This window comes from Trachurus japonicus, chromosome 7 (assembly GCF_045865225.1).
Source record: "Trachurus japonicus isolate A0001 chromosome 7, Traja_1.0".
In the NCBI taxonomy this organism is placed as follows: Eukaryota; Metazoa; Chordata; class Actinopteri; order Carangiformes; family Carangidae; genus Trachurus; species Trachurus japonicus.
The window spans coordinates 18,121,460-18,265,638 of NC_140913.1; the positions used below are offsets into that span (position 1 = coordinate 18,121,460).

The following is a 144,179-nucleotide window of genomic DNA, read 5'->3' on the forward strand; positions in this document are numbered from 1 at the left end:
ATCAAGGAAACAAGCAGAAACACCTGTGTGTTTACATCTTGACTGACTGTGAACTAAGGTTTCACCTTGAAGAAAAAAAAACTCTACCAGGTACTAGGCCTACAATAAGTTAGTGTAGCCTATTTGTTAAAAAGTTTTGGTTACACACGGTTTGGTCTAAAAGGCGGTTGTCGTCATCTTGTGGTAAATATCAGGTACTGCATGTCTGCACGGAAGTGATCAAGATTGTCTCCCACTGAACTTTGCAAGGGTTTACCAAAATAGATTGCATCGCTATTTCCTGGCAGAAGTTCTTTCTTTTAAAACAAACATGTCTGTTTTAAACGCAACTGATTGTCAAACATAACGCAGCACATGAGTCAGTTTCCCTGGGTCTTAACCAAACTCAAAACTAGGCCTGTGGGAGTAATCAGACGGAATTAACCATGCGGCCTTTTCGTTAAAAAGCAGGTCGTATGTCTCGGTACGGTAGCCTGGAGGCACACAGCCGTAATACTGCAGAGTCGACTTGGTGGATTTTGACATGGTCTCCAAATAACACGAGTGCACTGATACTGCTGTGTTGTCGGTGACATTTCAGGTCAGGACAATGATGTTTTGTTAGTGCGACTGATCAAATCTCACCATTGTCAGAGCCCCTAATCCCCCTGAGTGCCCGCAGGCTGTGGCCTCACACTGCAGGATCAACCAGGAGTCTACAGGTAAGGGCCATTTTAGATGCTAAAGCGGGAACAGACTAATTCCTGTTGATTTGAAATAATTGATTACCCTATCTTGTAGTGCAAAAATGATCAAGCCTGAGAATCCTGGTCTGTCCCTGTCAGAAAAGTGAGGAAAATGCTGATGTTGGTATAAGTCACTTGAAAATCAAGATGCAGATAGATTGATCATACAGAGTCACTTGCTGCAGCGTCATGGTGTGTTGACATTAATGTATTGCTGATTACCATGTAGCATCGATGTAAGTCTGAGGACCCTATTCTCCATCTTTTGAATGTTAATTTTAAACAAAAATATGCATGTGATGAACACATCAGTGTTTCTATGCAGTCCCTGATATTGAAGCACATTACTACTGGAAAAATCAAATAATCACAGAACAGTTACATTTAAACAACTAAACTGAAGAGTGATTAATATAGTATTTAAACACAGTATGGTCTTTATTTCATTCTTTTACACCATCACTGTGTAACAGAATAACATTTACTTTCATTCTTCCACATGATTGTGACTCAGTTTAGAATAGTTACGTCTGTATCAACCTGTGTGGCATTGCAAATTGCTTAACAGCCACTATGCTTTCTAAACAGTCTCCAAAGATCCAAAATAGGAATCTTTGTTCCCTGTTTTCTGTTTTCCTACCCTTTACTTTGCCATAATTAAGACTTTGCACCTCTGTTTGACACAAAAGATGCCACCAACCGTGGATGCTTGGTAACGGGACCATACACAAACCCCTCTCTGTTTAAACATCATGTCACTGAGCTGGTGCTGAATGCATCTGTTTACTTGGCTTTGTTTAATTGACGCTCAATTGCCGGGGCTGACATGGACAACAATTAGGGTGAAATTCTGTCGCATTAGCTCCTGTGAAACAGCTCACACAGATTCCAATCTTAACTCCAAGAACTGACTCATAAGAGCCTAATCCTGTTGATGGAAACAGAATCCCACCCGTGTCAAAACGGCCCGCTGCCCCAGGTGCAGTGGCCACACAGGCCCTGGCTTGTCTTCCTTTATCACAGCTGATGAATTGAGAGGACCCTCTTGGGCACACAGCCCAGGCTGTGGTTTGGCTAATTAGAGGGTCTGTTTTCTCATAAATATCTATAGTGATGAAAATTAGGCAAATAAAGGCTGTAGTTACAGCCTAAGAAAGAGTGAGATGCAAATTCTGAACGCAGAGTAACACTGAAAGAAAAACTAAGTCGTGTGTTTTTGCAAATTCAATAATTTTACAAATTAAACCTTTTGAAGTTCTGTGATTCCTATTATGTAGCATTCTGCAAAATGGGGGCTGTTATTTTGAAGAATCACCTTTTTTTTATCTAATACACAAACACTGTGAGCAGTATATGAGTTGTTTTTGTTCTAAATTACCAGTGAGACACTGTCATTGTTGATCAATACATATAACTACAATTAAGGCACATTAGGTGTCTTAACTACAGTTTAACAGCTGATAATGAGATCAGGACTGATAAGTTATCTTGATATCTTTTAGTGTCAGTGACATTTTGACAGCAGGGATGGCCCTGTAATCACATTGTCCTTACTAAGTCTTACTGATAGCGGTAAACAAAGGCTCAAGTCCTCCTCAGATAAGCTCTTCTCCCTAATGGTAGATTTTATGCAGCAAATACGCCCTGGTTCCAGTCTGACATCTGTGCCAAAAATCCAGCTGCCTAAGAGTATGTTAATTAATTTATATTGTATTGGCTGGTTATAATCCATCAATAAGAAAAATGTTTTGTTTACCAGGCTGTCTAATACTCTTTAATTGAATTAGGAAGATGTTTCAAACAGACCACTCATCTTCTGGAAAGAGCTACAGGATATTTGGGCCAAAATCTATTAATCTATTAACAACCTCTAAACATTTACAGTTCCAGGTTTGATGCCTTGCAGCAGAATAAGCCTTGTTAACGACATACTACTATTTCTAGTTGCATGTGTGATTGAAGGGAGGTTTTTCTCTCCCCAGTGTTCCTCTCGCTTTCCTAAACTTCACTAACAACAGCTAAGGCCACAAAAACCCTCACAATGCAAGATACTGTTCAGCTACTATTATGACTGTTTGTGGCTAGATGGAGCCACCGCTATCATCTATGGCCCAGCTACCCAAGGTCATCTTGATATGAGGCAAAGTATAGGCTTAGAAAATATTGTTCAAATCTAGCTGTTAATGATGAGCCAAGTAGGGAAAAGGACAAGACATATAGTATTAAGTAGGTAATGATATGTGACACTGCAGATTTTGGTGACCAATGGCATTTCTACACATTGTCGTTTTGCATTATTTTTAACCTTATATGGACTAAGGTGTGATAAAGTGTTGCAACCATGTGATACCTTTGAATACCCATTGGCGCCACTATGATTCCGTTGATGACGCTGTACTGCTAATCACTTTCTCCGCAGTGCGTCAGCTTTTAATAAAAACCTTCGACATCAGGCTTCTGAATTCTGGTCATCATGATTTCTTCAGTTTACCAGAACTTCAGTCATAATTGAATGCTTAACATGAAGTCACTCACACGTGGGTCTTAATGAGGCCAAAATTACACTGGAGGGCATACACAATTTTCAACATTACACAAAGGCGTGCTTGTACATACACGTTAACTTTTAAACAGGTTTTAAAGTATGCCTTTACAATGCAGAACCACTGTTCATTTCTCTAAGATGAAGTAAACATGAATTCTTTTGTCTGTTTTTTTCAGTTTTTACAAGTCCAGATGAGTCACATGAGTCTCATGTGTTGCAGCTCCAGTGTTCTCCCAGATGTTTCTGGCTCTCCTGCAGCGTCTGGAATGACTGCACGGAGAGGCTTCAGATCTGCTGTCCCCCCATGACATCACATCATTGAGGTATCAGCTGACTCACACTCTACCCGCATGACCACCGTAACCACACGCCTGACTGTTTCTTGGGCCAGCAGCAGCTGCCAGTCATGCTACTGTGGCCTTTGCTGGATTATGAGTTCTTTTTAAATGTATTTAGCTAAATATCATGGTATAAAGTGAATTTTAAAAAAAGGCTTAAAACAAACATAGCTATCACATTTGCTGGATTTAAGTATTTATCAAATTAAACAATAGTAAAATTAAAAATAAAAACCTAGTAACCAAATATACAGTTTGCTAGTGGAGAGTCTATTTAAAGTTTTGAAACATTATGCCTCTGTTGGAGATGGCTGCCGTAAGAACACTGCGTGTATTACGTGATCAGAAGCACCGCTCTATATTTATCAAATCATGGGGCCTGCAGCCTTGCACGCACATGCAAAAGAACGCCCACAAGAGGACATACAACATGGTGCTGCTGAGACTCCACACTTCCTAGACCCTCACCTGCTCTGGGCCAGGATAACAGCTGAAACCTCACAGGTAGGGAACCTTCACAGATATAGACTGTATGTTCTAATGAAAGCAGCTAGATTACCTACTGTGGGTCACACTTCTTCATATTTACTTTTCAGTGATACTTTTAGCTTGATGGCTAGTTTTCATTTATTGCCGTGAAGACTTTTCTGAAAATGTGGTATATTATGATTTTATAATACATCACATTAGTAGATAGAGATACCGTAATTTTGCGTTATATTTCTTTTATTTACATTTTTAAATTGTGCTGGAAAAATATGTATTATTGAAATCAGTATTCTTGTGTTTTTTTACTTGCATGATTGCCTCTGTTCATTGCTGATCTAGTTACTTTGTGGCTGTTTAGGGTTCCATATTCATACAATTACAATGCAACATGTTTCATGGGTTTTTATCATTGAATGATTAGGTGATGCCAAACTGACCTGTAACTAATGCAAATACTTAGGACAGGGATTGTTTTATATTTTATCTGTTTTGATTGATTTTTCAGATAACATTGCCTCCTGTACGGCAAAATGGAGGACTTTGAATACAGTGTGGAGATCTCGGACCGTGACTGGGAATGCTTCTTTGCAGAGTGTGAAGAGTGTAACCTGCTCCCTCCATCATTAGCAGGTGTGGATGACTCTGGGATGAGTGACATGGATGATACAGGGTCCATACTTCTTAAAAGGACTCAGAAAGTCGACATAACAGCAGGAGTTTCTGAGGCTGACCAACCCATCGATGGCCCCCCAGACTGCGAAGGCTCTCCTGTGGAGGATTACCTTGGAAAACACGGCGTCGGTGGAATGGAAAGCGTCCTTTCTGGCAGTGAGGAGGATATACACCTACAGTCTATCAATATATTCTTTGAAAGGCTGAAAAATGTTGCAGAGGCTCCTGAGCCAAGCCAAGTGAGAGCTGGAAAAAACAGAGAGGCAATACAGAAGGAGGAGCAGTATAGTGATGGGCAACAATCCAGCAGCAGCTCCTTGCCAAAAAACATCCCTAAGTTAAACTCTTTGCCTGCCAGGGGTGAAACAGCAATTGGCAAAGAGAGCATGAGGCCTGTCGACACCATGAGCAACATAAACACAATGAAAAAAGTGGAGCCCGGTTCCAATGTTTCCCCTGAACCTGCAGCCAGTAACTCAGTGCTTAAGACTAACAAATCAACTTTCCCTGAAACAGAGTTATTCATCAGAGAGGAAGCCTGCGCAGAGATCGGAGTAAATGAGGTAACGCAGCAGAATGACTCACCGGACGGAGCTGTCTGCTCAGAAACACCACCTCACACAGATGAGGGGATGAAGGTGAAAATGTGCTCACCTCTGACGGATGTTGAGCAGGGACATTTGCTGACTCGTCGGTCAACTCTCTGTGATAATTGTAACACTAATTCACTCAGTCATCTAGACAGGCTGACAAATACTGAATGGAAAGTCGAACAAAAGCCTACTGTTTTACATTTGGATGTAACAAGCGTAAACAAATCAGTGAGCCTACAATCATCCCCATCTCCCTCTGTCAAAAGGAAGAGAAGGAAGAAGAGACGACTCAGCTTTGAGCCAACTGAGAGTTCACATGGATATGAGAGGCAGGGTTTAGTTAAGCCAAGTGATTCAGAAGAGGAGCAGTATGCAGGAAGAGCAGGAACGGGTCTGTGTTTATCCAAGGATGTCAATTTATTTCATTTAAAGGAACCACAAAATAATGCTACATCCTCTTTATTTTCAGTCATAAGTAAGCTCCCTGTAAGGATACCTAATAAGGAGATAAAAGCAAACAGTCTTCCTCACACCGTTCCTCCACATGACAGTAAACATCAGTATTTACCAGAAGACATAGTTAGACAGGGAAGGTGTAAAGTAACAAGCTCAGATGAAAGTAATGCTATTGATGATAGGTCAGTAACCCCATGGAGTCAAACTGAAAATGGTGTAATGTCAGCAGCAAACAACAGTGGTAACATGGTAACATATTTACAGCCATCCAACGGATTAGAAATGGAAAACTTAACGAGACCGAACGAATGTTCTTGTGTGCCTGTTGCAGTCAGTGCTGCTGTAATCAATCATTCAGACTTGACCAGAGAAACAGGAAACAGTCATGTAGAGAAATGTCAGCAAGTGGATCAGTCGGTCACTGGTTGTGAGGATGAACAGGATGTAAAACGCTGTGGAGAGGTCGAATCAATATTTCACAGTATTTTATCAAGCACAGAGTCAAATGGTTGCGCTGTGGACGTTTGCCAAAATGACAAACTATCTGCTGCTAAGTCAGTCCTGGCTGCAGACACTGGAAATTCTGGCAGAGACAACCACACACCGTGTCAAAGAGAGGCTGAGCCCCAGCAGCAGCTGGAAATTGACTGTCATGACACGGACCAATATAGCTTTACACTGGAAAAGACTCACAGCCTCAACACAGAATGCCAACGATTCAAAACCAGAGACTGTCCACTCTTGGAGGAGATTCCCAGCAAAATGACTTGTGGCAAATCAACACCAGATTGTATCAGTTCATCCCCTGATAAAAGGTGTCTTTCTAAAAGTCCCTCAAGTGTAGATGTGAATGATACAGTGCAGAACACAGAAGAACCACTGGAGGATAAGAATTCATCCAAATCAAATATTTTATCAGATAGAAATACAACTGAGAGTGCTCAATCAATAGCATCACAGGTAATGACTCCTAAAAGGTGTCTTTCTAAAGGTTCCTCTAGTGCAGATGTGAATGATATAGTGCAGGACACAGAAGAACCGCTGCAGGATAAGAATTCATCCAAATCAAATATTTTATCAGATACAATTACAACTGAGAGTGCTCAAGCAATAACATCACAGGTAACGACCCCTTCCCTACCAAATGGTGAAATTGATCCAACAGGTAGTAGTCAGAAGCTGTCTGAAGACTCAGTAATAAATTCCTCAGATTTTACACCAGTATCATCCTGTTCCACTCTGGAAACAGACTCTGTCAGTTCACTTTCAAATAGAAAAATCACAGACTTGTCAGGAAGTCAAAATGAGTCCAGAAGTCAGAAAGAAAAAACTCCACCACCAGTATTGGCAAAACATCGGGAAGAATATGCTAAATTTGGACCCGAAAGCCAGTCTGTGTCAAATGACTCCTCAGATTTAAAATGTGATTCTTTGGCTGGAGCAGAAGATGCTGTCACAGCATCCCAAGATGACTGCAAACCTAAAAAGGCACTCGTTTCAAAACGTTCAGTGTTTGCTATGTCCTCTTTTTGGAGTGAGATGGAGAAGCTGACAATAAAAGACATCCTGCATTTAAGGACAACCAAAGCTGCTTCACCTGTCTCCCTGCCACCTTTACAGGAAAGTGAGGAGACCAGCATGTTTGCTACCACTGCTTCAGGCTTTTTTTCACAACTGGACGAGTCCAAACCCAAGCCAACCAATGAGGACACGCCCAGTGTTTCTCATTCTGTAGAATCAAGTTGTATTAAGGCAGTTGATTCTTCATCAAGAGGTGTTATGTGGCAGAGTGAACCTGTCCCAATGAGCCACGGCACTGATATTTACCATGAGAGTATGGCATTAACACCTGTTGGTGACATTTCTCAGCCGGCCTACTCTGGAAGTTCTCAAAAGGGCCTAAGAAAGATTGCCAAAAATATAAGTGTGCAAAATCTGCATGCTTTGGATACTAAGTCTTTCAGCTCCACATGGAAAGACCAGCCTTTACAAACTTTAGATGAAGGTCAATCAGGGAAAGAGTATTTTCCTGATGAATGTATACCTAGGCATGACAAAGACATGGACTCTTCACCCTCCTCGTTAAAAGACAGCTACAAAATCTCTGTCATGGATATATTTAAATATTTCTTCGGTGGAAAGCAATCAATTGACACCCCGGCGGCTATAGAGAATGCACTCACCTTCGACACTGATGGAAATTCTGTTCCTGAAACATATGATCATTTTTTCTCAGAGTTTGATACAGAAAACTTCTTCAACCCTCTCTTCACAGCAGAAGATCAGGCAAAAGACGAGCTGGTGCCCATCTTTTCCTGTACTCGCTCAGCTAATAGAAATCTACAGTACCCTGAAGCATATGACTACTTTTTCTCATCCTCCTCCTCCTCTCCTGATGATTCATCCGGTGAATCTGAAGAAGAAGATAAGGTTCCTGTGAGGGTGGTGTCCAGGTTCACTCGTAAGGACAGCTCTTCTCAGATTTCTACAGACATTTATGATAATTTCTTTACAGATGGTGACCTCAAACAGAATTTCTTCTGGAAAACAACACTGTCCTTCAGGAATGTTAATTTTACTGGATCTACAGTCCAGAAGCAGAGTCCCTCAAGCTTCCAGGCTCATGTACCTGAGAGTCAAAGTAGCAGATACAGTCGAAGGAGAGTGTACCCGAGCAATGTTCTGGGAAATCAAGATGTGATGTTTCCTGATCCACTTCTCTACCACCTGGATGACAGAATCTTCAGACAGCAAGCACAGCAGCCTTTCAGATATGAGGACTTACAGATGATAGCTGTTTCAAATCCAAGTAAGTCCAGTTTCAAACAACAACCTGATATTGAAGGTAGAAAATTACAATTTAACTGCTGTTAAAGTCATTGTGGGTTCATACACAGTGGTGGAATAAGTAGGATTAAAGTTATTTTCATGCATTATCTAGTTCGAGTGGTTTGGTTCGAGTAGTTTCTGTTTTTTCTCCCATGGTTTTGATGGATGAAAGGGCAAAGGCAAATTCAGGTTAACAAAAGTGTAGCATCATCAATTAAAGGGGAGTACATTTCACAGATTTCACACAATAAAACCTGCTCATAGCTGTTGCGGAGTGTGATGGCATGTGTCAAAAAACTGTATAGAGTTACATTAGCTGCCCCTAGAATAACTCAACCCAAATCTCGATTAGAACCGTTGATGATCAAGTCGCACTGTGAGTTAAGTAAAAAAAAAAAAAAAAAAATGCTGTGGTTCCACTGTATTGTGAGTCAGACATTGTAATGGTTAATGGTTTGTATAAGTTATTACTCTTACAGGGTATCTTCATCAGTATTTGGTAAACGCTAGGGGTGTGACGATACACTCATCTCAGAGAGACGAGACGAGACACGATATTGGGTTCACGAGAACGAGACGAGATTTTAAGAAAACTACAATGACAAAATATATGACTGGACCAACAGACTTTTATTTAACTGAATTGCACATGCATTTTGAAATGTTTTATCATAACTCTTAACATGCATGATGTAAGCATGAGCTTTTAATAAACTTCTTCTTCCACAAATTGAAACTAAAACTAAAATTTATTAAAGTTAAAATAAAATAAATAAAATTTGATATTCCTTTCTTTTTTTCAAGTGCAAACAATATTATGTGCAGTGTTTCCTCTAGGATTTTTTTAAGTAGTGGCATCATTTTTACTGAGGAGGAACTATGAAGAACTCAGCTGTGACTGAAAAGCACCTAAACCGAGTCGAGTAGTTATAACTGTGTAGTGGAAAGGGGTGCAAAGTAATGGTAACTGGTAGTGGAAACTCTGTTTTACATTGTATTAACATTAAAAAAAAAAAAAAATCAGACAGATTTTTAATGCGACGAGAAATATCGTCGAGTTTAATCTCGCAAGATCTCGTCACACCCCTAGTAAACGCACATAATCCTGAATGTGTAATCATTATCTACATTTAACCCTATCTTGGTAAATACTTGGAGAGATGAAGCAAAGTCAAGATTGGTTTAATTCAAAGGACCAAACTGGCAGATGAGACAACACCTCAGATTCTTAAATTATACACACACAAACCTTTCAAAAGAATTAAAAAATAATTTTCCACAGCTGTACTTTACCGCGTGTGACCTTTTCAATTAAGCTCTTTGTTTTCCTCACATGTGGGAAGTTGTAATGTAAATGATGTTATCCACTCAGTCAGCTGTTACAGTCATGACCGGGCCGGACTGTCTTACCTCAGCTGTCAGAGGATCCTCTCTGGACTGCAGGCACGTAGTGGTGAAAGCCAAGAAGAATGGTTGTACGTGATAACTTGACTTCAGTCAATGAGTGTCTTCTCTAAGCTGCCAGTGGAGTGATCTAATTTATGTTAGGTTGTGAAGGGAAATGAAATTACCTAATCTTGTGGAGCCCTTATGCATACCTACCTCAGCTCAGCTTTGATACATATAATACCTATAGTATAGTAATGTGGCATCTAATGTTCAGCACTTATCTATAAGGATTATCTTTAAGGCCCCTAGAGTCACAAGTTCAAACGTCAGTAGCACTGAGCAGCCTTGTATGTGCAGAGCTGGAATCTGTGCAGGCACTGGGGCTTGACCAGGCCACAGTGTGACAGAACATGAAGCCCTAACATATTATTGGGAGCTTGTGCTCAGCTGTTCAGACTCCTGTATGGATATTTGCTTCCATCCTGTGCATTGCATCTCTATGATTCAAAAGGTTTTCTGTAATACCCTGTCTCTGTCTTTATAGGGTTGGATGCCCCCCTTCTGCCTCTCAGACAGTCTGATATGTGTCTAGTTTGTATCGCATTTGCTTCATGGGTGTTAAAGACTGCAAACCCACAAGTTGGTGATACCTGGAAGGCTGGTAAGCATGTTTGTGTAGAATGCTTACGGTAATATATAAGAAAATCAACTTGTGTAGTTTTTTTTAAAGACTTTTTAAGACTAAAATCACAGTGGAGTTGCTGGTTCAGTCACTGTCTCTGTATGTGTAACATTTGAATTCAATTTGGGAATATGTTCATTTAAGGCTGTAAAATCAGTGCAAGAAGATCCAGTGTTGGGCTGCAAGGTTTCATTTTCACTTGTATTTCCACACAGTTCTGCTGGCAAACGTGAGTGCTCTGTCAGCAATCCGATACCTGCGCAAATACGTCAAGATGGAGGCGGCAGCCAGTGAGAAGATACTTCATGACACCACCCCATCTGAGTCTTGATCTCCCTACGTCACGATTAACATGAGTCCTCGAAGGAATATGACACGTTTGATGTGCTGTTACATGTTTGTAATTGAAAGTTTCACTGATCTCTCCATAGGGGTGAGAAAGGAAAATAGTTTCAGCACTTTTTTCTTCTGCAAGGCAAGATGAGACATGTATATTTATCAGACAGATGGCTATAGACAAGTTTGTAAATAAGGTTTCAATAAGTAAGATGAGCTGCAGGTGTACTCAGAGCTGTACCGAGTGGAGATGTTAGATCGATATGTGATAAATGGATTAAGTTTAGGCACTTAAAGAGACTTTATGATGGTGCTGTTGGAGCTTGTTTGTTTCCATTTAATTGCTTTTGAATAATCCAAAAAGATGTTGAGTATTTCTTGTAATAACAATTGGAAAGATTTCACAAAGTGAAAGAAATCATATCTGTTGCAATAATTTTAAACAACCTTAATTCAAACTGTGTAATTCATTTGGGGACTGTATCCTGTGCCAGTATTGACCATGTATTTTATGAAAGACATTTTATTTTTATGTTGAATGATGGCTGTACAGTATTGTTTCATAATGGCTGCTCTGTGAGCTGTTGATGCCTTTAAATGTAACTACAGTAAACAGCTTTTATGACTCATGTGTTCTGACTGTTGCTTTTCCAGAAACTCAGACATGAAAGTAAAACTTTTCAAACACTAGAGGGCGACATATGCTCATCTAAGAAATTGAACTGGGACAGATGTGGGAGCTGCAGATTTCAAGTAATTTACAATGTCTGATTTTCTCGTGAAAATTGTAGTATAGGTCCAAAGTAAACTGGTTTAAAAAGGATAATGCTTATTTATTTTAAATAAGTGCCTGTTTTAAGATGAGACCTGTGTTAAATTAAACCATGTATTTTGTTTTGTTGTTTTTCTCCAGCAGATGGCAAGGTTGAACTATAACATCATGTGTCCTGTTGGGCCCAACTCAAGAGGCTATTTGAGTATTCTTATAGCATAAACACATTTTATGCAGTTTGGAAAAACCATGCATTTGAAGTGTCACTTTTCATTCATGCAGACAGAGTATTATTTGTGAGAGAAAAGATTTTTTTTTTTTGTCATCTGCCTCTTTAGTTTTTCATGATCCAATACAATATTAAAAGTTGTTTGTTTTATCTCTAGCATTGGTCAAATTACAGTATTATTACTGTATTAATCCTACATACAACAGATTGAATATAATTAAGATGAAACAAAGGTAAAATGTGTAGATTTCTACTTTTATTTCCAAATATAAATAAACACCTCAAACAAAATGGATAAAAAGGAAGCCACACAGATATCAGTACATTGCTGTAGTGATCGTAACATTAGCACCTTTTAAGGCAGTCAGTTATAGCCACATGTATGTGCCTTGACAATACAGCATAATAAAATAAATGTACAACATTTACAAAAATATATACATCCTGTACGCTCACAAGGAATGCTTTTACAGCTTTAAGTACAAACAAACACATAAAGTAAACTGGACAGCATACTGTATAAGGAAATACTTTATATATTAAAAAAAACAAAACAGCAGGTTCTTGCACTACATGACATTTTTTGTGCAATTACAAAATACATTAAAAAAATAACATTAAAGCTGCACAGTATCTACACTGCTGTCTTCTCTCTTCAATGCTACATATGAAACAAGACAGTTCAAATCCGCCTCTTATCATTTTCATAATGTTTTGATTTAGCCCGTTGCGCTTCATACTTGCACTCATTGTTCCACTGCTCAACTACCCAACATCTGACAATGCAGTTCATGGGATCTGTTGGTTCACACTGTACGCAGCGGTAGCAACGCAGGCTGTGCTGGTTGGCTTTTATTATCCCTCTGATAGAGATCTGTTGTTTGCACACGTCCAGACGAGTGGCCAGGCTATTGTTTTGTTTTATGACCATCTCTGCGGGGTTGCCATGGCACCAAGGCCTCTGGCCCCAAAGTCTAATCCTGTCCAGTGTGTCGAAATTCCAGACGTTGGCTGAATCATTCCAGTATCACAGTCGTACTCCCAAATGTTGTCATAGTCCATTTCCTGGTCATCTGGTTCTTTGGGTTCGAGGTACGAGTGGTGATCTATAGGAGCGAGAGAAGATTCCCAACTATTAGTTCCAAACACTGAAAGACAAAACTTTTTTTTTTTTAAACCTTTATTTAACCAGGTAAAGCTTATTGAGATATAGAATGTCTTTGTCAAAAGCGACCTGGCCAAGAGGCAGCAAAATTACATTCTGACTGAATAACTTGTATATAGTCCAAAAGTGCTTTTGGTGTGATTGGCTCTGTCCCGATCCATAGTAGCGAGAGAAGATTCCCAAGATATTAGTTCCAAACAGTGAAATATAAGACCTGGCACTGACTAAATAAACTTGCATATGGTGTGATTGGCTCTGTCCCAACATATAATCTTGCTGTAAAACCGGTAGTGTAATTTGACACGACGCCACCTTCATTCTTTATGTCTAATGATTGTATAGAAACATGCACCCTGCCAAATAAAATCACTCAGTACAGTAGAGTTAGGAATTAATCTGCAGTCACCAGGTGACCTCCAATCTTGTTTTCATGTGCAGATATGTGTGAAACCCAGTTGTGTGCCGTCAATCACAGTGCAGGAGTAAATCCTGTCTGTGGAACAGTGTTCTCTTACACTGGGCTACCCCACATGGGACATGTGCACAGATGGCATTTAGAGCTGCACTAAGCTCCATTTCATTGGCACATTTCTGCATTTCCTGTACTTTCAATCCTGTAGCCTTTAACCTTCTGTCTACTGGCTGACAGACCCAAGAGTTCAATCAATGCGGTGTCTAATTTAAGACATTATGTATTGTGAGCAATGCTCTCTGTCCTTGGTGGTACTTTGGAAGGCAGCAGACAGTGCTGACTTTTATAACTCACACTTGTGAGGAAATATGATGCCACAGTTGGTTTGAACTGATTTGAATGAGCACCTATTGTTCCTCAATAGAAACATAAACTTTATCCAGCCTACAAATAAGCATCCTTTCCTTTTCAGCATTTTTTAAATTATTAACATGATGAAAATCTTTGCCACAATGATTTTTTTGGTAGGACTGGAAGCATGTAATGGCTAATCATAAACTGGTGAACATGCTTGTCCTCTGAATCCAAACAATGCACCTGCACACTAAACACATCATAAACAGAGGAGTGTTTCATCACGTTTGTGCATGCTATCAGTTCTTACCTGGTGAGTAGCCGTAAGGCATCTGGGGGTTGTTCCTCACAGAGCTCGGTGGGAGAAGCATCTGTAAAGATGTGTGAGAACAAAAGAAACTTACTTCCCATGATTAACTATAACAAATATTCTCATGTTTCCTAAAATATCAAAGACGGTTTCATCTGTGGCCGCTGTCCAAATATCAGCTGCAGAACAAGTACATAACACACAGCGCATCATTGCTGCACTTTGTACTACGGCATTCCAGAAACAGGAGTGTCCTGGGATGTGTCTTTGTGTTTCTCACCTGCTCTTGCACTTGGCCGGGTGCAGCCAGCAGCTTTAGCCTAGAAACAGCCTCTGCTCTCTGCTCTGCATGACTTTGAGGACTTTCCATCTCCAAGCTCAAAGACTGTCCCTGGGAATTGGTCAGGACCAGACTTCTCCTGTAGCGCCTTCCCATGGGAGGGGTGCGTAGCTGGAAGGAGGAGGGCAGGAGCTGGGGGGCTTGTTGCGGCTGCTGGTGGTGGTGGTTGTGGTTGTGGTGGTGCTGCTGCTGCTGCTGCTGAATTGGCTCTTGCCAGCTCTGATGCTTTAAACAAGAACAATGAAAAAAATGATTTCCAAATTTTGATTGATGATAAAATAACAAAACCTTGCTATGAAGAAATCACTTGTTGTTGCCAAGCTTAGCACTGCTTGATATCAGCCAGGCTGCGCAGGGGTAAATTGAACCTATGGATCCAGTATCATTGACCCACTTACCAGCGGCCTGGCCTCATCCAGGGAGTAGATTTCGGGGCTGCAGGGCTCGTCGTACAGGGGTGACAACGGTTGTCTAGGGGCGCACATGTCTGAGTGGCGTTGGGGTGTGTTCAGGGAGTAGTTCAGTGATGTCTGAGGTGTGCTCCAGCTGTTAGACTGATCACAAAATATTCACAAATTAGTTTAAAACACCAGGTCATGTTTTGTGAGTCAGGATCAGATCACCAAGTTGAGGTTTCAGATGCCAGTCATGATCTGCTATCAATCTGTTGTCTCACAAACAGATGCCATCATTGTTGTGCTTAAAATCCTAAAGTGTAGTTTTGTCTCTGAACTATAATAGAGATTTCATTCTTTTCACCATCAAGTAGATTGATCAGTCAACTTCAGTTGTGAACAAATGCCAGCATTTCCCCATTTGTCAACACCTATTAGTTATATATCATGACCCCTCTCAGCCTACTGCTTGGTGTGTCTATTTTAGATACTGCACACATGACATCAACAGTCTCAAAGGGAATATTCAGTTATCGAGTTAGACGCCAGACTGAATTACCTTGACTAGCGGGGCTTTCTCCAGCCGCTGTGGGCTGGCATGATGCACTGCAGAGTAGGGTGTGCTGTAGATCTGAGACAGCACCGAGGTCTCCACAGGCTGGAGGTAGGAGCCACGCTGGGGTGAGGAGTAGCGTAGTGACAAAGGTCGTAGGTCACGCTCGGGCCTGGTGTGGGAAGACACACTGTTGGTCCTGCTGCCCAGGCGGGCAGTTTCGGTGGAGGAGGGACGGCTTGAGCTGTACTGTAGGGACAACAAACACATCCAGAGCAAAAGTCAGGCAACACAACAGATTATTTTTCAGTTTCCTTTTATGTTTTAAAAAAAGAAAATCTCAGTCTAACTGGGAGAGTGGTGGTCCAGGTCAAGAGCAGAACAACAACACATTCTCTGGGCACTGAGCTCTCTCTCCTTTAAACTAATGTGATGGGCAGTCAGCCCACATAGCTCCTCTCCTGGGGGAGTTTGGTCAAATGTCCTGATAATGCAGTACTTCTTAGACAGTAAGAAGTCAACAAGCAGGATTTTCTGTGCTGAAATAACCTTGATCAGTCTTTTATGTTCCTACCCTAATGTTATTTTTATGGGTAGATGTTTTGGTGAAAATGACTGACTTTGTTATGATTTCTTTTTACTTACTGAAAGGCCTGTGGATTATCACTAAGCCTATGTGACTGTAACAGGAGCTGTGTTGCTCTCTGGACCTCACTTAATAATTAACTTTGGAAAAGAAAGGTGTTGCTGCTCAGCGCCACCCAAACAAACACAAGTTTTTTTTAGCAGCTCACTCCTACCACATTTATTTCTGTGTAAATATTGTACTGTTGTTGAGCTTGACTGAGGTTATCAGTACAAGAATACTTGAACTTGAGAAGTAGCACATAGCTGACTTACACAGAGGGGTTCGGTGTATCCTGGGGAGAGAGGGTTGTCTTCATGAATGGGTAACTGAAGGTTGTGGGACCCATGCCCACTCTGTGACTGGCTGAACTTTAGAGACTCGGTTTTTCCTTGGCTGTTTCCACTCCACCTGTCAAACTGTGGAGCCTAGAAATTAAAGCACACAAAATTGGAACATAAATTATAATGTTTGACCAAGAGCAAATGAGCAGAGTATGCACAGTGCTGTTTTTTTCTTAACCTTTCGGGAGATGTAGTGATTGCGAGACATTTCAGTCATGCCAAATGTTATTTTACAAAAGAGGCAAGACCATGTTGCCAGTCTATTTTATCACGTTTCCTCATACTTGAACTCGCTCCACCCGCACCTTCACAAACCAAGTGGAGAATGTATACTTGATAGTTATGGATCATCAACGTTTGTGAACAGTGTAATTGTTTCTGGCCTGTGAGAAAGGGGAGGGCTTTCCTCACCTCTCTTTGCGTCGGGGTGTAGATGATGTCATACACAGGGGGTGGAGGGCTGAGAACGGGCACGTCAGCAGCTTTGAAATGATGGATCCAGTCACAGAACACTGCCCTATCCAGACACGACACCACTATAGGGTTGATCAGCTTCCCTGGGAAGAGAGGGAGAGGGAGGACAAAGCCTGTCATTCGGTCCAGTCGCTCACTGGAATGTGCTACAGTCAGATTGTCATTCACTGGGGCTAAAATCGGCTCATTCATAGAGCGTTACTCTCTGTGACGCTCGTGGAGTCATGGAAAAGGCTACTTAACATAAAGCATGCATAAGAATGCGCCCTCATTATAATCCCTTTAACTTGTGTGTTTGATCGTCCATGTGTAAAAGAGCAGCTCACTGAATAAGTATATTTACCTTCAATCATAAAGGTGTTTGGCTTGACGTCTTGGCAGGGTGTGGTCACAGTAATCATGTTGAGTGGCAGCTTTCCCTGTAATTATAACAACTCTTAAACACAATTCTCTGACAAAAACAATGGGAATATTGCATACACACAGTTCAGTTAGAATAAAATGTGATCAGGGTTACCTTGTAGAAGAGCCCATCGTTCTGCTCTGATAGGATGATCAGGGTGGCTGGGTACATCACTAGTAGTCTGTCACTCTGCTCCTGCGAACACAAGATTATAGCTGCATATGAGCTTTATGTTTGTGCATATTTCTAATGGGACAGTCCTTGTTGAACCCCAACCCTATTTATATTGATTATTCCCATGTGTAAGAGGTGTTGGAAAAATACTTGAGTATTGTAAATTGAAGTTAAAGAGAAATTTACGACCATAAAGCTTAATTTTAACTGTCATATATGCGTCTGTGGAAATTTTTGGTATAGCGTCAAATATTCTTTCTGAAGGTACATTGTAAGTAAGAAGGACCTGTCAACTCCAGCTATTTTGCCTGTGTGAGGATCTGACTATGGATAATACAAAGCACAGAGGCAACCGTGAGACACTGGTGCAAGCACTAAAAAAATAAATAAATACATTTTAAAAAGCCGCCAGTGTTATCCTTTAATATTCAGTTGAGAAGCAAGATTTAAATCCCAGCAAGAGCTTCAGTCCAACCAGTTAGTTGGGCATTCAAAGGTGTGGTAGCGAGGGGAGAGTTTATGTTTCTTCTCCCTCTGTGTGGGGTGTGTCTGGATAGACAGCTGACATTCCAGCTGTGAGGTGAGTTGAGTCACTGCATGAGCCGAGCAAAATGCCTCAAACACACACACCCAGGTCCTAAATCTCACACACATCAATCGGGCTGCCGTTGTTTCCCACAGAGAATTAATTGCAGATATCCATGCAAGCCGTGTCATGACTACTGTGTTTATCTGCTGCTGCGTGAAGCTTTTTATTGGCGCTCATGTCTGATCTGGTTTGCAAGGAGTCATATATTCTTCATCAACTGGCTGCAGGTGTCTAACTCTGTCTTACACTTTGAAAGAAAAAGAAAAACAATAGAGTTCAATATCTGCAGGAGGGGAGCCATTACCAAAATACGGACTCCACCCTTTTCGCTCAGGCCTTACATTGTGTTGAGCTAATGTGTGCGTTGCGCAAGTTAAGAACTATGTGAGTCACCTTTAGAGGTGATGTTATGCTGCTTATGATCATGTAAAAATTTCCCAGAGCTTGAAATCACAGGTGTATGATGCATTACAGTCTGCTGCACTGTACATTTCAGATGTACAGTCAGTGTGTTAAGTCCATGTGACCAGAGGTGATTCACTCTTAATAAGCATCAGTCATGTGTTACCTGACAGGGCAGGTGCTGGAGTCGGACTTTGGTGACATAGGTGATGGGACCCAGGCTGTCTCTCTGAGAGCCCTCCCACTCGTAGATGGGTTCTCTGTTGATGGAGTTCCTCAGCTCCTCTCTGCCCTCCGGACACTCATTCTGGTTTACCTACAGGAGTCAAACAGGGGACAACAGAGGTCAGACCGAATCATCAGCAGTGTAAATATGAACAAAGCTCTGCCCTGAAGCTTAAGCTTTAAAAACTTTTTTCTCACAGTGTCACTCATGTTTGCCCATTGGAAAGGCTTCTAAGCTTTAGCTCAGTTATTTTTTTCTACCATGACACATTTAGGTTCATCTGCTACTTCCATGCCTGTGGGTGTGCAGTCAGCACTTTAACCCCGTGCAGATGTGAGGGTTAGCGTGATATTGACTGTGATGTGGTCAAGGCCGCTCCCTAGTATCCAGGAGAGCCAGCGGTGACCTACATGACTCACCAAATCTACACGCTCACACACATCCTGTTTTAACAGAAGTGGTTGAAGCCAAAGATTGTTCTTGGCTAATCCACCAGGTGGATTAAAAAAGGACCACACTCATGTGTTTGTTTGAATCTGGACCAAAAAAAATAAAGGATGCAGATCCTTGTAGCAGCACATGAGGCAGTTTTTATGCTGCCTGATGTGTAACGGAGGGTATTTGGAGCAAGGTGGCACTGGAAAAATTTAACCAAACGTACTTTCACTCTGGTGTAGCTTTCTTGTTGAATTGCAGTGCCTCCATTTGCTTCAATGTTGTCTTGGAGAAGGCCAAACCATAGGTCCATTTCTTCCTGGTTGGCACAGTAGACGATGATGGGGTTGAGGCTGACACCTGCGGAGTGCAAAGGTTGCAAGGTCAAAAAAGGAAAGTATCTTTTTTCAGAGAGCTTTCTACCATGGTGGTGAATCATTAATGGAGTTCACACTTTGCTTCACTGGCTGCTTAGGACAAGTTATGCGTAAAGTATAACGTAGGTTAATGTGTGTTTAACACAGTTTACCACCTGTAAGACAGGTTGCAGAAGATCTGTCTCAACCTGATTTGTCTGGCATTTAAACATCATAGTAGACTCTCCCTCCCTCACATTGTTTACGCAGGAGGAATGAACAGGGCCTGGGATAAAAAGAGCTGGAATCTCCCTCTATCTATCAGTCCCACACATACCAGAGATAACCAGCACAGATTTCATTCCAGCCCCATGGCTTTGTGCTGTAATTGTCTGGACCACTGACTGCTTTTTAAGCAGCTACTCTTTATTCATCTGTTCAACCTTCTCTTAGTTCCAACTCTTAATTATAAACCTTGACCACAGCACTCCCTTGAAAACTTGTGTTTTTCCACATCTTAAGCAAATCGAGTGAAGTGAAAACTCTTGGGACTGGAGGCAAACACTCAGGCTTTGTTTCATTCTAACTTTCAGTCAGTTTATAGGGGTCATTTGCTGCTGTTTAAAGTAATTAACTCTCATTATGCAACTTTCACAGCAACATTAATTCGAACTGTGTAAAACTTTAAAAGGATTTTCATCCACCCTCTCGTGCTTTGTCTGTGCTTCATCACCCACTAACTCACCAGTAGTTTCCGCTAAAGCTGATTCATATTTTCAGCTCAGTTCGACGGAGGCACAGGTCTCACAGAGGAAATCACTATGGTCTCTCACTTGACTCAGAATTTCATCATGGTGTCTCTACATGTTTCCTGTCAGTGATGCATCCCATAAGGTAAATAGAAGACCGCACTGAACAATCAAAACAACTGCAATACAATACCACAAAATAACAGGCCTGATCTGGGAAAGTCTTGAGATGAGAAGGCAACACGAAAGAGGGTCAATATTGTGACAGCAGGAATGTTTCAGATTTCAGTAAGATAGTACTGGCAAAGAAATCTAAACACAGAAACTATAAACCCTTAATGGCTGGGATTTACTTTTCACCTGTTATTTTTATTCAGTCATTTTACACTATCCCATGGCTGAAGGGACTTTATTATTCCCCAGGCAAGACACACAGCCCTCTAGTTCCTATACAGCATTTCATTTCTTCTTAATGAAAAGCCCTTCAGAGTTCAAAAAGCTAAGTGACATTTCTACCAGACATTAACCTAAGCACTTTTTGGAATGTGCCATAGATTATATGCAGTGACAAGGCTCAGAGCGGTAGCAGGGCTTTTCTGCACGACAGCTGGACCGACTGAAGTGCACCTGTTGTCTAACAAGCGAGGTCTTTAAGGCCAGTTTGGCCCCCTGACCGAAGGTGAAGGGGCCCAGCTCTAGTTAGTCTTGGGGTTGAGTGGAGGTGAAGGGGGTCGCGGCACCTTTGAATTACTGGAATGTGACAACATAGGAAATGCTGCAGTTTGAAAATAGCGTGTGGTTTCTTTCTCTTCTTCTTCTTTTAAGTGAGAATTTTTACTTTGGTCTTTAACTCATAACACAGACCATTAGACAGATTATGTCCTGCTCTAGTTCATCTTGTCTTCTTTTTTTGAAGTGGCAGTTCACTAACTTGTATTCCTTAGCTGGTTGAAATGTGAAGTATTGATTGGCTAAATTGTGCACAAACTAATACAACTCAAAACAGATGATTCGGACATTTCAGGGCTCGGTACCAACAACCACTTGCGTCCTCTCTACTGAAGTCCAACTTACCGTTTATTTGAAAGGCGAATTCCTGGGGTTGACTGTGGTTGCAGTTCTGTTGTAGGTTACAGATGGTGAGTTCTTTCAACGGAAGAGTTCCCTGAGCACAAAACAACAAAAAAGTTCAACCATGGCTGTGTGGGCAAAAACACTTTCTCATTCACTAACTAAAACATAATCTGCTACATTTCCTCTGCTGTTATGCTCTATTTAAACCAAGTGTTCAGCTCTAAATCGTAATCTCCATGACACTGAGGTAAGCCTTGTAACCCGAGGATGTATCCATGTCTGCCTTTCATTTGCCATCATCTATGTTCAAATAATACTGTGAACAGCAGCAGCTGGAGTGGGTGCTAAGCTCCACACAGACACAATAAAACGATGATTAATGGTTGCTCATGCTTTATGAGTGACATAATCATGCTTATTGTTTACCAACACACTGCTGGTTGACACGGTATTAATGCCAAAAGGTATGATGATGTAGCATAAAATCTGCCTCACAGTAATATCAGAGCTATAAAAATCAATCCTGAGAATAAAAGTTGTTCCTAAGGAAGAAATTAAGAGAGTTAAAAAAAAAAACACAAAAAAAAGTCACCTGGTATGTCAGTCCGGTTGTGTTGTTGGAGACAAAATGAAGGTGTGTCTGGAAGAGATCCAGGTAGCAGTCATGTACATCCTGTGTAGATAAGTAAGAGAGATAAAATGCTGTGTAAGTGATAAAAGCTTGCAGGGAACTAATGCTTGTATTAATAGCACTCTCAAAATTTGCATACAGTGTGTGTGCAGGTTTTAAAACAGAAGGAGAAGCTAATCTCACACATTGTCGCTCTAATTGGAAAACTAGCAGTTAAAATCAGGTGGTTCAGTGTTGATGAAATGAAACCTTGCGCAGAGACACGTGTCTGGAGGCCGATGTTGTACGCTCATGTCTTTTCTTACGTTGCTCCCACATGAGGAAATCATGATGTTTCACAGCAATTATGCTTTTGTCAATACAATCAACAAGGTCTTTGCAATCCCTGTCTTTCTGTGATGGCTCACAAAGGTTTTCCTTGTCAGCACTTAGGTAATATGTGCTTCCTTATGTGTATTACTTTCTGTTTTATACATTGTGTTCTTCTGCATCGTGACGCCCTTCCCTTAATCAATCTTTTGTGTCCACATTTTGACAGAGCTGATGTGTCACAGCTCTGACAAATTGTGGTTCCCACAGTGAGGAGCCGGCATGTCCTCTATCAGGCCCTGGGATCAGAGGAACTCTCTCTACCCTGAGGTTTACTCTCAGAGATGTTTCGCAACAGCAGCAGAGGAGAGCATGTCCAAACAGAGGCTGTGATCCGCTTTGTGGAAAACTGATTGGATTATTCACAGCCAGGCAGCACGTCAACGCCGGCAGTCAGTTTCAGTGCGTCTGGTGGCCGGAGAGCAACATCCTGTTAGTCTCCACCTGTGTTTATGGTTTTGACACTTCACACAGATGAGTGGTGTGATGCGTCATTGTAGGCCTGCTCACTATTTAAGACCTTGTTAATCACAATGAGGATTGTCCAGCCTTAGTTTTGTTTTCCTCGCCTGTTGCTTTCCCGATGTTTCAACATCTAATCATTAAAAACCCATTTTCCTCTCCTCACCTGGCAGTGGAGGAAACGAAAACGAACTTTGGAGCTGTGAATCATCCGTCCATAATTCTTCACATTGATGCTGCTCTTCTTCCAGCCACTGGCGGGGTCATAGGGAAACGGAGGATCCCACTTTATGTTTTCTATTGTCTCCAGGTCTTTAGGATTCATTTCCTGCAACCAGTCATAATGTTAGTGAAGACATGAACATACCAGTTGGACATGCAATAAAAATCGAATCACCTGCAGGTTGACATTTATAGCTTTGCAGTTTTCTTTGGTATGCAAATGATTGACATTCATGCTATGACTATCGCCTACACAGTGTTGGACGTTCTTACCTTCCTGGGGGTAACAGTGCATAGGATGTTGATAATGCTGTTGGACTTCTCCTGTCCCTCTTGGGGATTCTTCTTGCGAAATAGGCGGCTGCTGCTCAAGAGAAAAGAAAAACCACATGTTTACCACTAAATCTCCAATGTTGACCATGTTTGCCAATTAGTTAACTTCCTAAACCCAGTGTCACATTTCCTGTTTATGGGAGTTCACTGTCATCTACTGTTGTCAGATGAAAAGCTGACCTAAATACAACAGTGGTTGCCCCACTGTTTTGGCTTTCTGAATTCAGTGTCACTGACTTGTTTCTCTGTTTTTCCACTTTTTGGATCACAGGAATAATCAAGTCACATTGGTCACATTAATTGAGTTAAATTTTCACAGCAGATAAATGACGTATCTTGTTTTTTGTGTAATGTCATATACATTAACCAGTGGCCCATTTCTTTGTCCTTGGTCCATCAATGCCAGCCATTTAAATGATAAGAACAATCAGGTCTTGTGTCTGATAGCTAGGATATGCATAGGAAAATCAGCATTCAATGCCCCTCTTTGTTTTGCATGACCCTCATCTGTTACCATTAGTGCCAGATCTTTATGAGGAAGCTCCCTCACTGCAACGATAAGACTTGGGGACTGCTTTTATAATCTCAACTGGTAGTTTATCTGCTTATCTGCACATATGTGTGTCAGTGCCCTCGCTGCAACAAGGAGGGCTTTTGTTTTAATGGTGGGAATGAAGGTCTGTCTAATCAGGAAGCCCATGTCCAGCATCAATCACTGATTAGGATTTAACGAGTGACACTGCTCCCCTACATCCCTGTTTGAATTTTATTCCTGCGCTGACAAAAATACAAATAGTATGGACACTGAAGTGATCTACAGTTGCAAAGTGAACAAGGAATGTGGATAATGGACAGGTAGTGGATTTGCACACCCAACATTCCCCAAGTCTATGCTGTGGTATTCAATGCCACTCACTCCCCTTCTCCGAGGGGAATACCTGAGCCTGGCCTGGTTCATCAACACAAAGAGGTAGTAGGGATTCGGGAGCATGGGAAACAAGAACAGTGAATGTATTGTTCATGCTGAACCGTCAAACTGACTCTTCAAGTGTATCAGTATTCAAGCCTGAGAAGTTAGTGTTCAAAAACCTAATTTGTTTTTTTAAAGGGTTGTCTGCATTTTTTATTAGAAAATCACAGCACGTTGACAAAACCAGACCCTGAATCATCACACAGCAGAAGCCTGCAGCAGAGGTTAATCACAATCAGATGTTTTGGTCCAGCAGAGTTGGCTGTACTTAGTGTAACATGCCCAGACAACTGATCCTAAAGGACTTAAGAAATGCAAATCTAACCCATTATTGTCACTTATTTCCTCTGTCCATGTTCAGTGCCCACAGGACTACAAGCTAGCAACTCACAATATCAGGTGTCATACCAGATCCTATCATTTAATAACTTTAACTGGCCACATGCGATAAAGTTAATGAATGGGGGTCAGGCCCTGATTCTGGAGGGAAACCAGATTCGCTGACAGCTGGCAGATCATCTTCAGAGAGATGCAAAGAGGAGGCAAATGGTAACTGGATCACTGACACTGTTGGCCAGACGGGCACCACTCAGGCACGACTCCCCGACTATCCAGCTTCACCATACTATCCCAACCTCCGCCTCACAAAATTCACAACCTCCGTTTAACCTCATCGCTCAAACCCTGAGAAATACCAAGAATTCCTTCCAGCTGAAACACAAAGTCTAAAAACAAAAACAAATGGCAGTCAAGGGCATGACGTGCTCTGTGTAGAGTGAACACACTGACATGAATACAGCAAGAACACCTGGACAAGTTTGAGTGTTCCTACCTGTTTCTGCGTATGAAACTTTTGCTGGAGAATCTGAAGTTGTGCTGGGGGACACATGACATGCTGCTCCCCATGCTGCCGTAGTTTGCGGTGCTTTGCGCTGCTCTGTAGACAAATTACTCCTTCTGTGATGTATGAGTGTAATCCAAGAGTGCAGTGCGCTCTCTGCTGAAGGCAGAATTGTACTGAGGGAGAAGTGGGCAGGGTGAGGGCTGTATAGTCAGACCGGTGAGCGTGTGTCTGCGTAAAAGGGGTGGAGTTGAGGGTTGTGTCAAAGGCTGTGTGTGTGTTTATGTGTGTGTGTGTGTGGTGAATAGCCAGTAGGTCTCACACCTTCTATGAGTTGCCTCTGTCTGTTAAATCAATCCCAACAACAAAGACGGGGGGTGAGGGGGGCGCTCAGGGAGAAGTGTGCCATTTCACACCTTCCAGGAGCCAAATGGGGCTCATTGTTGGGTCACCACTGCATTGAGTGGTCACTCAGCACACTGGATGGTGTGTGTCAATCAGTGGGGAAGGATGGGAGCTTCCAGTGGCATGTCCAGACATGAAAAATGCCTGCAGTCTCAAGTTGTCTGTTTATTATTGGCTGACATACTTAAAACACGTTTGCGTCATTTTGAAACTCTAGTATCTGGAAAGTTTTATATTTCACTTATATATTTATAGATTGGTTTTATTGTAATAAAGTGGAGGGAGAAAAACACAGTGTAGAGGTTAAAAATAGGCAAAGCATCACATCAGGCTACTTCATCTGAAGAGTAGATGTGTCACTTTGTTTTCAAACAGAGAATATGAGAATTTTGGCGTTCTCGTTCTTTAGTATTTGTGTAGTTGTCAATCGTCACTATAGGATGAGGAAGAGGGAGGGTGGTTTAAACAGGACACTTGTGTATGCAGAAGCTCTCATTTTCATAATGCAAGAGGTTTATGCAAACACATGTTGTTTGCATGTAAGGAGTTTGTTCATAAATCATATAACCGCCACTGAACAACATGGATAAGGAACAAGACTCATGAGTGAATTCTGTGTTTCTTACCTCCAGGCTAGTTAATTCTGTTAATTCAAATAATCCTTTTTATCTTTTAGACCTTTTAGGAATCATAGATTTAAAGTCACAGCAGCCATGACTCATTAATGGAAAATGGTTTAGGGATGGTCTCCTTTAGATGGACAGTGACAAGTGGTCTTATCAGTCAGACGGAGGAGTCAAACACTCATGACTGTCTTATGTTTGTTCAATAATTAGATCATTGTCTGTGGTGAGCTGCTGCACTGTAGTCATAAACTGAGAGACGTGCTGCTCACTGTCAGGTAACGCCGACCTGTTCAACCGGATTGTAAAAACGGATGCACCTGAGGCAACAACAGACATCGGCCTTGTAAGAGCCGACGACAGAGTCGTTTTCACTTCAAACCTCCAATATCAAAACAATGACAAGGTCGAGTAATGCAATCAATGAAGAATGCTGATTGAATTGTGTTTGATATAAGTGGATATAAAACATGACTGATAAGATGTAAAGCTGATCAGAGAAACTGTCCTGTCTGGGGCCTCAGGAGATCAAGTAAACACAGATACAACACATCACCCGTGTTATCCTGCATAAACATGCAGGATAATGTTTCTACAGCTGCTCATTCTTCAGAAATAGACGTTAGCAACTTGTGAAATGCCTCTTAATCACAAACAAAAAGGGATGTAGGCCTACTCTTACTGGAGAAAGTGTGAATCAGTTCAGTTGGAATATCATGGAGCCCAGGCTGAGGTTCTGCTGACGTCAGAGCTCTGTCGGATCCAAATTTACTGACTTCCCTTGTTCACAAAAAGATTAAAAAAAGAAAAAAAAAAAGAAAGACTGGATGAAAATATATTGTTTTTCTTAGGATACTTCATTCTTCTCTTCTCTGAAGTGTAATGTGCAGAGCCTGTGCATCTGTCTGATGCTTGCTGAGATTATTTTACTGGGTAACTGAGAAGGAGAGAAAAAGCCAGCACACTCTCAATATCCCTTTGGCGATTCTTTATTGCAGGACAGGCAAAACACAGTCTGCTGCTGTAGCCGTGCACTTCCTTAAGATTTATCCTTTTATATTTTTTTTGGGTGAGTGCTCGCTTCTTCCTCCTGTACTCCAACTAACTGCCCTGTTTCTTCCCTGTAATTCAGTATCTGATGTCATCATCTGCATTATCTGTGGATCATCATGGAAAAGCAGTAGGATGGACTTGATGATACATGCAACCACACAGTGACTCACCTCTCTGCTGCTGTATGCTCAAAATATGAGGAAGGTAGCCGACAAGGAAAAAACACTGGGAATTTTTGTTATGAGGTCAATTGAGTTTTAGGTGGATGTTTCAGGTGACATGCATCATCCAGACCACAATTACAACTACCAGGTTGGCTCAAATGATTTCCCAAGAATCTCAGTTCTCATGTGACCCATACAGTCATATATGAAACAGGAAGGAAACGAAAGGAAAAGAAAACCAACAGGTTTTTAAAACTCAAATATAATTTTAATGGCTATTTTATTTTATTCTCTAAACAAACATATTCAGCACCAGGTTTATTGTCTATTGAGAATAGATCCACATTCAGTTTAGGGGAGGATCATAAAGTCTGACTGTGCTGCCTCTCTCAGGACAGACACTTTAGGTAAGACATATGTGTCTCTTCATTCATTATCCATCCAACAGTTTTGGTTCTGGTATGTTTACATTTGTACAACCAGGTACAACATTGTGAACACGTCGAAGTCTGTGTGAAGGTGTACACCAGGTCTAATGTTGACACATCTCTCCCATGTGAATGACAACAGGCTTTAAGTGAAGCTGCTTTCGACACTTTGTGGCAAATGAGCCTGCTGTTATCACTTTGTGGGCAAGTTTAGATTATTTCAGTAGATCTCATTCCTACAGTTTTGTTTAACATGCTCATCGGAAAGAGGAAATACCAGGTGCTTTGCCAAAAGCAACACTACATCTAGACAAACAGTCCATTCATTTTGTCTCCCACTGTTTCATATGGCAGAGCTCACAGTTCCTGAATGAGCAGTTTCCCTAACAATAGCCCACATGGTTGGCTATTAATAAAGTTGTGACTTTATGTTCAGATGTGTTTTAGTTTCTCTGTGCTCAATAATATAATCTACTGAACATCTCACTGAGCCCTTCTCTGCTTAATTCAGATAACATGGAACTGTTCCAATGTAAATTATACTTAATCTGTGTTTTTGGACCGTTTCATTTAGTGAGATGCATTGCAAAAGTTTAGAAGAAGAAACCTGAATCCCATTTTCATTGCGTCAGTCACTGCATGTATGGCGGGATGAACTTTGGCTCTCACCGAGAAGTCATTTGCTAGTGTTTATCCAGACTCGGTGGGTGAGAGCTGCGGTGCTAAAGTCACACCTCGGGCCACTAAAACGGAGTCTGGAGATGAGGCCCCCAACATCAGGTGTCCAACAGAGAATCTGACGTGCTAAAGTTCTCACACTGGACGACCATAAAGGAATCTTAATTGGAACCTGGCCCTCCTTTGAAGACAAGATCAGTCAAAGTCCGATTAACTGTTTCAGTGTCTAACTTCTGCGGGTGGCTGTTAACAATACTACAATGCCCCTTGTAATAAATTAGCCTGGAGAAATTACTAGAGAACTGCACATAGACACTCGGTCAGTACTGGATTTCACCCCTTTTCAATGATTTGCCTTCATCTGTATGAAAAAACTACTCATGTTAGCAAAAAGACAAATTACACTAAGTGTCGTAGACTCGTAACAACATGTTGGACACGATTCATGATTTATCTGTCTGACAACTTAATGGCTTCATTTACAAAACTGTTAGATTTTACTGTAGATATTGAACTGACCATCTCATATACCTTTTTAAATCTATCAGTTATTATAAGATAAAACTTTGGTGACAATTCAAAAGTATGCAAAAATTCATAATATTGTAAATTAAGTGATCAAACTTTTAAAAGGAATATAAGGTTGTTTTTTTTCTTAAACAAACAATTTACCTCTGTCATATATTAGATGACCTCTAGCTCTTTTTGCGAAAAAAAGAAAAAGAAATCATTAGTTAATTTAAGGTTTCTACTCCAAAATGTCCCTATATGATAATTTCTCTGTGTTAATGGGCAGTAAAATGTCAGTTGAGATTGGCTCCAGCCCCATGCACACTTGCACTGTAATGATCAGCAGTATGGATGGAGGGAGGGACAGAGGGAGGGAGGGATGATGTAAAATGCTTTTGTAAGGATTGTCAAAGCTGACACACAAATTAATTACTAGTAATTAGTAGCCTACATTACTGTAATTAATATAAGTATCCTGTGTAGCTGCCTTTTGAATCATATAATCCACAGTAGCTGCTATTTAAAGAGTATTCAAAGAGAAACTATCCTGTAGTGTTTGTGTGTTGGGTGTGTACACCCACTGTGGATCTGCCACTGAGCACGCCTTGCTCTCACGTGTGGTTGAGACTTCTTTATGATTTCTACTTGAACACCCTGGCATGAGCATTAACAGTCGTAAATAGTTTTGATGGGGTGAACAGATTTCCCATTACAGACCTGCCCTTATCTGAAGAGGTCAGTCAAAAACGTATGTGTGTGTCCTCTCTCAGCTAGTGTGCAGCGGGTCAGTTGACACTTCAGTCCTTCCGGAGAAGGTGACGGCATCTCCATGATCCAAGAAGGACTGTGCATGGGCTGACACCACTGGAAAGCGGAAAGGCTCCGGTGGCATGAACGCTGGGAAGCCAGAGGGAAGGAGCTGACGGTTCCACCAGATCAGCTGCAGCAGCTCCTCCAGAGTGAGCACATTGATGAAGGCAGGTTGTAAACTCATTAGCATCTTCATAGAAGCAGAAGTGACACACAGCAACAGCAATAGGATACATGCAAACACAGAGGAGATCTCCTAACACATGCAACATTTTACTTTCGAACACTCAACTCTTTTTGGCTTAAAACGTGGCCGTGAAAAGTTAAAAGTTAGTGATGTTTACCATATTGGATGCCAGTGGTGGCAAAGGCCGATAGTGTCAGTCCATCAAAACACAGAGGATGGTTCCTGTTGTGCTATCAAACATCTTGGAAGCTCTGTATCTCTTCCTGAAGTTACCATGTAGTGTTCTGTGTCGGGTCATTAAATCTGAGATAGATATCATCATATTCCTAGTCTCACAGTTGTTTTTGCATTGTAGCTGAGAGAAGAAGCAACAAAATTAAGTTTTTAAAAATTGAGTTTCTCACCATAACCTTTTAATATGTGCCACCACAATATGTGATGTTGTATAATATGCACTCTAAATGTAGCAAATAAATATAAAACTTCAAATACAAGCATGAATGAGTCTCCATGTGTTGTCCTTGGAATATCCAGTTCAACCAGCTGTGTGTGCAGTCGTAGTTCTATTTCTTCTCTCATTCAGAGCTTATTTTACTTTGTGCGTATTTTGCTCCTGTGTTTGTATGCGTCTCCAGAGAGTAGGAGTTCATAGGTTCGAGTGTGTGCAGCCGCAGCCACAGGTGTGAATGCCATGTGACTGAGGTCAAGAAGGGTAAAGTGAGAGTGTTCAGCTGTCTGCTCGGATCACTGTGAAAGAGGAGTATGTTGGGATGGTACCAGGCAACAGTGTACAGTCAACCTAGCAATACTGTTAGCAACACAACCTTCAGTCTGTGTGTGTATGTTTTTATTGGAAATATAGCTGCTTCTCTCATCCAGGGTGACCTTAGTACAACACATCTTTAAGTCTGTGTGTCTGTGTTCAAAGTCATCAAGACAGCTATCACATTTGAAAACAACTTTATTTCTTTTCTTTTTTACAGTGTGTAGTATTGCTCAATTTCGCAATAGTGCAAAATTCAATATTTTAAAGTTCCTCATAAATAACAAACATAAATAAACAACAGTCACTACATTTAACACAAACAAAAAAAAAAGTTACAGTCACCATGAAATTGCACAAATGGATTAAAGATAACTTTAGCGCTCTTTCTATTTACAGCTTGATCAGCAGAATGGAGGCCAAAGTCTTATGTGGTTTTGAGTACCTTTCTCTTTGAATCCCTGATGCGCATCGACTACAGAATAACATCTCCATAAGACCATCACAGCCCCTATTCTACTGCCTTACTAACGCTAAAAGAAAAGTCAGGTAGTTTTAGAAAAACAGAACCGAATCAACAAAATCCTTCAAAATAAGGAAAAAAAAAAGTCAACTTCTCAGAAGTCTGGAATGGTTTCACTGCGCTACACATGAACTGAACCCATATATTGAGTTTTCACTGAGTCAAAAGACTGAGAGTGATCCATTTACTTTAATTTGAATTATACAGTGGTTCGTTGTTCATCTTTGTTGCAAAAGAGCTGGATCCATTTCAACAATGAGGTAATATAATAAGACACTACACCGAATACAGTGTAGAGAGGAATATGACAGCACCAGTGTCAACAACGTTAATCATTAGTGTCAAGTGTTGGTATTCTGAAGGTGAACTAGTACTTGCTGCTTTAATGTTCTTTAAGATGTCACAAATCCAGGGATTATACCACCTTAATGTCTTAAAAAATAATACGAGAAGTAGGATCGAAGAAACTATTGTGTCCCGTCAATGACTGGTCAATAGGTTTGCAAGCAACTTTTGCACAAATGTAGCGGACAGAGGGTACAGTGTCGTATGAGATCATGCTTGTGGCAGTGAGGAAACATTAAGAAATGCAAATGAAATAATTGCTGCATATCAAAATGCAACAGTCTGTCCTCTCAGGAGGAACTCCAAACACACACCAACTGAACAGCTACCTCTCTCACACTTAGACATTCTCTTTGTCATCTTCTTTGACGATATGCACATCACACACCTTAATAAATATATTAAAAACACTCTTAAATAGGCATAGGTCTGATCTATTTCCTCCTCTGAGCTTCTTTGAAAACAGAAATATATTAGAATTTATTCATTTTTATAAATACATATAGTTCAACATAATTATTTGTTTTTATATTTAAGAAAAACTTCCACACACTTTTACAGATTGGAGGGCCTATGCTTTCTATGTCATTGGTGTCCATGCTCTCTTGCAGTGCAGGAAAGGTTTACAGCATTGCCTCTTACTGCCACCTAGTGTGGCATAGCAGCACTACAACATTTTATCCCCCTGTTTAGGGGTAAATGCTTGTACGTAAACATGCATGGGATAACCAGTCAGACGCTACATTCCAAAAGTAAATTCATTCTGTTTCTCTTTTTTTTTTCTTTTTTCTTTTTTTTTTTTACATTATTGCAAAAAAATCAAAAACATTTATGTCACACATGACAGAATTAAGTGCCCACCATGTTTCATGATGAATGTGTCAAACACTGAAGTGGTGAGAAAGAAAGTGGGGTTTGAGGAAAGACCTGTCATTCTTCACACACCTTTATCCACATATGTCTTTTGAGGGAGCTGGTATCTGTATGTTGTGGTGGCTGTACAGTGTAGTTTCAGGCATCTGGGTGGTGCAGTTCAGAATTATTGACAAATTTGGTATAAAAAAAAGAAGAAAAAGCAGCCACATTGGTTTGAAAGAAAAAAAATTATAGTCTTTTAGGAATGATCTGCTGTCCTACTCATGAATGATGAATAGTCACTTGTGGAATGTGTCAACGTTTAAACATAAAATTAAAAATTGCCCAAATTGTTAAATTAAAATTCATGACTCATGTTGCATATTTTTCAAAGAATGGTTGGCAAATCTTTACCAAGGTTGCCTCAAATTTTTATATGAACCAACCATATATGTATAATGAGTCAAACCAGGAGCTTCATCCTCATCATCCCTCTTTCTCTTCTCTCCGTTCCATCAGTTTACCTGTCCTCTCCATCTTCTCCGTCCTCCCTCCCCTCCTACCTGTCTCAAACCGAGCAGTTGCGTCTCTTCCCAGAGCCAGTCTGGGCTGTAGCAGCGGAGGCTGAGCTCAGCCAAACGGTGACCCCGTGTCAAAGGCTGGTGGAGGAAACTGAGAGGGTGGGCGAGGAAGGCGGTGGGAAGTTCAGCAGCTCCAGCACTGCCACGCCTACGCTGCTGCGCCGCGTGAACATGCAGGAGGCTGCCACCCATTTGTTGCTGCGCGGGTTGTACTTCTCAATGGAGTTGAGGCTGGAGCTGCCGTCATTACCTCCAACTGCGTATAACCAGCCGTCCATAGACACTAGGTCATGGGTGCTCCTGGAAAAACAGGAAGAAAAGTCTAATTATAATACAGTACATGTAGACAGTAAATATTCTTACAGACATATTTATAATGAGCCAGAAAAAAGCTCATATTCAGCTCATAGCTTATATAAATTATCTCTATGCATTCTGCTTCATCGGCCAATCAAAGTGAGTGCAGGTACATTTCCATTGGATGCAGTGGCCTTTGCATTACACAATATGTAATCCCACTGCCAGAACATTGTCAATGATTGCATAGAAAACTGAAAAATGACGAGATAGTGAAATAAAATTGCAATTCATTGGAACAATGGCTGATGTATTTTAGTGGATGTTTTAACATTATTTCAGTAACTAATAATTCTGCCAGTGCCACACAATTTGAGGACACCAGGGAGTACCAATAATACTAAACTTAATAATTAGTCATAGCAGAGGACCAGTGGAAATTAAAAGACAACACATCCTTTTCTCAGTATGTTGATCTTCGTAAGTCCCAGTAGTTACCAAGGTGTAGAGTACCAGTCTGAGCTAGTGTCACATCAAGGTGCTGAACGTGGCTTTAGTGGAGTGACCATCAACACAGTGTGATGTTTTGGAGCGGTGGAAACTGTGGAGCAACTCTCTCGACAACTGAATAAGAAAAGCACTGAAAGCCACACAGCCGATTAACACATGAGTTATTCATGGAGCTGCGCAGTCACCTGTTGTCAGTTCACTGTAGGAGCAGGGAAACCTGACTCACAGGCCGGGTATTGTCTGTCCGTGTGTTTGTGTCTGTGTGCCTGGAGCCCAGGAAATAGGTGAATTTGCTGATGTGTCCAGTCCACAAATGACAGTCTGCAATCACCTCCCTGATCTGATATCGACACAAAGCTGTGACAGCGTTGATACAAGCCTGCTTTCATAATCAACACACGTCTCATCCCTAAGGAAAAAGAAAGCGACGGTCGTTGTGGAAAATAGGTCATTTGATGATTACGCTGTAAGAAGGGCTAGGCAGTGAGGAAGACATTCAAATGCCCCAAATCCTACTCCTTGAAAAGCAAAGACTTTTCACAGAGCCAAGTAATCACAGTAGGGGTCCCCTTTAGACACGCTCCATACAGACAACACTACAGTATTGTTTCTGTCTGAGTGAAGGCAAAATTGGGATTTGGACCATCCACCCCTCTTCACCAAGGTGCCATATGAAATACAAAGAGCTGTAAACTGAATTGCCCGTATGCCCGTAACTGAACTGAACTGAACAAAGGGATTGATACCAGAAAGGCTGGATAGACCAAAACATTGTGTGCACTCTATGCCAATGGATTTCACCATTCCACTAATGTGAGGTGAACCCATGTACTTTGAATAGTCGGACTGGCTCAGTTGGCTGAGGTGTGTCTCATTTCATTAAATTCCCTCAATCCATCCAAGATCCTTCGTCACACCATCTCCTCTCTGTGTGTTTCTCAGCTTTACAAGGTCCAACAACCAAGTACAAAACAACCACAGTTTTTCCTCATGTGACCAGTAGACACATAGTAAGGTTCTGTGTAGTGGAGAATCTGCTCTGGTGGCTCTCGTCTTTGAAATCGGACAAAGCGGCAGCCAGACATTTATTTTTGCAGAGCTCATATCTCGTGTGCTTCTGATTCTCGTGTTTTAAAGCGATGTGTGATTAAGATGTAAAATGTCGTATTTGCTCCATTGTTCACAGTGGGCAGAGTTAATTGAACTTTCAAAGGCTTGCTTTTCCCTGGAACTGGACTGTTGCCCGTCTTTATTAACTTTTTTCCAAGTAAAAAAAAAAAGGAAATGCACATATTACCATTCCCACTAGAATCGTACCTCATATCGCAATCGCAGTATAAATAAATAGTCGCACTCTGATATTTTTGTCAGGCTCTGTGTTTTAAAACGTCTTGTCTTACTTCCTGAGGTTTCCTTCCTGTGATTAATCTCATGTGTCTCACCTATGTGATAACCACCCGTGTCTTGTTTCTCCCTCGTGTGTTTGGTCTCTGTGTTTCCCCTCTGTTGGAGCTGGTTTGTGTCTCTTCACCCTGTCAGTTTGTTTCTGCTGCTGTTCCCTGGTCCATGGATTTCTTCCTGTGTTCCTGCTGGTCTTTTATCACCCCCTGGATTATTCATTGTTATTTATTGGACTTCTCTTTGCTATCCTTATTTGTTGGGTTCAAATTAAACCTAGATGCTCAAGCCACCTTTAGTTATTTTGTGTTGTCTTACCAGTTCTTAAACATTTGCGTTCATTATACTCTATCTATACTATACTCCTTTTCCCTTTAGTTCCTGGCCACTCAGATTTCGTCTTTTTTGCATATCGTTCAGCCCTACGGCAGACTAACCTGCGTATGTTCATGGGAGCCACTCCTTCCCAGGTGTTGGCCTTGGGGTTGAAACGCTCCACTGAGTTCAGGCAGCTGGTGCCGTCATTGCCTCCCGCAACATACAGCATGCCGTCCAGCACGGCCACCCCGGCACTGCTGCGTCGACTCAGCATGTTGGCGATGGCGGTCCATGTGTTGCTCTGTTCATTAAATCAAGACACTGCAAATTTGCACCTGTCGTTTTGTTTTTCTCCTTCCACTTTTACCCGATCTAAACCAGACAGCTTAGTTTGATGATAAATTTAACACGTCAAATTTACCTGCGGGTCATATTTCTCCACTGTTGCAAGATGTGAGGAGCTGTCATAACCTCCCACTGCATACAAGCTGCCATCTGGAGGGGAAAAGGGAGTAAACAGTCAGAATGTAAATATTAGCAGTCAAATACCAAAGGGGAAACTCCCTGTTGATTTCGGATATTAAAATGTAGATGGTGAATCATAAACATAGGGAAGAAGAACAGCTTGTTCGTGATATTATTTTCCTACCAAGAGTTGCAACTCGGACATATCTTCGACGGGTGCTCATGGCAGCAATTGAGGTCCATGTACTGGTCAGAGGGTCATAACGCTCTGCGCTGTAAGAGAAGAAAAGGATTTGCATGTATTCAATGCAATGGCATCATAAGGCTGTCTATTAGATCAACTTAGCATTCATCATTCATGTCAGGCTCTGTGTACCTGTTGAGACAGGAAGCTCCATCGTAACCTCCTGCAGCATACAGCAGCCCATGCAGGACAGCAACACCCAAACAGCTCCGTCGTGTTCCCATGGAAACCTCAGGTTGCCAGGAGTTAGTGATGGGATCGTATGACTCCACAGTTGCGAGGTCTGAGGTGCCATCATACCTAAGCACATGCGGACACAGGCAGTGTGTTGATCTGAATCACCTCTTAATATATGCAATGAATGGCAGCAGAAAAAAATTAATAGAGCATAGACAATAAATGCTTATCAGAAACACATATAGAAATGGCTATTCATTTTTGCATAACCATCACTCAGAGTTATTTTTTATATTAATTAATCATCTGGCTGCCAGAGCTTCCTGTTTAGTTCCTGACTAGTTTGAGGTCAAAGGGCAACAACATGATCATCACTCACCCGCCAACAGCATAGAGTCTGTTGCCGATGGCTGCCACGCCCACCCGTGCCCGCCGAGTGGACATGGACGCCACCATGTGCCAGCGGTCTGTCCTAGTGTCATATGCCTCACAGTCTCCGTGGATGGCAAACAGGCTGCCACCACCTAGGACACACATTGAGTAAAAAAAAACAAAAATACAACCTAAAAATCAAGCAGTAATTTAAACATGTTATAATAAATGCACAGTGATGATGCGTGTCATTTCAGACTACTTGTTACAAGTTGTTGGGTAATTTTAGACCCACATGGACTCCAAGCTCACTGCAGGAGAGAGTTACTGACTTAGATTGGAAGTGCCAGTAAGTAACGGCGTTTATTGCATATTAACAATTGAATAAACTAAGTAAACCAGTATGTTTTTATTGCAGTGAAAGTTTTTAGGCTTAAGACAAAATAATGACCTTTAATTGAATACATATGTTTGAGATATGAAAAAAATATGAAGTTTTGCTACAGAAAAAAAAGAAAAGAAAAGAAAAAACACCACTGACTAAATTAGACTGACTGATCTTGTGTCTCATCAACTTGAACAAAGAAATAATTAAGAGGTTTAAGAAAAATCTAGATTAGACAGTAAAGCTGGAAGTCATTGACATTTTGTCTAATTTAAATTTCATAGTCATACTGGTTCTGACACTTTACTGCAATGCAAAACTGGAACATTCCCCCTATGACAATACTGCAAATCTCCCAGACAATATCTAATGTTACAATCTGAAACCTTATGTCACTATTTTTATCCTCCAGCTGTAAAAATACAGATGTTTGAACAATTGTGTGAGTGGTGTGAGATGTGTGGCTCAGTGTACCCTGATGGGTACCTTCAGGGGCACACTGACCAACGGCGAAGAGCACAGGGCTGGCGCCCTCACAGCGTCGTGGGCGCGTGCGGCTGTTGCTGAGGACTCCCCTCTGCTCAGGCATCAGGTGGTACTTCAGAGCCTCAATCAGCAGGTCCTTGCACTCCGAGTGATGACGCACCAGCAGCTCTGTATCCACATTGCTCATCAGAAAGTCTCGCCTCAGCAGCGGCAGCCGCACACACTTCATCAGCTGACAGGGACAGAGGGTGGTGGAAGGTTAATTTAGGATCAAGGTGCAGAAACTAAGCTAACATGATGATTTTTTTTTATGTACACTATAAATTCAGTGCTTATGTCAGGTGAAATGGGACAAATCTTACCCAGGGTACATGTTGCCTGCGTCCATCAATATCGTGTTTCACCCAGCTCAACACGGCCCGATACACTTCCTCTTCAGATGGCACATTGAGATTGTCACTGGAGATCAAATCCAGAACCTGGGACGGAGAGGACAAAGCAGATGAATAGAGACATCCCACGTCAGGATTTACACAAACTGTCAGGATTAAACCCACAGCGCCTTTAATGCAACAGTGACCATCAGATATGCACTTGCTGAAACACTGACAGCTCCCTGACCTTGCATGTCAACACACAGGAAGTAACTTGCATTGGCCACAGACCGTATTAGTTCCTTGTCCTCTCTTCCTTCCTCTCCTCTCTTCTCTCTCCCTTGCCTCTCTACACTTTAGTCAGACTGATAATTGACAGAATTGCAGGCGCTCTGTTTTGTCTGTGTTGTTTTAAAATTAAACATTTTCATTGGATCAATCAGTGACAAATATAGCAAAACAAAATCATCTTAACTCGTACCAATTACACACAAATGCTTGTGATTCACATTAAGATTTGTGTGTGTGTGTGTGTGTGTGTGTGTGTGTGTGTGTGTGTGTGTGTGTGTGTGTGTGTGTGTGTGTGTGTGTGTGTGTGTGTGTGTGTTAGACACAATGACCACTGCAGTAGTCTGAGTGGCTGGTTGGCTCTGCTCCCAGATCAAGTCAAAGCTGGCAGAGCTGGGTGGGGCAACAGGGGTACCCAGCTGCTGCTGCTGCTGCTGCTGCTGCTGTCTTGCCTGGCCAGATCAGGGCAACAGTTACAGAAACAGCCTCTACTAATCCACAGTCACCCCGAGGAACACTACTGCTGCTGCTGCTGCTTGCTGCTGCTGCTGCTGCTGCTGCCCCACCCACCTCTGCACGCTAACACTGCATCAGATTAACTCAAAAGTGTGAGTTTGTAGAGGAGTTATGAAGTGACCTTGTGGTATGGCAGCAGGAAGGAAGGAAGGATGGATGAATGAATGAAAAGTGTTTCAGCTAAATCAAGATGCTTAAGATGTCTTTATGCACACAGTAAATCAAGACGAACCCATCTTTTGTAGTTTCCATAATGCCACACATGTAATGCTACATCAGTGAAGCATCATCGGAGCAGGCTAGTGAAAATCCTGTCACGTGTTAACACTTCCTTCACAGAACAACCAAATAAATATGGGGCGTATTTCACAGCTCAGAGTCATTTAGAGCAGCCAGTGCATAAATCCAGATCTGCAGATTTATGACAGAACAGCTGCAGACGGAGAGGGCGGCATGCCAAAGGAGAGACTGAGACAGAAGAATAGAGATGAAGAGAAGAAAATGGTCTATTTTTAATCTGCTTTTATGCCGCTTAACTTTTACTGTTTTAATGGACTGTGCCCACACGCTCGCACTGCAGATCCAGTCTCAAGGCTTTGAAAGCCACAGGCAGACACAGAGATAGGAGCTTGGTGTTTTGCCCTCATGTAGTCAGTCTCTTCTGTGCTGTGGGGATTGTTCCTTAGAGAGGTGAGAGGATAATGGGAAAGTGATGCTGAGTTGTTTGTTATTTCCTCAGTGTCACTTTAATTCATTGTCACCTTAGACAGCTCAACAGGCATTTGTTTGAAAGAGATGCCATTTCATACAAAAGATGACTCAGTTTTCTTTCCCACATGCTAGGTTGGCTTTTGGATGTTACATTTAGCGGCCCCTTTTTAAAGCAAAAAGTTGAAAGATTAACCAAGCTAATGACAGCAGGTCCAAATGTTTCTTAAACTTTTATTTAACCAAGGTGGTTTCTCTGAAAACAAACTAAGAACGAGCTGTGTCGGATCTGTTGGCAGCTGAGCAGCTAAAATGAGCAGCTGGTGTTATGTGCCTTGCTCAAGGACATTTTAGCAGTTTATCCTGATAGTCTAGGAATCCAGCTAACAACCCTCTGCTCCTCTGAAGGCCAAAACTGGACTAGTTTACCTAAATCCTAAACCTTAATCTCCATCCCTTCACCCCAAAAATTGGGTTTAATAAATAAAAACTAACTCAGCAACACCGTTAGCTCTATTAACAGTACAGCAGCTGTGAAATTGTGACTGGCTCTTCCTAATTACCACTTCCAGGGCAGGAACCACAGTGTTGCCACTGCTGAGCCCAGCCGATGAAAACCAGATAGTTTAGCTAGGTCGCTGTGCCAGATAAAGTAGTCCATGGCAGCCCAGTGGGATGATAAAACCACAGGAGACAGTGATTGATGCAGCTAGCTGAGGAGGAGGAAAGGTCTTCTAATGAATGCCATGCTCGTGGCCACTTCCCCTGGGGGTTGGCGTGGCTTGTGTGCTCAGTTTGGTGAGAAGAACATGACAAACACTGTGTAGGAATTAAATGAAATGCGTGTTTGTGTTGCTATAAGTTCCTATTTCTGTTCAATTTGGTATATTTCTAAGGAGGAAGTGGGCGGATCAATCAAGCTGGAATGTAATAAGCAGGAAGTTGTTAACCCCCAAGTCAATAGTTGTCTTTTCTGAATTTATAATGAATGTGTAAAGTAATATGACTGCCCCCTTAAATTAAATGCGTAAATTATTTAGTCTAGCAGGCAGCAGCTTTTACTTAAACATACTGAAAAAGTATTTTGTGTTTCCTATGCATTACACAACATATTGTTCAATGTCATGGGAAACAGATTACTAGGTCAAAAACAAGACGCACTCTTGCAGTGGACAGATTTGCCAACAACAACTGTTTAATTTCCACCATTAAAACTGCTTCCTTTGCATTAGACACGAGAGGAGACAGGAAAAGCATCACCCCTACCTGTTTCAGTGGCAGCAGCATGAACTCTTCCGTCTTGGACACCTCTACAAAGTGCTGCAGGACGTACTTGTGCGCAGACTTGAGCAGGTCGCTGCAGGAGTGCGTGTCGGCGAAGCCTCGGATGCCCAGGCAGTTGGATGGGTCCAGTTGGCTGAGAAGGAACTTACAGCAGGCGTCCCGCACCCCGTTCAGCTGCAGCAGGCTCGCTGCTGGGAGCAACGTCTAGAAGTTACAGGTGGAAAAATAAAGTGAGTTTGATGCGTCTCTTCGCGTTTTATCGAAAGTCTAATTAAACAAGTTTGTCTGTGAAAAGTGAAATTTTCTACTTCACCTGCACGTTGCCTTCACCAACCACAATCTCGGCCGTGTAGGCGTACTGGACAAGCTGCTCCAAGGCCTGAGGGTCGATGTCGTGAAGGGTCACGTGTGTCTGTCGACTTTCCGACATCTCATCTGCATTGACCACACAGAACGAGAGCAGGTAAACATCTGGCTAATTGTAACTGTCTTCAAGTTCAATCATTCTGGCAACTCCTAACGTACACATCGCCGCTGCCGGAGATCAGCGGTGCTCATTTTTTTCTGTCCATTTAATCAGTTGTTTTAACTGAGGACGTTTTTGAAATTCCAGACTCTACACACTTCTTGTGCAACGTAGGTGTTCCCGCAGAACAGCGGGTCAGAGAGTTTCACTACAGCAGAGCAGACAAATGTTTCATCCGGGCTGAAGAAACTGCAAATACGGTATCTACAGAGAAGCTGTGATTTTGCCGTTTAGATGATCATGAAAGATCAGCACATTCTGTTCAAATAGCCAAATTAGACTGAGCCAGACGAGTGGCGGCCTCACAGCTGAATCTCAAAGCCAGACAACTAACTGTCTAGAGACTCATCGTCCCCGGACGAGGGTCTGGTATCTAGAGGAAACCTCAGACAAAAGCGCACCTCATCTGACCACCTGTGTCCCAGGCAGGAAGCAAGTGATGATGCGTTCACTGCCATTCACAGCAAACACGAGTTGTGTCATTAAACTATGAGCAGCAGAGAACAATGGCGTGCATGTTCAATGTCAGGACTTAAATCTCTGAGGCATTCAACATGCAAGCCTGAGATGGAAATGGTAGCATGCACAAGAATAAATCAGACAATGCGCATTGGACTTACTGGTAAACATAGCGTGGAAATAGGGGCTGCAGGACGCCAGCACCACTTTGTGGGCCTTGATTTCTTTGTTGGAGACATGGAGCACAATGTCACACAGCAGGCCGCGCTGTCGCATCCTGTTCATGGACACGAAGGAGTCGTGGTAGTGGCGCTTTGAGTTGTGCGAGATGCTGTGGCCATCACGGTTGAGCAGCTGCATGCCCCCTTCCATCATGGTGCCTGATGTGGCGGTCGCGGGCTCTTGCCTGGGCCACACTCTGGGCAACTGGAACCCCCCCGCCCCGGAAAACTTTTAAATGTTATTTAATACCAACTATCATCATCATTATCCTATAGAAATGTCTTGTTAACAGAAAAGTGTTCTACCTGCAAGAACGCAGGTGTTATGACAGATGCCCTGACCAATCATTGTACCCACTGTTATTGCTAAAGCATCCATCTTGACAGCTAAGACAGGCAGGCCACCACCAAGTCAGAAATATGTACAAGGTTGGATGACCTGATTATTTGACATTTAGTGTCAAGTCTAATTAAATTTCATAATGGCAATGGAAACTATGTCACCGATGAACATTTTTCACTGAAGCTAGAATCACATCCATGCAGCAGGCCTCTGGTCCAGTTGGCTGTCTTGCTTTATCTAATTGCAAAGACTCCTCACTAGCAAGTTTAATTGCACCAGAATTAGCTATGAGCGCCCGCCCACTTCGCCCCAGCTGCAGCCTCGGGAAGGCAGGGTGGGTGGAGAGAGGGATGTAGCCTGAGTTAGCCTTTTCCTTTGTACTCTCAGCTGCCCTGCTCTCGGATGAAGAACACACTTCAGAACGTTGCATAACCATCATCACGTGGCAGACGTTGTTGTCTGACGAATATTTAGGATGCCCAAAGGAAAACCACTGGACGAGGTAAACCCAGCCACAGCTAAATTAGAAATCAAATGGAATTCAGGAGGAAAGGGTTTTTACTCATAAATACTCGATTTGTCGCAGTCGTATTTCACAAAGGTGGTAGAACAGGAATATGAGCAGAAGCTAACTGGTCTGAGAAAAACACTCTTATCCAGGTTAATAAATGAAATGATTATTTCATTACACATGACCTGGTAGTGTATCCCACAGTGGGGTGTGGATGAATCTCATCCATCAGTGGTGCTTTATTTTCACTTTCCTTTTTGTAGCCTAAATGTCACTGTGACAAAATCTTGAGAAATCCAAACATAGTAACAGCCACTGCAGCCTCTTTAAGGCCAGTCTGATGTCTCAAGACATGCAGGTGGAAACAACAACACATTGGATAAAGTTAAGTTTCATGTCTCTTGAGTCAGACAGATTGAGGATCAGTGTTTTGTTGTAATGTTGTCATCTGCTCTGAGCCGCTCTTTCGACTAAATCCTCTGCACTGTCCCACTGAGGACCATCTCAAATGTCACCACAGCTGCTTGGCGACTCGCTCTGGGTCTCATTTTCAAAAACACAACAGACCACAAAAACACACTATGTTCCTCTAGGACGAAACCATCTGCTCTTGAGGAGGAGGAAATAACATAATAGACAATGGTGCAAACTGAGACAGGAATACACAGGAGGTTGGGGCAGACGTGACAACACAATTGCCGAGGTTGGGGCAGACGTGACAATACAATTGCCACAGTAACTAAGAGAGTAACACACTTGTCCTGTTCATCTCAGGCTTGTCTCTTAACATCCTCTCTCTCCTCTCTCTGCCTCAAAATATTGGCTGTCATCCACACACAGCCTCAGTAGCTCCTTGACAAATCATGCTCAAGCTTGTTAGGTACAAAAATGCTGCAAGATCATCTTTTTTTTTTCGGACAGAAAGATGTTTCTGTCATGTTGTCTGGAGAAACCCCAACCCCCACTCATCTCCCTCTGAATAACATCAGCTACCAGCTGCAGCGGCAGCAACACAGAGGATGAATGTGTCATTTCTTTACCGGTGGCTGCGCTGCGGTTATCCTTGGACACAGTGTCTCCTCCACAGCGATGGCAGATAAACCGACAGCCGTCGCGGTCAGATTTGGTGTGAATCTGGTACCAGTGTCTGTCTATCGGTCCATATTCTGACTCGGGCACAGGGAATATGAAGAAAGCCTCTGTTTTGTGCTGTATGCGGTTGACGTCAATGCAAAAAAAACTGCATGTAAGCTGACATCGCTTTGTTAAGGTGGAGCCCGAGCTGCCGGAGGGGGAAGCGACACCGGTGCTCATGTTATTGAAATACGTTGCAGCGTGAAGGCAGGGCTACACGTAAAACACACCGGAAGTTATTTCTTAAAGGCAGACGTCAACAGTTATTAATTTATGTTCATTAATTATCTGTCTAGACACGAGCGACCTTAAGTGCCCGTTTTTGTCTAGTTGGAGTCCGGAAGTGCGTTCGATATACAGAGCTATGCTACAGCGAAGGGCGGGGCTTTCCATACGAGCAACGTGATTGGTCAGACCCTGGACCACCACCTGGCTCTGTTGGCTCCTACAGTAAAATCAAACAAAGAGCAGAGCAGTGAACTCACCAATTCACTGTTCAATAAATGTTCACATCCAAATGTTTTCCTATTCATTCTGAGGATGGTATTTAAGTGTGAACTACGTATTCATCATCCCTCTGTTGTTGAAATAAAATTAAAGTCACGACCAGTCTGTCTGTGTGCGGGTTAACTACTCGATGAGCTAACGTTAGCTGTGTCTGTCTGACAGCCGATTTAAATCCAGCAGCAGCACTCACCACCAGCCGTCGTCTGTGTTGATGTGACAGCAGCGGTCTCCTCCTGTCTGTGAGCTTGCCCAGCTTTGTAGTTGTACAACGTTACGAACAAACACATAAAACGGGAAAATGTCTCCTCTCTGGTTGACTAGTGCGGCCGATCATTTAATTTAAACCTCACGTGCAGCATCAAAACACTGCTTGTTCTTGTACGGCACAGCTTGAACAGTAAAAATACATGGTTGCTGTCGTCGCCGACGTATTTGTTGTAATTGTTATTTTCGTTTTGAGTCTTCTTTTAATGACTAGTAAATTCAAAGGTAGCACTTATTATCAAAAGCCAAATATATATCGTCAGTATTGAAACAGAATGATTATGAATCGTTAGGTTTGTAACGCAAGTTTTATACCCGCTCACTACCCTTGAACCATAAAACCAATTCCTTCGTTTTGCACCGGGGCATTGTGGGTACTGAAGTTTAGCAGTTGTGTCACGCTTAGGATCCAGCATGGCAGCGAAACAGAAAAGGTATGTGGACAATTTACTTTACAATGTGCCGTTTATTACGAGTTCAGCGGAGAAGTTCGTGTTTATGTTATCAACATTAGCGTTATCAATACAGTGGGTACAGTGTAATGTTTAATAGAGTCGTTTTAGCTCGCTAACGTGGTGTGTACTATGGTAGCTACCCATGCTGCTCTCGCTAGCGTAGTGGTAGGAGTTAGCAGTTAGGCTAAGCTAATGTGTTCCAGGTCCATTTAATTACATCTGTCTGTCGTGTAGAAAACTAGAAGACCTGAGCGTGGATGAGTTCCTGGTGTCGGCGTTTGACTCTGACGGTGAATCTGGAGAAGATACTCCCAAACAAAATGGAGTCAAGAAAAAGAACAAGAAGAAAGAGTTAAACTCTGCAGCTCCCAATAAGTAAGTCACATACATACACACACATACAACTCGGTCACAAACGGCATCATGTACTCTTTGAGGCAGACAAGCGTCTCTTATGTGTGTTTTCGTGGTTATTTTTCCTCTATAGTGATGATAAGAAGAAGGGAAAGGCGTCTGAGCACAAGGAGCAGCTGTCCAGGTTACAGAATAAGGATCCTGAGTTCTTCAAGTTTCTGCAGGAAAACGACCAGAAGCTGCTGAACTTTGACGACACAGACAGCTCTGACGACGATGAGGAGGAGAGAAAGTACCACAAATTGCCGTCCACACTGGAGGTAGGGCCGCTGCTGGTACACGTGAAAGTTCATAATGAAATAGAAAGCAGATATCTTTATACTGGACTGTTTTGTATGTGCAGGAGGCAGGCTCTGGTGACGAGGACGAGGATGAGGATGGGCAGAAAGGTCAGAAGAAATCCAAGAAATCAGCAGAGACCATTAAAGTCACAGACAAAATGATTGAAGACTGGAGAGCTGCTATGAAGGAGGCACCCTCACCTCGGCTCTTCAGAGAGGTCACCCAGGCCTTCAAGGCGGCTGTGGCTACGACCAAGGGTGACGGAGCAGGCCAGTGTCGATACAAAGTGGCTGACAGTTCAGGTAGGACTCCACACTCACTGAAGTTACTGTAGAGTTTCATCGCAATTCATATTTGGTTTGAATGCACTACATTGACATTTATTTCAGTTTTTCCAATAACCAGTGTTACTGATATTACAGTAGAGTTAAATATATTCAACAGCAGACTTTTTGATTGGTCACAAAGGTGTTGGTAATAACACTGATTGAACTGTGACACTGTTTTACTCAAGTGCTTCATTAAGTCATGACAGCTAAAAATCATTTTATTATTTTGATATTATGTATTATCTTAAAAGAGCAGTTATTATTATTAATAATATTATTTTGTGTCTGTGCTGAGATATTTTCCTCTACCTTTTGACACCTTATTGGATGGGAGGACTGTTTATTATATGATCTGTGGTAATTGTAATAGGATTAAACACAGCAAACTATGCTCTTTGTAAATGTACATAAATAATCATTTTTTTCTGTCTGCTCTGCAGTGTTCAACGCTTTGGTCCTGTTCTGTATCAGAGATATTTATGTTGCCCTGCAGAAGATGCTCAACCTGAGGCCAGACAAAGACCATAAAAAGTATGAAGTGGATGTTATATCTGCTGATCTCTGCTAATGTTGACAGTCAATGTAGCAGTGCAAAGTCGGGCCACTTCTCACCTTGTTTTATTTTCAGGTTAGTGCTCCCATCATCTAGTCCAAAGTGGCAGAAGAACCAGATCGACATCAAGATGTATCTCAGTGGAATAGTTCAGGTCTGTTTTGCTGTTTTCTTCTGGTGTCTTCCTTCACTTTAATTTCTTCATGTACTCCTCTGAAGTAAATGTCATAATGTACAGTAGATTACATATACAGAGATGTCTTTTATTGTGTGTGATGCAGAACAATTCATACATTTATTACACAAAGTGTTGTGTTTGGCGATGTATTTCTGCAGTGACATTTCCTCTTCTTGAATTATGCCCTGAAAACATCCTTGTGTTATTCTAATTTTTGTGTTGTCTCCCTCTTCACCTGCAGCTATTATCCTGTCTAACAGAGGCCACAGTCATCAGTGCTGTCCTGCGGCATGCCAACCAGCTCGTACCTTACTACTTATGTCTACCCAAACAATGTCGACACCTCATTAAGGTAGGAAGTAGGTCACCGTAGGAAGGCATAGAATGTGATGCTTTCGGATGTAGTATTTACATGTGTCTTTACTTTTTTATATCTAGCAACTGCTGAAGCAGTGGAGCACTGGGGAGGAAACAAATCGTGTTCTCGCCTTCCTGGCCCTCAACAAAATCTGCAGACACAAGCAGGAAACGTATCTTAACACTGTTATCAAGGTGAGCTGAGTGCAGAGTAACAGAAATGGACCGATACACAGCAAACCAGGATGTAACAGACTAGAAAGGAAACATTTCACATGGTTTTTGCTTTAAAAGTGACAATGACACAAAAAAAGAAAGTTCAGTGTCTATATTTTAGTATTTCAATACATTAGAAACACTTTAAATCGCATCAAACCTGTGTTCACATCTGTATTTTGAGCTTCTGTGCTCATTGTGTTTTTCTTTCCCTTTGCAGCAAATGTACATTGCGTATGTACAAAATTGTAAGTTCACGTCTCCCAACGCCCTACCCATGATCAACTTCATGCAGCGAACTCTCACTGAGATGTACTCCCTGGACACACAGGCCACTTACCAGCACGCCTTCATCTACATCCGACAGCTGGCTATTCACCTCAGAAACGCCATGACTATGAAGAAAAAGGTTGGTTTATTACAGACACGACTGTAGGAAGACTGTAACACCATGTAATGATGAGTGATTCTTAGTATTATTCTCGTTATTATTATTATTATTATTATTATTATTATTAGTTAAAATTAATGTAAAAATCTAGAGTTACTTCAATGATATAGTGAAAAAGAACAAAAACTTACTTCTAATATGTTCATATTCTGCACAGGAGCCTGAAAATAAGCATAAAGTTGGATCAATAGTCACAATTATAAGTTGTTATATTATGTACAGGCTAATTTTAAACACTAGAACGACTTTGCTTGTGTGTGTTGTGTAGGAAACGTATCAGTCGGTGTATAACTGGCAGTATATCCACTGTCTGTACCTGTGGTGTCGCGTCCTGAGCACCCTACACCCCAGTGACGTCCTACAGCCTCTAATCTATCCACTCTGCCAGGTCATAATCGGTACCATCAAGTGAGTATGACTATAAGCGTTCATTTTTCATAGTGTTTCAATGTTCAGCATTTCTGGCTAAGTGTTCTGTCTTTATTATAATTCATATAAAGCCAGTCTTTCTCAGCTATGAAGTAAATACCAGCATCAGCCAAATTAGAAAATGAATAATTTTTAGTTATGAATCATTTTTTCTTCCCCACAAAGTAGAGCAACACATGGATCATACAGATCCGTTAATCACCTCACCAGTAGCAGCACCCAATCAACACTTTTTTTTTTTTTTTAATGTGGGGCCTTTGGGTCTGAACACCCACCTGGTATCAGCTGTAATTTTTTCCACATCATCATAATCTATCTACAGCAAATGAACAAAGGGTCTCCTGCTGTGACAGTGATGTTTGAGTGACAGAATGGCTGCTGGCAAAAAAGTGATAAATAAGCCAAGAATATGCACAGAAGACTGTAGCGGTGCTGAGAACTGAGAGTGTGAGAGAGTGAAAAATACAATTTAACAGATAAAGTTGTACTTAGGAATGCATTGGATTTAAAGATTCACATAAAGCATTATAAATAGTACGTAAAGCCATAAAAAAGAATTTTCAATATAAATATATAAAAAATGAAGTTTTAAGTATTTTTATTTATTTATTATTTTTACTGTGTATAAGTGTGTGTAAGTGTATTGCCCCATTGTGAAATTTTCAGAAGCTAGTGTCTTTGGCCCTGTTCAGACTTGGTGTTAACATCCATCCAGTGGACACATGAAGGCACTGGTCCACATACTTTTAACTGTGTGGACGCAAATGTGTGCCTACCATATTGTAAAGGACCAACTATTCCATGGACATCCTCTGCCACTCTTCTCATTAGTTCCAAACAGTGTTTCCCCCAGAAACTGTCCGAGGGGGGGGGGGCTTGCGCCGTATTAAGTTTCAGCCAGGCACTGTTATTAAGCATGCGCGCGCTGTGTCTGTGTATGTGTGTGAGAGGATGCGGTATGCGGAGATGAATGAACGGAACGACCGTCCGACGGGGGCGGGGATATATCGCTACTTTTTTTCTTTTTTTTTGAAGACGTTAGTTTAGGCGGCGGTCCTATGTTGTTAAGGCGGCCGCCTTAACAGGAAAGCGCTGCGGGAAACCCTGCCAAAGCAGTTTCATTATGAACTAAGACTACTTTACTATTTTAAATGATAGGATCTTATAACATTTTAAGAGTTGCTCTCACACATAAGTATACATACAAGCACTTAGAAGATGAACCTGTCTGTTTGGCTAAAAACAACAACACAAGTCTCTTTATTTACGTCCCTTGTGAAGTGAGGAAGTAAGATGTGATCACACGTGGTTAATCAAGACACATCTGGAGATGCATTTTAAAGTGGGTGTGAAGTGACACTTAGATCCGACCGCTGTGATCAGATCAGGGAAGAAGACGCAGGTAAATATCACATCTGAAAAGGGCCTTCGTCACTGAGATACTGTAGCTACATTATACTTTTCTATGTGCAAGTGTTTTTCATGGATAGTCTGCACTGTGGTGTTATCACTGCTGGTGATGGACAACAATCAAAGAAGTGAAATAACTGAAAATTTTCTTATACTTCTCATATTGGTAAAATCTTATTTCGTCTCAGTGCTGAGTGCATTCTATTGATAAACTCCATCCCTCACCCTCTCAAACACACTGACAACAGATCTGTCGGTCAGAGTGGCTATCAGGAGAAATCAGCTGGCTGCTGGAATGTGAAAAGTTTTGTTCCGTTTCTGTCTCTCTGTACTGGTTCACTGTATTTCACTGTGTAGGCTCTGAGCTCACTGGTTAATGTGACAGTATGTTAGAAACTGACATGGACTGCTCTGAAGTCGTACATATTTTTCAGTTACTTACGGTAATATTGGCCATTAAACATTTTGCAGTGGAGCGCCTAGAGTACAAAAAGAAATACTGATGTAGCAGTGAATAGTTATTTATAAAGCTGAATATTTAGATTCACAGATGATAGTGGTAGAGTCATCACCCTAAAGTTTGATGTAAGGAGTTTGTTGATCTTTTTTTGTCTCCTGTCAATGTGAATCCTATATGTGCAGGATAACAATCATCACAACAAAAACATCGGTTTGTGTGTATCGAACAGGTCCAGTGCATTTTCCTAACAGCAGGTGGAGACATTGACCACTGTTTCCCTCTGTCTGACAGGTTGGTGCCCACATGCAGATACTACCCCCTGAGGATGCACTGTTGCAGAGCCCTCACGCTGCTGTCCAGCAGCACCAACACATTTGTACCGGTGCTGCCGTTCCTCGTGGAGGTAAGACTTCCAGTCTGCAGTAACCACAGCATCAGAGCGGCCTGAGATCTGTTCAGTAGCTGGTCATGTTTCCAGCAGTCTGCTCTGAAGTCTTTCATACACCAATGCACCGTACACGCTTCAAGACCTCAAGCACTTTAAAATAATGCCGAATTAACAGCAGTCAGTTGCCGCCTTTGCCACAAATGGAAACAATGTAAAGGTAAAAGTGATGAAATGTTCCGTCGGTGGTTTGCTGTGGAAAAACATAAAACATCAGTGGCGTATGAAATGCATTTTGGTCTCAACGGCCACAACTGAAGGAGCTCAGGAGGAAACGCATTGAAGTGTAGAAGAGCGTTTGTGTGTTTGTGCGCTTGCACGTACGTGTGCGTTTTAGAGAGAGAGACCTTTGTTATCAGCCTGATCGCAGGTCACCAACTGACAACATTTCTCTGGGTCAGGTGTTAAGCACGTGACTGTGTGGTGCTTGTGTGTGTGAATACATGTGAGTGTTTTTGCGTGTTGTGTGGGGCGGTGTTGTGGCTTGCCGGAGGAGAACAGTGTGCTAGCGACAGCGACTGGCTTTGCCCACTGGGAGTGGTCAGTGTGTGCGTGTGTGCGTGTATGCGTGTGCGTGTGCGTGTGCAGCAGTTTGACCAACCTGATGAAGGCACAGTTGTGGTTTACACTCTGGTCCTATCACAGTGTGCAGCCCACATCCTCTCTGCCTATGGCCCACTCCCCACCTCTTTTTTTTTTCCCTGCACACACACTCAGAGCCCCCAACCCCCAACAGCACGCCGTGTTTATTTGTGACGCACGATATTTCCTGTGTTTTTTCTCCTTTACTGTTCCTCTTGTTAAAGGCAGGCTGAGGTACGCTGCTACTGTTTTAATTAGAGCAGCAGAAGCAGCCCCTTCCTCCTGTGTGTGTCTGTGCCTGTGTGTGTTCTCGCATCTCCGAGGGGGGTGTACGATTTGGAGCTTCCTGCTTCAATAGCTCTGTGTGTGTGCGTGCGTGTATGTGTGTGTGTCAGTGCGTGTGTGTGTGTGCATGCATCAGGGTTGGCCCATGCCTTCCCACTTCCCCCTGGCTCCCCCGCAGACCGCCACCACATCCTATGTTTGTACAGACAGCACTGGCCAGGAGCGTTGCTCTGCTTCGCACACTGAGCACATTAACGACCACACATGCGCGCACGCACACACACACAATAACGCACAGAGATACGTAGTGTCAGAAATAGCTTGATATACAAATACGGGACAGAAATTCACTTGTGCACTGTGGGCAGATGTGAAAGCTGAAGCTTGTAGACAAAAAGCCCACACGTTGGCTAGAATGTACTTTCAGGCACTAAGATAGAAATGTGTCATCCCTCTAACGCTGCTGCATGTAAGATGAACAGCGCAGAACGATAATTGTCCGTTATCAATATAGAGCTGATTACCGGTTGGTTTCTTTGGTTGAACTGATGTAAGAGTGATGAGGGATAAATTAGATATATGAAAAGACTAAAGCCTACATAATACATGATAAAATACTTCCATCAGTCATAGCTTATTACTTATCAACAGGTTTTGACCTTTGTGGGCCTCAGCCTGACCTTTTCACTACGTCCCCACAGTATATGGTTTGATTTGTATTGACAGTTGTTTGATGATGAAGACAGTGAGAAAAACTTTGTTTTACATACTAAGCAAATTAATAATATAGTAAAAATAATGAACTATAAAATTAAATAAAGGTAACAACACGTTGGTGCTGCTGCTGTTGTTTTTGTATTTGCTTTGGGTCCTGAATCGATACATTATTTAGTTTTCTGAATGTATTATGTGTTGTATATGCAGTTGGTCCAAAACTCAGTGTCGCTGCTGTATTGTTTTCCTTTCACAGATCTTCCAACAAGTGGACTTCAATAAGAAGCCAGGGAGGATGAGCAAGAAACCCATCAACTTTGCAGTGATCCTGAAGCTTAGCAAAGTCAACTTAATGGAGAAAGCCTACAAGGTATGTCTTAATGTGGATCCACCACTAGTGAGGGAGGTGTAGGATGGATTTTATTGTCTTACATCTAGTGTGTACACCTGCTTTTATGTGTGCTGTGGGTCTTTGTCGCACCAAGAAGAAGCAGCAGATGATCAGATGAGTGGTTGAGGTCTTAGTTGATGTTATTTTCCATGTTGCTCAGTGTGTGTGTTTGTTAGCCTGCATGTGAGCATGAGGGGATTGAGGGCAGCGCTGAAAGCCCCTTGTCAGGGCTCTAAAACTGGCCCCGGAGTCACCACGCTCAGCGCTGAGGCCAAGAGGATTGCAGCACGGCCTTCTGGGATTATCCTCCACAGTCGGCTCGCTAGGGCCGCTTTCACTCCTGTCACCTGGGCAGCTGCCACGAACCCCTGCCTCGTAGACTCCCAACAGACATAACTAAACGAACACTGATCGCGGTGATAGGAAACACATTTATTTATAAAGGCAACTGAGATTCTTGCAGTGCAGGTGATGATGTATTAACTACAGCAGAAAGACTTCTTTTGTTTCTGTGCATCTGTATGTAGAGTTTGTTGATCTTTAATCTTTAAAAAACATGGATGGAGAAGGTTGAATAAATCATAAAGTGTCTTTCTCCCATCAGTATCACTTGTAGCTGCTCAGAACTAAAGGCTGGATTTAAGCTGCTGATTGTAAATATTTTAATCAGTGCTGCTTTTCTTTGTCTAGCATGTTGACTTGCCATGTTATTTCCAATCGAATGGCTCGCAGAGAAGCCTCTGTTTATAAGCCAGAGGTGACACAATCTAGGTGACAGACTGCTAGGCTAAGCTTAACCTGATAATCACACTGAATTGCCGTTTCATTTCTCTTCAGTCACCCAGTGTGACACTATGCTAGCTGATTTCCTATTGGAAAGGAGAGTAATTTTGCTTTGCTGTGCAGTCAACAGCAAGTTTCTTATCCGTCCCACCACCACTGTCTTTTCCACGCAACGTGGACAACGCATTCACCAGAGCCGAGTTTCTCACATTATCATTATCACAGACCTACATTGATTTCAAGAGTTGTTATTTCTGTTCATTGGCTTGAACAGACTTGTACAGCCACGTCACACGCGTCATCATTTTTTTGTTGCTATTTCTCCTGAATGTGGGAAGATGACATCCTGTTCTTAATCCTGCCTACAAACCTCTGGTTGCTTCTCTATCTCTGTTTACAAACGGACAAGGCCAAGCTGTCACCACCATAGAGGACAATGATGACCTGAAGTTTTAAGTATGTGTGTGTGATGTGTGAATATTGTTTATGAATCTTCAGGACGGACTGATCGACCAGCTGTATGACCTGGTGCTGGAGTACTTCCACACTCAGGCCTATACCATTGGCTTCCCAGAGCTGGCCCTACCCACCATCATTCAGGTAATACCACCTTAAAACTGCTCCTGGACTGTAGTGATATTAGTCTGTGAAGTTATCTCCTCATATCCTCAAATGTTTTACAGGACATGACACATTCAAGTGGTACAGAATTACACTTCAACGTAAACTCAAAAAGAAGAGGTGACATTCCCAGAGTTTAGATTTTTCTCTGAATAGATGATTCAGGATTTGGTTCAGGTCCTGCCAGGCTGAATCTGCTCCCCTCAGGGGAAACAACCACAAACCCTCCTCTGCTGTCCCTGAATACACCGCATGGGCGGACTGGATGATCCTTTACACTGGTTCCTTCTTTCTCATACTCCCCCTCCTTGTCCCTGCAGCTGAAAGCGTTCCTGAAGGAATGCAAAGTGGCCAATTACTGCAAGCCGGTGCGCCAGCTGCTGGAGAAGGTACAGGAGAACAGCAGCCACATCACAGGACGGAGACAGAAGGCCGCCTTCGGAGTGGCCGATGCCACCGCTGTGGTGAGATTGTGTGTGTGTGTGTGTGTTTGAGAGCAAGGGAGATAGAGGGAGGGGTTGCCTTTGTCATCCTGTTTTTACAGGCTTCCGCTCTTATTTGACCTCTTCCATTCAGTTGTATTTCTGGTTAGTTTAGCTCTTCTGTTTTCTCATTAGGTTTTTGTAAACTTTAATTGTTTTTTGAAAAGTTAAAGTGTAAGTTACAGTCAGGTGCATCATAGCACGCCCACAGGTGAGCCTAACTGATAGGCTAGCTGAATGGAAATGTAAAAACAAAAAAGTAACATTAACTATCTTTATAAGGTAGAAGTGGTTGGAGTTTTAAATTGAAAACCTCACATCTCATCACCTGTGTTTTAAACAAAAAGGTAACACAAAAATCACAGCTCAGTCTCTAGATGGACTGAAATCAGTTTTGTGATTCTCAGAGTCAGTTCTGTATCAACATCTTCAGCTTTTGTTCGACTTCCTCTATTATTCTCTTTCTGAATAGGCTACCTGTATTAGAACTGCCTCTGACAATGTCTAAAATATGGTATCAGGAATTAAATTTAGAAATGTATTTACTAGGGATGGGCAATGATTTTCGAATATTCGAATACTGTAGTCGTTCAATTTTAAAAAATCAAATATCATCTTGTCTAAAAAAATGTAAATGTTCCCTTTTTCCTGGCGCAGAAGAAAGAAAACATGGAAAACCACCAGAAAGTTCTGTGTGAAACTCTGTCAAATAAAAAACAAATGTAACTGAGGTGCAGTGCAAACTCTGCAGGATGCGGACTGTGATGAGATGCGGTACCGGAGAATACTGATGTGGTTTTACGCCGGGAGAGGAGACTTTGCTCTCATTCCGCGATTTAATTGCACGGTACCGCTGTGATGAGAAGCGGTATTGTTACAATAATCTCCGGTACCGATACTCATTTCAATCCGCAATTTCATTTTTAAATGACGGACAGCTGTTTTTCAGTCTTTGATTTAAAACGAACAGATCTTTTGGTTGAAATGCATATATCCCTATTATTTACGGCCCCTTGAGATGGGTCCAACATAAGCTACATGAGCAAGTTTGCTACTCACTGATTAAATCCCATGCAGTTTTTTGTTAAACTTTAATCACTTCTTCTTAAAACAATCACTTACAAGTTGTGCTGTGTTACCACTGGCGACTCCTATTTTAGAATGATGATGAATGATTGATTTCCAAATATTGTATTGCAAAATTTCTGCAACATGGCAAAACTCCAGCCAGTAGAAAATCAACAAGTCATACATTATATTTATGATAATATATGATAATAAATATTGATAATTATGATAAAAAATTGACGGCCCTGAAAAGTACAAGTTACCATAATAACAATTTTTGAATTTTCTTGACAATCAGCTTTATTGGATTCTTCTTCTAGTTGCTTTACGTTTAATTTGATTTTTCAAAAAGACAAAACTCAAGTTTAAACCATTTAACTCGGACTTCATTTAGTCTTTGTCTAAAAAAGACACTCAAACATAGTGTTGTCACGATACCAACATTTTGGTACCGGTATCGGTACCAACATGTTTTTCGATACTTTTCGATACTTTTCGGTACTTTTTCAAATAAAAAGAGAACACAACAAATGTCATTATTGGCTTTATTTTAATAGAAAATCTTAGAACTATAACATATGCATCAGTAAATAATCAGTAAATCAGTAAACAGTTACTGCTGCTGCAGGATTAAATGTCCATCTATATTAATCTGAACTCTTCCTAAATTAAAATATTAGTGGTCTGTTTAAAAATGAATATCAACTTGTTTTCTTTGCATTATTTGAGGTCTGAAAACACTGCATCTTTTTTGTTATTTTGACCAGTTATTATTTTTGGGAGAAATTGTTATCAGTAGTTTGAAACACAAACGTTCATGTTACTAAAACACACACACTTATTGTTTCCCATACGTTAATTCTGCCCCCCCCGCCCCCCTCCGCGTCGCGCTCCTTCGCTGTGCTCACTCACTCACAGAAAGAGAGAGAGAGAGAGAGAGAGAGAGACTATGCATGCCAGTGGTGATCCGCGGTACAAACGAAACGTAGCAGTGTTTGCATTAATTAACGAGTCTGTGGCAGCCGTCTCTCTCGCGCGCGGGCACACACACACATAAACACAGGCACGTGGACAGGTGGCGCTGTAACGGTAATAAAAACAGCACCTTGCTTCGTTTCACTCGCTCGCTGCGGCTCAAATTACAATGCGGCGACGTCACCGCTGCCGGCGGCGCAAAATGAAAGTACCGGTCCCATCTAAGTGCAGTATGGTACCGTTTTAAATGCGTCAGTACCCCGGTACCACTCTAGTACCGGTATACCGAACAACCCTACTCAAACATATTGATGAACTCATTTAATGCACAGGTGAGATTTTACAGCCGACAGTAAATAGAATTTAAATGTATTCAGAGCTAACGGAAGCACAAGACTATCAACAAAATTGAAATTGTAAATTAATTAGTCTGGCTTGTCTGTCCATTAATCCCTCTTACTAATACATAAATCAGACCTAATGAGGAGTCGTAATTTGTCACATTGCCAGCTTTTGGCGAGATGGGGCCAGCTGCTGTGGTGGGTTTGTCGGGTATTCACAATAAAAGATGATTCTCGACAACCAGCCAGCTCTCTGCTCTCGACTTGCAGATTGCTAATAGTTTGTACAAGTTTGAGTCAATGTTTTGTGCGAAATGTAACAGTTGTTTCCACAGCAACAGCAGGATTTTAATCATCTAGATTACTCATGTCTGTTTCGCTCAGCACTAATGTGTAGGTGGTGTCTTATTTGAATGTTCTCAAGACACATCTAAATAGAGCTTTAAATAGAGCTCCACTTGCAGGACAATGACAAACTTTTCTCTTGTTGGCAACAATTACACTAGAAATGTTTCTTTTGGGCTCTTGTCCAGTTACGGTGAAGGCTGAGGGCCATCGCACAATCCCACCGACATGCAGCCACTGATAATAAATGACACTTCCCTGTGTAAACTCTAAGCCTGGTGGAGAACAACTGTGTGGTTATTGCAAGCTCTTATGGGCTTTCAAACCAGAGGCGCCTCTGCCTTAGTGTGTTTGTGTGTGAGTGTGTGCGTGTGTGTGTGCGCGCCAGCTCTCCTGTTATGTTACCTGTCAACACGCACATTTTAATCTGTCTTTGCTACCGCTGAGAGTCCTGACGTATACTGCTTATTAATATTAAAGAGCGTTTAAGGATGAAATTAAAGAGCAAGGACTTTGTGTAATTTAGCTGATGAGAAAATGTGTGTATGTACGCACGTGTGTGTGTGAGAGTGTGTGTGTGAGTTAACAAAACACAACAGACAGACAGCACGGCACTGCGGCAGCGCCAGCTCCTGTCGCCACGGCTCTCTGCTCAGCGGAGGCTGTCGCCATGGCATCCACTCCCTGGCATCGTGGCAGCAGTCGAGGTGTCACCGCAGGCAAAGGAGAGGGGACAGCCCTGCTGCTGCCGTGGAAAAGGCCACGGCCCCCCTCTGGCCACCAGCCCCCCACTGACATGTCACCCAAACTGAGAGCTCACCTAATTAATGATGCCCTGCCTCCATCCAGGTCGCACCGGGGTCTCTTGTCGTTCTCTCCTGTGGAAATTCTTTGTTTTGTTTGTCTGAGTCGAAGCTGAATTCAGAAGTAGCTTTTCCATTTTCATTTTCTCATCCAGTCCTGTTTTTTTTTTTTGGGACCAGTCACTCGTCTTAACAGCCACACAGTTAACTGTGGTAAATGTGTTAAGCTAGCAGGAGCAGGAGGCCGTGGTCTGTGCGCTATATTGGATTTGTCGGTCAGATAATGTGATTGGGCCTAATCAATACCATCCACAAATACCTTCAGGGGAAGGCTGGAGAAGATCCGCTGGTCTCCGCTTTCAGGCATCTTCAATCTGTCTGGTTTCCACAGCTTCTGACTCTCATCACTATCCTGTCGTTCCATCTCTCTCTCCTAGTCAGCTGACGTGAAGCTGTGGTAGATGGAGCCTGAATGAACCTGCTAACAGGCCTGTCTGAAGAGATGTTTAAAAATGAACTACCACCCTGGAATACATGTTTATCCATAAGCTTTAGGCTCTGGTTCTTTTTAAATAATATAGTACACTTATTACATCCACTTCAGCAAAGATTTTAATCTCAATGTTGCTTTTTCAGGCGGCCTGGGAGAAGCAGACCCAGGAGGAGGGGACTCCTCTCAGCAGGTACTACAGCCAGTGGAAGAAACTGAGGGAGAAGGAGATCCAGATGGAGATCTCTGGCAAAGAAAGGGTAACTATCCACCAATATCCACCTGCACATCATGAAGCACTTCAAGCATTTTGTTCCTTAGCGTCAAGACTGTTCATATATCAGTCATGTTATATAGCAGAAAGAGACCTTGAGTGTCATCAAGGCATCGGGCTTGTGTTTTGACCCTGTACACTGTTTTTGTGTTTGATTTAAGATGGAGGACATCAACCTCCCTGAGATTAAACGGAGGAAGGTTCAGGAGAAGAAAGCAGAGGACAAGAAGGAGTTCAAGGATCTGTTTGAGTCTGGCAGCGAATCAGAAGATGAGGATGGAGGGTTCAAAATCAAAGGTGAGCTGATTCCTATATGCACTTCTCAAACACACACACACACACACACTCACTCAACCCTCTGCTACAAAGGAGGCAGATTTTTTATTTTATTTGTAGAAGACCAGAGTACAACTGTACTGCCCCTCTTGGCCTCTAGGGGGCTGTGTTTCGTTACAGGCTGCTCTTCTGCTGAAAGCAGCAAGTTAAAAGGTGGCGACAGTTGAGTTTGATTTCTCTGCTGTTGTCTCTGTTTCTGGGACAGTCCACATCTGAAAGATCTTGCCACATGCAACAGATGACCTGCAGAGCAGTTGCCATGGCGCTCTGGGTTATTAAAACATCCACAGAGGCTGCTTTTGAGACACGGAAAATTAAATTCCAAATCAAATGCAAGAGAAAATGTTTCTGCTAATCAGATAGTTTGGTTCTCCCTGGGCCGAGAGCAGCTCGTTCATCCTTTAAACCCAGTGTGTCCCGTCCTCTCGGGGTCGTCCGCAGGTCACAGGCAGCTGCAACCTCGACTTACAGCTTTACACTCGGACACACTCCAAGCTAAAAAAGCCCTTTGCGAGGTCACAGAGGGAAGGAGTCGGCAGCGGGGGATTTTTCTTTTTTTCTTCTTTTTTTTTTTTTGATGCATCTGGACTTCATTGTAGGGAGAGTCCCCACAAACGGATGGGCAGCTGCCGGCGAGCGGCAGGCCTCCGCCTCTCACTCTCTGCCCCCCCTTCCCCTCCGCTCCCCGCTTGTTCATCTTTCCCTCCTCCCCTCCCACCCCTCGCGCGCACACACACGAACTGAAACCCCCCGACAGGAAGTACAGGCTTGGATCCCAGCGGGGGTTCCTAATTCAAACCAGCCCAGTGGAACAGCCAGAGGTGGCCGCTCCCACTCCTCTCTCTCTCTCTCCCCCTCTCTCCCTCTTTCATTCTAGTCCTCTCGCTCTCTCTTTTTTGGCTCTAAGGGCCTCAGCCAGCTGCCCCCGCATGTCCTCACTACACGTGTGTGCGCACACACACACACACACACACACACACACACACACACACACACACACGCATCTCGATGATAGCACACAAATGTACTCCCACCACCTTGTCGTCCAGTCTTGAAGAGCCAAAAGCTTTTGGGCAGCTCACCAAAGCTCTTTGTGGTTTCGCACACTCCCGGAAAGAGGGGGAGTGTGAGAGTAGGGGGCTGATGATTTAGATTGATGTGTGTGTGCGTGTGTGTGTCTGTTTTCTGAAGTGGTGGTGTCGGTGTGTGGGGGTAATAAGTCTTCCAGGTCATTTCGGGGCAACCTCTAAGGTACTACTGAAGTCTGCTGAGCACCGTATGAGCAACTAAGAGTGGGAGAGAGTGAAAGCATGTTTGTCATCTTTATATTCAGCTAGGAAGGGAAATGGGTGATGTTTTAATAGATGTTATTTACCTGTGTGTGTGTGTGTGTGTGTGTGTGTGTGTGTGTGTGTGTGTGTGTGCTCCTCCCAGACAGAGGAAGCAGCTCTGTTTTGCTTCTCTCTCCTCCACGCCCCCAGCCTCTCATCACACCTCAACTTCAAAGCCTGTGGACCCCAGTTGTCCCTTTGGCTAGACAACACACACACATACACACACACACACTGTACTCTGAAGATAGCACAACACAGTTTCAGACAAACTCCCAACTTCTCTCAGGCACACACAAACACGCAGCAGCGCGCACACACCAACATTCCCATCATCATCGTAGCGGTGGAACCTGCCTGCTATCTCCATTTGCTATATTTAGGCCGTGAGCATAAGATGTCTGAAATTGCAGGTAGTAAACTGTCATGGGTGTTTGTGCAGCAGCAGCAGCGGCGTCTGTAATCGACTCTCAGTTCCATCTCAGGAGGAAATAGACACTTCCAGCTGCCTCTGATACCTGGCCCACATATAGATGTCTCCAAAGTCCTCAGACGTCAGCGATGCACCAACGCTAACTAAAAAATGTCTGAAGAAAGTAACACTAGACAAAATTCTGTGCAATGAAACATGTTTTTTTTTCTGTTGTCGCTTCTCCTCAGGCAAAAAGGGCACCCGTGGGTCAGATGATGATGACGATGACGATCTTGACGACCTGTCTGACATGAGCGATGATGAGGGGATGGAGGGAGGAGACTCAGGTTGGTGCAACATCAACGTCCAAAGAGCAAGAATTCAAACAGCTCTCACAAATTATTAGCTTGCTGCACAGCAATACATCTGTTGTGTATTTACTCGTGGTGATTGTTTAATTAGTCATCTGAGAGGAAGTTAATCAGCAACTATTCAAAAATTGATGAATTTTCATTCCAATGGATATGCTGCTTTTCTTTGTTTTATATTTTTTTCTCAATCTTAATGGTTTTAGCTGAATATTTTCAATTTGAAGTCCTTAATTTGGACTCTGGAACCACTGAGGGTCAACTTTCATTATTTAAAAAAAAAAGACAATCCATCATGAAAATAATTAGCTGCAAAACTGAATTTTTACATTGAAACTAATTATAGCCTCAAAGTAATAACCTTTGCTTAGTTAATTAGAGGGCAGGGAATTCTAAGTTGGTTTCTTGAATCAATAACTAATGTACAGTTGAACACAGGTTGTACTCCACCTACATTCATGTAGGTCTGTATCTAAATTAAACTGTATAAACTAAGCAGTGCTGTTTGTGTTGCAGCAATGGTTGTAGTGTCAAAATTGTTGAGGAAACAGTTAAATAGCTGTAATCACCAGCAAGATATGCTTAGTTGATTGAGTAATAATAAATATTTTGTAATGGACCAACAGTTATTATATTCCCTAGTTTCAGAAATTCAGTCAAAAGAATTTGCTTTTCCTTGTATCTGACAGTTAAAACCAAATATTCTGAATCACTGACTGTAATTGCTGTGATGGCAAGGGGTCATTAGCTACTGCCTTACTAGGCAACTTTTTGCACACAATTAGTTTAATAGCTTCTGTTTTCTTTCAGGTTAATAAAATTAATGGTGTCCACGTTTCAATGTCTGTTTTCTTTGGGGAAGTTATTTATCTCCAAAAAATCAACAAAATATGTAAATGACCCCAACTGAAACATAGGAGTGAATAAGAAAATGACTGCTAGCCTGCTGCTAACTCTCTAGGTGTCTCTACCTGACCAGAGTAGCAACAACAACCTGTAAACTAATGCTGCTGCAAAGACCCTGCTAATTCAAGTAATGTGTGAACGTAACTTTGAGTTATCCGAATGTGGGAATTACTAATTCATGCACAGGAACAACGAGAGTGTAACCTCTGACAACTGCAGGGCTCCAACAGCTGAATAATAAGTGTTTGCTGTCTGTGTTCCAGATGATGATGAGGATGATGGGGATGAAAAGGCGTCCAAGGCTCCTCAGCCGCTGTCCTCCTCTGCTCTGATAAAGCTGGCAGAGGGAGACGAGGATGTGGTGGAGGACCTGGAGTTGTCTGACGATGACTGAGCGTTCATGGCTGCACACGCTCAAACTCACCTGAGACACTTGTTATGCTCTCCCCCAGTATAATTGGATTTTTTTATGTTCTAGTCTTTGCTTTTGAAATTTGTATTACTTCACTTGTACAGTACAAATGTGTTCATGGGATAATTTTATAAAGCATTGAAATTGCAAAGAGAAAATGACTTTACAAAAGAGTCCGGTTTTTTTTTCCACCTAAGATGCTAATTAATCGAAGCCTGCATGTGCATGTCGATGCAGAAGTGCACCTGAAGTAAGTCATTTGTGTCCTCCATGCATGTGCACACCTGTAGGCACCCTCAGGCTTTCTGAGGACAGGCTATTTGGAGAGATCTCCGAGCCTCGCTGAGCCGGGCCGAGCCGAGCCAGGCTGGGCCGGCCAAGAGGAGGGGTACAGAGAGGCGGGTGTTGAGCCCCGAGGCAGCAGTGCTGTGCCAGGCTGGCAGGGTGGCGTCTGATGCTGTGCCAAGACTCTCTGCCCAGGTGGTAGAGCAGCAACACAGGCTGGTCTGTTTCTCTGCCAACTCCTCATAACCCACCCCACCCCCACCCACCCCCTCCCGGACCACTGTCTTTTCTGTCTGTGTATTCACATGCTCAGACACAGCTTTCCTACTCCAGCTTCTCCCCCTTTTTCTTTCTCGGCTTTAACCGCAGCCTTCACTGAGGTAAAGGTGATACTGGTCTTTGTTGGGTGAACGATTATCACGTGTTTTCACTGGTGCACAATACAGGGAAGTTTTGTTGTTTGACATGGACTTAAACTCATGTGAAGATTTGATTTGTGTCGCCACATTTCCTCTGTAGTCATTTTCCTAGTGAACACAGCGCAGAGGCCCAGCCTACAGCGAGGGGAAGTCCCAGCAGGGTCTAGAGTGTACTGCTTCAGTGTAAACTCTTTGAAGGAGGAAGGTAAGTGTGAGAGGTGGGGAGGGGGGACGGTATTCCTGGTTCTAGTCCTGTGTGTGTGGGTGTACGAGGCGGGTCAGGTTTATCCCCACAGGCAGGGAGGCCTTGGCCTGCAGCTGAACCTCACACTCTGACAGCTGGTGTTGACCTGAACTGTGCTCCCCATGGGTCACCTCCCCTTCACACACACACGAGGGGACCACATACTCCCTCCTGCATGGTTTTACAGGACGGCCACAAACACCTTTAGGAGCAAAAGACGCATATACGTTGTCTGACACAAATGACAAATGAGAAAAAAAGATGAATTTCTTTAGGATTTATTTCACCTGTGTGGTGAATAGAAAAATAGGATGAAGACAAAACTTTTGAAGGGAAATCTAGAGACCATTTTAATTCATTGCTTGCGTTTAAAAAAAAAAAAAAAAAAAATCCATAACAAATTCAAAACATTTGCATTAAGAGCTTTTGTGCCTTACTTTTCCCTGTAACCAAGAGAAAACCAAGTTAAAGTATCTTTGGAATCCATCTGAAGGGCTAATTATAATACATATCATAATCTGCTTTATCTACTACATCAAAAGTCCTATAAATATTTTTTTCCTCATATTTATATGCTGAAGTAGCATTCGAGATTGGAGCATCTTTTAATATTACACTTTAAAAAAAAAAATGGCAGAACAAAATTATTAACAGAAGTACCACCAAAGTTCAGCAAGTCACATTTTTCAGTAAAGAAAACCTTATTCGTGCAACTACATTTAACAAAAAGTAAAAGTACCACGTATGTAACCTTCAGGATATTTTCATCTTAAGCATGATTCTGTACAATTTTGCATGTTTTTCCTACCTCCCACAGTAGTCAACACAAGCGTACAATGACGTAAGCCGTACACACCATAGAGGCTTCTGCGTTTCGCCAACATGTTTTAAGCCTTTGTATGTCAGGAAATGACAGACCTACCTGTGTCACCCTAAACACAGTCTGTCATGTGAGGCACTAGCCTAGCATTCCCCTGTTGGACCAGTCTTTCTCTGAGACTATTTAATGCAAAAAGAAGCGGACACATTGTGAAACGTGTTTCCAATTCCACACATCCGGTCATCTTTGGTATTGGGACAGTGGAATGCATAGTTGCAGTGATAAGAGGGAGATGGTCAGATCTGGTGCTGCTCAACATATGCTTCAACTCCAGCCTCTAAAAAAGATAGCTCCACGCTGCCGTTTGGCTTCGGAAAACAAGCGAGCAGAAGGAGGGGAGGGAGAGAAAAGGAGGGGAGAGGCGTCTCTTTTTAATTCCTGGATTCTGCAGGGCTTGTGGTGAGAGCAGTCAGAGATGGAGACTAGAGAAAGAGAGTGAGTGAGCAGAGCTTCCTCCAGCCCAGGAAGGAAGGAAGAGTTTCCGCTAGCGTCTGACTGTCTGACTTGCAAGAATGTCGCATTTGTGGCAGGGCTTCGCTCCTCTTTTTTTCTTTTTTTTTTGGCAGGCTCTCTGTGACCAGCTGTCTCCTTTTCCTCCTTTTTCTCTTTCTCTGTTCCTCTGTCGCTTCACGTGTCTCCCTTCCAACACAGTTTCTTTGGATTCTGCACAGCTACAGCCACTGCAGAGGAACTCAGACTCTTGATTGGTTTTCCGTATGTAGTCCATATCGTCAAGTTGTCTTTAATTCCAGTCCAATGTTTTCCCATAAATTTCAGCGTAAAGGTCCCAAGGTGGGGGGGAGTCTGGTAAATAGAGCCTGGGAGTCAGTCTCTCTGGTTCACGTTACCCCCCCTCCTCTACCTCACCCTTCCTCGGCTCCCTGGTTATAGCTTGAGGCAGGTCTGCCATTCTCGCCACTGCCTGTCGGCTCCTACGAAGGAGTTTTGGCCTCGTATCTTCCCGCCACCGTGGAGGCGTTGCCATTTTCCTGCTTTGGGGAGGAGCATCCTGGGGTGGGCCCGCTGTAGGGAGAGGAGCTGCTGCTGGTGGAGGTGGGTCTGTGGGGCAGGGTCAGAGAGAGGGGCAGGGGGGTGTCAGATGGGGTGGTGAGGGGGTCCCGGTCCCGATCTGGGGGGCGCAGAGCGGCAGACGGTGGAAATGGGAACGCCAGGGGGAATCCAGTCATGTAGAAAAGCCTGCCAACGCGACGCGCCACCTGAGGAAGGAGAGGAGAGCACGTGACCGTCTGTACATTCTGTGGGTGTTGTGTAATGGACTAATGGTGTATGTACTGTAAGAGAGAGAGAGAGAGCGCAGGAGAGGCTGCAATCTGAGGGGCAGGCTAATTTAAGGGAATTAGCTATGCTACGCTTAGTTTATCATGGGCCTACGGACAGAAACACTCATTCCAACACGCACACTGCTCGCTTCCCAAGTCCACACAAACACACACGCGGGTCGGTAGTGTGTGTACCTGTGAGCGGATCTTGAGCGCAGGCCCCAGCTTTAGTCCCATGGTGCTGAGCAGGTGCTCCTCAGTGAGCAGTGGTAATGTCTCCCCATCAATGGCGTGCTCCCGAAACACCTGGCGAAGACACAGCCGCTTCAGCCTCAGCCCCAACACACGTACACGTGCACGCAACACGACACACAAACTTACACATTCACTGCCACAACCTACAAAACAGTGGGTGTATTCCAAAATGTCACATTCCCATTTTGTTGTATCGGTTCAGATTTATTCACCTTTATACAAATCCATGCCCTGATGCATATCGAAGGAGCCATTAGCTACTACTCATTTCTCCTGTTCATTGTGGCCACAAAGAAATCTGTTCCTGGTATGAGACTTCACTGTTGGGGATGAGGGGAATAAATTCAACTGTGTTGTTTCATAAGAAAAATACATTTCTGAAATTTATCTGAAGCTAATAACAAGGTATTTTGTACGAAGAAGCCTGGGTTTTGGACATTAGAAAATGTGGCGTAATTTCCTATTGTCACTGGAGTCGAGATGAGAATGAGTCTATTCACATTTACGGTCAGGATGATGACAGCAACCGTTATGTCATTTAACATGTCATCATGTGAGTACCGTTGCAAGACTCAAATGAGATTAAAAATATTATTCAAGATAAAAATAAAGGTAAGATTTTTTTTTTTCTCAAATGCTGGATGTTTCATTTTGGAACAATACATGGCTCTAACACACACACACACATGTTGCATTCACACAGTGTACACCTCTACATGCACTGCTAACTCGCGCTCATTCACACAAAGCCCACAAATACAGCAGCAGTTGTGAACATGACCATTCATGCATCCACACACACTCGCAATAAACTTGAAGAAACCGTGTGTTGCTCAGGTTTAGTGCTTCTACCCTAAACATACTGAAATGCTACGGTAGCGCTGCAGTATAAATTACATTTTGTCACTACTCTTCCTCTGTTGTTAGTAGTCCGCCTGCCCCTGGACTCTTTCCCCTCCTCCCTTCCTCTCTCTCTCTCTCTCTCCTCCCTCTCCCTATATCCTCACCTGTGTGTATTCAGCACATCCGGCCAGGCTGCTTATGAAGCCACACACGTCCTCCACACTCCACTTGCTGATGTCCTCCACAGGATTTGCTGTGGCCGAGTCCTCCCCATCCATGAAAAGACTTCCCACAGAGCCTGAAAGAGCAGCAGTGGGTGAAAATGATGTGTCAATGTAAACACTGGGTACAAAGCAGCCGGCCATACAGAGGATCATGCCTCTGTTTTCATTTTTTTTCTCATGCATGACTTAAACATTGCAAATGTAGAGACACTTCTGAGGGTCATATGAAAATATTTTCAACAGCTTTTTACAAAGTTGACTACATTTTTTGTCATGATTTTCATGTCATTTTATAAAATCACTTTAATATTCATTTATAATCAAACAGTTTGATTTCTACTGTCAAGATTTCATTTCAGTTGTTTAATAGCTCATGGTGGGAATTTGAATAATGTTAAAAAATAAAGTTAGTTTATAACTGAATTCTATCATGATGTAGTTCCTCTCCATTTGTAGTTTTTGGATGTGTGCACAAGGTGTGTCTGTCTATATGTGCACTATACATATGTGAACAAACAACCCCATCCTCCTTCCTTTGTGCGCACGTGGCTGTTGTGCTGGTGGTGTGCACAAGGGTCACACCGGGGTCAGAGGCAGGGCCCCTAACAGGGAGAGGTCTCCACACTGGAGACACGCACACAGAGTGACGCTAATGGGTTTCACATGTTTGCTTTCAGCTGTGTGTGTGTGTGTGTGTGCGTGCGTGCCTGAGTCTCTTACCCGTGTGAAAGTAAGGGTTGGCGTAGGGAAATCCGAAGGGGAACGACTGGGCGTGAAGAGCAGGCAGCGGTGGCATGAGTCCAGGCGGCAGGTGGTACTTGACATCAGTCTTGCCCAATCCAGGGGTGAAGAGGTGACGACTGGGTGACTCTGTGCCTGCTGAGCTACACGGGGCGCTCAGCCTGCCTGAGCACTCCCCAGTCTCTTTGGCACCGTCACACACTCTCTTGCTGCCAGTCTCCTTACTCCGATCTCTCTCCCTGTCCCTTGGTTTACAAGTGGTCTTGGCACCGATGCCCTCCTGCCTCTCTGTGCACATCTCTGTTTCACTGTCTGAGTCCTTCATCTCCTCATCCTGCACCTCCCTGTCTCCCTCCCTTCCTCTGTCTTCTCTCCCTCCTGTGTGATCCCCAGCCCGGAGTTGTATCTGGGAACCCCGGCGGGGGGCCTTCCTGGATTCTGCTTCTGGCCCAGCAGTGGAGCTCTGTGCCTGGGTGTCTTTGGGTGTGGATGATGCCCCTGGTAGTTGCTGCTGCTGCTGATGGTTTAAGGTTAGGAGGGGCGTGGCAGCGCCGTGGCGAAGCACCAGCATTGCGTTTGAGCGGCGTGCCAGTTCCTCGCGGAGGGGATGGCCCTCTGGGATGTCGTGGAGGCTCCGCAGGGCTGGATGGTCAGGGGGTAGGCTCAGAGGTAGAGCTCCCAGATGGTCGGAGCCAATAAGACGCTGTTGCTGTCGCTGGTGGAGACTTTCCAACTCCTTCTGTCTCAGCAGCTCTGCTGACATCTCAAGTCTGAGGCAGTAAAACATGAGAAGACTTTAACATCCTGGCAGAATTATACACTGTTGCACATTTTCAATACTGTTTACATTGGTCTTTATCAAGAACATCTATGGTAACTGTGTTCACAAATCTGCCTCTAAACAACTCAAATCTAGAAGCATCAACTAATAAGCCAACATCTAAAAACTTCCTTATACACATCTGTCATAATCACTCTATTCTTGCACCCTGTAACAATGCAACACAGACACACACCTGGCTAGATTCTGCTTCCTCAACATCTCCTGTTGCCGTGCGAAGATCTCAGCTTGAGCTGGTTGAAGGAAACCATACCCTGTGATAGAGACAGCAAGAAAATACACACACTCCTTTAAACACACATTTTATATATTAAAAAAAAGAGTTCCCACATGTTATGAAAAAAATTAATATCCTGCAGCTTCTGCAGCGTTTTGGATTTGAATCTTCTGGTTTTATCCAAAGCCATGGAACATTTCCTTCATTTCAACTTTTTTGTTCTCTCATTGGTCCTGGGCACTTATATATCATCATCATCTAATCGACGACTCACCAGGAGCTTGGCAGAGAGCAGAGGGCATGCCCAGGAAAGGAGGCCGCAGGTGAGGTCCTAAGGCGATGTGAGGGGCAGTTGGAGGGGACAGTAGAGGTGGTGGATGGGACAGGTCTCTGTGGACAGAAATTTAAAAAAAAAAAAAGAACAATAAGCTAAATGTGCATTTCACTGAAAAAAGTCCAAAGACGAGATCATAAAGCAGGAGGTAAGGTATATATAACACATATTGGTTAAGTGAGCAGTGTATTTTTCTCAGTGCGTCTCTGCTCCATCTTGGTGGATGTGTTGCACGCTGCCACACCAATGTACGCCGTGTATTTTTATCGGTGTAGCTCCAGAGGCCCCCCCTGTCGCCCCAGTGCCTCATCAGTCTTGTCACGCCGCAACAAGCGCCGCTGGCCATTTCTGTACCCTGGACTGCAGCCTTTCCTTCCCCTTGCCGCCTCACACATACACACACGCGATATATACACAGAGACACATACACACAACTCTAGACCCACACACATAATGAGAGCTGAATGCACAATGCCAGTGTGTCATGCTCCGACAGCTGGGGCGGCCCCTGTGTCTTGACCGGGGCCACGGGCTGAAGGACCTTCTAATTAACACTCATCCCTCCTCTCTCCCTTTTTTTACGCCCGTCTCCCTGTTTCCCTTTCTCTCTCCCTCTTGCTCTCTAGGCTGCATTGAAGCCGGTGAAAAGATGGAGCGTCCTGCAACCTCTGCTTCTGAAAAGGCCTCTCCATTATTGGCTTCGTCTTTTGTCCTCCTTGAGGGGGAAAGGCGCCTCTCACCTTTCTCCCTCTCTTGTTCTGTCTTACCCATCTTTTTTTCCTTTTCTTCACTCCCGTCTCTCCACTTTTTTGTGACCTCTAAAAATCTGTCTTGTTCAGTTTTTCCCTACTTTAATTTTTTTGCCGCTCTATATATTTTTCTCTCCGCTTTTCACTCTATCTCATCCCTTCTCCTTATCCTGGCCTTGCCATGTCACTGTGATATCCTTTCTCTCGTTCTATCCCTCTTTCTCTCAGTATTGTGCACATGTTCATGGTTATAGGATCTGGAGTGGATGATGATGCAGATGCAGGAGCAGCAGCAGCAGCTCTCCGGCTTCTCCGGTTCTCAGGGCCTTTCTGAGCTCACTAGCTCTCCACACCTCTTCCCTCTCCTGTCTCTTGTTTTTCTCATCCTGAGCCGCTGCTATCACACCAATCAGAACTCAGCTGTGTGTGACTGCGCCGCACAAAAGCATACATGGGGAAACAAGCTGAGGAAAACAACAAAATCAAAAACCAACACTGGGACGCATGCAACCGCAAATATTGTTTTGCAACCGTGTTCAAATTAGCTAGCGCCTGCATGTCTCCCACCTCACTAAATGGTGAGGGGAGAGGAGAGGGAGAGGAACTGCAAGGAGGGAGGGCACGCACGAAGAGCGGGGAGATGAGTGTGTGTGCCTGTGAGTGAGTGCATGTGTGTGTGTGTCTGGTGGAGGGGGGTGTGGAGCCAGTACCAAGAAGGTGGTGTGTGTGTGTGTGTGTGTGTGTGTGTGTGTGTGTGTGTGTGTGTGTGTGTGTGTGTGTGTGTGTGTGTAGAGGTGGGGGGGGGGGGTTGGACCATTCATCGATCGCCTCCGCCGCTGAAATGTTAATGCTAATCGTATAACCGCTCTCTCCGGCGGTGCCTCGCACTCCAGTGGCAGCTCCAATTAATCTTGGGTGAGGGCTGCGGCGCGTGACCCCCAGAGCCTCGAGCCGGGCCCTGCCGGCCGCTGCTTATGTAATTACACCGCCCAGTGTGTAATCACCTGGCCTAATCCCTCGGGGCTAGCAATTAGCCTCGCGACGCACAGTTCCACTAGGCTTCGCTAAGGCGCCCGCAAAAAAAAAAACTCCCATCCACCCCCACGCCACGGCTCCCGCACGCCAAGCGCCCCCCACCCTCCCCCCTCCCGCTCTCTTTCTTCCCTCTCCGCGCGCCGCCTACCCCTGCCTGGCGTTAGCCCGCAGATGAATAACGGTCAATTAAAGCTGCATGACTGGGGCTGCCAGGCGTCTGCGCCACCATAATTAGGCCTAATCACGGGGAGTGAGAGAGAGAGAGAGAGAGAGCGTCTGACACTCCCCATTCACTCCCTTCCTCCATCGCTCCCTCTCTTCCTTCTTTTATAGGCGGCAATTTTGAGGGAGGAGCGGCAGACATTAGTCGCTTAGCGCCTTGTTTGTGTGCCCGCGCGCGTGTTTTTTGTTTTTTTTCCTATCTGTGCATTTTGTTGGCAGAGTCACGAGCGTGTTGTTCAAAGGACTAGGCGAAAACACCTAGCTTTAGCGCGAGACTGTAAATGGTCAGATTCATAAATGCAAGGTGTGTGCTCATAATGGAGAAACTAGCTATATCAGGAGATGCCCTCCACCCCCTCCTCCTCCCTCCGCTCGCTCTGTTTCTCTCCCTCTCTCTCCCCCCGGCGCCACCTCTCCCCCTCTCTCACCTCCCCCCTCTCTCTGTGTCTCTCTCTCCTCCTCCTCTCTCCCTCTGTCTCTCTGCCTGCAGTGAGGCCACGGGCTCCTGGGGAATTCACTGGTGTGTGACGACCTGTCAGAGTGGCGACAGCGGTCCCGTCCCACAGCAGCCCAGGCTCCGTGTGTGTGTGTGTGTGTGTGTGTGTGTGTGTGTGTGTGTGTGTGTGTGTGTGTGTGTGTGTGTGTGTGTGTGTGTGTGTGTGTGTGTGTGTGTGTGTGTGTGACAGGGCTGCCCTTAATGATGGGAGCGTGGGGGGATTAGGAGCGCCGCGCGGCCGCCTTCGGCTCCTTCTCCGCAGGAACACATTTACACAGGAAGCTCATTAAAATGGATGAGGCTCCCTCCGTGCTCGTTCTCTCCCTCTCCCTCTCTCTCTCTCGCCCTCTATCTCGCTCGCTCGCTCCGTCCCTCCCTTCCTCCCCTTATCTCACACTCTCTCGATCTCCTCGCTCCCTATTTTGCTTCATCTCTCTCCGTCATTTCGTCCTCTCACCATCTCCCCTCCTCACCCCCGTTTTAAGCTCCCATGTTTTCCAGATCCCCCCTCTCCCTCCCTCTCTTTCCCCGTTCTCTTTACTTTTCTCCATCCCTCCCCTATTTGCCTTGCAGATGCTTGGTGAGCTTAGTGCCATTTAAGGCCAGACAAATGGAGCGCCAGGCTCTAAGCCCATCGAGCGGCCCTAATGATTTGTTTTTAACAATGGGCCCTAATGGGCCCCAGATAATCAATGATGAGGGGTCGATGGAAAGGTGAGCCATGGAGAGAGTTAGAGAGGGGGGGAGCTTCTGTCTCTAACTCACTTCCTCAATCTCAGCTTTTCATTCTGCTTTTTGTTTTTTTGTTTTTTTTTTGCTTTTGCTCCCCAATTATCTTGATTTTAATTTTCCTTTCACTTTGCACTCTTTCCACTCTAATGTCTGTTCTCAGTTTTCTCTTGGTCTTCTTTCGCAGGTTGAGTACAATTTATGGTTGAGTGGGTATACAGTCAGGCGTTTAAACACACAGGATACACTACAAGGCCAAAAGTAAGTGGACATCACCCCCACATGAGGTCATTCAACACGTAAATTCACACATACCCAATTTACTTTAAGCTGCAGTCACATTAGCAAGAGATTGTGGAGTTTGATAAAGAGATTCTGCAGTTCAGTTTATCCCACAGGTGTTGGGTGGATCTCAGCTCGTTCAGGCCTTACACATGGGCATTACTTATTAGAGTGAGGCCTTCCTCAACTGTTACAATGTAGCTGGGCATACACTCTGTTTAAAGGAAAGATTTCTTTGGAAACTTTTTTTTTTTTTTTTAAAGAACCAATTTGTATTCTTTAACCTAACCTATAGGCTAGTCAAGGTGCATGCAAGTAAATGCAGGTGCAACATTATACAGATTTCCATCACTCTTTGTCTGGTTCCCTTTTCTTTCTTTTTGCATTCTTTAATTTGGACATTAGTACAAGTGATTGAAAGAGCATTTCAACATATTTTCCCCATTAACCCCTCTTTTTTTTACCCACTCCAAAAACACTCAGTGTGAAAGAGTTAAAGGAGACAGGGGGAGGTGGAGGGGGACGAAGTGAGGTAGAGATGGATGGATGCAAGGAGGGTGAGGCCTAGTTAACTCTCCCCAGTCCTGTGTGGCTAATTACTCTGTGTGCTGTTGGAGAACAGCCGCGGCTCACTGCCTACATTCACACTGCACCACTGGCCACACATACGCACACACACGCACAAATTAACAGACATATTCACACAAACAAACCCGAATTCAATCCGCATAGATGAACACGCATGCAGACGGCCGGCTTGAAAAATGGAACAAACAAACACAAGTGAACAATCAGGCCCCCCACCCCACCCCCACCTCCTCGCCTCAACACACACACACAATATAAACACCCCCATAGCCTACCAGAGCTGCACCACACAGCGCCTGGCCGCACTGCTTCCTGCTTACATCCCCACCCCTACCCCTCACCACCCTCCACTCCACTCACACCCTCCCCCCCTGTTGCCGCACCGCCGGCCCATTATCGATCCCCCGCCTCTCCCCGCGCCACATAAATAATCGACAAGCAATTACCCGCCCACTCCCGCTGCCCCCGGCTTTGTTTGGGAGGCGCAGGGGCCAGCGCTGGGGGGAGAGGAGGGAGGAGAAGCCGGGGATGCAGGCGTGCAGCTCCACAGTGGTAGCCAAGAGGTTATTGGATCCTTAGTTTAGCCATGTATGTGGACACACACACACACACACACACACACACACACTGCAGCACACTGAAAAAGCCAAAAATGAGATCTGATCTTGTGCTAGGAAATGAGAAGACGACTGGAAAGAGGAGTGCAGTGTTGTAGTGATGCAGACTGGCAGCTGATTAACTCCTTCAACTCTTTCCCCCACTTACATGAATTCTCTCAACATGTTTTCATTCTGATTTCTATATTCATGTGTGGTCACGTCAATTGTGGCCTCTTATGCAGTATGTATGTTATGTGGAGATGTGGGTGGTTCGCTTTATTAATGATGAATAATACTGCAATATTGCATGCAAACCATGGCTGCAGTTTCAGCAGCTAGTTGGAGTAATGCCAGTGTGGAGACTTGGACGTCAAGCTAGTGTGTGTTTTTGCTTCTCACCTGTCGGTGTAATGGGCGTCCCTGTGCTGCGGCAGGCCCTGCTTACGTCTCTGGCTGGATGAGGAGGAGCTGCCCGCCGAGGGCAGGTGAGCTTCTAAGGCCACTGGATTCCTCACCGCCGCAGCCAGCGCCTCCTGACGGGCGCGCAGTATGTCTGAATGAGGAACAAAGGGGCAAATAGTGAGAGAGATGAGAGGAGTTGGCAAAGAGTAAAGATGAGAAGGAGTCAGAGGGGAAAAGAGAGCATGGAATAAAACTATCTTCCTCAAAAAAGAGGAAAAAGAAAAAGGGTTGTTCAGAAAATTTTAGAACAAAAAGTCAATAATCTATCAATTTGACCAGCTTATAGTTCTTTAAAAAATGTACATTATCCTATAAATGTAAACATAACAGTTTTTTGGGCAACCTAGAAGAAGTGAAGCATAATATAAAAAGTTGTTTATTGTCCTGTAAGATAGATGCGAGGGTTAAGTATGCAGACAGCTCATAAAAATACCAATAAGTCATTTTAAAAACCCCACTCGGCTCATTCCACATTAATACCGAAAGTGATTGTGATGCACTTTCTAATCCCCATGTTAGACCTATTTACGCATGCAAACACACTTGCACTGAACAAAGATACACCAAACAGACATTTTGGCAGAGGTGTATGAAATCAACACATCGTATTTAAATCCATCTGCTGTGCCGAGCTGACCACTTTCAAGCAAATGTGAGGAAATCAAGAAGTGGATACGGAAAAGCTAAAAGGTTAGAAATACGGCATGAAAAATTACAGTGCGTGTGTGATAATGTTTTCATAACAAATAATGGTGTGTTTTTGTACAAGCGGCACATCAGGGGGCAGAGTGTTTTTACCCCTCCCCACCATCATCACACCTTCTCCTTCAATCTGTGCCTGCCCTCTCTTCTCCACCTTCTTGCCCTCTACCACTCGCCTCATTCCATCTCTTTCTTCACTCTCCCCCTCTCTCCCAGCCACCCCTGTTCTCTCTCGCCCTCGTAGGAGAAGAGGCCTCATCATTATCAGCCAGGCCAGGCCACACCAGGAGACATGGCTTCTAATGAGAGAAAAATCCATCCTTCTCTCTCTCTCCTCCCTTTTCTCTCCTCCCTCCCTCTCTCTCTGCCTCAATCTATCTCTCCTCTCTCTGCTCGTCTCCACCTCCACCTCCTCCCCTTCCCCCTCCCCACTTTTTTAATTAGACAGATCCCTCGGGAGCTAGGGGCCATTTCCGCCGCCGGTGCGGGTGTGATGTGTGTCTGTGTGATTTAGGTGCTTGCGTGTGTGTGCGCCTGACTGTGTGTTTCTGCGTGAGTTGTGTGTGTGCTGAGGCAGTTGAGCAGGCGCCTGGGTGGGGCGGGGTGTGGGGGGGTGAAGCGACAGATATTAATGCGGCCTAGCTCCGGTGTATCGATCTGTTTGCTGCGCCAGGCCGCAGGGGACTCGGCTGGCGGCAGACAAGGGTGTTTGTGTGTGTGTCTGTGTGTGTGTGGGTAAGAGGGAGATAAGGGAAGGATCAGAGGGACCGGAGTCAAAGAGTGTGTGCGTGTGCATGCACGTGCACGCACACACACACAATCTGTTGTGCGCTTGCATACATGGGGTAGGGGTGACACGGAGGAAGAGCTGACCTCTAAGACTTTATTGTGGTCACAATCCCACCTCACCAATTATTTTGTATGACCGGCTCAGTTTAAGGTGCACTCCTGTGACCATGAAGTTTGGAGACTTTGAACAGTCATATTTAAAATAATAAAAAAGGAAGTCATCAATCAATTCAGTACAGCCTGAGATATCCGGAGGCGCACGGTATTTCCACGTTTCCCTCATCAAACTAAATACACAATCCAACAACTCCAAAACGCTCTTGTGGACAAGTTGTGACCTGCACATTCGCCACGCTATGAAATAATGATGGAACTTAACGAGACAGAGTTGTTTTCGAGGCAAATGTGTAGCCAGAACTACATTTCAGACACGGCTGCTTGGCGGAGTGATTTTAAAAGCAAGTAGTTCTGAGTATTTGCTTCATGTATCAAAATGTTACATAATTATACGTTATTCATTTCATACCGTGGCGAATGTGCAGGTCACAACTTGTCCACGAGAGCATTTGGAGTTGTTGGATTGTGTATTTTAGTTTGATGAGGGAAATGTGGAAATACCATGAGTCTCCGTTGCACTAGCTGAGCAGCCCAGCCTATCTTAAAACAGCTTGCACCAACAATTAAAGGAAATGAACCTACTCCTAAAACTATAGCAATAGGCGAATTTGCCAAAATGTTGAAATATCCCTTTAAATGATGCTACTGGAGTAACTGTCTTCGACATAGCTTCTTTTAGGCTGTTGTGGTCTGACCCTGGTTTTCTCAACCTACAGGAGACTTAAAAGGTCATACAATTCAATATTTCTAAACTACTTGATACTTCTATACAAGGCAAGGTGAGAACTCAAAATAAAGTTTATTTTATGTCAAAGATATTAAAACATTAAACCCAAAGACGATTCAATGGTAGCTATGACTTTGATATGTTAAATAGGTGGAATGCTTCTTTAAACCTACACAATACAATCTGAATGACACTGAAACTCTACATTTATTAGTATATATTGTATTTCTTCCAGTTCTCTTCTTATTTCATTCTCTTATTATCCAGTCAATGTTTGTAAAGCTTCACTTTGACATAGGCCCCCCCCCCCACCTCTCTAATTCTCTTTCATCATGTGAACTGAGGAGAGCAGGGTCACCTGGGGCTCTACCCTGCCTGTGTGTGATTGTGTGTGTGTGAGCGTAGTCGGTACTCAGATTGAGAATTTCGCACTCTAAAACTCTTCGTGTTGCAGCTGCTGGAGCACAAGGGGAGAGTCCCTCTGCCTACAAATTACAGTCCTAATTGAGGACACACAAACACACACAATTACACACATCTCTTCCTTAGCAAGAGTTATTTTGGGAGGTCCCAGTTTACCACTCGGACCCATCCCGCTTATCCCTCCTTTGTGCCATCTCATTTTTCTCCCTGCCATCATTCCTGGAGTTGGGCCTAAATCCTCTCGGTTAAGCCGGGTTTTCCTCGGCGTGAGAATGCAGAGGAGCGCTGCGCTGATACAGCTTGGCCGGCCTTGTGATGGATTTGGTGGACTGGCAGGTACACAAAAGCCGACATCCATCCGCTAAAGCGCACCATACACCAGAAAATTAAGTATCTTTTCAGGAAGAAGGTATTCAACCAGCATCGTAGCCTTAGCCAGCAGTAAATTTGTGGCGTGTTTGTCACACTCAATGTGTTCGACTGTTTGACCAATCACACGTTTGAGTTTTCCAGCTCTTTGGGATGATAATGAAGAGATGTTGTGTACAGCTTCATGTTTCAAATCAGACTTAACTGCATGAGACAAAACAGTAGAACGCCCCTTCCATCCCACCCCTCCCTTCACTTTCATCTGGATTTCTACCCCCACAGTTCTCTTTCTTTTCTCTCTCCTTTCATCATATGAAGAGGGAGGGAAAGCCCTCCTGGCCATTTCTACAACCCCGCCACCCCTCCACCTCCACCTCAAATTTCAGCCCCTCCTCCCCTTCCCAACTCTTCTTTTGCCCATCAGGTCCAGAGAGAGCCTCTCAAACAACACCTTGCACCTACACATACACACACACACACACATGCACACGGAGTTCCATCTCACCCCCGCCTCTTTCACGCACACACACTTTCATTTTCTGTGCCCTACACTTCAAACACATGAAAGGATGCTCTGCGGGGACCAAGGCTAAAGGGAGAGTTGGAGGTGGGGGTACGGGAAGGAGGAGGAGGAGAGACGGGGTGGGGGTATAAAAGCAGTGCTTGAGAGGGAGATGTATAGGAGAGATGGTGGTGGTGGTGGGAGCCCAGTGGGGAGCGAGAAGGGGGTCACAGGGGCCCCATCGGAGACCAGGTCAATGTCAAGGGGGCTCTGGCTGAAGTTATTCTCATCAGCCTCTCGAGAGACAAAACAGCTGTCCCCCGTGTCCCACCTCCGAGACTGTTTGTGTCTGAGAGTGTCAGTTTCTTTACAAGCTCCAACTGTTAATTTGAGAGAGAGGGAGAGGATTTTCTTGTTGTGTAAAAAGAAGTTTTCTGCATAAACTTGTAAAGTGGCAGTGGGAAGATGGAAGAAGTTGCCAGGTGTGGAAGAAAAGGAATATTAGCAGCACCAAAGGCTTGGCTGTCAGGGAGCGTTGGCAAAGCCTGTTATGCCCATGGCTCATCATCCGCTTAGAGGATCTGACATGCACCAATGCAACGAGGGACACAAACACACACACGCGTCGCTAGGAGGAAATCTTCATGAGAAGTTTTGTTTTAAGTGGAAGTTATATTTAAGTGTATGACCTGAGCATCATTGATAAAACATTAAATTGTATGTATGAGGTTTTTATTCTTTTCTCAGGGAGAAGTTATTTATTCGCTCTACTCTTGTCTCTGTTCTCCCTCATTTCCTTTGACCATTTCTCTCCTCAAAAATTTTTTTTAGTTTTTTTACTCCTATTTTTGGTGTCTCTCTACCTCCGTCTCTTCGTCCTCCTCTGCACACAGAAAGCTTTTAAGTGCAGCTTGGAAGAAGAATGCACAAGTGCAGAATAAAGGATAGTGTGGAAACTATCAAACGATTTGGAATGTGGAAGTGAAGAAACGGAGCGAGTGTGTCTGTGTTGCGCCAGAGCGTCTGCCTCATACCAGCAAGGCTTCTGGGAAAGGAAGCCAACGATCAGACTGCACCCTGGGCCATAAAATCCCCACAATGCACTGCATCTTGCCTCTAACTCCTCTAAGACATGGGGAAAAGGCAATTAAAGCGTTTATAGGCTTCGCCCCCTAGATTTGCAGCCAGCAATTAAAAATCATTACTAATCAAATAAAAATAAAAGTAGCTCAAACTACAATTCAGCCAGGGCATCGATTGGATTTATGCTACTGCAAAAGAGCTCATAAAGACTGGTAGGACTTTATGTTACATTCTTTACAATAATGTGAGAAAAAGGTTAACATTTAATGACAGGCAAAGTGAAATGAATGTAAAACCAACTTATAAAACCCAAACAAGGCAACTTTTTTCATTTTCCTTTTTTCCCTATCAAAGTACAATTCTCTCATGCTAAAACCACTAAATTTTATGCTTCTGTAGAAAGTGAAGAAAATTGGGACACACTAGTGGTTTCCAGAGTGTTGGGAGATTTAGAGTCCTGGCCGGCAGCCAATAAGAGCTTCCGAATCAGTCGTGGCGTTGATGCATGCAAGGCTTGTGGGTGTTGTTAACAACGGTGAGCCGTGGTGGTCAGAAATCACTCTGACTGACACTTTGACACTGGTGGGCAAGCACCGCAAATAGAAATGTCAGCCATCTCCATGGCAGGGGTTTTACAATGGCAGCAGTGTGGCACAACTTAACATGGTACCCTGAACACAGTGCTACACTCTGAGGTTACAAAGTAGCGCCACATCTTGGTGACTTGGTGACAGGTGATGGAAAAGGTTTTTTTTTTTAAACAGAAGCTAGTGAAGTGCTTCCAAAGGAAACTCTTAGTTTGAAGTAAATCTCAAACTAACTCTCAAGTTACTTCAAAACAAGGAAAAAAACTAAAAGAGAGTACCTCTAGATCTTTCATGAGTCAGTTCTTGCAGGTAGAGCAGGATACACGATTTGGAATTTAAAAACCAACTGTGCACTGAGGTATGAATGATGTAACGGGAGGAGCACTGCAGATATTTAAAAGCCATTAAAGTGACAGTAAGGGTGATGATGGCAATTATGGCCAGGCGCGCACACACACACACACACACACACACACGCAGGCACTCACACACAAAAATACAGAGGCTGTGGACTGACCGTGGCCGGGCAGACCCATGCTGCTTGCCAGCTGGTAGAGGCGTTGCTGCTGCTCCTCATAGGACCCTTGCTCGCTGAGCGCTGACATCATGCGCCTGTAGTGCTCCTCAGGGCTCATGTGGCTGTGGCTGCCGCCGGCCTCCACTACCGGACTCTGGGAGTTTTCTGAAGACACAGAGTAAACACTTATATTACACCCAGTCAGTGACCATCAATATACAAATCATCAGGAGAAAAATATGAACTTGAACCTCCAGGCACTAGAAGTCACTCAGTCTATATAAACTGCTATGACCTCCATGCTGCACACTCCACTCTCTTTTCAGCATATGATTGAATTTTAGTTTTTTGCATATTCATCCAAGTCTACATTCATCTCTGTGTCAGTCAAGATTGTGAGGAATTTGCCTCAAGCACATACTCAAATTTACAATACAGCTTTAAACTGCTTGTGGCTCCAAGTGGCAGCCAGAGGTCACAGATTTTGAAAGTGCGTAGTTCGAAACAGAAAATAACGTTTCCGGGCATCACTAAACTGCACAGACCACTGCTGTTTACCAACCTGGCACGAGGATAAGAGAAGAACTAGATCTAATACTTGTGAGTCTGACTTATTCTGGAAGAAGGGGTTCATTCACTGCTGTTGAGTAGCCAGTTTGCATTGTTTTATGTGTTAATTCCTCTGAGCAGTATCTAAACCAAACACCAGAATTTCATTTGAGGAATCTGAGAGGAAGGGAACTTCTCCGTCACATTTTTTCATTTTGGCTCCTAAGACAGGTGTATTTTAGGATAAAAATCACACCTTGCACAGCCCTAAAAAGATCACAAAATACAACTGGAACACAATGCCACTGTAAATATGATAAATCTAGAACAAAGAATTACCCGAAATTAATTTTATACACTTTTTCAACATGCTTGTTTTTGATCACTGTACAGATCACTGCACTTTTTGACTTGCAACCTCCACAAATATCTGCCAGAAGATAAGCTTGTACACAGATCATTCATTAAGAAATCGGCAGTGACGGAATAAAGGCTTCTTCAGATGAAGCTACACACATGCAGGCATGCATTGTTAATGGTCTGAGTCTGACCTTAGCGTGAACTCGCTATAATTCTGGACAGAGAGTGCAACAGCATCTATGCTGACAGTGGCATAGAGTGAAAATGTGTTTTGTAATACTGCATTGTATTTTGAATTTATCTACTGTAGACAATAAAAAACCCATAAAGAACAAGAAAACTTAGTTTCTACAACTGTGTGCATGTATGTGTGTAGTGCTGCCTTGCAGTGTTTAAGGTGTTGTGAATACAATGTGGTGTATGATATCTATCTAGCTGTCAGTCCCCACACTTAATCTCTCTCTCTGACCTCCCTCCTCTCTCTCTCTGTCAATAGTAACATGATCTAAGGTAAGGGTGGTGGGGGGATATGGGAGGTGGTTAGGGAGTTAGAGGAGGGAGGAAAGAGGAGGAGGGAGAAGCAGAGGAAAGCAGGGGTTATTTTTACCACCCTCCTTCTTATTGAAACCTGAGCCTGGCCCCGGGCAGGCGAGCAGGAGTGGCGCTGAGGAGCGGAGGTGGGGTGGAGGTGGTGAGGGAGGAAGCGAGCACGCAAGCATCTCTGTCTCCACCGCCAAGCTCCTGCTAATCCACCCAAGGTCCTTGAGTGTATGTGTGTGTGCGTGTGTGTATGCGCGCAACTAGTCTGTGCCTGTCTTAAGTTTTTTTCGCTCTCTAAACACAGCAGGGGGTGCCGACTTTGCAACTGAAAGAAAAACAGACATCATTTACACAGCGGCATCCAATCTCTCTGGCTCCATCCATACTCCAGCCTCGCAGTCTCTCCCTCTCAATCTATTTCTCCACCTGCATTAGTCATTAAGTGATAGTGTCTGTCGCCAAACTTGGAGGCAGAAAGATGTAACATGCATAGATAACACCCATAAAGGAACACGCATACAGGTGCGGAGTCAATGTTTGAGTGTGGGCAGAGCTCAAGGTTAAGTCACGGGATCAGCAGTGTTTTGAATTGGCTTAAATACAATTCTCTGGACAGCAGGCTGCTGCACACTTACACACACAAAAACAAAGTCTCTGTCTCCGTTATGCAAATGTACAGTAAAGAGAGAGTATATATAAAGTGCGCACAGGGATTGTTTGTTTTGAAAGCCAGAAGCTCCACCACACATACCCTGAAACACAAAGTCAAAATAAAAACACACAAGCCCCATTTGCCTTAAAAGGAAGCCGAGCCAGAGTACACAAACAGACACGCACGCAGATAAACACACACATACGCACTGTGACACAAAAACACATCCGCAAAAATCCATGCATCTTTCAGAAGCTCGGTTGTGCCTAAGTAATGCTATAATGGCCAGGAATGAGTGCTTCCCTACACAGTGAAAGAGGAGGAAGGCATCGCTCAGCCAAAGGTCAACCAGAGGGCAAAGGTCAACACAAGGTTCATGCTGAGCTCTACACAACTCAATCTGACCTCCAAATGCACTTATGCAAATACGCTTACCTGTTTCCCCCACAAACCATCCTAACATCACATTATACTAATATTTTAAATAATGTGAGCTATTCATGTCACGTGTGTGTGTGTGTGTTCCTCTGATGTTGTCTGGCTTGCACGTGGCCTTGGGAGCGTGTATGTGTGTGCATGTTGCTCATGTGTCTGCAGAGACGAGCCTGGATGTGCGGTTAGCTACCATTGGCTTTGCCTGCTGTATAATGCATCAGTCAGGAAGTCTACCTCAGGAGCCCAGAGGGACAGGCCCGGTGGCCGTGCCGGCTCCACGTCATGGGCCCGGTTTCACACCACACAAGGGAGATATGAATAATAGAGGATGGCGACTGGATTCCAGAGCTACAGAGGGGCATCGTCTTGCCAAGGTGTGCCTTGTCAAGGTCTGTCATAGAGGGCTAATTAAAAGTTAACAGTGAAGTGTGTATGCTTGGAATCCCCTATTAGATTGATAATCTTGTTCTAAAAAAGCATAATATCTTATTCATTGCATTGTTTGGATATCATAAGACTGAATTTACTGTATTTGGAGGGAAGCAGACATACCATGCACTGTTTTCCTAGTGAAGGGCGAGTTCATTTGAGGTAGAAAATTGTTCTAATGTAAACTGCTCCAGTGAGACCTGTAGAATGACCTTCACTGTATAAAAGTTAAGCTGCTGGAAAATTGTCAACTAAAGATTTCCTCTTCTGTGTTAGCCAAAAACATCCATTCTTTTGGAGTAGCATCAAAGACAAACCCTGTCTTCATGAGTCCACACTACCAGTGGGTAGTCAGGAAACATTTTGGTAATTTGGGTGTACTGTCTTCCTCTGAAGTGTGTGTATGTGCATGCGACTATAACTGTATGAGACAAAGGAGAGGGTTAATAGAGAGATGGCACGGAAGTGTGTCATCAAGCATGAGCCAAGTAAGACAGAGTGTATGTGCGTGTATATTCCCATCACCACACTAACCCTAACACACTGACCACCAGCGGTTAAATCAATACCGCCCCATTTCTGCCTCTTCTTCACTCTGAAGTGTCCATCTCTCTCTCTCTCTTTCTTTCTTCTTCCTGTTACACTCATTCTGCCTTCTTTCTTACAGTTTTCATGCGTTTCCTCTCAGAGAGTCTACATGTCCGAGCACATCTGCAACGTCACAGCACACGAGCACACTACGCTGGTCTTACCTTTGGGGGATACGCTACGTGACTTCTTGCTGTCAGAGGGACACTCGCTGCTGCTGTTGGGAGAGAAGCTTCTCCTCTTGCCTAGAAGGGCATCTGTGAACACACACAAAGAAGAGACAGAGCAGTCAGCGAAAGAGACCAAAGGAAAGGCTTGATATTGCCGCTCGGCTCTGATTCTACCTGCATACATGTCGGCTGCTTTGGAAATGCAGGGTTAGAAGAATGAGAGTGAAAAGGAGCCAAAGAGGGGGGGAAAAAACGTGATAGGTGGAGAGAGTGAGAGAGAGAGAGAGAGAGAGAGAGAGAGGAGCAGAGCAAGTGAAGCAAGCCATGGGCGTCTGGAGATGTGCTTGTTGGGGGCCTCCACTGCTGTGGATGACAGATCTGCCCGACTGTGTGTGTGTGTGTGTGTGTGTGTGGGAGGGAGGGAGGGAGGGAGGAGAGCTGTGTCTCTCTGTTCCCTCCGATGTCTCTTTCCAACAATCTGTCCTCAAGTGTTATCACTGTTCTTCCTCTCTCTCTCTCTCTTTTCCAGATGTTGACAGAGGAGCCGCTGACTGAACTTAAGTTCACCAGAGTCTTTCAGCCCATATCGTTTGTACGATATGTTTATTTTTAGTGTTTTTTTACCTTCACATCAGTCACCTCCTGCCACCCGCCTTGTTGCTGTCATCCCCTCATAAACACACTTCTGAGCTGCTCCTCTGCTTCTTTCTCTCTCTCCTCTCCTCTAGGTGTGCTTGGAACCTCCTCCCCCCATCAGGAGCTCTCTCTTGCCTCCCATTAACACCCTCCCTGCCTCGTCCTCCCTCCTCCCCCTTTTCCTCCCTGTTCTCCCTCACCTCCTCCCCTGCCACCAAAGAGGAGCATCTAGTGTACAATTACAGCACCCCCTACTGCCGCCGCCGCCGCCTCCTCCTCCTCCTCCTCTCCTCCCCTCTCATCCTGCTTTTCCTTCCCGCCCCATCACCTCGCGTCCACCCCCCTCAAACACACCTCAAATCAATACGGGCCTAATCAGAGAGGGAGGGGATCCAGAGCACATCGCACGCAGTGCCAGCAGGAAGGAAAAAGCCGTTTGTCATTGCCCTCTCTTTCTCGCTCCCTCTCCGTCGTCCTTTCTTTCTCTATTTCTATCTCATGCACCTATGTGTTTTCTCTAACTCTGTTGCGTCTTTCGCACAGGCAGCCAAGCCACAGCAGCAACTGCTTCCTCTCCTTCTCTTTTTTCTCACTTTCTCTCTCTCACTTCTCTGTGCATATTTTTAGGGATGGGGGGTGTTTTATTTTCCTCCCTCAAGGAGAATGGTTCCTCTCTGTGTGTCTCTCTTTTTCAACAAAGCAATTTTTCATCATTTGCACAGCATGTGTAAATAGCACGGAGAGACAATGAACAGCAATACCCAAGCAAACAACATTTGACAATTTCTGTCATGTTTCAACTCCTGATATTGTTTTTATCAGTGACAGAGGGACAGTTGTCAACAGAGGACAGACGGAGGGCTGAGGTCTGACCTTTAACCCTAAACTTATGTCTGTTCTTCTCTATAACAAGGCACAGACGGGGGGGAGGGAGGGGAAAGAAAAAGAAAGGGATTTGGACAGGACTCTGAGGATTTTGTTGGGCTGCTGAAGGAGCCCCGGTGTTGATGAGAGGGTGAGCGAGCAAATGAGAAAGGGGGAGAGAGAGAGAAAGAGGGAGGAGGTTCACTAATGATCCAGTGTTTGATGTTGCCTCTCAGGTCCTGAGGAAATCCACTCCCTATACCACCCTAAAGAGACAGTGGGAGCAGGGGGGGGTGTTAATGGACAGCGCACGCACACACACACGCACACACAAGCACGCACGCACGCACACACGTGCATACATGCACACACACACATGCCCACCCTGAATGTCTTTTACAATTTCTACTTTTCTTTGTTGTCTCCTTTATGATCGCTTATTCTGTTTTCCTTTTAATTTTCATACTGCATTCATCATGTTTCTTTCACTGGTGTAAAGGAAAAAAAACAAACAAAAGAAAGTTTTCTATCTATCCCACTAGTGGAATATTAATGAAGTGTGTGTGTGTGTGTGTGTGTGTGTGTATGAGAGAGAGAGAGAGAGAGAGAGAGAGAACCCCCATTAGTTAAACCCCTTCTTCTACCAAAGACACACACACACATACACACATGCTTACACCCACACCCAGAGCCTCTCATGATCAAACACACACACACTTGAGTTGTCTCTTGAGCCAACCTCACTCAAGACACTCTGTCTCCTGAGCAAGTGCCCGAGGGCCAGAGATTTGAGGGCGGAAAGCTTTTAAAGCCAATTAAATGGGGCTTCTTAGAGCACCGGCGCTCCCTTTTAATGCCGAACCCTGAGCTCTGCTAGCGTCTATGCTAACCCTTTTACTCCCACTTACACCGCTTACAGTCAAGTTTGCTACCCTGGGCCTTTGCATATCTCCTGCTTGTTATATAGCTGAGGAATTAGTGGTTATGGAGTCATGAGTTTTATTTGAGCTTCAAGGCTGTGATTTTAACTGTCAAAAAGTGCGATAATTAAGCTGCAATAGCATTAGCTGCTATAATATATATATATTCAGTTTTTCATGGTAAACAGACAATCTTGGCTAACTTTTTTTTTTTTTTTAAAGTTGGCCTAAACACACAATATTGCAGGCGCTGCCTCAGTTCCTCCTTGCTAGTTAACCTCCTCCTTATCTGCTGTTCCTCCCACTGAGAGAAAAGAGGGATGAGAACGGAGGGACAGATAGAGACAGAGGAAACAGCAGGACCTAAACCATTTCTCTTTCATGTGACACCACCAGGGTGAACCATCAGCCAGCGGAGCATTCCTCTTTCTCTCTTACTTTCTGATTTCCTCTCCTCCCTCAAACTTTAGTCCTCCTCCTCTTCTCTCTCCATCCCATGGAGCGTGGTGACAGCTCAGACAGCCAGACTCCTTAATTCCTCTCTTACTCCGTTAATCTGTCATCTTTATCAGGCTGGGGAGGGGGGGTGCTATGCCAAGAAGGGGGGAGTGACAGGCAGGGACGTGGGGTGAGCCGCCAGCCGCAGCCCCCGATCAATCTCCACATTACAGCTGACAGAATGGTGCTAATAACTTATTGATCACCCCTCCGTGCGCCGGGGCCTCCGCCGGCCCTGAAAGCCCTGCCATTGATTGGCTTACGGGCCGATGCAGCTGGGAGAGGGACGGGAGGATGGGGGTGGGTGGGTGATGGAGACGGGGAGAGAGGCGCCTCCGCTCACGCTGAGGGGAGGATGTACCGCTGCCAACATGTGCTAATGTACACACACAATAACACCACTCCATACAATGCCCCTCTGTCTGTCATGTTCTATGTCTTTTCAACAGGAAGTGAAAAATTAAGAGAGCTGGAGAGAGAGAATGGGAAGACAACACAACAAAATGTGGCTGACCTTGAAGCGAGAAACTGTAACTGTCTCATAAACCAATGTAATTTTTGCAACGCTTTATAGTTAAACAACACAAAAGGTCTACCAAGCAAGTATAGTGATGCACAAGACATGGTGTTTCCATCAGCATACAGCATCAGGGGTTTGTTAAGAAAAAGTCGAGGTCTGCGAGGGTCAGTGTTGGAATAGTTAGTCAAAAGAAGTTGCAAATAAATTACTAATAATTACATGTATTCATTATAAAGGAGTTAAATTATTCTCTGCTAAGATAACACAACCAAATTATGCTCATTAACATGGAAACATCTCCAGAAACAAACCTTTCAGTAGCCTACATATCAAACAGGTGTTTCTGGTCTGAACGTAACGCAACAACGGCTCACAATGAAATCTTTCACATGCAGAATTTCTAAATAATATAACTACCGTATATCATCTTCTTTAATCGCCTGGTGTAATCTGCCATTCTTACATGTACAATTTTATTTGTCAAATCTTTCTGTCTGTCATTCAAGCCTTCATCTGTCTTCTTCCGCTTACAGTGGCTGTTGCTAGGCAACTGGTTGTGCCAGAATATCAAAGGCCTTATAGGCAAGTCTCGCCACTCAGCAGCCATCTTGGCAATGCCCCCGGGCAGTTATTTTGGGCAAACATACAAGACCCCCATCCGAAAGAATGGGGAGAGAGCCATGAATGCACTTTCAATGGTCACCAGGACATAAAAAATGCACATATAGAATCAAAACTTCTTTTCTTTTAGATAAAAGTTTTGACTAAATAGGTTTTTTTGTACTTCTACTCTGCATGTGCAAGGCTTCATTGGAATAATGCCACTGGCTTCTCATGTTGTATCAATCAGCTGCTATAAGGCAGATCGGCTTACTGGGGCAGGATGTCATAATGTGCCATCTTTAGGGTTACAGACTTTTCTATTCACAATTTTAGAAATGATTTGTTTCCTCCATTATAACATCTCTGACTACATACAGTATATACAGACACAGAAGTTTCAATAGCTTTATCTGTTAAAATGTTATGTTTACTTTAATGCGTTTTTAAAACTTTTTCACCAGTTCAACGTTATGTTATTTAGCATAAGTGTTACAATGTGATGCATCACTGAAACACCGGTAAAAAACTGAAAAACAAAGGACGAAAAAACATCTGACACGTCTTGCCTTTGTTGGATGAAAAAACAGAAACAAAAACAAAACAAAAAAGCACAAAATGACTGTTTTTCACCAAAAACAGCACAGATGTGAAAAACATTAAAAAACAAAACTTGGATTAAAACTTCTGTTTAGCTGCCCTTAAAGGCGGGAGGGAAAAACATAATTTAAAACTTAATTACTACTACTACACTGAAAAATATGTGATTTATCATCTTTGAATTTAGTTTCTGAAGCATTGTGTGAATAAACTGTATGTCTTTATGCACTAAAACCCAGAGAAGCTGTTTTCTTATTGCAGTGCAATAAAATCCCTATTCACCAATAAGATGTTTCAAAAAATTGACAACGAACATTTCCCTTTATATTTACACAGAAATTCCAGTATTTACTTTTGTTTAGAATTGCCGTTCTGTGCTAATCATGTAATATCTGACTGGTGATACATTAAAAGCAATCCTCACTCACAGTCAGATTGGGGGAAAAAAAGGTCTTGCACAAACACGCTAGGCTGCAGATTCACACGCAAGCAAACATCTAAAACGACACACGGAAAGGTGCACGTGCACACACACACACACACACACACAAATGTGCTCAAGCCCCAAACCACTGCTACAACCCTCAACCACACACACCGACAGGCTGTAACTGCCTCTGGGAGTCTGAGTGCAGGGAGCAGAGGAGAGAGAGAGAGAAGGAGAGAGAGAAAGAAAGAGAGAGAGAGAGAGAGTGGCGGTCCAAAAACACCTTATCTGCCTGTTTGAGTCTCCGGTCTGACCGCAGAGCCACGGTTTACAGTCTCCACAGGCAGCCAGACTCTCAGCGTCGGCGCCCTTGCCCCCCTTCCTCCCCCCCGCCGCCCTCCTTCCCTCCTCCTCCTCCCTCCCCTCCGCCTCTCACAGAGCCTCCGAATAGCCAGCGGCTGGAGAGAGAGAGAGCGAATGAGGGAGGAAGGGAGGGATGGAGTGGAGAGGAGGCGGAGGGAAGCAGCCCTCCTGTCTATCCCTCAGATTTAATTAACGGCCCACTCCGGTGCAGAGACGACCCGGCAAGCCTGCTTCCCTTTCCTCCTGACCCACACACACACAAACATACGGAGCCGTCCGCCGCCATAGCTGCCGCCTGCCCTCCCCTGATACCACCACCGCACTCATTCATCTCTCATTCCTCTGTCTCTCTCTCTCCAAATGTTTCTTCCATCACTGTATCTCTGTTGCTCCCCGTTGCAGATTTTTTTTCCCCTCCTTGTTTTGTATGTTCTTTAATTTCTCTCCTGTCTCTCAGATTGTCTACATCCATAGCTCATTGGTAGACCTTTAACACTTTTGGAGGGTAAGTCAAACGTGGGGGTGTGCGGCGGAACAGAGTAAAAGACAATAACATTGACAGCAAGCTGCGTTTATCATCTTATTCATCTTAAGTCAAATAAGCCACTGCTCAAAAACTTCATAGACATTACACCCACCTAAACATTTGGATGTAAATATCAACCTGTGCTGATTTTGTGTGGGCACGCATCTGTATAACTAAGTGCTATTTGTGCGTAATTGTGTGTTTGTAAGTGTGTGTGTGCGTCTAATTTCACTGGCAGACAGAATTAGAGCCAGTGGCTGATCGGATTGGACTTGTTTACAGACACGGAGCGAGCCGCTTAGGCAGCCTGTTAAATCTCCCTTTAATGCTCAAACGGACAGATTTTAGGGTCCTAGACCCCCTCCAGCGAAGGCCACACTGTGCCCCCCACCCCCGCGCCCCCCTTTCCTTCCCACCCACCCCCATCCACCTCCATTTCCTTGTCTTTCTCCATTAAGACAAAGACTCAAGGCTCTGATTTCTCCATTAAGTTTAGCAGCTGATTAGTCCAGTATTTGGGTGGAAATCCATCCCAAACTGGGGTCTAAGACACTGGCTGGGGTGGCTGTTGAGCAGTCTAATACCCTTCACCTTCCACCCACCCTGCCTGATATCACAGGCACCGTATGGACAATTAATCTGGCAGACAGAGGAGATGAGCACACAGAGAGAGGGTGTGGAGGTGTTGGGTCTGGGCTGATTATGCCTCTTGCTGTGCCTCTGGCTAATGGGATAAGAAGGGACAGGGTTGAACCCCGGGCAACAGTAGAGCAAAGGTATGGTCTCCACTGATAAAAGGGCAACTCGTTCTTTAATTAGGGATGGACGTATTGGTTTAAATGTGTGGATTAAGATTTGCTGATGGATGTGTTCAATCATTTCCAGTCAGTATTTTAGATGAACATTTTTCCTGTGGGCAAACGTCAGCATGGAAATTAGAAAGAATTAATTAATTAACAAGATGCTAGTTGCTGTGAAAATAGTTTAGGGCTGTTGCCACTGATCACACCTTGTCTGGTACAGTACGTATGTAGCAAACTACACAAACATACGTGTACGGTTTACCGGTGACAGCTAACCCAATGTGGTGGAAACATCCAGTACAGTAGGTTGATTGCAGAACAGTGATATCCACAGAGGCTGTTTTACAACCATATGTCTTTGATGGCTCCACAATATCCTCATACAAGCTACTTGACAAATAGATGGGATTAAATGCTGTCTATGCTCTGTCTGTAAGCTGTAACAAAAGCTCTTAGCTTAGCATACGCACACCATGGTTCCTCTGCTCACATGAAAATGGATTAATGGCAAACAAAGCTATTTATTCAGAGGTAATTTAAAACAGGGGGTTTAACAAAAATCCTGGAGTGCGACAGGGAATGTGGGAAGAACATTAAGTAATCAACTTGAGAGAGACCTTCAGGAATGAGTAATAAGCTTATGTTAAATTCCTCCAATCACACAAATTAGAGTAAATTAAATGGGTAATGGAACGTTTACACATGTTACAAGAGATGAATAGGAAGATATATTGTCAGTCTGGGTGCAACGGGGGAGAGAAGGAAGAAGACATCCTAAACTCTGCCTTATTACACACACATGCTAACAATCCTTTAATAATACACACACACACACACACACACATATACATAAAGCATCACTGGGGGTCCTACCTGTGTGTCCAGTACTGGTGTTGTGATCGGAGGCTGACTGGCCCTCGGGCATGCCGTGCTGTCTGGTGTGGTGCAGGTTGGAGATGATCGTCGAGAGGTCACTGTCACGACTAACACAAAAACACACACACGCACACAAACAGAAAAAGAGGAAACAGATGATAAACGTTACTAAAAGCACCCCCAAACAAACTTAATTACACACCGACATCTAGACCAGCCTGCGATAAAGCAGCCGTGCATACATTCATGCTATTTCACACACTACTTACCACAGAAATCCTTCACCCAGACACACCTGTCCCCTCTGAAATACATACCTCCACACAGACTCACCAGCCACAAGTGTCTGTCCTGTAAAGTGGCTCTTAGCTCTGAGGTGTGTAATGCACTCTGACAGACTACCGCATCTAGCACTTTTGGGCCTCATCCCTACTCATCTTCCACACTAAGATGTATTAACGAACATATTCACAACTCATAAGTAGTTTAGCAGCTTAAAACCCGATTATGGCTCTTTTTAAACTGCGGCCGCCAACAGCTGTTTTAGAGGAATATCTATGGCAATTGATTAACGTGAAAAGGCACGATGAACGTTTAAGTTAAAATATCAATCAAGCCTTCAACTTACTGGGAGTGTGACATTTGTGAGACAACACAATGAATCTGTGATACATTGCACTGTCAGGTGAAAACAATGGTCTTCTTTTCTGTTATCATCACGCCTACACTTCAACACAAGGTCCTTCATAACAAGACCGTTCACAAGAGTCTCTCATACACCCTGTCCTGCCCTTCAACACCCAAAGGAGGAGCAGGAGGAGGGTTTACAGATAATGCCTAGATCTGGTTGGAGCCACTCTGCCCTTCCAAATGCCCAACCAGCCGCCTTTCTAACCACCCCGCACCACTGCACCCACACAACTGTGTCATGGAGGTATTTCATTTGCAATCTGATTACCATCCTGATCGCATTAAATGGCATAATGATGGGAAATAGGCGCTTAGCGTTTGAGGGGAGTATAGCAGCCGCGCAGTTCAAGTGTAGTCACAGAGTAATGGCAAACAGCTTGTGTGGTAGAGGAGGTAGAGGGCTGAATATTCTTTGTTTACAGTCTACATATCATTTACTGTTAAATGACCGTGACATACATGGAATAAAGAGGAGCCGCTCCAGAGCCCAAGAGAACGGGATAGTTCTTGTAAGCTGTCATTTTGTCCACAAAAAACCTAAATATGTGCAGCATTTAGATATGTCAGTCTGATGGTAGCAGCATCCCCTAGTGTCAGCAGAAATCTACTTTATAGGCTTAACTGGCAACTTTATTAAAAGCAGAATAATCTCTGAAGGGGGTCTGGTATGACACGGCAAGCACAGTTTATGGGACAAAAGCGGTGAATGGTTCTTAGCTGCCACCACTATGACGAGGCCACACTGTTTGTGGCTGCTGGATTTGGGTTTTTACAGTCCCATGATTACAGGCTCCTGCTGTAATGTCAGGCTGTCGGTCGCCAAGCTGTTTTCCACACGCTAACAGAAAAAATGAAGGGGTAGAGGGCCTAATGCTGGCCATGCTGGCTTCACCAGTCACCTTTCAGTCACAAGAGTACCAATGACTCAGGATACAGTCTCAGACAAAACAGTCCCCGCTGGTAGCTAAGCAAGGAGACGCTTGATTGGACTATAACTGCAAATTCTTTTTAGACTAATTATAGACTTCTTTTTTAGAGAGCATCTTGCTAAAATTAGTAGCTATCTGTGTCTGAGAGTCCAATCATTTTCTTCAAAAAGTAAATGAAATGCAGGGAAGGTTTTGTAATTGTGCTGAAAGTCATATAATAACGTATCTGCTTCTCCCAGTGACTCCAACAAAACACATATCACACAGTAACAGAGTAACTCTCTCCACTGTGAGAAACCGCAGCCGAATCCATCAATCAGCTGGCAGCGTTTGAACGCCTCCCTCTGTCCATCATTTAAAGTGATCACGATAATGCTATCCTGAACTTCTCAGAGAGGTGATGGGGTTATTATCCTGTGGCAAAGTGGCCGCTCTAAGCCATGAATGGCAAGGACATTGTTAGTGGGGTAATTAGCGCACTTTTCCTGAGCTGTCCCGCCTCGGCTCGGGCTAATGAGGGCCTAGTACTATCTGCACCCACCTCTGCCCTCCCTTAAACCCTCCCCCTCCTCTCGTTCCGTGGGTGGAGGCAAGGTCATACTCAAGCCGTGGAAGATGGAGAGGGGGGTGGGGATCGCGTTTAAAACCCAGTCACCTGAGTCAGCGCTCCCTAAGGAGCTCCTGAGGCCAGCGTTAGCCGCGGTGGACAAGGGCCTCGGAGCGGATGGTGGCTGCTGGGGCTGATAGCTAAGAAGGACATGAGCTGCTTTCTTATCACCCAGGTGCACGCCAGAGACAATCATCTCATCCTCAGCTCATCCCTACACCGGTCAATACTGTCCCTTCATCCCCGGCCATAGGACAGACACGCTGACCCAGACACCGGGATAAGTAATATGCGTTACTCTTGGATATGTGTTGAACATCACTTAAATAATATCACTAAGTCTCTTTTTTAGTCTTTTCGTACCAATACTACACTTGCATTTAGATGTTGATATCAAAACACCGCCTTGTTTTTTTTATCAACTGCACCTGTAATGAATAAAGAAGTTTGCCTTGACTGAACAAAGGTTTTCCTGATTTAGGTCAGGAGATACCTGGTCCAGACATTTCAATATCTGTTGCAATGTTCTGTTAACTGCTTTTATTCTCACATAATGTTGCTTGTTTATTGATAAATAAAAAATGAAAATTAAACAAAAAAAACCCACCAAAAACTGGCCAATATTTCTAAAAGCGTATTAACTTAATCTGAGACTTTTTTCCTTCTCTTTCTTTTGTTCAGGAAGCTTGTGCCCCCTTCTACCATTAGAGTAGGCATAACTATTCAAAAAGGTCCAATCAGTGTGGAAAGGTTCTTCTCCTGGCACAGGGAGTCAACTCAGTATAAATGCCCAGCAGTGGCCTGCTGCGGCATTGGCACGTGGAGCTGAGGTGGCGGGGCTGGAGGTCACAGTGTGAGCTGGCAGAAGCTGGCAGCCCAGGCACCCTGACGCCATGTCTCACACCACCACTGGGAAAGTGCTGACAGACAGACAGCAGGGATGTGAAGGTGGAGGAGGAGGAGGAGGAGGAGGAGAGGGAGAGAGAGAGAGAGAGAGAGAGGGAGAGGGAGAGGAGAGACAGGTCACTGTGTAACATCTGGTGCTCACAGGTTTACTGTGTACCCTCGTGCTCTGAAGACAACAGCCCCAGCACACAGCCCACTCCAACCTGCGCAGGTGGCCCACAGCAACATCCAAATACTACCAGGCAATATGTAATATTCAGCAACCACAGCGTAATAAGATGTGGAAAGAGAAGGAATGAGTAAAGTTTCTATGATGCCCTGCAGCAAAAATAATAAAATGCCACTCTTTTACTTAGGAAATGCCTATATTTTAGGATGCATAAAGTTTAAAGCAGTAATATAGATCTGTTCCGTATACATTTTATGTTTTGTCTGATTCTTATGAGCAACAGAAACACAATTGTCATGCTGCTCACAGTTGGATCGAAAGGCCAACTTGCAACTGGGAACCCTGCAAGCAGAAGGGGTAATGAATAAATACAGAAATAGATACATAAATAAGTAAGAGCAGTCCAGCTTCACTTGGGCTTCACTTCTCCCTGTTGTTCTTCTGCTGTACAGGCTGACATGGGGTCGATAAGGCAGCCAAGGAAGGAAAGGAAAAGTATAATGGAAATAGAATATATGGTAAGTTTCGCCGTGCTGCATCCTGCACTGAGCCGCGCACACGCTGCTGCTTTTACTGTTAATTTGTCCTGTGACTCACACTTTGAGGTACTATTGTTCACATCTTTCAAACTCTGAGTGAAATTCTTCAACAGATTTAAGAAAAGTTCGGATTGAAAAAGTAAGTCATCTGCTATATTCCCAGTATGTGATGTAATCCCCTTGGGATTTCAAAGAGCATGCTACTGGGCTGTGGATACTGCAGGAAGTATCTTCATCTAATTTCACCATACTGCATGGCAGCAAATGTTGAATAGTAAACATTGTTCTTTACATGTGGGATTGATGAACCTCATGCTTCAAGCCAACACCAAATCTGAGACCACCACTACTACTGCAGGAGCACTGCTCACTATCTTTTTTAGGGTCCGGGCAGCTAAGCTGCCGGGACACTATTGTATTCCTAGGAATTCTTCTTCTTTCTTTCTTTCTTTCTTTCTTCTTCCAAGGAAGTCATACTTCCCATGGGCGAAAACTCACCAAACTTCACAGAAACATCCGACCCCATGCCAGATTCACTCAACTCCAAGGACATGTGCCCCCCCCTCCTAGGGGGGGCACAATAAGCGTTTAAATTTAAAAACTTTAAAAATTCCTACCAAACCAACGGTAGATGCTACAGTGTTGAAACTTCACCACAATGTAGCCTCAATACTGCTGAAACTTTTGTCCACTTAAACTTATTACAAATTATGAAGTCCATCACTCTGTTTTTTTTCGATAACTGTAAAACTTTTAAAATGTATCTCCTCCCACAATTTTTGCTCAATTGACACCAAACTTGCTACAGAGCATCTCCAGACTGTCCTCCACAAAACTTGTTTCTCGGATTTTTGATTAAGCAAAAATTGAGCCAACAGTGCATGAAAACGTTTGACTGTAAACACTACTGTAAACATATACCATCAAATTCTTGCTAAATACATTTTCAATCTTCCTGAAAAAAAATGACAATATTCTGGAGTCATGGTTGATGAAGTTTGGCAAATATCAGAATTTTAATTAAAAAACTGAATTTTTGAGAATATTTTGAATTCTGCTCTCATGGGAACAACTGCAGCCAATGTGAGTGTGGAATTTATAAACATCATATTTTCTCTTATGAAGCAAAACACTTATCATTAAAAAACAAATCACCAACATTTCCATGCTGTCAATATGCAATTTATGTATTATCAGATTTTTGTTTAGATGACTGAATTTCTGACTTTTGACCATTTCATCACAACAGCTGCCCGGGCACTGGCTCACCTGAGTGGATAAATGAAGCTACACAGCAGGTCTCACTACCAGCTAATTAGCTCAGTGAGTTAAGAGCTGGTTCTTGGTGTCAGAGATTGTGAGTTCGAGACCCAGCAAGGGTGATGATGATAATGACAGATCAAATGTCAGATGTCCTCAAGCTATTTTGCTGTCTAAATGCAATTTATGTATTAACAGATTTTTGTTTAGATAACAGAAATCTGCGTTCACAACAGCTGCCCGGACACTGACTCCCTGAGTCTATTTGAGAAGACACACAGCAGGTCTCACTTCCAGATAATTAGCTCACTGAGTTAAGCGCTGGTTCTTGGTGTCAGAGGTTGTGAGTTCGAGACCCAGCCAGGGTGATGATGATGATGATGATGACAGATCAAAATGTCAAATGTCCTCAACATGAAACTCAAGACAATTGTCCTAATGGTGGCATCACAGCAAGCTTCTAAGTTTAAAAATCCAAATAGCTTGGACTGGACCATGTGCGAAGGCTCCTAACATCTTAGACTCATTGTAGATGTTTGACAAATACATATCATTATTTTACCTCAAAAACTGATTTTTCTTTTTCTGCCTACACGACAGTGAATGGCTTACACAATTTGTGAAGCCACTATTGATCTGCCACTTGTCAATTAGCTCAGTGCGATAGACAACGGTCTTTGGTTCTAGAGATTGTGGGTTCAATCCTCAACTGGTGCAAATTGAACATTATAAGGTCAACTGTCTTGTCTTCCTATTCTCCTGTTTGTTGCTCAGAATTGCCTAAATTTGCCCAAAAGTAGCCCGGACCCGACCCATCGCTGCGCAGCAGCTATAATCTTAATCCTATGTTTTGACAGGGAGTTAATAGACACAACACTGCTCTATGTGGAAACAATGAACCCCTTGCTTCTAGCCAACGCCCAATCAACTACTAAATTGCTGTGACTCTGTTGCCATGGCAAAAGGGTGTAAACAAGGCCAAAAATTCTTGAAGCGGAAAGCTCCTCTAGAAAGCTATAAAATCTCCAAGCTCACTAATTAGTGCTTTAGGGGAGAGACATTTCCAGTAATTTCACACTGTCCGTGACCCCTTACTGGCATAAGGCAATGACACAGTTGTTCAATAAAGCCAGAGGACAAAATGTCAAATGCAATAGACAGTAGCTAACTCAGCATCAGTGTCTTTTCCTCTCTCTGTGGTTATTGCACAGATTGAGAACAGCATCACCATTAACTAATGTGATCTCATGCTGCTCCATGAAATGATCTGTTATCATACAGAGAGTGACTGTAACGTAGTGACTGAGAGAGGGTTAGAGAGAGTTATAATTGTTTGATTCTTCTTGATGTTTAGGAATGTGAGCATTTTCAGTTCGCTTCTGATTTCACAAAACATCCCGTTAGCAGCATGTGGGCACCAAAGCTCACGCTCAAGTTAAAAACTAAATGAAGCAGACAATAGTTAAGGATTATGATGAGGTCTAGCAAAATTACACCCGCAATAACCCCAACTATAACCTCATCACTGAGGACAAAAATCCCAAGCAATACGAATAAGATGTTATATTGAATTCAGTATGCTGCTTGTTTCAATCAGCTGTTCTCCCTGAGCACATGACAGGATGGTCCTTATAAAGAGTCTCAGTGACGTCCTCTGGAAGTTTGACTATGCTGAACAAAAACTGAACAGCTTGATCTTCTATGCTTCTATGCTTTTGTAATGGTCTGCTTAAATATTTTGGAGATGAAAATATTTGTGTATCAAGTAGAAAATGGCCTCATGCATGATTGAAAACCAGGGAAGCTGCCTTTGTTTGTCTTCATGAAGGTTAATAATGGGTATGGTGGATTATTTTTTTCTTCCTCCACAGGGCAGAGCCTGAAAGGTAGACGTCAGCTCGTAACTTGTAAAATCCACAGTGGTTGTTGGGTAATTACCCAGACTCTAAGTCAGCAATTTTCAATCAAAGCCTTGTTATCTACGGCCAACTGAAACAAACACTAACCCAGGTTTTGTTGTGCCCTTGAGTAAAACAATAAAATCACAAGTTACTGCTATGAAATATTTAGTGGCTAAGATGAAATCAATAAATCAGAGTTAAAGAATCCAAGTCACACCACCGGTACCAAGGTGATCACAGAACAAGATACTGTTTCCACCTTTCAGTTTCCTGCATGTTTCACAGGAGCTGCGCTAGACTTTGGCTTCGATACCCCGAGGAGCTTCCGTATACACCTTACAGTGGTAATGATTACTTGGTTGGCACTGTGGCTTGGCTGCTGTTCAGTCTCTAGGTGCTCTGTGCTTCTTCAGCAGGATAAGAGCGGCTCTACGGAGCACCAACTAAACAACTGTGAGTAAAGCCAGCAACTATTAGCATTAATCTGGTTAAAACAAGATGGACCAGCTTATAATGAACCTGAGAAGACATCCTGATGAGAGCGCAGAGCTACGAAGACAGCACCTGTTGAAAGACAAATCCCCTTAACACACAACAGTTGCCCGCCCCCCCCGAACTACACAAATAATCTACGTTTTAATGTTACACAAAGTGACATTACATATTCAACTGCTACTTCGAGAAAAGGGATGGAACAGAAACTTAAAATCTGAATATCCGCCCAATGTAATGCCACTCAAATTTCCTCCACAAAGATAAAAACAATTGGATAAATAATTCAACATGCTGCTTAGATGTGCCTGTGCAGATTTAAGTTTTTTCTTTTTTTCCCGTGCAGATTAAAGTGCAGTTAAAATAGGCAGGTTGCAGCAACCAAGTGGGTGTGACACGGCGCTGCCGCCTGCCGCCAGCCTTGATGATGTGTGGATGAGACAGCACAGATACACTCACACATGTATACAGAGGGCCTGTACTTTTCACATCCATTGGCCAAATCCAATTTGTTAAGACCCTTCTACGACTCACTTACGAAGCTGCGGTCAATGAAAATAAGATTTCCGTGATTGGACATCCCATTATCCCGTTCGTCCAGACCCGCACTGGGGGATAAAGCAGGGCTGAGATGGATGCCCACGACAGACCGGAGCTGCGGCTCCAGCAAGTCCGCCGCCTTTCAAAGGGTAAAAGCCTGACATATTAGTCATAAGTGTTCTTTAAATTCATTATCATCTTAACACGCCAGCGGCACAAGTGTCAGGGGGAGGGGAAGCCCTCTCAAATGAGGTTAGTGGATCCATTTTAAGCTTCACAAGTTGCTGTGCTGTCCGCCGTGTCACACGCAAGTCTCAAGACATGAAAAACATCCCCTTCTGTAATGAGGTTGCACAAGCTGCTTATAATGCAGCTGGGGACTTTCTGAGGTTAATCAATGAACATCTTCTACATTATATCTGTCCATAGCCTGTCTGATTTCTGATACAAACAAATCTGTTTATGTACATACATAGTACCAAACAGTTACAAATCCATGCAATGGCTATTCCCAATTACAGATCTCACAAGGATCAAAGTACTTTTTGTAAAAAATAAAAAGTACCGAGTACAGAGTGTATGCCATCAGTGTGAGGCGGTGCTCATTTTGGTTCATCTTAATGAGGTGACCTCACTGTAACCTTCATGTGTGTGTGTGTTTGCATGTATAAAGATGAACAAGGTTATCCACTTGAATCCAAAAATGCTTTTAGTACATTTTTATGACAAACCAAATCTAATGAGTACACAACTTCGGAGCACTCTTCTCCATCCATTATTGTGGAGAACTGCAGATTGGACAAACAGCTATTTACTGATTCACACTAAAATGTGGAAAACTCAAAAAAAAAAAAAAAAAAAGGAAAAACAACACACACACAAAGATATATAAGGTGTTTTACTGTGCTATTTCTCATTGTTAATATTAGTCTTTCTCTCTGAGTATGTTTGTGTTTTTCACTTATTTTATATCCTCAGCTTTGATATCTGTTTATATTGTTATTTGAGCAGCAAGAGCAGCTGCGCATTGGGATCAAAATAGATTTTAAAGTTACTTATTTCATGATCACTGCAGACAACATATACTCTTTTTATTCTAAAGAGTCTTTAATCACACTGCTCTCAAGCACAGCTCTCTGCTCTGGGTGGGATAAGGCAGACAGTGGTGACTCAGGTGACTTGTCTTTCAAAATCAAGTCAAGACAGATACACAGAGACTTGGCAGCAGCAACAAAACACAAACCAACAAGCCAATTAACACTTTCAAAGCCCAGCACACATCCTTCCATTAGACATCCCTAAGCAAAAGCCATAAGTATATTTTTGAAACACCGTTCTTCGTTTGTTCGTTTAAAAAAGAGCCTTTAACACCTCAAAATCATCCTAAAATCACCTTTGGAAGTATTATACACACGTCTGAGGTGCCATTTAAAGAAGAAATAATAAAACACATCTTTAGACAGGAGAAAAACTAAACAAAACGGTGGACTTGTTAATTATATTTAACAGCAGGGCAAAAAAGCAGGACATTTTATAACACAACGTATGCGTTTTTAGTCACATTGAAAGCTTAAGCTATTGCAATAATATGGGTCAGTGTCTACCAAATGCACACAGAAAAAGGAAAGAAGAAAATGTAAGAAGTAAGAAAGAAAAATACACAAATGTGTTTGTTGATGTCCTCCAGACAACATTGGCCGTACAGCTGTTCAGCTGGAACCTCACCTCTTTCTCATGATACTGTAATGCAACTCGTCCTCCTGCTTGATGTGGGCATGATCCCCACTGGCCCGCTCGCTGCCTTCGCTGTCGTCGCTGCTGAAGATGGAGGCCAGCTCCTTCTTGGGTACCCGGTTGGGGGGAAGGGGGATGGTGCGTTTCTCGGCCAAGCGACCACGGTTCTGCACAACACAACAGAAAGAAAAGAAGACATTTTAGTAACAGAATTAACTATTCCTAGATACTAGTAGTAAACACGCACTACCGTCCTCAGAAACCTATGCTTTTTTTTCTTGTTATAGCCATTTGTACATGTCTTCTTAAGTTGTGACGTAAGTTGAGTTCTCTCTTCAAATGCAAATCTAAAAAGAAAGTCTCCAGTGACTTAGATTTATTGTGCTGTATTTGTCAACTGTAACACAACAACTGTAACGCACTACATGCATGAACACTAGTTAGCAAACAAGCCTTCAAGTTTTCAGCACTTAGCTAAAGTAGGAAGGATCTGACCAATCAGAAGCTCTTCATTATCAGCTGATTTTTCTTACAAAAAAAATGATCAGTACATCACAATCAGTGCTTCTAGTCACTCATCACTTGTGGTTAATATGCTGGTGTCTGCAGCTGAGAGAAGCGGTGTGTGCTGCTGTGCAGTGTAATCCCACCTCCCACCTTGTTCACTGCACCGAACAACAGGCAACTAAAAAGGATCATGTTGGCCCTATGGAACTTTTACAATGTGTGTAAAGAACGTATATAAGGTAGGTCATACGCAGGGCAAAAGGGATCAGTATCGAGGGGCGAGTACTGAATTCGGTTCTTTTATTGGTACCGACCGAATTCCCAAGGTAATCCCAAGAAACGATTCACGTAAAATCAAACCGGGAATCGGTACCGTATCGGTTTATATGTGAAAGGCACCCATTCCTATCAGTATCCATGCTGAATCAACCAATGTCATCTACAGATGATCAATACCTGTGGCAAAAACAACAACCAGGGCCTCCCTAAACTAAAGGAAATGGATAAATGACTCAAAACGGTGACTGAAAGTCCAAATAATCAGCTAATGGACAATTACTAAAAAATAGATGGATATTGTTTTGATATTTTTATATCATTAATGGTGTTACAAGATGTGGCTATAATCATGTAACATGTGGTAATACATCAGACAAAATGTTTGTGACTACTAAAATAATCTCACCAAAACCTTAATTAATTTACATGCTTTCAGCAAAAACTAGTTAAATAGCCATGATATAAACGTCAGTGTAGCTGGCACCCGTTAGCCAAACCGAAACCAAAACAACATAATCTGAGACTGACACTCAGCTTCCAGCCAGATATCATCAAGTTGTGTGTGTACTCTTTGTGAATAAATTATAAAGTAATTATAAAGTGACACTGGGAAAAAAAAAGTCCAATTCTCTATGTTAGGTCAGCTAAAGCAACTTCCCTGTTTCCAACACACCAGAGTTTTCAAAGAAGTTGTGGATTTTTCTTTCCAAAGCTGTCAGGAGTAAGTAGAGAAAAGAAGGGATAAATAGGAGACTGTGGCCCTAGGGTTGTTGGGAAGTGAAGCTGGATGACCTTTAATGTGACCTGAAGAGGTCACTGCAGATTAACGTGGTCGTATCACAGAGACGGGATGAGGGGAAGCAAGAGGGGGGGGGGGGGCAGAGTAGAAATGAGAGCAGCGAGAAAGGAAGAGCTGCAGTCAGTCAGGCCGCAGTTGGAAATGATAGAAGAGCATGGGGATGACAGGCTGAGGAGAAAAGTTAACAGAGGAGATAGGGAGACGGGATGTGGGTTTGTACAAGGAGAACAGAAAAGGTGAGGGAGAACACAGAAATGAAAGAGAGGATGGTGAGTCGAAACATGAAAGAGAAAGCTCTGCAGGAGTGAGGTCTGTCCGGTGTGGGAGAGTGGACTTGGATTTGAAACTATATTCCCCTCTGTCTCTCTGTCTGTGCCTACATCACTGCTCTTACTCCCGGACGCCTTCAAGCCCTCCAGCTATCCTTACCACCACACGCAACCCTGCTCTCCACCACTCCTTCCCGTTCCTGCCTACCCCTTCCCTCACTCCTTCCATCCCAGGAGGCACAGCAGCATGAGTGGCAGACGGGGGCAGGAGGAGGGATTTAGGGGCTCCTAGCCAAGAGGCAAACAGGTGCAGCCCCTCTGGAGTCTCTCAAATGGCAGACGTTAAGAAGAGAGCGAGGGGAGGAGGGGGGCAGAGAGATGAAAACATCCCCCAGGATGAGCAGGCCACATAGTTGTGCACATTTCTCCCCCTTTTTTTTCCCGCACCTTGCCAGAAAAGAGGTTTTTTCCTACTTTCTTCTTTTCTTTCAGTGCTTTCTACATGTTCTGCTCCTGTATTTTGAGGACACTGGATTATTTTCTGATTCCTCTACTACTTCCACACCAGGCCTCGCTGATTGGACGTTAGTGCTTGGGCAGCAAGAAGGCTTCAGAGTGGGGAAACCAGGGGGTAAACATCACATCCCAACAGCAGAACAACCGTCCCCTGTGGATGCAGCCACAGTCCTATCTGTCAGACACACATCTGTTGAATAGTAACTCTCCACCTCACGTTTCTTTATTGCTCTTTTCACAACATCAGGGAGAACTTCCTTTACACACACACACACACACACACACACACACACACACCTGTTCCTGTTCCTTAGAATTCCCCTCTAAAGCAGGGGATTTTACTTGGAGCAATATAGTGTATACAAGAATAGTTTGTCTAAGAGCAGTCGTGACTGTAGCTGTGCGTGCGTGTATGTGTGTGTGTGTGTGTGTGTGTGTGTGTGTGTGTGTGTGTGTGTGTGTGCGAGCATGTAGACAACCACCCACATGGCCGTGACATACCCAAGGCTGACAGCACCCCACCACCCCCCTCCCTCCCTCCCTCCCTCCCTCTCCTCCCGGAAAGCCCCGATCCTTTCTTTAGTGGCACTGACGCAGAACTGGGGGTGAGCTCCCACTGCTTCCGGCAACACTTCCGCAGCACGGGGGAGGGCTCTCTGAAACAAAACACGAAGCAAAACACACCCCTGGCAGCCCACGTAGGAGCGCTGAAAGGAAGGGCGCCTGAACACTCGGGCTCGTACGTGCACACACAAACACAGGCGCCTGCATGTGCGCAGAGAGAGGCAACCTTGCTGTGTGTGGTCAACCTCCTTTCAGCCATGGAAAAAGTCTCTCATAAAAGTCCCACTAAAAGCACCTCTATGAATATCGCCTCCCACGCTTTCTGTCTGACAGTCAGGCAGCCAAGAAATATATCTGGGCTTCACATTAATACACACACACACACACACACAAAAGATACACAGACATACAGATGCATGGGGACACACTGACCGACTACTCAATCTAGTAACAAAATACTCATGACGTAGAAATTCAGAAACACTTTCCATGAACAGTCGAACACTCTCTTCACACACATTCTCATATTCATATAACCCATGAACTTTATAGTTTGGTGACATATTAGCGTTCAGATAGCATGAGCTGTAAAGAAAACATACTGACTTATGCTATTCTCATTATCCTACAGTGTGTCAAACAGACTAGTGTTCAGTCCACCTTACTAAACACCATTCACTTCCACTGATGTTCAATATTTCACTACATTGACGGTACACAAGAAAATTTAGAAGTTACAAGATTACTGTTCATTTTGAAGTAAGCAAGAGTAATAATAATGAAGTTGAACCAAATTTGGAAAGTGGAGGAGATTTGATTTACAAAAAAAAAAGAAGAAGCTGTAAATTAAGAGGTTTCTAGTAGGTCAATACCATAATTTTAGTTTTAGTGAATTTTCACATAATTTTAACTGCCTACCAAATTTCATGTCTCCCACAGACTTCAATGGCATTGAATGCCATTTAGTGTGGTGGGCTGAGATTTACTGAGGTACAAGATGCACTACATTAATGTGGGCTTACTAAATGTATTGAAAACAATCTTGAGAAATGGCAAGAAGTCAGAAGTACTCCGGTAAAGCCTTCGTGAGCCAAAAGACCTCCTCTGCATACATTCTCATTTCATAACAGGTAGATACGGACAATAAAGCTTGAACATTTCAAAGAAAAACATTTATGTAGCTACAATGTATTGTGAGTAATCAGCCAAATACATTCCTGTAGCTCATTTAGGTGGTGTGCTGAATTCATAAATCCATAGCAGGGGTTTGGTTTAAAAGCAACAAAATGGTTTTGTAGTGAAAAACAATACAGGCTAATATCACCGCTACAACACACATTAGCCCACAAATTCAAGCAGAAATTATAAGGCAATCTCATGTTTTTTCTCTAAATTTATTTCAGACTTCTAAATGAGCTCTTGGTGGAAAACAGCACTAATAAGAGTGTTTTTTTTTCTTTCTACTTGCGTTATTTCCTGAAAGGTGCAGTATCCTGCCGCTGGCTCCAGCCAGCATTAGTGAGCACACACACACACACACACACACAATCACACACACAAGCACACACACAGCGGTAGCCGCCCGTGACATTCCTGCAGCTGCGGCGCTCTCTCTCCCTCGCACGCGCCCCCCCAGCGATCTCCCTGGGGGACGAATGCCTAATGAGTCACGCGCCTGTCTGCCGTTACCTCGCAGCGTGTGTGTGTGTATGTGTGTGTGTGTGTGTGTGTGTAGGCGGGATGGAGGGTCGACTTGGCGCGAGCACTAGGGGAAAGGGGGAGGGGGAATGAGGAGACGACAGAGTGGGAGAGAGGAAGAAAAAATGAGCGAGGGGAGGTTGGGAGAGCGGGGTGAAGCGGTCATTACCACGCTCACATAAGAGCTCTGAAACAAGGCCAAAACAAACTATTGGTCTGCTGTGTGTTTGTGTGAGCCCTGGATCCAGTTCATCACAAAGTACAAATTACGAATTCTTCACTTTGTTTAGTCTCACCTTCTTATCTCCTCTTCTCTGACTCACCTCCACAGATTTGACACCCTGACATGTTCACAGGTGCATCTTTGAAGGCCTTGAAGGCGTTTAGATAAACATTTATAAACTTTCATCAAATTCAAAACGCCTATGCAAACATGACTAATGTAACTTGATTACTATGCGTAATCACATTAAAGCAACAGATTGATTAAAGTGTTTATGTGGTTTGCTGTGAGCAGGTTTCCCCAGTGACCTGGTGATGCTGATTTTATGTATCTGATGGTCATGTTATGAAGTCACCAGTGGAGAAGACAAGGTTTTTTGCTTCTGCGTTGGCGAATTCATCTTATCACCACTAACCATGATACAATGTGTGTAGGATTATACATTTGCATCTCCATGACCTCTGGTTTACTTTCAGAATCAAGACAGTGGAAAAACAATCGAACAAGACATGGTTTACTGGTCCAGGTCACAGATAAACTCAGAGACCCTAAACTAATCTGGTCATAATCAAATTATTAGTGTGCACGTCACCACACTTACTGCAATATCTGCAACAACAGCAAAGATCAAGACCGGCTGTGAATGAACTACAGATACAGTACGTAATTAGAAACATACTGAACTCTTCTGGGATTAAAAAATGTTCATATAGGGACTGTTATTCTCAGAGACACAACGCAACTAAGAGACTCAACTATAAGTGTGTAATATAGTATCTACACAGTAAAATTTAGAACTTTTCACATCTAAAAGCACATTAATCTTCGATGAGGCAATATTTTTCTGTGTTGGTAACATTTACAGCTCATTAATAACTCACTAGGCTATAGTCAGACATGACTACATTTGTCAACCTGTCAGTCAATCTGGATATACTCAACACATTTCTGGGATGCAATAGGAAAACATCTGCTCTCTGCTGCTTCCTATCAATAATGATGTCATTATTTGTGGTGACAAACAGGGGACACACGAGCGAATCTGTAAAAACCTCACAGACTTTAATCTGTAATATAGACTAAAGCAAAGATGAGTGATGAGTGTATAATTTAACATCTGCCATATTGTTGCTTGGCAGCAAAAATACTAACAACCAACAAATAACGAACAAAATCTATTTTTTACAGAAAGGATGAAAACAGGCAGTTTCTGCATTGTCAACAGATGTGACTCAACAAATCTGATGTTTCATATCTCAAAAGATGAGCGTCTCCGACCATGAGCTCATCCACCTTATCAAGTCAAACTCCTTAAGTGAAAATGTTCTTGGCAAAATAAATCAGATCTGATTCAAAATAACTGTGTGCGTGCGTGTGTGTGTGTTTGTGTGTGTGCGCACAGACTTTAGGTAACACTTGGTTGTTCAAGGCCGTGTGAGAGAAAGAGAGAAAAAAAAAGTGAGAAAGCACTGTAGGGCGGACAGGCATGCGACCAAGTCCCCCGCCTCTCCCCGTGCACACACGCACACGTTCGCACACACAATCTCCTGCACCCCTCGGCCCCCACGCGCTGAGTCGAGCGGGCAGTTGCAGCCCAGTGGAGCGGCACAGGGCAAGGAGGGGGGGGGGGGGGTGGAGGAAGGAGGCGGCAGGGGAGGTGGGGGCGAGGTGCACAGAGGGCGAGAGGCGGTGATGTGGAGGGGAAGCAGGGCGGGAGGGAGTTGGGGGGCTGCTGGGGCAGCGCTGGGAGGTCAGTGGCGGTGCAGTCAAGCATGCCAGTGTGCCTCTCGCTCTCCCCTCTCCCTCTTGTTTCTCTCTCTCTCTCTCTCTCTCTCTTCTTCCTCCTCCCCTATTCTCTCTGTGTGTCTCTTGCTCAGTGTTTGGATAGGCTCACCAAGGCCGCCACAGGGGAGCTTTACAGACAGGTAATGACTGGGTCTTTCTCTCCTCTGGCAAACACAGGGGAAGTGGAGACGAGCACGAAGATGCGTTTGGTAAACTGGAACTCTTCTGATAAGACTAAGATCCGAGCCTTAAAAGTGCAACACACTTCAACTAGGTCCATTAAGTACAGTTAACAACATATACTGAATAACTTCATAAATCACATGGAGCTACACTTTATGAACTGACAGTAGGTAAAAATTAGGAAACTCAGATGGTTTTGTTCGTGGGCGTTAGTACGGACAATTAAAAAAAAGTTAGCTGACGGTTTGGGATTCATCAATCTCAAATCTTTCCCATACTTTTCAGCTCATTATTAGTATTAAAAAATATTATCAATATGTGGTAACCTTCGTTTATATTTAAAGTGAATGTAGACTGCAGCACTGTAATTATTATGAAACCTGTATGTATTATGTAACTATTGCTGACAAAATTTCATAACAGGCAAACACTGAAATTAAAATTGAACACCATTACTGAGTTTCACTTCCTAGAATTCCTGGGCTTATATATGGTGTAAGTGTATTGATGAATATATGATTAGAGTTTGCCACTACTGTCTGCAAAGGCCTGATGTGAAAGGGCGAGACGGCCACTATCACAGGAAATGGTGATGAAAAAGAAACACAATCACTCACACTCACACACTCTCAGCCAACCCAGATGTTGGAAGGAGGGAATTTAGAAATATCACAGTTGGCTTTGTCGTGATAAACCACATTTGGCTATTAGAGAGACGCTTCAACTTATTTTAGATGCCTTTTGACAGGGTCCGCGCCCCAACACACGCTCACTCAGTCAGAGTGGAAACATGCACAACACTTTTTGGAAGTCCACACACTACTCAGCTCCTTATCAGACTCTTACTGAGATGAACGCTAATGGAAGCTAATAGCTAATTTGCTAAAATAAACTTTATTTGAACTGAATTCTTCAATTGAGTTCAAAGGAAAGACAATGAAAGGCACATGCACATATGCAACACATGGCCTAAATGCAAACTGAATGAGTGTGGAACCCATTGCAGCTGTTATTGATGCCTATCAGTGAGATTACGAGCCACAGTGAACCCACAGCTCCTCAGAAGACACTTAATCCCTAATTTGTCCAATACACGCTAAAAGATGCTCACAAAAGTGCACAAATAACACTCCACGTGATCCACAGTTTCTGCACACTTCTGGGCCAATGACCGATTCCAGTGTTACCATAGCAACGTAGCCTGAACAACACACGCGCATGCACACGCACACACACACACACACAACACATACAACATAAGCGGTATACAGTAGGTAGTTGATGTATGACGCCAACAGCCAGTTATAAAGTGCGTATGTGTGTGTTTATGCATAGATGTTTGCATGTGTGAGTGTGTGTGTGCGTGTGTTTAATTCTACTTTGCAAGCGGAGCCCTTGATTGGAGGAGGTCTTTACGAGCCGGAGGAGGGGAGTGTAATTTCCTCCCGGCCTCCGCCAGTTCCGCTGAAATAACAGAGCAGAGGAAGCCCAGCTCTCCCGGGAGGAGACACACACACATGCACACACACACACACAAATACACACACCCGAACACACAGCAGGCAGGCTAGTCGACCAGCCATCATGATGACAAATAATCACAGACATGCACTGACACATATGCACGTGCACATGAAAACACAAACATACAGAGCTGAAAATGCGTGTATACATGTAATCTTGAGTATAATATAATATTGTATAGATGCAAAAGATATGATACGCACATTTCCATGCACATACAAGGCAACAACCTAGCAACTTCAAGCAGCAACTTAAAGCTGAGCGGAGTTAAAGCTGCCAGGAGAGAAATCATTTAAGCACCTGATTATGACATAATGACAGGCTTAATGGAAATATAACACACAGCTGACAGCTGTCATAAACAGTGCATCAATCATAACCTGATTTCATTTGGGAGCGTGGAAAACATTGTTATGATCATAATCGTATTTCAATTCTAAACTGTGGAGTGGAACAACAGTTCAGTTTGTGCCGTGTCATTATAAACAGCTTGTGCCTCGGCCGCCACAGCAAATTAACTTCCATGGGTTTTGAGCAGGCAGGTGAAATGTCTTCCCACCAGCTGCTGCAGTTTTTTTTATGATCGCTCGCCTCGTGCCTATAGCGAAACAAGATCACTCAAAGTTCAGCCGTCAAACTTTCAAAATAAATGTCTGCATGAGGTAATTTGTGTCAGTAGGCAGGCATACAGTGTGTGTGTGTGTGTGTGTGTGTGTGTGTGTGTGTGTGTGTGTGTGTGTGAGTGAGAGAGAGAGAGCGAGCAAGGAGAAGGAGAGCTCATCAGTGAGGGAGTGCTGGCTGCCATGCCCTGAGGGGAGTCAGTGGGGAGAGAGGGAGACGCCAGTACAGGCCATACAAGTCCCACTGCCTTCCCTCCTCCGCCTAACCCTCACCGCCTTCCACACAACTGCCAACATACTTAGTGTGTGTGTGTGTGTGTGTGTGTGTGTGTGTGTGTGTGTGTGTGTGTGTGTGTGTGTGTGTGTGTGTGTGTGTGTGTGTGTGTATGTGTGTCACGGTGGTATTCACTTGGTGGGTTAGACTTCAGGCTTCAACACCAGACAGGGAAAAGGAGAGGAAGGCTACAACAACAACCTTAAGGCTCTCATATCCCTGCTTACGTCAATAACTAAGTTTTACTCCGTCACAGCCATAATTGAAGTGGAACTACACAAGCCCTTGCAAGCCAAAAGCCAATCACTCTGATATCTGTAATGAGCCTAAACACAAGCAGACATGCTGAGATTCAAAAATCCTTCTGTAAAAAAATTAAAAAAAAATAAATAAAAAAGACATGAGCATTTGTATTATCTGTTTTCACTGCCCCCAACCGCCCTCAGGAAATTCGTCTTGGCTGAACCCTATGTGTTAGGGTACAGGTCTTCATTCTTGGCTGTGAAAAATGTCACCAGTTTACCTGTATCACTCAAACACCTCCGGCTTATCTAAACCGCCTTTGCCTTGCGTGCCTCGCACACAATAATCAGCAGTAGCCACGCTCAGTAGCTCGCTAAGCCTCTTACACCCTTCCCTCAAGATTAGTGCTTGGGAGCGACGACAGATGCGCTTTGTGGTGAGAAAAACACACACGCAAAGACACACACACACACACACAAACACACACACACAACCCGCCGCACCTGTGTGAACAGATTTGGCGACGGTGAGCCGGCAGTGTGCTTGCTCAAAGCTGACACAAACACACAGACAAACACACAGCGGTGATGCCGCAATCGTGACACACCTGCAAGGCCTCGAGGTTTGGCATCATGCCCCTGGCCGAGCCCTGAGGGAAGCACAAGGCAAACAAAAGTTCAACAGCCAGGTGAGGAAACTGATTCAACGGGACAGAGGAGCTCGACCAACAACACCTCGCATCAAGAAGCCATACCGGACAGCTCAATGCCTCCCAATAAAAAAGGCTGTCTGATACTCTGCGTCTGTTGAAAGGCTGAAAGTGGATTTGGTATTCATGCTGACAAAAATTATCATCAAAGTTGACATGTGTGCCTGTAGGGTTTTCACCATCAAGGTTACAAAGAGAGACAACACACCAATATACTCTCATACACACACACACTTTTATATGATATCAGTCTCAGTGACATGACACTAAAATTAAACACAGTGTGCCACTGCTTGCTTTCATTCTGGCTAAAATACATCTAAAATCATATAGGGATCTGATCTGTGAGAAAAAAATACATACAAGCATTGATCATTAATTTAACTGAGAAAAAAACAATCACAAAAACATTTGTATTTCTCAACTCTAAAATACAAACTTCAGGCTCTATCAAGATTTTACCAAATACCAGACGATACAGAGTCTTTTAACACTAGCATTAGCAAAATATCAGTTTATCCATGCAGCTCTCAACGAGCACTGTGATCTTTGACAAGTTGCAGCATTCACTAGAAATCCTTTATCACCACAGGTCAGGATCAAGCACCTTTATCTCTACAGATCTACCGCAAAGACGTTATCCTTAAATCTAATAAAAAAACATTTCCTCAGAAGCATCTCCTTCTCATCACACTGACACAACAAACAGAGATGCAGCAGCAGCCACACCGGTGTGACAGAGGAGGAAATATTCTTACCACTGGAGATGAAATGCGACAACCAGGACAATCACAGATTGGAGGGTGCACCTGTAAGATTCCTTTGGACATGAGAGTCTTGAGACTTTTCCCTGAAAGAGAAAAGAGAGGCTTTCAGGCAAAGTGTACCACACATTCAGTCCAGCCAGTAAACTTGTCTCCCCCCATGACACAGCATATGATGAGGATTTATCAGGAACGGGCCCATTTCTTCAGTCCACCATCATCTCAGTACTAAAACTTTTCAAAATCAAATCTATTTTTAAATAAATAAATAAATAAATCAACCAAAAAATAAATAAAATACACAGCACATACCTGGAGGACTCAGAACCTTCAGACAAAGTTTTCTACATTTTTGCCATGAACTTTAATGCTACCCATAGTCCAGTGTGGTGAGCCAGAGAGACAGCAGCCTACTGTCATCTGTTTATAGGAATCGGTTCTATATTAAACTATCAGGCTATCATTCTTGACCTGGGGGCGACACCCTCCCCCCCACACATCTTAACTCGTGTCAGCTCTGCCTGAATAAACCTGCGTGTGCGTGTGTGTGTGTGTGTGTGTGTGTGTGTGTGTGTGTGTGTGTGTAGGGAGTGGGGGGGCTGTGGTGTGAGAGTGCGCCAGCGCCACGCGTAATTATTGCATAAAAATACTGCGCAATAAATGTTAACATTAAGAAATAGAGTGGGCTACCTGGACAATATCGTAGTATTCATGCTGCCAGTGTTGAGCCCAATAATGTAACAAACACCTACAAGGCTTCACCGTGGATATGAAAGGCAACACGCAGAATGACCATTTAAAAAATGATCACAATTAACACTGATGTCTATGTTGTATGTTTAAAAAAATCTTTCTCTAACCTTATATAACATGCGTAAAAGTCTCAACACCCATGCACAAGTGCAGCCTCGGTAAACGGAGCGAATAATCACATAACGAATAAGGGGGGAAAAAAACACCATTTAACTATCACACAAAATGATCTATGTCTAACTTTTCACCTCAGTTCCGGTGCAGTCTACTCTCCAAATGCCCCGGTCTGGTGAACGATCGCAGCCTGAACTCTGTGTCAGAGCCTCGGAGTGTATGTGGAGGATATGCGCCCTTTCTCATCTGTCTCCTTACGCACTGACTGTTGTAACCCTTTCACTCCAAAACTCAGCACCGAACCACGGGACCCAAGTTTGCACCCAGAATAAGCGGCGTTGAAAAGTGTTTAATTATCGGTAAAGTGTCCGTCACTTAACACGTGAACCGCGAGGACGGTGAAGGTTGTTCTTACCTTTGTGTCTAATACTCCGTTTCCAGTCTTTGGCAGTCTCTCGTCCACTGACAAACTGGAACTCGTTGGGGGTGAGCCACTCGCCCCTGTATTTAATTGAGGGTCCTTTACTGCCTTGACACAGTTTATTGATATAAAGCAAAGCCTTGTTTTCCCCGCACTCCACCTCGATGCATGGCTCCCCGTTATCGAAGAAGGGCTGAAAGTCGGGGATGGAAGAGAACCTCTCCAGCATTAAGTCGTCCGTGTGATGGTGGAGATGCTGGTGATGCAGCGCCGAGTCGTGGAGCCCCAAGTACGCGCGGTGATGGGCGAAAATGTGGTCGTAGGGCGGCGGATGCGGGGTCACCACGGGGATAGCGGTGGCATTTAAAGGGGCCAGGTATTCGGACTGGTTGAAAGCAGTCAATGCCATGTCGTCTCCATCCAGCCTCTCCTTTTTGATGGCAGGCATGTTAGTGGGAGCGGAGCGCCGATAACAAGTGAAAAGCTGCTCGTCCGATCCAACTTGAGCGTCCTCTCCGTCTGTGAGTTGGGCTGACCCAGACTTGGAGACGCGCCGCTTGGTTTTACGCAGAGCCCCCGTGTCGCCGTGAGACAGCGGTCTGTTGAAGTTGCCGGATAGATGCCCATTCAGTAGTTTCCAGCTCGCAGCGGCAGCAGCGCTCTCCGCCAGCCTCACAGATCCTACCTCCCACATTTAATCACACTCGCTCTGTTAATACCTGACATGCTGGGCAGCCCTGAGCCCCGGACATTATGTTACCTACGGTGATCATTACCAGTCGCAGCCACTCGTCATGTCTCTTATTTCTTTGCCTTTGGGGAAATTAGAAGTAAGAGAGTTTTTTTTTTTAATACTCTCTGAGCACAGACTATATTTTAAGTCGCTTACAAAAACAACACACATCCACTCAGTTAAGGGGAGTTTACACGTGGCCGAGATACAATTTCACAGCCAATAAAGACATTAAAAAAGAAACTGATACGTTTCTCCTGTTAGGCTAATTAAACTAATGTGGCATATGGCATTAATCAGAAACGTAAGCCAAACACATCAGGCTTGGTATCCCTGAGCAGTATTTGCGCTAAATTAATACAGATGAAAGTTTGGAGAGAGTTGTTTTTAACCCCTGTGTATGTCGTTGAAGTCACGCTGAAGTTCACAGACCCAGACCAAACAAGATTTGCACTCTCCGCCGCTTCTCAACTTGGCCCATTTAAACAGCGGAGGCTCGGCGAGAGCCACACACAGAGGAAGGGGGGACTGCGAGGGACGGCGCTTCAGGGCTAAAATGGATGAACCGTCATTAGTGAGGAAGTGAAGTCATCTCCACCCATGCAGCTGATTCTAAAACTCGTGACAGCTCCTTTGTTAACATTTACAGTCAAGAAATACCATACGTTGATTTCAGGGTAATCTGAAGTGATCACTTCTGATTTATAGTTTCATCATGAAACCCCTCCCCCCCCCCCCCCCATGAAGCAATAACTTGTACCAACACCATCCATTAATATGGACAACGGGTCTACGGGCTTTTATTTCCCTTAAAGAAGAAGACTAACTCAGGACACTTGATGGTAAAACATCTTTAGTAACCTTCAACACTGAATATGCAGCCTGATTTGTAAATGTCACAGGTATCTACATCTACGCCAGGTCCGCAAAGAAGGTGCGTTATTGTTTCTCGTGGTTCCAGGGTGCCATTCCGAAGGGCCGCCACTCCGAACGTTTACTTTAATTTGTCGGAATGCCGACCCTTAATTATTTATGGGAAAAGGGTGCCATTACGAACCTGAAAGAAAGGGTGCCATTCCGAACCTGAAAAAATCTTGAATGGTTTACGGCACGGAGTAAACTGCGGTGGTAGCGTAGTGGTTAGAGCATCTGCTTTTGACGCGGTGGATCAGGGTTCGACTCCCGGGGAAGATACATATTAACTGCGATTTTATTGGCCTCTACCTAACCTTTTTACTAAACTTAACCAACTCCTTTCTACATTGCCTAAACCTAACCAAAGCACAGAGCAAGGACATTTATTTTCAGCAGGAGTGCCGCGGCTGCATCAGACCATGGATGTAATGCAGACTCGCACCTGGGTGAAACTTTGGAGGCGGAGGGGGAGGGGGAGGGGTCGGTCGGGCGCATAGACTGTAAAAAGAATGGACGTAGCGTCCGTGACGTCACCCATTGGTTTTGGGGAGTCGTTTTTGTGACTCAAATATGGCGGCCTGGACAGCGCCATGTTGGATTGGCCGGCCGAGAACCCGCCCACTGGCCTCGAAGCAGCCTGTCTCCGGACCGCTCCGGACCTGTCACTCAACGTTTCCGCGCCCTAATTGGTCAGAGTTTTAACCTAATAACAGTAAAACGGTAGAGTTTAAAAAAAATTCACCCCCCTCAGAGTGTGTGTGGGGGTAGAAACTATCGATTGAGAAAAAAAAACGTTCTGACACCAGGCTTTTAACATGTTTACTGAGGATGTAAAATCGGCGATTTTAACATGGGGGTCTATGGGGAATGCTCCCTTCTGACACCAGCCCCCAGAGGAAGCCGGGGGGATTGCAGTTTTTTGAACGCGGAAGTGAGCTTCACTTCTCAGACCCACAACTGCCCCCTTGGGTCGGGCGCTGTCCCCGCGGCGCGTCGTGTCCAGAGCGATAGATATAACATGTTATATCTATCGCTCTGGTCGTGTCAAGCCGGGCAGGAAGTCAAACCACGAGAGAATCCGGTCAATTTTCAAAATAAAACACATTCGGAACGGCGGCCCCTCGGGAAGTTCGAAATGACGGACCTTCGGGAATTTTCGGACTGGCAGACCGTCGGAATGGCGGTCCTTCGGAATGGCGGTCGCCCCCCGTTTCTCGTTGCACCTCTTCATCCAAACATGTATTTGTTATTCTCCGTCTACAGCGACACCGTCGTGCTCTCTCTCACCACATGAAACCTCTCACCTGCTGCAGCTGCTTATGTGTAGCGAGCTAAAACGGCCCGAATGCGTGTACTGCGCTCTCAGTGTTAAACCCTCCCTTAAGGTTTTACACAAAGTTATAGTTAAACCTCACACATCTTCAAAAAGCTGTTATATTTTAGGTTTGCTTTGGCCATTGTCCCTTTCTTAAGATGTACACAGGAGTTCTGTGAAACCTGTTGATAATTAAGCGCAGTCGTTTTTTACCTTACCCTGTTTGTAACTACAAAAACAAGGTCTAATACTGATGATTGACTTTGAAGTGGTAAAGTAGTCGCTCAGTGGAGATGTGCTCTCTGACTCTTGGGACCTGTGTGTGAGCCCTAAATGAAGTTATTTTTAGTCTGCCTCATTTAAATATGACCAACAATGTCAACTTAATGTGCTTTTGTGGTTCAACAGACTGTTCATTTAAATTTGTTTATATTTAACTTTCACGCAAATGAAACGGCCTCGATCGATGCTCTTTGAACTGCCGTCTGATTCAGTCTTGGGTTACAAACAAGTAGAGGTGTAGAAAATTAAGAACAGATCACATGCGAGTCGAACACTACGAGTTTGTTGCTTTAACTGGGAGTGAAACCTCCTAAGCGTGGAGAGCACTTTCTCTCCACGCTGTCTGCAGGGCATGTTCCCCTGAGCTCCTGGAGCTCATGAGCAGGACCACATCTGACCCCCATCAGTGGAGAACCACCCAGGTGGATCCACCACCAACACATGGAATAGCCATTCCAGCAGCAGAGGTGGGGTCCAAAGCGCTGTGTGTCAGGGGCCTATAAATCAGGCCAAACTGCCTCTGACACACACAGGAAGGAGGCACACCACACCGCAGGCGGAAGTGGTGCACGGGAAGGCCAGAAACCACAGGCTGGCCAGAGCTGGTATTATGCCTAGAGCCAAGACCAGGCAGGCAGGCAGGCAAACACATGGCCAGCTACATCACCAAAAATGATGACAGACTATATAGATTGACATTTTTCCTTTTGGAGTAGAGGAGCTCTGGTGACCGAAGGTAATGGAAACACTGGGTTGGTGGATCAGGAAGAGACAAAACTAATTTTAAAATCACTGCTAAAGAAAAGAAAAAGAAAAAAGGTAACCTGACATCACCTATTCAAAAGCTACCCGATACTTTTACAGCTTCAAAAGGCAACATTTTTCACCCAAACAATAATGTCACTCCCCATATGTTGTAGAGTACACTGAACAGTAGCGCTGACATAAATCATAAGGAGCTGACATTTATGGTGTGTGTTTACAAAGCTGTTTCTAGGAAGTGGAACACTGCGTTTCAGATGAGAAGCTCTTTGATAGCATCGTTATCAAACCAGCCCTTGCCACATCGAAATGTCTCGATGGAAACCTTGTTGATACATCCGTGGGCGTTGGGAGGTTGCACCGTCGGGAGAGCCCTGATGAAACCAGTCATAAAGGGGACACCCATGCCCACTCCTCCACCCACACTCCATCCTTGACTGTGACTCATGCTCGGTGGCTCATAACAGAGGGGTTCCCCAAACTTGTATAGTGACGACACTTCAACTTTCACATCTTCAAAAGTTGGTTTGTGTTAACTGAGTCAATTTTTCCATCAGCCATTGTCTCTTTTTCATAAAAAAAAATGTTTGATGGGGAAACCTCGTTTAACCTTTCTACCTCACGTAACCTTTTCTTACTTTTACTACAGTGGAGACGAGTGCTGTGCACCTGAAAATGTCACAGAAACCACCACACCTGCTCTGACACTACATTAATTTACAATGAATTAGGAAATCCCTATATCATATTACAGTAAATGAGTATCTTTCTAGGTAAATAGTGAGTTAGTTATGTTTATATTGCTTATATCTTCTCACATGGCACAGTTGAAAGAGCTTTTAATCCAGGTCCAAAACTTGGGTTGGATGGATCCAAATATTCTGTGAATAATATATTTAATCTGATTATCCCGTTTAAGTAGACTAGGTGTAGTCTTAACATTCATGCTCTGATACCCCTAAATGGATTAACAGTAAATTCATTGATGCAGTCGTACAATTTACTTTTTGTGACTAATTTCTTCAGTCAGCCATCTCCTAGGTTTCATATGTATATGTGACAGGTGTAGAATGACTTAATTCAGTCAAGTGATGGTAAAGTGAGCCTCTCACTCAAAACATAACAATACTAGCTACTCTGAGGACACTGGTTTTCCCCTTCCTACCCATATTCTCAGGGTCTGACATCAAAACATCGACATATCAGTCCAATTTCACCCGCAGGAATACATATCTACACTAAGGATGGATTTTTTTCTGCTCAGGTGAACAATATAATTCATATGACCTCTCTAATGTTAATGTTATATCAAACAGATAGATTACACTGTTACCAGTATTGTAACACATTCAATTCAAATCTCTTTCATGTATCCTGACAGTAAAAGTGTATGACTCTGAAATAATGGCGTCATAATCATTTTGCTGTTTAGTGTATTGGACAAAACTTGATTTGAATTTCTTTATTGTGGTATGCATCCATGCAAACTAAAAGGCAGTTTAGTAAAATAATGCGTGATTAATTAACACAAGATCTGCCTTTTGGGGACAACATTGTCCTATAGAGATATACTGTGTTTAGAATGAATATTAAAATTAAGATGTATGTACATATTTGTATGAGTCACCACTGTGTTGTTTTCATAACTTATTAATCTTATTTCAATTAAATGTTCACACTGTGCAGGGTCAGTGAAAAAGTGAAAAGCTACCATCAGTTCAGATTCCAAGGTGAGAAAGATAATTAAAAGTACAGTGATATGAGAGAGGGAAGAGCATGAAACGATCAAATTGAAGAGGCAGAATCAGGGAATTTTTGAGATGATCATTGATAAGTGACTTCAATTATTAATCAAGCATTAATTCAATGTATTTTCTATTGGTCTACAACTCAATCTAGAGTTTACTTCTTGGAGCATGCTGTGGATAGCATGCGGAAATTAGTTGAGGCTTCCAGCTCTACAACATTTCAGTAGTTTAGAAAAAACAAGCTGATTTATAAACCAAACACCAGGCTACTGCTGGACTTAGATCACTCCTAATTCTGTAAACCGTAATGGATGTTTACTGAAAACGACGAGGACGGTTACTTTGCCATGTAATGAGACACAAATTCTGTCCTTCCTCAAAATGCATTTCATGTCGGTTCCTTCCTCTAATCGTCCGGCGGGAACCCCCTTAACGCGGCCCCCGCCTCTGCGCCGTTGTTGGCAGCAGCCCCGGAGCCGCAGCGCTGCCGGCGGGGGAGAGAGGTAATAAATAACCCGGGGAGAGGAGCGGAGACCGCCGGGCGGTGCACAGTCTGACCTGACAAATACTCACTGGAAAACCATCAGAGAGCGAGAGCCCACCCCTAGTGCCTGGAGCCAGCCTTTCAGACATGAGCTGCAAAATATATAGGCCTGCCCCTACTGGAAAAAAAGAAAGGAAGACAGACAGAAGCGTCTCCCTCTCTCCCCCCCCTCCGTCCCTCCCTCCACATCCAGACACCGCCGGAGACACGGCGAGAGTAATTAACTATTTAAAGCAGAGTATGAATTTCTTTAGAAAGCGTATGCAGTAAGTCTTGTCCAAGTTCCCCACAGAAATATCAGATGATAAACACGCCAGACAAAGTTAAAGAAAAAGAAAGAAACTTGAGTTTTGCTGGAGGTGTTAAGCCAAAAAGATTGAACCCAGTTTGTGTAAACTTAACCCACAAGTTCCTCTTCTGTGTAACTTTTCAGGAGACAAAACACCCAAACGTTGTCAGTCAATTCCTGTGAAGGGTTTGGTTGACCTTAAGTTAAAGAACATCTGCAGTGGTACCTAAATGTTTTGGTTTTACCTAGAAGGTGATAATGATCATGTTTTGATTTCTGGCATTTACAAAACTGAAAAATCACATTAAAAAGTTCAACAATATCTCTTTCCATGGACAATGTCATTTTTATTAATTCACAAACATCACAGTCAACAGGTATCACAAGTAGAGTAGCTTCGGGAATTACCTAGAGTAATGAGACAAGATTTTAGGAATGAAACAGTTATGTTGAATTTTTTAAGATGTAATTTTCAATTGTGCCTTAAATAAAACTGCAGTCACTTCTAGATGGTACTGGTGTGGCCGCAAAGAAAATTACGAGTTTGATATCTCAAGCCTTCATCTCAAGATGAAGCCTTCTCTATCTATAGAGAAAATTAAACAGAAACTATCTGCGTGGCTACAAATCACGAAAAGCATGTGAGGAATTGTGTTGTTAGTACACAGGTTGAATTAACCCTTTAGAGTCATATACATACAGTAATTGGTCAGGGTTAGGAACTTAAAGGGATAGCTCAACATTTTTGGCAAATTGGCCCATTGCCATAATCCCTAGGAGTAGGTTCGTTACCTTTAATTGTCGGTGTTAGCTATTTTTATAACGGTGGAGCAGAGCTGCGAGCTGTTCAAAGCTACGCTACGGAGGCTCATGGAATTTCTTGGTTTCCCTCATCAAACTCATCAAATACTCCAAAAACACCAAAACGCTCTCGTGGACAAGTTGTGACCTGTACATTCACCACGCTATGAAATAATAACGGAATGTTACGAGACAGAGTTGCTTTCGAGGTAAATTCATGCAAAACCGCTGATGCGCGTTGCCTTCAGGGGCAGTTTTTTGGCAAGCAGTCTTTGCATTTACCTATAAAACAACTCTGTCTCGTAACCGTTATTATCTCATAGCGTGGTGAATGTACAGGTCACAACTTGTCCACGACAGCGAGTTGTTGGATTGTGTATTTGATGAGTTTGATGAGGGAAACCACGAAATCCCACTAGCCTCCATAGCGTAGCTCTGAGCAGCTCTGCTCCGCCGTTCTAAAAATAGCTTGCACCGACAATTAAAGGTAACAAACCTACTGCTATGACTATAGGGATTAATGCAATGGGCCAATTTGCCAAAATGTTGAACAATCCCTTTAAAACATCCCATTAAGGTTTAGGAACAGACTGTAGTACCTGTGATGGGATCTAAATTCTGGTGCCCTGCATGAACTGGACGCCCTGCGCCCCGATCGCCACCCCACCTGTACCTATAGCCTATACCGACATACACTGGCAAAATGAAAATAATCCCAATGAAACTGGGCTGAGAGAGATGATGGAACCATGTATTAGACTTCTAGGCCATGATGAAATGTCACATTGCAACATATTATACTGGAAATCACCTTGATTCTAATTCATGGTGCAATATTTCATCTTCCTCTACATTTTTATAGCACTTCCTATTTCAGTGCTGTTTGAGAAAAGCAGAGCAGAAGAAGCTAGACAACACCTCTTGCTTCAGGTCAACCTTCTGTTGTACTGTAGCTGTTAAGTCTATTTGCTCTTTTAAAAAGGTGCTACCTTTGCTGACTCATTCCCATCTTATGTAGAAACTTCTCAGGGGTCCTGGAATGAGTTCAGCCCCCCTAAGCTGGAATTTGAGGAATTTAATATCAGAAAATGATTATGGAGATACAGTCTCAGGGCTGCGATTGTGCTATGTTAGCAGACATGGAGAAACATCACACATTAGAAGGGGAAAAATGTGGATCAGAGTGCTGAATTTCTGACAAGAGTCTCTGGAAAGCACTAAATTTGGCATTTCAATACCCTCCATCTGGTGGTAGTGCTAAACACCACATCATATTTCAAAACTTTTCATTCTCAGTATGTGTCTCTAATTGCTCACCAGGCAGTGCTTTTGGCCACTGTGCACAGCCTCCGAACACCCGTCCGCTTTTTTTCAGTAGGGTTTAAGTTGAATTTCCCCTTCGTTTTAGGTTTCAAAACATTTTTAACAGCGTCTGGCCCTGTAAGCACGGAGACACCTCTGTGCTATTTTTATGGTATAACTGGGGCCTTAAGCTAAATCTTCACCCGAACCCCGGTCCAAAAATTCCCCAAAAAACTGTTTTAAAACCGAACAAGTATGGGAGCGCAGGACTGCGACTCCAGAATTTCAGAGTTGGCAAGCAGGCAGAGTAACATTAGACCCTGGGGGGGGGGGGGGGCTGAGGGGGGTTTATGCTGTCGTGCCGGCGCCCTTGGCCTCCCCCGGCGGATCTGGGGGGTCAGGCGGCTGTCTGTGATCCCACACAGCGGCTCTTCCACATGGGATTTATTTTCTTGCTGGATGGGCAGGCAGGCGGCCCAAGAGGATTCTCATTTTAGACCAGCGTCTGTAGCTGTCAACGCCAGCCGACAGAGGCGAGCGGACACCCGACCCCGAGTATCCTCCCTCAACACTCCCCTTTGGACTCCCTCCCCTCCTCCCTTTATTCCCTGTTCACACACAAACACACAGCACAGAGACAGCACACACACACAAACAGGCACAGAAAAAAATGATTTCTCGGCCTCTCATTTTGTCTAAATGAATTTTTCACTGGTTATGATGAGGATGGAAATTATAAAATTAGGAATTCTACAGTTTTTTTTTCTGTTTTTGTATTTAAACACATTTTGCATTTCAGGGTCCTTATCTTTGCTTATGAAGCTCGGCGGTGAACTCAAAGCTTCAACCAGCAATGAGCCAGGTCTATCTAGCAAAAAAAATGCACAGCGTCTCCCCTTCCTCCCCAGCGCCGTTAATAATTTGTGTAGTAAAAGATAGCGTGCCTCTCTGAGTTTGTGGGAGTTATTGGCACAGTATTCCCCACCATATTTGTGCGAGGCAGTGATAGGAACATAAATTATTTCTTATCTCTTCCGCAATCCATTTTTCAAAGGGCTCACTCTGTGTTTGAAGGGTAGCAGCGCCAACAGCCAAAGCCCAGATAGTAGGCTACATTAGCCTTCAAGAGATTCGACTTAGTGATTTCGAACAATGCAATAAGAACAGAACTCATTGATATGAGCACTGCCATATATGACCACAATTTAATACCAAATTAGGCGCCTGGAATCAAACAAACAAAAGATCAAAACTATGTCCAGCAATACTGACGCTACAAAGACATTGTTTTGACATCATTAGGTTAAATACAGAGCAGTGGGGAGCAGAGCAGAGCAGTATAATTAAGGATCTCTGTGGTAAGAACTGGACTGCCAACGGTCTGACTCTGATTCTGTGAAGTACAGCGGTAGACCGTAGTGGACATATTATTGTGTACCAAACTCACCATCTTAACATTATTTCACTGCATTAAAAAGTGTAAGTAGTCAGAAGAAAACCAGCGATGGAGTCAGCCCTCTGAACTGTGCAGTGCTGAAAGTGCAAGCAAAGTCCTTGTAAATCACATTTCCACAACAAGGCTCGTTTGGTGCTCACCAGAGGTCAAGAGATTTTCTCTCTGTGCTGAAAACAAAGAAAAAGATGCAAGAAAAGTTTTGAGGGAAATTGAAAAAGTGGAATAATTAGGTGGCCTGGCCAGCCCTTTTGTGGATCAAGACATTCAATCTGCATTAATCTTTGGAAACTCTTCACAAGGGGGTGTCAGCTATCACTCTCAGCGTTTTGGATATATTCTACAGTTCAGGCTGATCTGCAGAGACAAAATGACAAATGATAAATATCAAACCTTCCTCTGCGAAGCATTAATGTCTGCTTGCAAAGAATAAACCCTAGCTCTCCCAGCTACTATTGATTTTTTCCCCTGTGTGATGTGAAACCAGCAATCAGCACTGCGGTTCGAAATAGCCCTGAAACTGGAGCCGAGACGTCGATGAGTCGCCAACACATTTCAATTAGCGAGCCGCCCTGGCCGATCTCTCCCCCGGGGCACAAAGCACAGAGGGTCAGGCACACCCTGCCCAAGTCCACATATGGTCCTGTGTTGGCTCCAATGAATCTGATAAGACACTGAGGGAGAATTTATACATGCCACGGCCAACTATTTGTCTATTTCTAGATCTTTCCATTTAAGTGCAAAAAACAAACTTATGTGTGCGCAGGTCAAACCAACCTCAGCTGTTTGACATGAAGTTGTTTCCGGTGGAAAGATGCAGATTGAGCAGCGGGACAAGACTTCACTGCTGCAGCGCCGACCAGCAGCTGCTCAAATTACATTTTTGAGGTGTAAAATAATAGTCTGTCAACTGTTTAACTCTTATTTATTTGAACAGCCCATCCAGAACATGGTTTTCATTTATAGTGTGCCCATGGCAATACGATCTGCTTAATGATCTGTACTTGTGTACATCGTCAGTGTTAGCCACTGTATTTTTGCTTGAGGAATGAGGAATTTTGTTTTTTTGGTGTATGCGTACTGTGAGGACATCACATACTTGCAGTGTTGAATTTAGATTTGTTTGTAAGGTAAAAAAGAAAAAAGAAAAAAAAAAGATAGTACCCCATCAAATTACATTTTGTTTTCAAATGAAAGGTTTGAGACTAAGTAAAAGTAAACAGGCTAAAATTATTTCATCTGCTTTTTTGCCAGAAACAATTTCACTTTGCTACTACATTTCACATAAATTAAACTGTTTTATTGTCATTTTACTTCTGCTTCTTGTGTTGAGGTAATAATAATTTGATCACTGACATCAATAACTCGGCAAATGAGTTTCACTGGTGTTTAGCTGAAAGTCAACATAACGGGAACATAAAGCAGATGCTTTGACTCTTTTACCGGCTTTTACTGGGTGTTTAATCTCAATGTTTTTGGGTAGAGGTGAAAACTGTCAAGTATTGAAAGCTTGGATGAAATTTGTAGTCAGACCCATAATCCTATTTTCTACCCTTGTGCATTTTTGCGCCTGATTTAAACGATAAGTTTGGTAATATTAGTTTATTTGTTTTAGTTTTTGTACGGATGCTATGTTCAAACCACAGAGAGAAATCCAAACTTCTTTTGTTAAAAGACAAAAGCGTTTTACAAAGGACCCTGTTTAGATTTCTGTAAGTAAAAGTAACAGACATTTATTAGAAGTATTATATCTGCACTACTACTGAAACATTTCAAATGATTTTCAGGGCAAAAAATCCTACAAGATAACTGGATGAAAAATGTTTTGTCTTATTCATCCCAAGTTGTTTCACTCAATCTCTGACAGCTCTCAACAACAACAGCAGCAGACTGATGCTGCCGCCGTGTGTGCATGAATGTGTGTTTGTGTGAGTGTGTGCTGTATAGCGGGGCCGAGGGTTACGGTGGAGCCATGGGGCCACAGCGACAACTCGCTGCCCCCCTTCCTCTGCCCCCCGTACCCCTCTGGCCTTTTGCTCCTCGCCTGGCTGGCAGCCCTGCATCAGGCAAGCACACAACAGGCTGCTACCCACAACCCCCCCTCCCCCAGCCCCTACCAGTACATGCGCACACACAGAGACACACACACACACACACACACACACAACACCCGCTCCACTACCCCCCGCTCTGGGCCGATCGATGCAGCTCTTCGCCTTTCATCTGACCAGAGCTTTAGAGGAGCTGCACTTCCTGAAGAAAACCCAATACAGCACGGCTTCTCAGAGTAGCTTTTTCTGCATGTTTGTGTGTGTGTGTGTGTGTGTGTGTGTGTGTGTGTGTGTGTGTGTGTGTGTGTGTGTGTGTGTGTGTGTGTGTGTGTGTGTGTGTGTGTGTGTGTGTGTGTGTGTGTGTGTATGCACTGGTGTTTGTCTACATGTTTGTTCATGTATAAAAATGTGTAGGTGTAACCGGCAGAGAAGGAAAAGGTTTTGTGTAAATTGACATGCTGTGATAGATCAATTATGAGAGAGACAAATATAAGATTTGTTTGATTGGGTGGGTATGAAATTATATATAAATACATATACGTATATATATAGCTGTGTGTGTGTGTGTGTGTGTGTGTGTGTGTGTGTGTGTGTGTGTGTGTGTGTGTGTGTGTGTGTGTGTGTACAAAGTTTTTTTTAGAAGAGTCGTATTGCTTGATCAGTGCAATATGAGAGTTTCTTTGCCCATTTTGCCCGGGATGGCCTGAATCTGAGAAAACCCTCTACGCTCATTTTATAGGTCAATTTTTCACTACCCCTAACTTTTTCGAAATATGAATACCTTACAGCTTCACTGGCCAAGATAAGTTCTACCTGGGCTGACTCTCAAGTCTATGAGCGGGAAGTTCAGCCTTAGTGGAAGATTCTCATAAATACTTCAAAAGCAGAAGAGGCAACATTCATCTCTCTCTCTCTCAATTTCTCCGCTACTTATCTGACAGCTTCCTGTGTTGTTTGAGGACTGGGTTTTAACTCTGCCTCCCTCTCTCTCTGCTTATCCTACAGATTCCTGTGTTGTTTGTAGACAGGGAATCCTAACTTCCTGTGAGGAAAAGGGAGACACTGGCTGAACTCCTCACTCAGCATCCAGGTGTTAAACAAGAGAGGCTGCGCAGGTCATGCAGAAGTCACATGAATACACCACCACCCAGGAAGAAAGCAGCCCGTGTGTTTGTAAACGTGTACTTCAATAACAGAGATTTTCATGGGTCCAGATAATCATATCCAAACTAAATGGGAAATGAAAAGTTATGGAGTCCAAAAACATATTCCAACTCTAACTCCTGATGCAACTGGTCTGAAAGAACCTGTTTCTAACTGCTCTTTTGCTCTGGTCAGGAGCTGGGTGCAAGGAGGAGTGGATAAACACTAACCACTTCCTGACGTACTGCTTCCCAGTGTTTTATAGCCCTTGTGTATAATCTCCAAATTTGGCTCCAAACAGAAGTTGAAAGAATCCCTGCACGAAAACAAATACATTTGTCTCGTAACCAGTAACATTCACAATCCTCCAGAGCTTAGTTGATTTCTTTATTTCAGGAGTTGTTGTTTTTTTCGCCTCGGTGGCATTTATACTACTTCGTGGCATATGTCAAAATCTTTACAATGTGTTTGATTATGGAGTATAGTAAACTTTATTGGGCCTGGGCTTTAGATATCCATGTCAGAGCACTCACTGAAATTTACTGAACTTACTAGACTTGTATCTATAACTTATCTTATAGCGTATAGTTAGGTTGAGTATATTTCTGTACAATTAATGTGAAATTGATTTGCATTACACAGGGTCTTATGGGCCGTTTCCACTGCAGGAACTTGGGGGTAATTTCACAGGGCCGGTGGTGTGTGTGTGTCTCCATAGCAGGAACCGCCCGCCAAGGACAATCTCCTGGAACTTTTACGGGGGCTAAACAAGTCCTTGCCTCAGGGGGTAGGTACTCCGAGCAGCCCCAAAAAATTCCTGCGTGGGGCTTGAGGTTTACTCGGTGCTGATTGGGTATACTCAGAGTGGGATGTGACGCCAACAGAAAGCGCAAAAATAAGCAGCATTTTTAAAACTCAACAGAAGAGGAGCATTAGGGGAAAGCGTCTCCACTGCCGGAAAAAAACAAGTAACAGTGAATGAAGACAAGATGTATGATAAGTGGACAGATGGATTACGCTGCCTCAAGAGTCCGGCGGGGCCTACTCTGCAGAGTGAGAGGACGCTTCTGTAAAGTTACTGCCTCTTAAATTATACCAACAACTTCACTAGTGGAGACACAGCTTATGGTTGGTGCATAGGTGTGTGTATTGGCAAGAATCTGGCAATACAATATGTATTGCGATGCAGGGACGATACGATATATTGCGACACTAAGCAAGACGATATATATTACGATTTTTTTCTGTACTAAGTTAGCTAACACTTGAGCATGCCAACTAGCAGTCTGAGTTTTAAATGCGACACAAAAATGAACCACAGCAGAATATATTTACACGTAACTGTCAAAAAAGTCAATACAGTGCTTTTGAATATTGATTAAGTATTGCGAAATGCAATATTTGCGATATTTCAGTGTATCAATATTTTCTTACACCCATATTGGTGCACCCAGTTTGTCATACGACAACATATGACAAACTCAAAGTTCAAAATCAGCCTGAAGTGCAAAATGCAAACAACAGAATCTCTGAAATTAGAAAGAAAAAAAAACAACCTTTTTGGCCACAAAAACTATTTTCCACAGAAAAATGCTGATAAGCTACACATAAATTTAACAATTAGGAGCTTTACATATACAGTCAATGAAAAAACACTGAATGTGAATTAAAACGTTTCAGCCTATTGAAAGCAAGCTGCATTACTGAATAAATGTACATTTCTAAACTGCACTGTGCACTTAAGATGTTAGATTCTGAGCCATTATGCAATCCCTGTCAGGGAGGCTTCTGATCTGTCCCAAACCTCACTCTGCAGCGTGACAACAACAACCCCAAAAATACAGCCAGAGTCATAAAGAACTATCTTCAGTGACAAGAAGAACAAGGAGTCCTGCAACAGATGGTCTAGCCCCCACAGAGCCCTGATCTCAACATCGAGTCAGTCTGGGAGTACATGAAGAGACAGAAGACACTGAGGCAGCCTAAATCCACACAACAACTGTGCCAAGTTCTCCAAGATGCTTGGAACAACCTTCTTGCCAAGTACCTTGAAAATTTACAGAGGAGAATTGGTGCTGTCTAAGGTTTTGTCTTTTGAGGCAGTTCGTTAATCAGAAAAGACCTCCCATTGATTCCTTGGCCTCCTCCCCTCTGAAGAAGCTACAGCATCTGGGTCAACAACCATCTATTAATGACTTACTAATATTTGTAACTGGATGGCCACATTTACAAACATTAATTTCTCAATATTTTTCACATTAATAAACGGCCCTGGCCTGGACCTTCAGCTGCCATGTTTGAGATCACAACTGAGAGATGCTCAAAGAAATAAACATTCAAACATTCAAACAGCAGGAGGGGGGAGGGGGGAGGGGGGAGTCAACATCTGCACTGACCTTTTTTTTAATTTCAAGGAATTTCATTTGGAAATAATAAAGTCTATCTATCTATCTATCTATCTATCTATCTATCTATCTATCTATCTATCTATCTATCTATCTATCTATCGCAGCCGTAGAACATTAATACAAATAATTGATCATAAATCACAACTGTAGTGACAATTTATAATATGGAACTGGTCAAACAGAAAGCGTGGACGCATTAGAAGAGCTGGATGCTGGACTCCAAGATGGCACCAATTTGTATGAACAAAAACTCTTCACAAGCTCACAAAGTTTTCTGGCTTCCTGGTGTGCGGCCGACTCCCCACAATCATGGTCCCACTCTGCTTATTCACATTAACTAGGATGAAGCCATGGCAATAAAAACGGCTTTTCATGGCTTTGGGGTGGTTTTGCACATGTTAACCTTCATGGATTAACAGTTACTTTTAAGTTTATTAATTGACCTTACTTGAAGCCGGATGGGGAAAACTATTCACATCAGCTTTATAGCTGTAATTTCAGGTTGTGATAGAGCCACAACATCTCCCAAGTGATAATCATTACAATTTGAACCAAATTTACGCCAAATCAAATCCAGTCATAAAACTACAAACAATTACGCAAATCAAAAAGCAGCTCTGCAGTGTACAGTATCTTATGTCACTTGTTAATGAAGCACTATCATGACAGGGGCTGTTAATTTATGCTTCATGTCAACTCTCTCAAGGTATAGCAATGAGTGTAGCCATGCAAAATAAAATCATTAAAGCCCCTAACATCCTGCAGCCAGTAGAGTGATAAGTTTGTTGACCAGTCTGGCTGTGGATTAGAATCAAACTCCAGAAAAATGTCCTTTCACTTCTCTAGAAAATAAGTGGGACCTGTTTTTACACAGGTACATGCAGATGTAGATGCGTGCACTCCACCCACCCAGAGACGCTCCACTCAGGATGTTGTCTGCACAGATGTTTAGTCTGCCCAGAGCAGCACACGACCTTGTGTTTTTATTGGCCTTCTGAATCCACAGAGGGCCACGCTGCTTTGGTCACTGCACCCCACCCCCCCACCCCCCCACCCCCAGCCCCAGCCCCAGCCTCAGCCTGACCCACACAAACACACATTGCGTTTGAGGTAGAACGTCAGAAGGGCGAAGGAACAGCGAAGGGGACAAGAGGTTGGAAGCGAGCGAGCTGCTGCCAGATCCACGGGCTGTGGACGGGGCCGTATAAACAAGACTGAGTGTGGCCACCAGGGAATGGTACAATGTCCCAGTGGAAACGTCTGGCCCTGGATGACTCAGCCTCCAACACAGCACAGGAGGAGGGGAGGGACATTGCTCTGTCCCAAACACTTTCCAGACTATCCAAAATAGGCCTGTTAATGGCAGCCTGATGGTAACCAAATGTCAACTGACGGATGGGAGTCTTTGTCGGTTGTAACGTAATTTCCCAGCGAAGACAGAAAGCTTCCAAACCTGCTCTCGGGACTGCAGCACACGACCAGAGGCCATAAATATGATATGGGCATGTTTATCCTGTAGTTATTTACCATGAGCATAACTCATGGGATGATAGCATAGGATTAGAGATATATATTTATGAATGTCTGTGTCCTGCATGCAGGACCATAAACATTTTTAAATTCTGCATTCCTTAAGACCAAATTTAAGAACTTTAATTATACCGTACTGAATTCATGTTAGTCTCCCTATGGTACAAAAACTGTAAAACCACTAGTTTCATGTCTTTTTGCCTGGAAACATCTGCTCATTACACTTAATAAATGAGTGCCAATCAGATGCCCCAGCATCGAGTTACATGCAACTCCGGGTCTGTACAAAGTTAAGGACACCTATACTGCTGCCCATGGACCGGGGGAAGGAGGGCAGAAGTTAGGGATGAAAGGAGGAGGCGAGGCACAGCAGGGTGGCTGCTGTGGCAGGTAGATGAAGTGAGGATCACACAGGCCGGTGTGGGGGAGATTAATGCATGGGGGAAGGCATGGGAAGGAAAACAAGGCCATAAATCAGCCGCTGGGCCTCCATGCTAATTGTAATTGAAATAGTGCAGGGAATTGCAATTGCTATTGACCAAAAGGGCCCTGGTGGTCCAAGCAAAATGAAACGGGGTGTGCAATGTGTCCGTGCCAAGATCAATGCATAACCCAGCTCTGGTATTTGTGTCCCGTAAATAAAAAGTGGTTTAGGGGGAAAACATGTAACAGGTGAGTTATTGTGTTGGATCCTGTGGTAGCTTTGGTCAACATGATGATGGAGCCATTACTCAGGGTATAGGGGTCTCTGACTTTTGGCCACAATTTAGTTGTGAGCCAGAATTGTTAAGAAAAATAATGTGAAATACAGAGGTAAGGCTACAGAGGGGAATCACGCCTGAAGTTGCTATAGTCCAGCCCCGACTGCATCAAAACAAAAAAAAAGAAAAGTGTGCAATGTTGCCCTTTGAGTGCAAGAAAACTTGTGCCAGAAAAAATGTGCCAGTTGCCATATTGCCTGTGTGTAACCTACTATATTCTGGGAGCACAGAGCTGCAGAAACTCATGCATAAACTTATGCATGTGGAGGAGTCTGCCTTCCAGCCTGTTCTTTAACTCCAACCCCCTTTCCATCTCTCACAGTCAAACAGGTAGCTCCCCACTCATTAACCCAATCGCTCACCAGCTAACTGGGACATGCACAGACCTGTCTGAGAGTGTGTGAATTTGAGGCTAGTGTATAATCGGCCCTGAAGAAAAGACTCAAGGAAGAGCAATGTTTTGATGCGATATTTTCTGTGCTGTTGAATCTAGCACCCATTTAGATAATGACTGTCGAATTAAAACCAGTCTGAATTTAAGTGAGTTTCAACATTTCAGTCCACTAGGAGATTCACTCAAACCCATATAATACCTTCCTTCTCCCACTGACTTCAGGCATGGCAGCAAAACACATTATGGGACATTTGATTAGAAAAAACAGTTTGGTTTTCACAAAGTAATTTGTTTTTGTTTGTTTTTTTCTTCAGATTAGGTAATTAAATATTTCTTCAGTCGATTAGATTACAAAAAGCTAAATGAACAACCATGCTCAAAGCTGTAAACAAAAGCAGCCATGACAAGGAGGATGCATGCTGCGTTGAGCACCCAGCAGAGTATTCCCTGCTCTTCTCTCTCGGAGATTTGGTCTCCATGTTGTGATCCAATAGCGTTCCCCCATGAGACTGCAGATAGCATCCAAACCTCGCTGCAGGAAAATAACATCCTCTTCCACATACACAGAGGAATACTGACTTTCATAACATACCCTCATCAGGACACGCATAGATGACACCGTAACTATGCAGGCTACTCATTCACACCATTTCCACTCTGTAATATGCAAACACTCTACATAAAGGAGCAGAAGCTGTAAAGCGGTGAACGTTGCAACGGGGCGATTCTTCACTACATGTTAGAAATTGCTTTGAAGATTTTACATGCTCTGTGACAAACTGAACAACAAGCGTTCACCCCCGCAATTTACAGCTATTTGAACACTGTAGGTGCAACGAACAATGGGAACAAAGCATTGTTTTTCAATTGTCTGTGACAGTGTGGGCTGCTCAGCACAGAGGCCTTCGCCCTAACTATTGGGGCTGTGTTTGCTAAACGAGCCCGAGCAACACCGCGGAGCCCACAAGGCTCCACGCTCTCTGATACGACCGGGGGCTTTTCTCTGCCTGCACACTCCCTCCACCACCTTACATCCCCCCCTCCCCACCCCCCCATCCTTCCCTCCGTCAGGAATCTATATTTCATAAGCGAGCTGTGGAGCTCCAGTGCCCAATTATCAGCAGATAAGGCGCAGGAAGCCCTGGAGCGCCGGCACGGCTATTTAGATGGGGAGGGGGGAAGGAGCTGGAGAAGGAAAGGCAGGCAGGCAGGCAGGCAGGGACCCAACCCCCCAGGGGCAGTTCGCCCTCACCACGCTATTTTTTTCTTCCTTCTTTTTTTTCCTCTTCTTTTCTCTCCCTCGCTGACAGCCTCCTCCTCCCCCCCCTTACCTTAGCGGCAGAGTTCAATTAGTGCCGGCGGCGGCTAGCACCCGCAGCCCCGCTCAGCCCAGGAGCTGCAGCCTCTATCAGCACACACCAACAACACGCAAGGCTGAGTCCAACTAGCAAACTAACGTCAAGGCAAGTTCTGTGTTGGTCTCACACATACAGGCACATGCATTCATGCATGCACACACACACACACACACACACAGGTTTTAGTATCTCAGCCATGAGCATAACAGAATCATCCATATGAAATTTAAAGTTAAAACTGAGATACTGATTTTCTTTTTCTTTCCTGAAACCACAAGATAAACCTAAGACCCGATTCCACTGCTTGCATTAAAACCCCAACGTCTTCTTCACCGTTGCAGTTTAGATCATGTCGTTTCCAGGGTAATACTTTGAACTAACTGAAAAATCGTCAGCAACTGAACCAAGTGTTTTGTGTTATTTCTCAACATCTCAGACGCATTATTGCTGCCTCTTCAGACTGGCACATTCAAGTCAGGACTTTTCACATCTTTCCACGGCCCAAGACCTCTATTAGCGAGGGGGTAAAACTCGATGTGCCTCTCACGTTTTCAGACCCCAACAAAAAAAAACAACTCCCGCCGCCAATGCTGAGCAAGGTTGACCAGGGGTCAGGCACAGCTCACGGATACGAGACGGATATCGATTTGCTGGGACAGGCCGCGAGCACACATGCACGAACACACACTTTCGTTCCCCTCCTCTTTTTCTCTCTTTCTCTGCAGTCACAGGGCAGGCATCAGCCAATAGATCAGCCAGGGGCAGGAAACGGCCTGGGTCAGAGGGGATAGTGTGTGTGTGTGTGTGTGTGTGTGTGTGTGTGTGTGTGTGTGTGTGTGTGTGTGTGTGTGTGTGTGCGCGAGTGTGTGATGATAAGACTAACAGCCTGCTGAAAGCCCCCTCTCACCCAGAGCTGTCCAGGTTCTTCAGGCTGTGCCGATTCACCTCCGAGAGGCAAAGAAAGAAAATAGCTCAGACCACATATCAACTATTCATCATGCGCCCATTAACAGACAAGCAGCCACACACACATTCAAAACACACTGTTGTGAATGTTTACGATCATCTGTAATCACTGTCATTGTTTCAGAGTCGCTCGTCGGTCTTTCTATCCGTTGGAGGATAATATTATAGAACACTTGTCACCGCAGGAGGGTGTGTGGGTGTCTGCTGTTGCTGTCGCCTCGTGGCCTGTGTTAGGGGATCTGCCAATGGCAAAGAGACTGGGGTAAGATTAAGGGGGAGGCTTCGTCAGCCACGAGTAGACTAGGGGCTCAGCTGGAGTCACACACGTATATACCGTGTCAGCTGTGCATGGGTCATCATGTGTACGCATGTGCCATGTATGATTTCTGCGCATGAGTGAATAAGTTAAAAGTATGTCTCTGTGTTTGCGCACGTGTGCCTGAATGCGCATGTGTGTGTCTGTACTGTATATGTGAAAGAAAGTCAGGGGGCAGTCAAGCGGAGGAGGGCAGGCAATGCTCCCAGGCATAGAAAGCAGGCCAACTCCATCTCTCACTCTGGAGAGCCTCAGAGAGATGGGGTAGTAAAACCAGAAACAGTGGAGAACGCTGGGTTCTATCAGTGAAGTTGCATGAGATGAGCTATGAGTTATGTTCTATTTAAACTAAACCAGCAGCTGCAACGTACAGCAACTATGGGATATGATGGCATATTTATGTCTATTCTAAATGGTGAACATCATGGCTTCTGTCATCTTTGAGTCTTTCGATGTATTTGGTTTCCATATAAGAATGGAAGGAGTTCCCTTTTGACTATACTATACAATGTGTAAAAAGAGAAACATGTAAAAAAAAATGTATTCACTTGTTATTTTATTCATTCCCTGCTGTGGTGACTTTCATCTGCCTTAACCTTAAACTACCGATAAATCAGGTTGTTTTGACAGAGAGACAGAAACCCAAAGACAAAAGATTCAGAGATACAGACGGTGCAGAGAAGACAGCAGTCAGGGGGAAGTTCACTTCCCCCGCTGACGCTCTTGTTCCACGGTGAGAATCCCCCGGCCGGTAGCCTCAGACATCTGGTTCCAGTTAGCTCTCAGCACTTTGACGCGTTTCCTGTGCTGCTGCTGCTGCTCCACGCAGCCATGGCCACGACGCAGCCCTCCCAACGCCACGACAGCCAGACTCTCTGAAGATAATACACTGTAACTCACTCACAAATCCACAGTCAACCACACATCTACTGAATGTTGAAATGGCCAGAAGAGGCTGAGGCAGTGTACCGGTATTCTTCATTCACAGCATAACGTAGATAAGTGTCACTACGAAGCAGCTCATTCAGTATATTATTACAGATATTACACAACAAAACGTGGGAGTGCTGACATCATAACCAGAGTTGCACTAATAATGTGCAACATTTCCAAATAACTATCTGCTTCGATGCAATCACATTTATATACAAAGAAATAAGTGGTATTCAACTAATGAAACCTAATATAATCTCTATACAGAACAGACACTATTTCCATGCAGAAATGTTCTCATAAAGAGTGATGTGTTTTATCAGCAAGTAGAGAGGAAGATTAGTAGCTGCACCGTAGCTCAACACACACAAAGGAAATCCTAGTAACTTATTAAAATTCAAATTGACCAACGGAAAATCCTGGGTGCAACATTTACAGGAGGACAGGGGAAGTGAGAACCAAACCACGATTTGTCAGTAATAAATCAAAATCACATGAAGATGATGAGACATGTCTGAGAAGTGATTCTGTTTTCTGTTGTTAGATTACACACAGTTTGACAGTGAACCTGCAGAAGCACAGGTGTCACATGGCTCTGGTCCATTAAGTGAACCAGAAAGAGCCGTGAGAGCGAGCCAGGATGTACGACAGCAGGACCCGGAAACTGCGTCAGCTACATGGAATGCAGTTGTTATCAATTTTATTAATTACACCTGTGCCTTTCCTGCTACAACACGTCCCAACGTGTGCCGTGAAAAAACCTTCTGAATATTCTATCTCTGTGGTTGCTGACGGGCCTCCAGCAATGCTTTCTATTCTCAATTCTGCTGTAAACCTCAAGTCTCTTTCCGCTCGTTTGTTTGTGAGTTGTTGTACAGTAGGACACAATCCGTTCAGAGTAAACATTTAAAAAGACAAAAATTAAAGAAAAGCTGAATCCATCAGGTTGGCAGATCACCGCTCTGATATTCAACTCTTTTATAGTTTCCATTGCATTTTGTGATAAAATAATCAACCCTTATCTTTCCCCACTTTTATTACTCCTATATATATATGCATACATATACATACATACATACATATATATATATACACAGTATATATACATACATATATATGTATATAAATATATAACAAAATAAGTCTTGTATCTTTACCACACTGTAAAGCACTCTGTTGCTGAAGTGTACTTAATAAACCAAGTTTATTCATAGATGGAAACAATGCTTTGCCTGAGGAGATCAGGAGAACAGACTCAGTGTTTTTTTTCAAATGACCATAGATTTTTTTATCATAGTTTTTGTTAAGTAATATACTAAGATAGGCAATATTCAAACTGAAGACATGAGCGAGGTAACATCGTTTTAAAATTCAGAACATCCATCAGTAACTATGGAGTTTGTTCTTCCATGTCATGTCCCTCTTTCACCTAATACATACTGTACTGTGCATTTTATGGAAATGTGTGGTCTGCCTGCTCTCAGCCAGGCATTCAAATAATTTACCCTAAACTTGCATAAATACTATCTCTACCTTTATGACAAAAGCCTCATTGTGTCATCATACAGCAAACATACTGTATGTAAGGATACAGAAATGTGTGTTTATCATAAGACATTATACAATCCACTGTTGAATCTCTAGAATAATGTTAATAGCTGTGCGTGGCACTGTACGGCAAACCTCTGCTGCTGTTTACATTTTGTACCTGTGCAGAGACAAATTCCTGCCATCCGTGTTAATATGACCATAAACTGCTGAAGCTTCACTCTCATACACAGTAATGGGGATGCTCTGAGGCACACACTGTATTTTGACCTGTCAGTTTTAGCAACTAACAGCACAGCACCATGTCACTCACACTGTGTGGAAGACTGCAATGTTTCAGGGCAACCACCCACTAAATCAACCACAATGCCTTTCACAGAGGTGATTCCCTGTGTGGGGGAGTGGAAAAGGGTGACCCCAGAATGGAGACATAAATATGAGAGGTACCCAAGAAAAAAAAAAAAAAAAAAAAACATGAGCCCACACAGCCCTGCTTGTTCTGTAGAAGAGCACGGTAACCTCGTAGGCCACAACCGGGGATTACGGGTAGTGAAAGTGAGAATGAGGGGGTGAGGAGAGAAAGAAACAAAAGTGCAACAACGAGGAGGTGAAGAGACAGGAAGTAGCTTCTCAAAGGCTTTCCTGCGTTGGAGGGACTCCCTACACCACGCAAATTCTCTATAAACACAGCACCAAGTCTATTCTCTGAAATCATGTGTGTGGAAATTTACCAACGTCGTATTCACTCACTTCAATCCAAAATCCATACACATCCAACTTCATCTGCTGTAGACCTGAAATATTGACATAAAATAAATCTATACAGTTCAATCACGTCCTTCTTCTTCTTTTTTTATATAACAATGATGTTCACAAACAAGCAGTTAGATGTTTCGATGTTATGGAATAAAACAACGTGTGCCTATAATGCAATTATGTGATTATTTAAAGTTATAAAGAACAGTAATGCATACACACATCTCCAGCCGAAATCAATTTAGGCTAAAAACATTTTTTAGAGTCAACAAGCCCCACTTTAATTGCTCCCAATCGGGGGTGAGCACGAGCAAACGAGGACAAATGAAAGTTTAAGGAGGAAGTATTGATTTGTGTGGAGGTCAGGGGTAGGTCACCCCTATCAGAGAATCAACAAACAGCCGCCAGCACCCTCCTCAGCTAAGCCAATCACCTTCTGACCTCAACCACCGTTACCATGGCAAATGACCCTGAAACACACGGGGTATATGCTCTCGCCCTTACTCAGAGAAAGCAGCAAAGATGGTGGAACTACAACAAACTTAACTTACAGCTTTTAATTATGCTGTTGTGCTTGGCCTGAGATTTGCTTTTTATGTTCATTCTTCTCTGCACTGCTTTCTTGGGTTTAGAGGTGATTCAGACTTCAACAGTGTTACTGCTTCACTAAATCCTGTGGTACAAATTCATGACTCAAACTAAACCATGATTTAAAACTAATTAAGTAATGATGGCATTTAAGATTGTTATAGCCGGGCCGACATTTTATTGAGATTTCATACTTATAGTGGGGAGGGCATCCTTTAGCTCTCAAAACAGCCTCAGCTCTTCATGGCATGGATTCCACACAATGTTGGAAACATTCCTGAAATTCTGCTCCAAGTTTACATGACTGCTTCACACGGTTTCTGTAGATTTATCAGTGGCACATTCATGTTGCCAATCTCTCAGTTTCTACCACATCATAAAAGATAAAAAGATGGTTAAACTGTGGCTGTAAAGGGATGCAGATGGTCAGCAACAATACTCACATAGACTGTAGCATTTAAGCCATGATTGTTTGGTATTAAGTAGCCCAAGGTGTGCCAAGAAAACATTCCCCCACACCATTACTCTGCCACCACCACCAACGGCCTGAACAGTTGACACAAGGTATGTTAAGTCCATGGATACATGCTGTTGGTGCCAAATTGCCCTTACCATCTGCGTTCCTGAGCAGAAATCAAGACCCTCAGACTGGGCTAAGTTTTTCACCGTCCAGTTTTCGAGCACATGTGCCCACTGCAGCCTCAGATTTCTGTTGTTGGCTGACAGCAGAGGAACCCGACATGGCCCTCTGCTGTTTTTGTCCTCTCCGCCTCAACATTCGACGTGCTGTGTGTTCTGAGATGCTTCTCTGCTCACTGCAGTTGTAAAGGGTGGTTTATCAGAGTTACCACAGCCTTCTCCTCAGCTCCAGCCAGTCTGCCCATTCTCCTCTGACCTCTCTCATCATCAAGGTATTTCAGTCCACTGCTGATCAATGGATGGCTTTTTTTTTCTTCCTTCACACACTTCTGAGTAAAAACTCTAGAGACTGTTGTGAATGAAAATCCCAAGGGATCAGCAGTTTCAGAAAACCTCAAACTAGCCCATCTGATACCAAGAACCATTTCATAGTGAAAGTCACTGAAATTACATTTTTTCCCCCCATTGTAACGTTTGATGTGAACTGAAAGCCAGACCTAATCTGCATGATTGTATGCATTTCCCTGCTGCCATGTGATTGGCTGACTGGATAATTGCATAAATAAACAGGTGCATAGGTGTTCCTAATGAGTACATTACAAGAATTATTCATATTTTATAACATAAATGTAGCAATATTGTCCACCTCAATCACCCTCATGTCATGGCCTTCCCTTGAACCTTTAGCTATTTCAGCAGAATAAATCTCAGATGCTTGCTTTCACCCACCCCCCCCCCCCCCCCCCTTCTCCCTCCATCCCTCTCTGCTCCCTACCCCTCCCTCCCTCCGAGGCAGGCAGGCGGTGGTGGTAACCAACCCTCTGGCAGTGTGTTCCTATCCTGCAGGAGCCCTCAGGTTCCAACCTGTCAATATCCCAGGCAGCATCTTGGCTCTGCTGTGACTCTGTTAACCTCCTTACCCAGTGCAACCGCACAAGGGGCTCCTGTCCCTCTGCCAGCCCAGAGACAAGTGCGATCAACCCCCACCCCACTCGTCGTCATCCTCCAATCCTGCTCTCCAACCACACACGCTTCCCTCACATCCATAAAGGGCAGCACCCTGGCAGCAACAGCGAGCAATATGGCAGCTGACGGCAGTTTTCTGCTTGCTGACATCTTCCGATGTTTTGAATGATGGTCACGTTGGAAGCTCACAGATGTAAAGAGGAAAGAGATATTGTAAGGAAGTCTAAAGCCTGAAGGAGGAGAGAAAACCTCAGTGACTGACGTGACAAAGCTCCCGTCATCTCGTCATCTGTATCACTTACAGGGAGAAGAAGGGTCACAGTAAAAAAAAGAATCAATGTATTAACACGTTGCAGAGTGGAATTCATCAGCGGTTTATGGGACGAACGTGTAAAGTTGCGAGAAAGACACAAAATCAAGTGGAGGTCTTAGCGTTGCTTTATGTAATCTACACAATCGCATAGGCCTGATCCAAAGAGTGGTAACAAGCGTGTGGCAGCATGTCACCCATCCCATCTCAAAACACATGCACACACCCCCGCACGCACACGCACACACACACACACACACACACACACAAACACACACACTCACTCCTCCGTGCCTGACTGCAAGGCACCACGGCTGTCTGCTGGGAGCTCAGGTTACGGCCGACCGGCGGGACAGACTTTATAGAAGCTTCTCTCCCACACCCACTCACCCCCTCCGCACGGCTCCGGAGGAGGTATCGGATTGCCGGTTCAGCGCCGGCCAGGCTTGGCGCTGGCGGCGGCTTGTGATCTTGGGTGCATGTGTGTGTGTGTGTGTGTGTGTGTGTGCGAGTGCCTGTGTTTTATCTCCCACTCTTTGAGGGTATCGGCACACAATGCTGCTGTCTCCTCCAGGTATGTAGGTGTGATTTACAGTGTAGACGTTTCACACTCATGAATGCACACGTGCAAAATCTGACCTCTTCACTCCTAAAGCACCAAGAATACTCTGTACCGCATTACACAGTCTTAAGTGGAATAAGACAGAAGCAGCGAGGAGCGTTGAACCCAAATTACAAAGAAACACATTCTCAATCACTTCTAGTCATGTTAGGCCATGTAAATAGTTTGAGTTTTATTTTTATTTTAGACATCAATCTCTTAGGGAAGAAGACAGATCCTTCCCTAAGTGAGTTAAAAGCGATTCAAGAGAATATAAGGTATTGATGATCTCCTCATACTTAGAAAGTTTCTCTCAGATACAAACAAACTTCTCCAGTGGCCAAGATCTATCACGAACTACAGTCTTCAAATACATCATGAAGATTAAAATAATCAGTGTTCGGTGGAAATGTGTTAAGTAGGTGGTGATTCATCCATATGATCATTAGGATGATGTAGCTAGGCGTGCCATTCAGCTGTATTGCGTTACGTTGACATGTGTTCCTGTTATTTCATATTCAAATTAATAAGAAGGCTAAACGACATACACAGTTCTTCATATTGAGTGAGCAATAGAGTTCAACCAAATATTGTGGCCACTTCAATGATCATACCGTCGAACCAACAACCCTCTAATGCAGAGCCAACAAATACTGAATATTACCACCTTCATAAAGGAGGACTCAATATGTTAAACTGTAATGGTTTTAGATGGGCCATCTGAAAAAAAACTGTCAAGAGGTTGAAGTAGTTCCTTTATATACTGTAAGTGTGCAATACATGGATTTATTTAAAAAATAATGTATAATAATGTATAGATTTCTCAAAAAATAATGTATAACTAACTCAATACAAAATTCATATTCAGCATATCATCATCTTTATGTTTAAACACTTATCTGCTATTATTTTTATTGGTATTTTTCATTACAGCAGCCTGATTCTCTCTTTGCCTCAGGGTTTGTACGCAGTTGTGTTGTTGCCCAGTATCGTTCTCTGGTGTATTATGTGACAGAGTAGCATCACCTACTGTAAGGCTGTAGTATTCTCAGTGATTGCAGACTGTCTTGCATATCAATTAGGGATACCCAAATTAACCGGCTGCCAATCGTGATCAGGTAAATTTCATTAAACATACATGACTGTTCTTTTACAACTATTGCTTCCAGTCACTGAACCACCTTAAAACCAATCATCACCTGTGGTTAATACTCTGATGTGTTGGCCTTGTGACACATGAAAAGTGTGCGGGACTGATAAATCGTTCACCATCTGAGGTACAGGCCAAAAGTATGGATCAGCCGATCATAGATTATCATTATCAATAGCAAGAAATGTGATTGCAGTAGCATTACGAATAGTGAATTGACCACTTAACTATAGATAGACGTCTTTGCAACATCTAACTTCATGTAGCCCAAACCTTTCCATCTTTATATCAGCGCGGCTCCAATAATAAGTCATTGACAATACAAGTAATATTTTTGTGTTTTGGGTCCTTTAATACGACTGGCTCAGCTAAGTTTCTTTATCTTTTTGTTTTAGTGATTTGACAGCAGACTTCTGCAGTGTAATTTTTTTTTTTTGTAAATTAAATTGTCCTACAAACAAAGGCTAACAGGAAGCCCCATATGGCAATTTTACGAGTGTTAATTATGGTACTGATGAAATGTTGTGAACATGAAGCAATTGAAGAGAGTTTTGTGAATCTAACGTGCAACACCAACAAGCACCACACACAAAAAAAAAAGAATTTTATCATTTTAGGAAAGGAAAGAAAGAAAATGCCCAAAGTCCCAGACAATAAACTTCACCGTCAGTGTCATTCCAACAGTTGTTACTGGAATTACTTTCTAATAGCTAAAAATTGCTGATTTGTGTCAATCTTGGACGATATTGGCTAGAAAGCAACTGTAATAAAATTCCATTCACCTGCACTTAACTCCTCCACCTCCACCACCACAATAAAGTCTATCTCATCTCATCTCCCCTCCAGGACAGGAAGTGAAAGATACCTCAAAACTTCGGCAAAAAAAACCAAATGTATCTGTATTGCTGGTCATTCGGTGACACTTGAAAAAAGGGCACTCCAGTAATGTAGTATTAACGTTCCCATATGTTGGGAAGTACTGATTAAAAGGCTGGGATCCCCTGTAAAAATTGTGAGTATCCCTTTAAATGAATTATTTGTATTTTTCACAACTATTATAATTATTGATACTAAACAGAAGAGCATCACCACGGTATGTATCCAAATCCCATGATTCTATCTGTCCTCTGAGAGAATAACTTACAATTCTCCATCTCTGAAAACCTTATGTGGCTCATTTTCAGCAAGGAGTTGTGGGGAGGTGCACTTGCAGGTCAACGTGGAAGAGACCCTCTATATGCGAGGACTTTTCTGACGGTTCTGCTGCTGGCTCGCTTGCTAGCCCGGCATGGAACGGCACTCATGAATAATGCGTGGGGACATCTGCCACCCTTGAATTATAGATCTGTGGAGGCCCAGCATATGGGAACAGCTCAGCAAGTGCTAATGGCTAACTCCCCTTGACAAAATGTGGGTTAGAGACACGTGAACGATAGTTAGGTCATGTAACCTTACAGTCATGTGAGTGTGAGGTGGATTTTAAATCTGATTATTTACATGTCTGTGCGTGCTTGTGTGTGTGTGTGTGTGTGTGTGTGTGTGTGTGTGTGTGTGTGTGTGTGTGTGTGTGTTTGTGTATCTGGATTGAGGGGAAGCTCCAATGAATACACTAATAGGATTTTGAGGATATGCCCATTAACGAGTGGCAGACATCCCTGCTGCAGTGTGTTTGAGCAAGGCACTTAAGTGTGTACTCAAAGCTTTCCCCACAGTGGGAAAAAATCTAAAATAAAAACTTCCACGCAAGGATAAAAAAGTCACTGTTACGTGAAAACACAGCATTATGCTTTTTCATAGCCAAATTCGGTAAAACCAGTGAATGTAGCTTTAAAAAA

General features: G+C 43.5%; 5 protein-coding genes across 12 annotated transcripts; 2 read left to right on the forward strand and 3 right to left on the reverse strand.

The window, feature by feature from the left end:
* The first annotated feature begins 4,008 nt into the window (after positions 1-4,008).
* On the forward strand, positions 4,009-11,680 carry perm1a (PPARGC1 and ESRR induced regulator, muscle 1a). Of its 2 annotated transcripts, XM_085781762.1 has the most exons (5): positions 4,021-4,112; positions 4,603-6,778; positions 6,941-8,627; positions 10,581-10,697; positions 10,934-11,680. In XM_085781762.1, the coding sequence occupies exons 2-5, from the start codon at positions 4,628-4,630 to the stop codon at positions 11,047-11,049; spliced, it is 4,071 nt and encodes a 1,356-aa protein (XP_085637888.1). In that variant the 5' UTR covers positions 4,021-4,112; positions 4,603-4,627; the 3' UTR covers positions 11,050-11,680. The 2 variants fall into 2 exon arrangements, with proteins under 2 accessions (XP_085637887.1, XP_085637888.1); XM_085781761.1 differs by having other exon boundaries at positions 4,009-4,112; positions 4,603-8,627; positions 10,934-11,346.
* A 620-nt stretch (positions 11,681-12,300) lies between these two features.
* On the reverse strand, positions 12,301-25,441 carry plekhn1 (pleckstrin homology domain containing N1). The gene is made up of 16 exons (XM_085781763.1): positions 25,255-25,441; positions 23,393-23,483; positions 23,064-23,225; positions 22,028-22,108; positions 21,436-21,526; positions 19,483-19,616; positions 18,762-18,911; positions 17,545-17,625; positions 17,371-17,446; positions 16,965-17,110; positions 16,485-16,637; positions 15,591-15,833; positions 15,035-15,190; positions 14,577-14,861; positions 14,297-14,357; positions 12,301-13,161 (listed from the first exon to the last, which is right to left on the reverse strand). The coding sequence occupies exons 1-16, from the start codon at positions 25,326-25,328 to the stop codon at positions 12,977-12,979; spliced, it is 2,169 nt and encodes a 722-aa protein (XP_085637889.1). The 5' UTR covers positions 25,329-25,441; the 3' UTR covers positions 12,301-12,976.
* A 5,640-nt stretch (positions 25,442-31,081) lies between these two features.
* klhl17 (kelch-like family member 17) lies at positions 31,082-45,095 on the reverse strand. 4 transcript variants are annotated; one of them, XM_085781770.1, is made up of 12 exons: positions 44,902-45,095; positions 42,157-42,421; positions 41,324-41,445; positions 40,993-41,214; positions 38,203-38,319; positions 37,841-38,072; positions 36,977-37,121; positions 36,553-36,720; positions 36,361-36,449; positions 36,133-36,206; positions 35,831-36,012; positions 31,082-33,488 (listed from the first exon to the last, which is right to left on the reverse strand). In XM_085781770.1, the coding sequence occupies exons 2-12, from the start codon at positions 42,368-42,370 to the stop codon at positions 33,260-33,262; spliced, it is 1,794 nt and encodes a 597-aa protein (XP_085637896.1). In that variant the 5' UTR covers positions 42,371-42,421; positions 44,902-45,095; the 3' UTR covers positions 31,082-33,259. The 4 variants fall into 4 exon arrangements, with proteins under 4 accessions (XP_085637896.1, XP_085637898.1, XP_085637897.1 ...); XM_085781772.1 differs by having other exon boundaries at positions 37,859-38,072; positions 44,902-44,927; XM_085781771.1 differs by lacking the exon at positions 44,902-45,095 and adding an exon at positions 44,111-44,297 and having other exon boundaries at positions 37,859-38,072.
* A 182-nt stretch (positions 45,096-45,277) lies between these two features.
* Positions 45,278-63,031, forward strand: noc2l (NOC2-like nucleolar associated transcriptional repressor). The gene is made up of 18 exons (XM_085781768.1): positions 45,278-45,409; positions 45,665-45,805; positions 45,918-46,104; positions 46,188-46,428; positions 46,896-46,986; positions 47,084-47,162; positions 47,428-47,538; positions 47,625-47,738; positions 47,980-48,168; positions 48,479-48,618; positions 50,801-50,912; positions 52,792-52,905; positions 54,208-54,309; positions 54,651-54,794; positions 58,981-59,094; positions 59,270-59,405; positions 61,436-61,534; positions 62,725-63,031. Exons 1-18 carry the CDS (start codon positions 45,390-45,392, stop codon positions 62,853-62,855), a joined length of 2,265 nt encoding a protein of 754 aa, XP_085637894.1. The 5' UTR covers positions 45,278-45,389; the 3' UTR covers positions 62,856-63,031.
* Positions 63,032-64,447: 1,416 nt separating this feature from the next.
* Positions 64,448-115,005, reverse strand: samd11 (sterile alpha motif domain containing 11). 4 transcript variants are annotated; one of them, XM_085781764.1, is made up of 13 exons: positions 113,777-114,646; positions 112,489-112,580; positions 101,529-101,704; positions 91,768-91,877; positions 84,132-84,224; positions 80,415-80,579; positions 74,536-74,689; positions 69,377-69,492; positions 69,061-69,139; positions 68,024-68,814; positions 67,244-67,377; positions 66,177-66,287; positions 64,448-65,918 (listed from the first exon to the last, which is right to left on the reverse strand). In XM_085781764.1, the coding sequence occupies exons 1-13, from the start codon at positions 114,474-114,476 to the stop codon at positions 65,634-65,636; spliced, it is 3,006 nt and encodes a 1,001-aa protein (XP_085637890.1). In that variant the 5' UTR covers positions 114,477-114,646; the 3' UTR covers positions 64,448-65,633. The 4 variants fall into 4 exon arrangements, with proteins under 4 accessions (XP_085637890.1, XP_085637892.1, XP_085637893.1 ...); XM_085781766.1 differs by lacking the exon at positions 113,777-114,646 and adding an exon at positions 113,496-113,617; XM_085781767.1 differs by lacking the exon at positions 113,777-114,646 and adding an exon at positions 112,823-112,907.
* Positions 115,006-144,179: the final 29,174 nt, after the last annotated feature.

Excerpts from the sequence above, each read along its gene's own strand:
- perm1a (XM_085781761.1), top strand. The coding sequence starts at position 4,628 with ATGGAGGACTTTGAATACAGTGTGGAGATCTCGGACCGTGACTGGGAA. Across the intron at positions 8,628-10,580 it reads GATAGCTGTTTCAAATCCAA|GGTTGGATGCCCCCCTTCTG; the intron begins GTAAGTCCAGTT and ends CTGTCTTTATAG. Across the intron at positions 10,698-10,933 it reads TGGTGATACCTGGAAGGCTG|TTCTGCTGGCAAACGTGAGT; the intron begins GTAAGCATGTTT and ends ATTTCCACACAG.
- plekhn1 (XM_085781763.1), bottom strand. The coding sequence starts at position 25,328 with ATGGGGAGCAGCATGTCATGTGTCCCCCAGCACAACTTCAGATTCTCC. Across the intron at positions 23,226-23,392 it reads GCACTGTTACCCCCAGGAAG|GAAATGAATCCTAAAGACCT; the intron begins GTAAGAACGTCC and ends GACTGGTTGCAG. Across the intron at positions 17,447-17,544 it reads ACGATGGGCTCTTCTACAAG|GGAAAGCTGCCACTCAACAT; the intron begins GTAACCCTGATC and ends TTATAATTACAG.
- klhl17 (XM_085781770.1), bottom strand. The coding sequence starts at position 42,370 with ATGATGGAAGGGGGCATGCAGCTGCTCAACCGTGATGGCCACAGCATC. Across the intron at positions 37,122-37,840 it reads TGGTCAGTGTGCCCCTGAAG|GTGGTGGCAGCCTGTTTGCC; the intron begins GTACCCATCAGG and ends TGTGTGTCCTAG. Across the intron at positions 36,721-36,976 it reads AGACTCTATGCTGTTGGCGG|GTATGATGGCACCTCAGACC; the intron begins GTGAGTGATGAT and ends GCATGTGCTTAG.
- noc2l (XM_085781768.1), top strand. The coding sequence starts at position 45,390 with ATGGCAGCGAAACAGAAAAG. Across the intron at positions 46,429-46,895 it reads CAAAGTGGCTGACAGTTCAG|TGTTCAACGCTTTGGTCCTG; the intron begins GTAGGACTCCAC and ends TCTGCTCTGCAG. Across the intron at positions 52,906-54,207 it reads TAATGGAGAAAGCCTACAAG|GACGGACTGATCGACCAGCT; the intron begins GTATGTCTTAAT and ends ATGAATCTTCAG.
- samd11 (XM_085781764.1), bottom strand. The coding sequence starts at position 114,476 with ATGTGGGAGGTAGGATCTGTGAGGCTGGCGGAGAGCGCTGCTGCCGCT. Across the intron at positions 112,581-113,776 it reads ACGGAGTATTAGACACAAAG|GGAAAAGTCTCAAGACTCTC; the intron begins GTAAGAACAACC and ends TTTCTCTTTCAG. Across the intron at positions 65,919-66,176 it reads CGCTCAAGATCCGCTCACAG|GTGGCGCGTCGCGTTGGCAG; the intron begins GTACACACACTA and ends CTCCTTCCTCAG.